At 32.9% G+C, this 122,565-nt stretch overlaps 1 protein-coding gene across 2 annotated transcripts; it reads right to left on the bottom strand.

Annotated features, from left to right (window-relative positions):
• Positions 1-1,995: 1,995 nt before the first annotated feature.
• LOC124532311 (tolloid-like protein 1) lies at positions 1,996-92,762 on the bottom strand. 2 transcript variants are annotated; one of them, XM_047107161.1, is made up of 20 exons: positions 92,673-92,762; positions 78,482-78,730; positions 39,460-39,710; positions 38,783-39,357; positions 33,977-34,292; positions 31,920-32,143; positions 30,321-30,499; positions 17,184-17,414; positions 16,574-16,711; positions 9,929-10,132; positions 8,460-8,572; positions 8,014-8,162; positions 7,683-7,888; positions 7,387-7,562; positions 6,063-6,191; positions 5,431-5,657; positions 4,524-4,638; positions 3,829-4,009; positions 3,223-3,473; positions 1,996-2,626 (listed from the first exon to the last, which is right to left on the bottom strand). In XM_047107161.1, exons 2-20 carry the CDS (start codon positions 78,672-78,674, stop codon positions 2,381-2,383), a joined length of 4,104 nt encoding a protein of 1,367 aa, XP_046963117.1. In that variant the 5' UTR covers positions 78,675-78,730; positions 92,673-92,762; the 3' UTR covers positions 1,996-2,380. The 2 variants fall into 2 exon arrangements, with proteins under 2 accessions (XP_046963117.1, XP_046963116.1); XM_047107160.1 differs by having other exon boundaries at positions 92,643-92,760.
• Between the last annotated feature and the right edge of the window lie 29,803 nt (positions 92,763-122,565).

Here is a 122,565-nt window from a genome sequence, read left to right as displayed (position 1 = left end):
TGATACAAATGGTATAGCCAAAGAGATTTTATTACAAGTTCATACATACTATATGCGAAAAGACTTTTTCCCCAACCTAATATAAACATAATCAAATTCTTATTTCAAATATATACTTTTTTACACCGCTTATTTTAAACGGTACTGTCTAAAATATAACACTAACTAGGATGCAAGCAGGGTTTTGGCGAACTCCGAATAGAACGTTTCCATTATCTAATTCTAAAACCCTAAGTCTTTACGGCCGGTTATTTGCACTCTCTGCGCTTGGCTTAAGACGGCCTAGATTATAAAAATATATTCAATGGGCATCAAGATATACAACTTAGTACTTAGCATCTTGCCCGGTATACTTGGATAGACAGATGACGGTGTTCAGGGGAGGACACGTTTGCTTCTTTCGTTATTTTCTTATGTATCAGAAAGTTAGAAATACATCAAAGTAGGTATTCGGAAGGTAACATGATTCTCCATCGCTGATCATCCAAATTTAGAGGTGCTTGTTAGAACCTGTGCTCGTGACGTTCGGGTTCCAGGCATTCTATCATGTATAAGTAAGACATCTCGGTGGCTCCAAACATAGGCGTAGCTATTTATTGTTGTATTTTTATCATCATTACTTTCAATTAAATTGTCACAAGTGAACATAACGAATGAAAGATGTAAAATGTTATTAATAAATAAAACAATAATGAATTTTCACAATAGTTTTAATAAAAATAATATAGTTTTCCTACATAATATTATAAATATTTCCGCGTTAAGTTACAAAACACTAACTTATTTTACGCTAGTTTATCAATAAGTATCATTTTGGCACACATAATTTAAGTTTACCTTCATCATCGCCATATTATGATAATAATAATAAAAACCGTTATTAGTAGTTATGTATCAAGTGGCAACTCGCAAACGCGGTGTATGCTAGGACGATGGAGTGTATTCGTCTACCAGCGCGGTTTAACAAATACGATTAAGATACTAGCATTAAAAACTCGCTGCTTGAAGGGTAACACTGTTGATAGGATAACTGCAAGGCTCTGATTATCGTTCTTGGAGAGATATTTTTTATTTTACATTCTTATTTTAAAAAAATCCCTGTTTCCTTCTTTATAGACATCGAAACAAGTGAACAGCGGCAGTATGGCGTTCTATCTCGTTGTTGCCACGTGTGTAGCGAGTCTTTAATGATACAATTACAAATTTGAATATAGATCTATTCACTCACGACGGCGTATGTTACATTAATATCGGCGTGTATTAGTATGAGTGCGTGACGTTCGTGCTTACAAGATGTCTTAGTGTGCGTGAGAGTAGAGACGGCAAAATAATACCAATTATAATTGTTTAGTTTATTTCTTTTAACGCCGATACTAAAAAGTCCCCCACTTAGTCATGTGTAAATAGATCTATACCTAAATATTGTATAACATTATTTTTTATCGTTACGAAATTGTATTTATCGTTATTTCTTTGGTTTATAGTGTACTTATTAATTCTTTGTGTATGGCGTTTATAGTTCGATTTTCATACATCAAAACTCTAACATATAGTACGTACTCCAATTTAAATGCTAATATCATTATTTTGATATGACTTGTAACAACATTTCGATCTACAAATATATTAAATATAATCTTAATTCTAAAATGTATTGTCATATAAGTTTCATCCTAAATTGTGCTTTTTTTTTATAATTGAAAATAAAATATTACTAAATGTAGAATGAATCATAAAATCTTGTAAGTACATTATTTTCAGTATTTTGAACTTATTAGTAATAGTAAGATATATTATGTGTATATGGAACTGTAGCATAACATCTTAAAACTCAAATAGTTTGTCTTTGGTTTATTTATGGATTATAAAGTTGTTAAAGCGAATTGTCAAATAAAAATAGGAATCACTAATGAGTATAATTGGTAACTGCTATTAAGTATTACACCTACATAATCCTACAAATAATTTATTTACACACTCAGTCATATCATTTAAACTCATTTTCAAATGCTACTATTAAATTTAAAAAATATTTTGATTACATTAAACAGATTTTCAAATGGTAAATGATTTAATGTAATGGCAACACAGAAATATATGGCAAATATAAAGGTGGGTACACATATGAATATCTGTCTAAGGCAATCAATTTACATAAATGCATGTAAAAAGGAAAAAGAAGCGTTGCTTTTAATTGGTAGTTTCTCTAGCTATAGCTTATCCAGTCAAAAACAAGATAACTGAAATGTTCACAGTTACAAAATAAACTGGCCGTTAATATTCAATTGAAGAGGTTCTAAAAGGGATTGGTTTCCAGTTTGAACCGGTTATGTGCATTGCGATGCAGTCGCCTGTGTCGGGTGTGTCGTAACGGCCACCGTCACGTTGGCCGACGGACGAATCTTGGTAACGGAGCTCGCAGGCCCCTCCTACCTACGACTAATGGAGGCATTTGCTCATCTTCCTCTTCCTCTATGTCTTCACCGCCTTCGGAACTATCTTCACCGCTCCATAATTCTGGTTTCACCGCTTGGTAGGACGCTGAGAAGCCCTTGAACACTATTGAGTCGTCTGTTCGGAATTTCACTAACAAGGCATCTGTCGTGGAAACTATCTCCGGCGGCATCTATTGAGAAAAAATATATTTATTAATATAAATGAACTTGCACATAAAATACTATTTTTTTTATAAAAAGTTTAGCATGTAACACTAAATGAATGAATATTGACTTATTTGCTATGTAATGTGATAATTTATTTTAGAAATACGCTTGTAGTGATTTTTGTTACGCAAGACAGAAAAATATTTGGGACATTCACTCGAATTTCATTCACCTTGTCGTTTTACTTTTGTTTAGTAAAGTAAAGTAAAGTAACAGCCTGGAAATTTCCCACTGCTGGTGTAAGGCCTCCTCTCAAATTAAGGAAAAGGCTTAGAACATATTCCATAACTTTTGTTTAAATGAAAAAATAAGTGGATCAGGGATAAGACTGAAATTCATTAAAATTGCCTATAACAACACAATTGGCGATAAGAAATAATCTCAATGACAAAATTAACAACCAAATAATGGTCTTTATGATCATACAGTTTCTAATTACCTTATTGTTTTAATTAGCATTTACAGCTGCCTAGATAATCTTATGCAGGTAGGTCTTTATCTATGAACACCTTTGTTTTAAGGATATCCTAAATAATATGCGTGATAGATATATGTTTACCTTTGTACCACAGAAACTGCCATAGTTTCCTGCACTGCCTTCCAAGCCACCGAAAACTTGCACGTAATCATAACCACAGTTGTCTTCGGGTTCCAGGTCGAATGTTAAGAATGTCAGCCTTACGAACTGGCCAACTGGTGCAACAATACTCCAATCGCATCTTGAACGAGATTCATATGAATCATGCCCGTAGCGCGCGTGAGAATACAAATGCTTAACAGTTTCTGATGCCGCCAGGTAGCCTCCACATGCTGAAATTTCATAGTGAAATTGTATTTTCATGTAGGCCAATACGATGATTTAATTATATTGATCATTTCGGTTGACAAATTTTAATAAAGATTATTTTTTTAGTAAATAATAACAATCTGTAAATTTGATGTAAATGGGCCTCGATTTGATTTAGCAAAACATGAAGCAGATCTTAATGCAAAAGATGCAGGTTTTTAAACGACGATATGGCTTACAGACCATAAAAGACACTTGAGCTTGTCTAAGTTTACCCACAATCTTAGAAATTAATTAAATTGCTCAGACATTTTTATTCTATTGGTTATTCATTAGCTAACACGTGTAAATCATAATACTTGTAATATGAAATAGTACCTGTTGAATACGTTGCCAAAAACCCTTTCCTCTGCACTGAAGCATCTGATTTGAATACGACGTACATTTGATTGTAGGAAGCCACTACTGGGTGTGGTAGCTTACTTCCACAGAATCGTCCTAATGTCTTCTCATCAGCGGATGCTCCGTCATAGATCGTTACATGATCGTATGTACATTCCTGCAATAATGCCGTAACTGAATTATTATAAACTCCATACAATAACTGTCTTGAGAAGGATGTTGTTAAATTGTTTATCAATATTTTGGGCTAAATTCGAATATTACTTCACAGCAAATTACAATGTACTCTAAAACTTATGGGTTTATTTAAGCAGCTCAATCCGGTGAAAAAGTTCACATAAAATTAGTTTAGGTTAGGTTCGGGATCTTTTTAGCAGAAACAATGTTTGGAGTGAGCCGCACCTCGTAAAAATTTAAATAATGAAAAAGACTATGACGTTTTTCTTTTTATTCTTGAGTAGTTGCAACTCACTCACTGAATTTGTTATGGTATTCATAAGAGTAGTTGAAGATCATTTATTCATTTGAAAACTCACAATCTTTGGATAACAGCGTAGTAAGCACAACTTTTGTCGTCTTAGCCTTGAAAACCAATAGATATGTGATATTGCTAACTGTGATATTGGTAACCAGTGATGCTGCTTATTATGTATCAAGAAAATTTAAATCACCTGATGTGGCTCTAATTCGAAGACGTTAAATATCAACTTGATTCGATGTCCAGGGGTTGTAGAGAACTGCCACACGCAGTCTTTTCTTGAAGGATATGTGTCCGGATAGTTTGGACTAAAAATAATATGTTATGTTCTATTAATAGCTTTGAAAAAAAAAAAAAAACATTGACAGTAATTTTAATCACTATAACTTAAAACACTTTGATAAATATTAGTACAAATTAATTTCTTTTTAAAATACATATCGGTCAACATCAAGAGCTGAGATGGCCCAGTGGTTAGAACACGTGCATCTTAACCGATGATTGCGGGTTCAAACCCAGGCAAGCACCACTATATATATGTGCTTAATTTGTGTTTATAATTCATCTTGTGCTCGGCGGTGAAGGAAAACATCGTGAGGAAACTTGCATGTGTCTAATTTCATCGAAATTCTGCCACATGTGCATTCCACCAACCCGCATTGGAACAGCGTGGTAGAATATTTTCCAAACCCTCTCCTTGATGGAAGAGGAGGCCTTATCTCAGCAGTGGGAAATGTACAGGCTGTTACTTTACTTTACTTTATTGGTCAACATTACTCTGATCAATGTAAGTAGCTAAAGCAGTTATGTTATGAAAAAAATCAGAAGTAACGACGGCACCACAGACACTCAGACTCAAGACAACATAGAAAACTAATGGAGTTTTTGTGTAAAGAATCGGCCGGGAATAGAACCCGAGACTTCGGGAATGGCGTAAGAAAACCGGCGTACACACTACTCGATTATGGAGGTCGGCAAGCATTTGACCCAAACTAGTTTTTTTCCGTTATGATACCCTGTTTTTATATTATATATTAAGAGATTCGAAAAAAAAAATCTCCAATAATTTCATGATCGACGATATTTTGTCGATTACTTACCTAAAGATAGTGCCGTGTGGATGTGTGATATCATGTTTGCAGCCGCCTTCCTTGCAATCATGCTTGTTCGGGTGGAGTGTGAACCCGCTATGACATGCACACTCGTAGCCTCCCAGTGTGTTGTGACACTCGTGTTGACATCCGCCATTATTGTCTGCGCACTCATCGACGTCAATATAATACGTGGCTGCGAATCCTGAATGATGGACTGAGGTGTCTGAAGTAAACTGAAATGGAATGACTTATATTTAAAAGACTAATTCTGGTCTATTCAATAACGGAGATATTATAACCTTACGAATAAGATTGTTTAGATTCGATATTTAAAATATAAATAATTTAAAATATTACTATGTAAGGAATTTGGTTTGAAATCGTCATTCAATCGTTGACATCGCGAATGTGTTATGATATTTTCTTAATTTAATTAATAAAAAGGGAAGACCAGTACGGATTTATTGGTACAACCTACATTTCGAACCAATGATAGCTGAAAATATAATTAAGTTTAAATTGATTTCGTTTATTTAAAAGTACCTTGAGATTTGTAAATGGAATCCTTTTAATCAACCGTCTTGACAAGTTGGGTATATTTATATTTGAGAGTGTATTTTTTACTGCATATATTTTACCTGAACTCTTAGTACGGATCCGTCAGAGGTCACCGGTGGTGGCAGAACTGAGCCACAGAATGCCCCATGTCGTCTCAATACGTCATCGCCGAGTCTCGAATGTACCGTCACACTGTCGTATTCACATTCCTTAAAAAAATTATTAAATTAAGTATACTAGAAAGACAATCTTGTCAAAAAGAAGCCTGATTAATAAAAAAGTTTGCATTTTGTGAATGTGAGTATAGAAAAGCGATAACTCCTTAACATGGTACTAGTAAATAGCCAAATTTCTTTGGAATTATGGAACTAATTCTAACATTAATCCACCGAACCATCCCAAAAGCGGAATTATAAGCCGAACCCTACTTTCATCACTATATTTTGTAAATCGACTCAATACCTCTCTCGACTAGTATTGAGTTCCAAAAATATTTGAATTCCATGTATAATTAGGTAGACTTATGGACTGCTAGGGCGTAACAATAAATTAGCATAATCCGTTTTTAAAATAAAGTACAAAAATATTTCATAAATTATTAATACAATTATTTTTCTGATATTTATGGGACACACAATTAAAAGGTGTGTTATATAGCATGAGAATAAGTTATTAATCATTGGCGTCAACTACATATTAATTATTAAAATGATTAATATGTACTGTACTATACCTACAACGTATAACAAATTCAGTCGTAAAAATGGACTTTAAAACGGACGTTTCAGTTCAAACTTAGAAATATCTACTAACGATTTATTTTTATCTCTTCTTTCAATATTATACTTTTGGTTACATACTCACAATATGTTTAAAATACTTCATTATTGTATACGCATAATCTAGATTTCAATTTAAGAAGATTCTAGGTACAATTTTTTATAATAGCTTCAACTTTTTTCAATAATCTATCAAATTTACTTTAAAAAGTTTTTTTTGCAAATGTCATGAGTATTGAGCATTCGTTCGTATTTCTACTACATACTGAGAGTGCATGACGTGTTCGTTCATGACAACTTCCGTCTATTACACAAATTACAACTAGACCTTGCCCTAGAGATGGTAACTCTAGTTTAATGCAGTCTGAATAAGATTTCATTACGTCTTAAAATTGACGTAGGATTTTATCAAAGGTTTGTCTGGATGAAGCCATCTGAATATATTAACTAATTCATAAATTGTTCTGATAGTATTTTGATGGGATGTACCCAAAAATAGAAAATTACAAATTTATAGCTTAACATTTAAATTAATTTTATGATCACCGAACTTTTACTATCAATAAGAAAGTGTAAACACTTCTATTTTGAATAAAGATTTTTGACGCTGTCTTTGATGTTTTACCTGATGATACATATTGTTGCTGCCTTCCAAGTCGAAGTGTGTGAAGTTAAGAGTGATACGATGTTGCGGCTGGGCAACGATCTCCCAGAGACAGTTCTTGGATGGTGGGTAAAGGTCAGGGAAAGACGGCGAAGTGATTGTACCATTTGGACCGTAAAGAACACCACCACAGGCATCTGTAAACGTACCAGTTTTGAGCAATACTAAGAAGAGATTTTATTTGTTTGGCCGCAAATTCTATTTCGTACTAATATAAATGTTTGGATAAATTAATATTAATAAAGTTTGATACTCACTCTCACATTTCTTTCCGTCAGAATGCAATTCGTATCCGATATCGCAAGCACACTCATACCCGCCGAGAGTGTTAACACAAGAATGGCTGCAGCCATGATCAATAGAAGCGCATTCATCAAACTCTTTCATGAAGGTTGCAGAAAAACCAGCCTTCTGCACTGAGCTGTCTGACTCGAAGATAACGAGAAGTTTATTGGAGTTAGATCTGAAAATTTGAACGAAAAAAATAGAATATCTCATTATAACTGATAGCAAAGTTAATGCAATGGAATATGTGTATTTATTTACTTTAATAATGGAGCTTTAACTTATTTTCTTTATAAATGGTACCTGATATCCGGAGGAATCTTGTGTCCACAAAACATGCCTATTAGTGGACTATCCATGGAATCTCCGTCCCTTATTTTAACTTTGTCGTAATTGCATGTGTCGTGGTTTTCGACTTCGAATGAGTGAAATCTTAAAGCAACTTGATAATCCTGCAAAAAATATGGAGAAGTTGAGTCGATTGTAATAGTCGAATCGAATTGTTTGTGTGATTTATTATTTTTTTCGTTGTGTTGTGGTCTAATCATTCTGTGCAAAAACAGTTGGATTCTCATTTCTCTATTCCTTCCTCTTCTTTACTTATCTCTTTTCTATCTCTTCTCTCTTCATAATAATGGTTTTATAGGCACTTCGTTTATATGGTTAATTTACAGAAATCTTGGTATCGAGTAGTTATGGACTAAGACAGAATAAGACAGCGATGAGTGGTAAGAATAAATATGTCTTACCTGTGGCACAGACAGTTTCCAAATGCAGAGTTTATTGGGTTGATAATCGTCTGGATAGTTAGGTGACTCTAAATGACCGCTGCTATCGACTTCTATGTCTCCACCACACACAGCTGTGTAATTAATGGAAAAAAGTTAGCAAAAATGTACCAAACATACTTTTCCTAGTGTATCTACAATCAGTACAACGATGAAATCAAGTACATCAATCAATCGTGCATGTAAGTGCAGCTTACACATTGCGCCGACCGCAAATAAATAAGAGCAAATGATGACCCCTACTGATAATACTGCAAAGCTTAGTAGTTTACGTACTTTTATATTTAGTCAACTTATTTTTATTACTTGAACTCCCTATAGAAATAGTATTTCAAATGGATATGTCCCAAGACGTTATAGTTTAGTTATATATTTAGTACAGGTATTAAAGTATTTGTGGTTTTTTTTGGATTTGCTCGCAAATATTATAAATATTGACGACCTCCGTGGTCGAGTGGTGTGTACACCGGTATTTATAGGTACGCCACTCCGAGGTCCCAGGGTCGATTCCCGGCCGAGTCAATGTAGATTATCATTCGTTCTCTACTTGGTTTTGGGTCTGGGTGTTTGTGGTACCGTCGTTACTTTTGATTTTCCATAATACAAGTGCTTTAGCTACTTACATTGAGATCAGATTAAGGTATGCGATTTTGTCTAATACTTTTTTATTTAATTTTATATAAATATTTTTGTAGTATATCACATAAAATTGATTATAAGTTAAGCAAATAATACACGAGACACAACTGGATAAATATTTACTATATGAAGAAGTAATATGATTAATATCCTCTAGTAATTACGATGTTTCGGTATTTCAGATATGTTATGTCAATTGTTTATTGAATTACGTGCGTTATTGGATTTCCTAGTGGATACAAGCTAGTCTGTCAGCTTTAATTCGTTGGATAAACTTTTTAAAAATATAAATATGGTATAGGTATTTGGTCAAGGGAATACAAAGCTAATAAAAAAACAATAGCAAATTACTGTTAGTTTTAACAAATTGACAGTTACTGTAGACTTATTAAAATTATCTTTTACACAATGTCTTTTTGTATCATACCATAATATTATGAGACAAACAATCGTTGATATTTCTATGACATATAAATTTTCTTTCAAAATATAGTACTTGGTATCTATTAAATAAATTATCGCAAGAACATCTGCATGGTATTGTGGAAGAATAAGGCTTGTATTTAGATAAACAGTTGGAAGAAGCTAACTAGAACGTTAAAAACGGTCATGTCAGCCTAAAAACGCACGGAAGACGCGGGCAAAAACTATATTACTTGTATAAATGTATAGATTAAATTAAATTATAAGAGATAAATATTGACTCCATTGAATTTAAACAAATATAAAAAAAGAACACAAATTTGGTTATTTCAAACTGATAAACTTTCATTTAAAAAAAATTATCTTACCTTCATAGTGTGCTCGGAAGCCTTTCAAAGGCTTTGGTCTGGGACCTGGCTGATACACTACGGTTAGTCGAGAACCTGTAGATCGGATCATAGGGCCCTTCCCCGAGCCACAGATGCGGCCCAGCACAGTGGCATCAGGCATGTAACCATCAATGACTTCAACCCATTCTGAGCGACAGCCATCGGATTTGTGAATATCGATCTCTGTAAAAAATTGTAATTAGATGTTTAGAATTCTATTTTAATTCTCTTATGGTACTCATTTACGATTTTTTTAAATAAGATCCTAACGTGAATGAACTCATAATAGGAAGTTTCAGTGGTAGTCAGGATAGGAAAACCTTCGTCAGTTTTCAAATTCATTCCTATATCAAGTCTTAAACTCTTAGTACCTTTTGAATCTGAAGCACTTAATTGACAACTGCATATAAAATTAGTATGATAACTTGGTTCGAAATAGTGTAACATCTTTGGACTACTCTTGTTTTATATCAACATGAAACCTTTTTAATTGCGTAGTCAATACAAATTCAAATTAGATATGATATCTTCTACTGAACTTTCAAAATATGTCTGTCAGTATCGATCATCATCTTAAAATGACAAACCTTTTCTTACCCGACTGTACAATGGCTTTGAGCTTTGAAAAATAAGTATCTACGGCGCAGACAACTCGCGTTCATGAAACGCGCGTTTAAAATACGCCATGTGCTAGGGGCCTAAATTGCACTCTTTCAAATCGGTCGGCATAATTAAATAATGGATAAAAAAAAAACCATCGGTCTTAACTGGCCTCATAACAGAGATAAAAACTAGCACAATATGTACAAATAATGTAAGAATAAGGATAAATTACGGGCACTTGTATCAAATGGCCAATTTACTGTGAAACCTTTTCCTACCCCAATTCTTTAGCATTTCGATAATATGAGAGCAATGTTGCGTAAAATACGGGTCCTTGTTATAGTGGTCATTTGCAAGGGAACAGGATACAAATGTTTTATGCCTTGTTTGTGAACCATACAGCGTTTTAACCTAAATTTTGATAGCTTTTGTTATGATATAAAAGAATTATCACGTTCTTCTATTATGGAGTCTAAGATAGGTCTAGTTTCGTTGGGCAAAAACCAGTAATCGTATTTATACATATGGTATATATTGCGTTATTTTATAGTCAAAGAACGCATGCTAACGGATTTATAAAGTAATCTATACATGTAATAAAATTGTCTGTTTGTTATATTAAAATAGCCTTTTTTTACTCAATGCACGTGTATACATGGTATATATATATCAAAATAACATTTTTTTTTACAAAATTTTTATGTTTGTTTGTTTGTTCCGGGTATTCTCTGGAGCGGCTGAATCAAATTTGATGAAAGTTTTGTATGAAGCAAACTTGAACTTTGAACTCGAAGAAAGGACTTAAAAGTCGCCCTTAAAAGCGAAGCCGCGGGTGACTTCTAGTTTATTATGCAATCAAGTACTATATATTTTTTAATTATACTTATCTCTAATGTTTTAACTTTTGAATAGTCATGCTACGTGTTGAATTAAACATACCAAACGTGGTACCAACAGTCTGATAAGTAAAGTCCATCAAGATATGAGTAGTTACTTTTTACAATTATAATAAAAGTAAAGTAACAGCCTGTAGATTTCCCACTGCTGGGCTAATGGACTCCTCTTCCATTAAGGAGAGGGCTTGGAACATATTCCGCTGTTCCAATGCGGTTTGGTGGAATGCACATGTGGCAGAATATCAATGAAATTAGACACATGCAGGTTTGCTCACGATGTTTTCCTTCACCGCCAAGCAGGAGATGAATTGATAAACACAAATTTAGCACAGGTACCCGAAATCAACGGTTAAGATGCACGAGTTCTAACCACTGAGCCATCTCGGCTCGTAACATGCCAGATATTGAAAAGAATTATAATAAAACAGTTTATTCTAAACTAACACTACTTGGTCAAAGGTGAACAACAATCAGCTTACACTATTAATATATAAGATTAAATTTAACATGTAATGCCAACAATATGGATTTGGTCTTTTTATCTTTTATTCGAATTAATTATTTTTTATAAACATTTTGTATCAGTGATAACGCGTTGTATACAAACTTATATGCGAACTTACAAAAGATAAGGTTTCACCGGAGACGAGAAAACATATGACTAGTTTTATTACAACAGCCACCATCACCCATAGACAATGACGCTGTAAGAAATATTAACTATTCCTTACATCGTCAATACGCCACCAACCTTGGGAACTAAGATGCTATGTCCCTTGTGCCTGTAGTTACACTGGCTCACTCACCCTTCAAACCGGAACACAACAGTACTGCGTACTCTTGTTTAGCGGTAGAATATCAGATGAGTAGGTTCTACCTACCCAGGCTTGCACAAAGCCCTACCAAGTAAAAAGTAAAATATCAGGAACAAGGGACATAGCCACTTAGTTCCTAAGGTTTTTGGCGTACGGGTCATTTGAACGCCTTTGTTTACACCTGTGGTGACCACTTACAATCAGCTGTCCTATGTGCCAGTCCGCCTACCTACATCATAATAAAGGCTACTACTACGAATAGTAAATATTTGACCATATCATATTAACCGTGGTTGTTTCCAATTAGTTTTAATTTTAGATTAATTTTAAACGTGACGTGTAACCGCAACACGTTGAATTTCGTATTTGTAATAAATTGATATTATTTATAACAATACTGAGAATAGATATATATTAATTTGTAATTTAAAATCTTCTTTATTCAAATATCCTCATGCAAGCACTTTTGTATAAAGTTTACAGTATTGAATTAGACGTAGATCTACCTACCATCGTTTCTGAAAGTATATTCAACCAAGAAAAACAAGGCAAAGAAATTCAGCAGTTACTCTTTTCCTTTCATTAAATAGTATGTCAGTTTATAGGAAAAAAAGTAAAGTAACACCCCGTAAATTTCCTACTGTTGGAATAAAGCCTCCGCTTCCGTTTAAGGGTTTGAAACATATTCCACCACGCTGTTCCAATGCCGGTTGGTGGAATGCACATGTGACAGAATTTCGATGAAATTAGACACGTGCAGATTTCCTCACGATGTTTTCTTTCACCGCCGAGCACGAGATGAATTATAAACAGAAATTAAGCACATATATAAAGTGGTGCTTGCCTGGGTTTGAACTCGCGATCATCGATTAACATGCACTCGTTCTAACCATGTCAGTATATAACAATTAAATTTATATATCCCGCATAGAGATCAACAAATACTAATTCCAAACTTCTTCTTCTTACTAATCTTTAATTTTTTAAAATTTTAACAGTTGTATCGAGACATGATGCTTTAAATTTTTAATGAGCTAAGTAAAGCAATCATGAATATTTAATTGTTAGCTTTAATAAGATAAGTTAGCCTTTTATTAATCGAGTCTTTAAAATTTATCTCATGCAGGAAAACATCACGTAGAATGAAATGGGTCGGATTAATTTCTGCCACAAAACAGCGTGGTAGTATATCTCCACTCAAAACTCTCCCTCGAGAGGACAAGCAGACATTTATTTCTTACTCGTCGTGTAATGCTTTTTATATAAATGTTTTTTATTACTATTAGTTTTTTTTAAGTGGTAATGCCACCATTTGCAGACATCACCTTTGACCTATATAAACGGTTTTATAGTTTACTATTTTGATTTAATATAACACATGAATGACAGAACCTTAAAATCTTGCTACCTCTTTTAGTTTCACATATTACGAGCAGGAGAGGTAGTACTTAAATAAGTGTTTTTCTTTTTTACTATCATAGCACGTTGATGTAACAAAAAATAAGGTTTTACTGGGAAAAAATATATTCTAGTCTGAGTTTTATGTGTCGGCGTCTAACGCATTAGCTTTTATTCCCAAAAGATATTAGCGTATTCCCTATATTGTGTAGAAAAAATCAGCTCTATCACAAAGTGCTTTAGTATCAATGAATGTTGATAGTCAATGGCGCCGAATTTGACATGTTCAAAAAATACGAATTTCTTATTCCACATAAAAAGTTTAAATCCATTGGGTATATAAGATGTATCATAAGAAATTACTCTTATTTTATGTAAGTATATACCTATTCTATTTTTGTACGGGTAGTTTTTTTTTGGCCAAGGAATTTTTTTGCACGTCGCGCCATATGATCAACCTAGATTATGTCCCTTGTGTCTGTAGGCATACTAAACCACTAATCCTTCCAACCCTAGGGAAATAATGGGTATGGTGAATGGTGGTGGTACACGAAGTTCTACCATCAAGTATTATAGTTAAATTTTTGGAATTAGTTGAGCCCGAAGTCTTTAAAATCGATCCAGCCGTTCTAGAGATTAGCCGGAACAAACATGTCTCTTTTTTATAGGTATTGTTGGAATAAACAAGCAACATCTGCGTCAAGTCACACAACTTCCCTTTAAAAAAAAGGCGGGAGATGCGTGGTTGATATATTGAGATCGCGAATATAATTATTACGGTGTAATGTGATTATTGATGTTTATTTGTGTTGTATACTAAATGTTTTTACTTTGTTGTAGATTGATTGTTATTGTAAATTAAAGATAATTGTTTTAGAGGTTAGCCTACTTCCTACTTCTGGTTCTAAAAGTATAGATAACATTTAAAGTATTATTTTAGTTTCCATGTTATATTATTGTTATTATAATGTATTTCATCCTACAAATCTAAATGACACACAACTAGATAACAATAGTTATTTTAATTAATTAATAGTTTAATGCAATCTAGTCTTTAATACTAAGCGTTAAGGACTAAAATCGTCGTTCAATAGGACACAGAGTATAAAGATTTATCGATACAGACGGTATGCCTAAGGCTGTGTAGGAAAACGATAAATTAATTAATTCGCGTACCGTAAATCCATTACTTGAATTCGATATACATATTCAGTCTGTGCCCTGGGGTGTTCATCGGCATTTAGAATAACATTGTACAGGTTTCAAATTATGTACACGAAATGCAATGCTGTAGTTGTTCAGTAGTCATTGTATTTATCGTCATAAAGGCTGTGTCTAGCCAGTTAAGTTAGGTTTACATAAAAACTCTTTTCCGAGACTTTAAATACGTTAAGTTGATTTATAGAATTTCTGTTATATTTTAGTAAGCAGATTTTTATCTTAAGAATAAGCTTTATTTTCTTAGGTAATTGGATTTATTTTTATATTAACTGAACCTGCGGCTTTACTCCAAATTAAAACTTTAACTATAACTTCACCCCCAATTTAAAACCCTCAAGGGGTAAATTAAAAATAGTAGCATATGTCCTTTTCTGGGACTCTATCTCCATACCAAATTTAATCTAAATCGGTTCATCGGTTAAAGGGCGAAGATGTAACGGAAGGACCTTCGAATTTTTAATATTATTACTATATATTAGTACTAGATTAATACAACACAATATATATTATATAAACGTTTGCTGTTTATGAGTTTATGATCGAATGAAACTAAAAGCTATAATAGTGATATAAATTTTTATTAGCTATAAAAAATAATCTCTATATACTTTATATATAAACTAGAGATCCGCCCCGGCTTCGCACGGGTGCAATACTGATAATAAACATACGTGTTTTTACGTGTTTTTACACATTAGAAACTTCTAAAATTATCAGTGTTTCTTTGCTATACTCTCTATGTATTATATACAAAAACATTCATCTCGAATCACCATATCTTTAAAAATCGTATCAAAATCCGTTGCGTAAGTTGAAAGATCTAAGCATACATAGGGACAGACAGTGGTAAGCGACTTTGTTTTATACAGTGTAAGGATGATTATGATTTACTCTTTTTTTAAATATTACTCCTCGACGGTTCTCTTTCAAAATGTTAATCTATAAGAGAAATTGCTTCTTATAACCAATAAAAAGTAAAAAATACTAGACTCATTTAGAGCTTTTAAAAATATATATGAATTTTTAAATTAAATAACTCAGGTATATATATTAATATAAACACAAATTAGGCAGATTAATTATAATAAGGTTGGTTGGTAACTTAATAAGATAAGACAAGGAGCCTCTTTGATAAGATCTTGTAAAGTGTCGATACTCCTAATTTGGAGGGCTTGATTCTGTGGGTTGTTTGAGAGCGATAATAGTCCCAACCTGATTGTTATCAACACAACTTCTTATCTCTAACTTTACATTAATTATAACTATCATAGATATAATTTACAACGTCTAGTTTTAAATGTAATGAGTTAATTTGTTTCTTAAGTAAATATTGGCCGATATTGTAGATTTCATACGTTGGCAGCGGCATCCCATTTTTTTCCATTCTTGTTGTTGTTGACGGGGACTTATTAGACCCCGTAACGTTATTTCTTCAGTACGGTACGTAGTCAAAGAGACCCCTAATTAAAGTAGTTACACCGTAGTATTCTCTTTTAAATAGGCATCATGTAATAATATTTATCATTTTCCTACAATATATCAAATAGAAGTTAAGTCCTCCATACGTCAAAGAAATCTTTGTTTTTCTTAGCCGCACCACACCGCACCGTACATACGCGGCATATTAGACCTCGCTCCGCATTGTACGGGTTAAGAAAGTATTAGCAGCTATTAATGTTAAGGCAACTTACCAGTAATATTAAGCACGACACGTTCCCCGTGAGTAGCTACGATTCGCCACTCGCAGCGGTCTGGTGTCGCAGGCGTGTCCGTGCCCCAGCCAGGAGAATTAAACCAGCCGGAATTACCCAGGAAAGTTTTGCCGCATTCTGTGTATAAAACATTAATTGAAGTCGGGTAAGAAAAGGGAGGATTTAAAAAAATACAATAGTTCTCATGATAAGTTTCTCGTAAGACACTGAAAAATATCTCGTTTGATTATAGTCGGTATTCGGTAACTTTAAAACCATTATTGATGATGTCCAACCAATAGATTTCATTTTCTAGACACATTAACCAACTCAGGACGCATAATTGCATGTGCCAACCCAAGTCGAGTCACGTGGCCCTGACTTTCATAAATCTAAAATCCTGCAAATGGTGCAAATTCAATATGGTCGGAAGTAAGCCTTGAACTAAATGCCATAGAATTGATGTGCTCAATGTTCATAGGTAAGCACGGTAGCATTTTATTGACTCCCCACAGATTTGAATCCAAGAAATCAGAGATGATAGCCATACAAGCTAAAGACAAACAGTTCTTTTTCTATAAACAATCAGTTAGATAAGTATTAAACTTACTTGCGCATTTGTAAAGTAAATTCGTCTGTGCAATGTCGCTGGCACTTAGTCTAACTCTTTGCCCAATCTCCGGTCTCTTCTTTCCGTGCACTTCAAGCGGTAGAATCGTGTCTAAATACGTTCCTTTACTGAACGTGTTACGAGCGTAGTGCATAATGGAGTCGTAATCGTACGTCTGCCCGAGAGAATTCACTTCTTCCTCGGTTAGCTTGTTGAAATTGTATTCTTGTCCTGTGAAAAAGACGGTACATTGAAAAAAACAGCAATAGATTGTTGTTACGCGCGATCGCCTCGTCAGAGTCGGATTTAAAGGTCTGGAGGCCCCCGGGCCACAAAGCAGTGGGGGCCCTAGACAAACAGTAGCGTGAACAACCTAATAATTATATTATCATGAATTAATTACTTTTTTATTTCAATAAGTAAGCTATGATTTATTTTCTTGTACGAACTTTAAAAATATGAAATAATAACATTATTATAATTTGACTATATCTCGGTATTTGTTAACTTGCTGAAAACTGTGGTCCCCACTAATGTGGAGGCCCCACGGCAGTTGCCCCGGTTGCCCTCCCCTAATTACGGCCCTGGGCCTTGTGTAGTTTATTTTTCCTAAAAATCCTGAAATATGTTTTAGCTTATATCCATATTGAAGCCAAACCAAACTACGCATACGGTAAATTTAACTACGACTAGTTCTGTGGTTTTGTCTTGAAGAAATCACAAAGAGATGAAGAGAGTTCCCCAGTTATAATACTAGTCCAATATAAGATTTAAGCCAGGAATATACAGAAAAATAACCTTAGAATAGTTTAGAATCAATAAAATCAGTTTTCGATTCAACATTTAAATGGCAATTTGAATTTGCTCCGGCTATAAAAATCTCGAATAGAAGAGGAATCTAGAATTTTTATAACACTTCACAGCTTTTCAATCAGTTGCAGGTAAAAAGTAATCAGCTTCGTCAAACTTCTCGACTTCCCAATAGCATTTAGAGTAGATTAAAGGAAATTAATTTTGAAGTTTATAATCCTTGTTAAGAACTTACATCGGCCAATTGATAACAAATTCTGACTTTAAAGTAAGCCTATTAAAGGAGAATTGTATAGCGACGAGACCTATATTGTTTTGTGTAAAAATACGACCTGATATTTCGTATTGACAAATTAAGGAATGTCTTAATCAAATATCCTATAAATACTGTTGATATGAATCCATCCAATCTTTTGAATCGTCATTTTACAATTAAGTGAAGCTACCATCGGTTCGGAATGCAAATTTGCAAAAAAAAACGGTAAGAAATTCAGTAGTTACTCTTTTTCGACATTTAAATATACAGTCATGTTAGTTAGATACAATAACTTTGATATACTTATATGTTTGATATATTTACCGCTAGGTCAATGTGAAAACAAATGTAACGATGTCAAAGGATTTTATTATTGTACTCAATTTTTCGAGACCATTCTAGAATACAAGTAAACTGTGTCAAACGAAAAATAACAAAAATCTATACAGCCAGTAAACATTATTAAAGACCTAATTATTGATAAGTCATTTTGTAAGACCCATTGCCTTATGACATTGTTTATAATATTAGACAGCTCTAATATTTACAAAATTAATGTTTTTATTTATAACACTTTAAATTTTAAGTATATTTTGGTTACGTTTACAATTTCAAGAGTTAATTTCAAAATGAAATGCAAAATACTCGGTAAAATTTCCTAACATTTTAAACATCCATTCTATTATAAAATTGACGCAGATTTAAATTGATAACAATAACCTTACAGTTGCTTATCTCTGACAATTAGGACGTTCAGATCTTTATAAAATTCGACCTTAATTCAAAGTGTTAGAGTTTAATTTTAAATTATACTAGCAAAAAGCGCAGCTTTGTGAGGGCTCGCGAGGTATTTCTACCTAGTAATAATTTATTAACAATAATAAATAATAATATTATTTATTATTAACTAATAATATATATTATTATTAATTAATAATATATACTATTAATAATGAATAATATTATTAAAAGTATATTTTAATATATGAATTATTAATATGGACTTCTATAAATAACTCATACGACAAAAAAAATTCAAATTTTAAATTTTTTATTGTATCAAAGCATTTACATTTCTCATACGGATTTCTTCTTGTTTTCTACACTTCAACATATTTGAGTTTTTAATACTACTTAATCTATCATAAATAAATCTTCTATTTAATGCTAATTAAAATGCCTTCAAATGTTTTTACTCTTGAAAACGCGACATAAGTTAAACCAATAGAAGTTTCTTTTTCTCCAATATCTACAACAGCTTTATCTAATGTTAAACCTTGTGATTTATGAATTGTAATTGCGAAAGCTAATTGTAATGGAAATTGTTTTCTTGAGCAATTGGTATTTCCATTTTTCCAAAATTTAGTTATGGGTAATATTGGAATACAACCACTATTTTCGTAAGTTGAATAAGAATAATTTTCAAATCGGACCATTATCACTCGCGGCATTTGATCAGGGGGACTACAATTTTCTTCATAAATTATATCTTCGACATAATCTAAAGCTCCATTGACCAATCCATTTTCAACGCACAAATTAGAACGTAACATAACTTTAGATCCAATCGATAAAATAATAAATGGTTCAAGTCCACCTAATAATTCTGCACTTACTGATTTTGCCTTGGAACAATTGTGATAAGCTGGAATATAAGCAACTGGTTGACGTAATTCTTTTAACTTTTGATGATTAAATTCTTTTACATCTTTGTTTGTTGCAAATAGTCTAATGGCATCGTTGAAAAAAATCCGTTCATTTAATGATAATGATTGTATACTCCGTGTCATTAATTTTTTGTAATCTTCTACCGTACATTCACCATTACTAATTCGATCAAGTATATCTCTAAAAACTTGTTGAGATTCATTCTGTCGAAATGATGATGATAAAAAGAAATATTTTTGAATACTTGATGTATATAACAATTTTCCTTCTAAAAGAAATTCACTTCCTTCAGTTTTATTACTATAAAGCGGCCTATCATTTACAGGTGGCAACTGATTAATATCTCCAAAAAAATATACAAATAATCCACCAAATGGTTCATCTTGCCTTGAAGGAAAAGCTCTACGTAAACGTAAATCAATTTTCCTCATAAGACTACATCCAATCATACTCATTTCATCAATAATTATAAATTTACAACCATATAATTCTTCTTGAAAATTAGCAAGTGCATGTAAATCGAGATCTTTGAACGTTTTATTTACTCCCAATAAAAGTTTAGAATGAATTGTTGAAGCATTAATATTCACAGCAGCAACACCAGTTGGTGCAAGCAATTTATAAGATGATGATCCCAATATTTGATTCAATCGAAAAGTAAAGTAATTTATCAATGTGCTTTTTCCAGAGCCAGCTTTTCCCTGTATAACCACTCTTTTTACAGATTGTTCTTCCTCGTAACCTTGTAGATAATTAAGTTGTTTTTCAAATATATTAATTACTTCTTGCTGTTCACCAGAAAAAGCAAAATTTGACAAATAATTGTGATTATTTATGTTAGGGTTTCTTTGATTTCTTGCAATTTTTTTCATTTTCAATAAATGTTTCTAATGAATTCAATAGTTGTTTGCTTGAAATAGAATGCCATTGATATCGGATATCAATTTCTCTTCTACCTAAATCATCTTCTTGATTAATATTTTGTGGTCCAGCAGCTACTTCCATCCAATCATGTAGTTGTTCTATTTGAACTGTATTTATTACTTCATAATCTTCTTCATTCTCTAAATTTTGTAACATTTGATCCAATTCATAACTAAGACTATTATCATTACTATTTTTAAAATGACGTTCATATACAATCTTCCAAGTATTATTGTCAGGATTTAGGTCATTTAACTGTCGCCAGGCAACATGTAATATAACTTGTTGTTTATAAAAATTTTCATTATCTATGCAGCCAGGATCATATTTCACTTTTGGTATAACTCTAAGAATAAAAGGTACTTTTCTCATACTATAAGTTGAACCTCTTTTATAAGTTTTTGTAAAAAAATCAGATAAAGACATTTGTTCAAATTCTGCTGGTCGTTGTTGATATCTCTCCAAAAAATTCGAAACAAAAATACTTCCATCTTCACTATTCATATCCAGATATTCCCATGTTTCAGATATTCTAAAATTTATAGTAGTAAATTGTCGAGAAGATCGATACAAAGGCCAACCCATAATAATCCAAAATATTTCCTGAGCAGAGTAGTCACGTTCAGCACACATTTTTATCAAAATTTTTTGGATTATCTGTACAACATTACTATTAGTATTTGACTCTTGTACTGTTTGTCGAATAAAATCTTTCATACCATCCGATCTTGGTTCACCTTTGCTAGCATACTTAGCAATATATCTAAGAACGGCATGAATAGAAACAATGGCTTGCGAATCAACATTTGCTCGCCAAATTTTCAAAATTTGTGGACTGTGACTATTTAAATATGAATTATTTCTTTTTGATATATATTCTATTTCGTTATTTTGAATAAATTGAATTTTACTTTAGTTGACACATTCTTTCGGATACTTGAAACGACAAATAGTCTCAGAAGAATTTTTTTTCTTTCTTTGACAATACGCTTTAGAACATTTATGCATATGTACAGCTCGTATTAAATGATTGTAATCAACATCTTCATCAGATATATCAGAGTAATGTAATTTTGATGGATGTATATCATAAACTTGAGAAGGATCTGGATGCCATGTAGATATGAACTCATCAAAGTAGTTTATAATTTCTTTAATTCTTGTAATATCATTTGGATTGAGATTCTTAAGATCAGGTGCATTTTCAAACCAGAAAAGACCATGCATGTGCGGACTACCTCGGTGTTGAAATTCAATACGGAACCAGAAATCTGTGACTTTAAAGTATTTTTTAACAAAATGATCCATAAAAGTATCTAATCGCTTTTTAAAAAAATAAGAAACAATCATAGGATTTGAATTTAATAATTTAGATTTACGAATAAATTCACTGCTTTGATTGAGATCGCATAATTATAGTCTGGATCCAATATACGATACAGCTCTGGCCAATATAAATCAGCTGCACTCAATGTCATAAATATTGTTGGAGTTCCTAATTCTTCAATCATATCCACTAACTCTCTAGATCTCACGTACCAATATGAGCTAGATGATCTCAAATTAGTATTATATGATAAAATTGATTTATACTTATTGATTGGCACAGGATCCAATATAGGCCAAGGTAAAACACCAGATCTATCATTTTCTTCCTGAATGTTCAGTACACTATTCACTGCTTTACGATTACATTGAAAAGTCACCGTTGGAGCTCCAGATTCATAAACATTATCATATAATATATTTTGATCATTATCCTCATTATCTAAATTATATGAAAGTTGTTGTCTATCTTGACTTAATACAATTTGTTGAAAAATACTTTCATTATTAGGTAAACATTGTAAATTATTTTCGTCGATTGTTATATCACGGTACCAAGGATTATTATTTTTAAGATATATCAAAGCGGCCTCAACATTATCACGATTTACAATAAAATCTTTATATCCTTCACCATAATTTCTTCTAACAAAAATATATTTTGAAATAGTATCAATAGAATGAGGTAAAGAGGTAGTAAAATTTGTAATGTCTTGATGAAAATTGATAACTTGGCCACTATATCCAAATTGACCACCTTTAAGTTTATATACTGTTATAACCGGATGAACTTGAGCAATTAATTGTTCTTCAAGAAATGTTAATTTTTTTAAAACTTCAGGTTGTGGACCAGGGTCCATATTATTTTCTGTAGAAAATATATTCATTTCATTTTTTACTTGAAATTTACGACAAAGAGCACAAAGTCCGTCTTCTTCAATATGTAAATCGAACCAACGACGATGACATAAATTGCAATGTTTTAACTCCAAATTTTTCTGAGCAGTTTTGAAATTAACGGCATACTCTAAAAAGTGAACATTTCCGCGATTAAAATTAGATTCCATATTTCGAGATCTTTTCTGACGTTCTCTTAAATCATTCATTGAAACACGGTTATGTTCGCGTTCTTTACGGCCAGTTAACGTGCGTCTTCGTGGCATTTCGCTGCAACAATAACAATAAAACATTTAAACCAACATGTTTTACGTCAGATACAACTGGATAATGGATAGCATTTTTCTATAAAATTCTATCATAGGTACTTACGATCATACGCACTTACCTAATATTTTTTCTTAATCAATATTACACCTGAGAAATTGAGCAATAAAATAATATTTCACGCAATAATAATTAGTTTTCACACAATAAACCAACAGTGACGTTGTTTTTAAAATCTGTAGTGTTGTTGTTATGGTGCTGACGCTATTTCTACCTGTTTCTACTAATAGTAGAAACAATTTAGTTGACACATACTTTCGACAGATGGCTTTAGTAGTAGTATATTAAACAATTTAGTTGATACATGCCTTCGACAGATGGCGTTAGTAGCATATTAGTAAATTAGTAGTATATTAACATTAGTGTCCATATACAAATTGTATTTTTAAAAAAAATATTTAAAAAAAAAAGATATTTTAATGATAAATAACACATCTAGACATGATTCTAAATTACTATGTTAAATTTCAAATCTAAAGGCGTGATACTTTTTTCATAAAGTGTACCACAAAAATGTACAGATTGTTGAATTAGAGTAGGGCTCGCTTCGCTCGCCCTAATAAATTTATCCAACAAATACCAAGTTTTGAATGTCTAGAATATCGGTGTACTCCTGGCATTTTGGTTATTTATGCTCAAAGCTTGTCTATGAATTTTGCCTGAGTAATTATTTTTCACCAATGTTACTATAACGAGACGAAATTTTTCGTTATTTTCGTAAAGATATTATTACTATGCTTTATAAAGGATTTTGTATTGAGATATCTAGTTTGTGTTGCCTTTTAAATCTTTTGTGTTACTATTATAAAATCATAATTTTAAAATTGTGTCAATTTTAAACAAATTTGAAAATCAAATGTTTCGTTGCAATTAGGTATTAAGTTACCTTTAACACTTAAGTTTAATAACTTACAGTGCTAGAACTGCATCTTAACCGATGATTTCGGCTTCAAACCCAGGCCAGCACCACTATATATACATGTTCTTAATTTGTCTTTATAATTCATCTCCAGCTCGGCGGTGAAGAAAAACGTTTTTCTGTTTTGTGTTTAATTTCTTAAAAATTCTGCCACATTTGCAGCGTGGTGGAATATGTTCCGAATCTTCTCCTCAAAGGTAGAGGATGCCTTAACCCAGCAGTGGGAAATTTATAACCTGATTTTGTAACACTTAATGTCTGTCTGTCTTATATTAAAAAATAAATTGGAAAATAAAAAGTAGATCGGAATTCATTTATTACGTCATTTGACGAATAAATAATAATGTATTCAATTCGAAAGAAATTGCAGTGTTACGTAACAACTATGATAGTCAAATGTTTCAAGTAAAGGCATACGTGTTCATTTGGTACCTACGTTAAATTTATCTGAATTAATAAAGGAACAATGTCTTAGAACGGCCTTGTCCTGTCTTAGAATAATCTCCCTTAAATTTCACTAAGTTCTTGGTCCTAGAAACTTCTGACAATTACCCTTTAAGCCGCTTTCATAAATGACTATTTACATTTACGTTCACACTTTTATTTTCTGACTAGCTGCGCCCGCGACTTTGTACGCCTTTGAATATAACAAAAAAATATAATATTGTTGCCTAAGTTACTCCCTATAATATCAGTTATCTGTCAGTGAAAGTCCCGTCGAAATCGGTCCAGTCGTTACAGAGATTAGCCGGAACAAACAGACAGACGGACAGAACGACAAAAAAATTTGGTATATGTGTCGTCTTTAAATACATGCATTGAGCAAAAAAGGGCTATTCGAATATTACAAACATACACTCCAATTATATGTATAGATAATAGCTATGATATGATATGATATATCTTGATAAGATCACCAGGGACTAAGTGGGCTCTTATGATATGATGTAATACTTATTTAATTCTCGGCATCTGTCGGCGAGCTTGAACCCACTTGCAATTAGCCTGCCCTGTTCATACTGATCATTAAGGTTATCACTAGAACACATATTATCCGTAACGGCTATTCAAAGATTATCAAATTGAATCTTTTGCTCTTATAGCTTATGTTTTGGAAAAACAACAAGTTAATGACCTATTTTAATGTAAATTAGTTATTAAATAAAACAAATACTGTTTCAAAAAGACACGTGTATTAAGATTCGGAACATAACCTTAAAATTTCTAAGTAGCTGAAAATTTTAGGTAAATAGTTTAGACGTGTTGTAAATTGCTTAAACGAAACTCGCAAGGTAAGCTTCAGGTAAATTATGCTCACAGAAAATTATCCATTATTAAGTAACTTATATATTAACTTGCTAAGGTTTAGAATTTATTTTACGTTTACATTACAGGGAACTGGGAAAAAGCGTTATGCAGGCAATATATTATATTTATTATCAAACGTTGTTCATATATTTCATTTTCTGTTATTTAACACATCATAAACTTGCTTGGTGATAGGGCTTTGTGCAAGCCCGCCTGGGTAGGTACCACCCACTCATCAGATATTCTACCGCTTAACATCAGTATTGTTGTGTTCCGGTTTGAAGGGTGAGTGAGCCAGTGTAACTACAGGCACAAGGGACATAGCATCTTACTTCCCAAGGTTGGAGGCGCATTGACGATGTAAGGAATAGTTAATATTTCTAACAGCTGCATTGTCTATCGGTGATGGTGACCACCTATCATCAGGTTGCCCATATGCTCGTCCGCAAACCTATTCCACAATAGAAAGAAAAACAAGAAAATTGTTCCATTCGGATGTCTGTGAAACGACATGACACCACTTTTTTTTTAGATATATTTTCTACTTATAAACTTAAAAAAGATAGGTATCTTACGATCAATAAACTGTTATCACAATGTCATCAATTATACAGATATTTTAACGATATTTAATTCAGCTTCTAAGACGAGATATATGATATATTTCAGAACAAAACCAATGCAAAATAAATATAAATTGTTTATTTCAATACTTAGTTATCACTTCAGTTCAAATGCAGTTCATGATTACATTATTACGAATGTCATTTGAAATGTCGGTCACAATCAAGAGACACGAGGACAATAAATAAGAATATAATTAAACAAACAGGAAGATGATATTTCCTTCCGGATTCCATCACAAAGTTTGACTGACATGGCGTGCCATTCACAATGGCAGACGTGTCTTTCACAATGACGCGTAACATTCGGTAATAGGTCAAAGAAACTGTGTCACCGTGGCGATGCTAATCTCTTAATGTACGTAATTATTGTACTGTTGCCAACTAGGAGTTTCCCGCGAATTAAAGGGGTAATTCGAATGGCATTGTCGGTTCAAGGTTTAATGTATTAACCCATTTTAGTAACTTATAACATTGTAAGTTTATACATACAAATTGGAAAAATACGTACGCACGTCAGAAGTGATAATTTAAACTATTTTAAGTTCAAGTATAAAAGTAATTATTAAATTGTTTAGCTTGAGAATGAAATTACTTAATATTTATGTATGTCAATATGAAAATGTAAGGAAAGGTTATTTATTAATAATATATTTTATTGATTAAAAATTATATTTTTTTTCTTAGTCGCGATTCTTGAATATGTATAACACTTTGTATGTACATAAACCAAATTCTAAGCAAAAAAAGGATTATGTAAAAGAAATGGAAATCATATAGACTGGCGCCGTGACGCGTTAAGTTACGAAGTGGTAGGCGTACCCTCCCATAGAGTTTTCACTTTAAAAATATTTTTTTAAAGACTATACAATAAATGAAATTTAAAAAAAAACACTGACTCCAAGATAAGATGTTATGCAGCGGTGTGAATAACGTGAAGATTTGAAACGCACGTTGGATTCAGGTCAAGTGCCGACTTGAAGAAAAGACGCGGCCACGTTACGCACTTCACACTGAGTCTATCATAGAACATAGAGTTACGTAACTGACAGAGGTTCCGCTTAATATTGAAAATAATATACTTTTATATATAACAATAATTTTACGTTCAAACGACTAATAAAATACTAATAACCTCAAAACTAGGATTGAAGTACATATACTGAAATAGTTCCTATTTTTTTTTGGGACGAGGCTTTTGTCTTGTATTATGTAGGTCTATTTAATGTAACAAAAACGACATAAGCGAGAAACTCGTAAGAAATATATGTACTATGTGTACATTAGTATGTGAAGTAAGAAAGTTCTGTGAAAAATTGTACGTCTAGACCTAGATTCGACAGTTCAACTGGGCCCCAAAACAAATTTGACAGATGTCTAAATTATTACTACGTTATCTGTTGTCAGACATTCTCATATGCAAATGCATCATTGGCTGCGGTTCGGTCAAAGTTCTTTTGCAATATTATCGGGAAAATATAGTAGAATTCGTTCTCAATTACAATTTAACTGATGTTACTTTTGTGAATAATCGAGTATCTATATTATTATCTATATTAATATTATAAATGTTAAATTAATCTGTCGGCTTATCTATTTGTTTACGTTCCGCTCGCTGAACCAAATCTGGTGAAATTTCGTATGAAGCAAACTTGAACTCCAAGAAAGGACATAGGTCAAAGTCATCATAGGACAAAGTCTGCAGTCTGTGAACATGCTCTGGATAAACCTAACCATTTTATCCGATTTGATAAACCACAGATCCTCGCTAAAGAACACAGATTCATTCCTAGAATGATACGCGAGGCTATTGAAATTCAAAAACATCCGAACTTCAATAGAGAAGATGGTTGGAGACTTTCTAACACCTGGGATCCACTTATTAAAAATTTAAAATCCCAAATCCAACAGACTGCAAGACTTAAAGATACAGTTAGTGCCTTCTGCGTGCAACCGGAACGTTACTCAAGATACCAATTGAGAAATCGTTGACGGTAGTTGTTAATAATATTTCCTTTGTTCTTCAAATAGACAAATGTCACCTTATTCTACCCGTGACCACGAACGCTGTAAAGTGCTCGAAACGTCGGGATGTCCAAAATAATTAATATACGCGATTAAAATCCGTAATAACTAGTTTTATTTAAATGTGTAATAATCGCGAAAATTTAAGACAACATTAAGGACATAGGCTACTCTTTTTCCTAACACATGACCCTTAAAGGCGAGCGAAGCCGCGGGCGACTACTAGTATAATGTAATCGGATCATTATCGTTACAGGTTTTTTTATGGTATAGGTTGGCGGACGAGCATATGGACCACCTGATGGTAAGTGGTCACCATCGCCCATAGACAATGACGCTGTAAGAAATATTAACTATTCCTTACATAGTCAATGTGCCACCAACCTTGGGAACTAAGATGTTATGTCCCTTGTGCCTGTAGTTACACTGGCTCACTCACCCATTAGACCGAAATACTGAGTACCGTTATGTGGCGGTAGAATAACTGATGAGTGGGTGGTACCTACGAGACGGGCTTGCACAAAGCCCTACCACCAAGTTATAAGGTTATTAGAATTGCATCCTGTGCTGTGCAACCCTATAGGTTAGTACCTATATTAAAATCATAATCTTGTTGTTATATACTAATAAATATAATCACAATAATATTCATAACACTTCTGATATTTTCACTGTCAACTTCTAGTTATTTTTATTCTAAGGTCTATTCAGATATCATCCTTTTCAGAGGACGCCATTTTGTAATACATTTTATTTCTTTCAGTTCTTAGCTTAAGCAATGTTTGCTTGGGAACAAAGGCCACTCGAAATCATTTTGGGACCTCAATACAATGCTCGGTGGATGATTATTCCGATTTTACATAGTAATTATTCGTAATACTAAGATATTAAATGATTCTATGTAGGGCTGGCAACTAAGTGATTGCAGCTTTAAAATAAAAAGGATTAAAATGAATTAATGCGATAAATCCGCAAATTTGTTGCCAGCCTTATAAAAATAAGTTTTTTTTTAATAACGTCTAGCCGACGAATTAAATTAATTATGGGTGACTATAGATTTGTTTAAAAATAAATTTTAAATATTTTTTTTTGCTGAATTGATAAATTTTAGTTTATAATTAATTCAGCTTAATTATTACGTGAAATAAGTATAGTATTAGCTAAAGTTATTTTTGTTAATTAATTTTTGAAAAATACTCTTGATATTAATTAATAACGTTCTTCTTTACTCAAATTAAGTAAAGAATATATAAAGAGATACAGTAATGAAAATTAAAGTTATCACAATATTTCCGGTTTCAGTGTATTCTGCTGAGCGAGTTTAAATTCCCGCCAATGTTTTCTTTTTTTTTTATAATGTTGCCCTCTTCAAAAACCGTAGCGATAACATCAGTTTTAAAATATTGTAACAAAAAATTGTTTGGAATATATTTCTGATAGTGTTGCTATTATTTTCACTATTCAACTAAATTAGGTCTATTATAATTAAAATTAAATTAGTAATTAATGTGTCAAATAAAGTGACATTGCGTGTCAAATATACATAACAAGCTGATGAAAATTGGCTTTATTCACACGGACGCGGTTACAGGAAACGCCGAATATAGACAAAAAAGATTCTTTAACATTTTAATTTAAGAACATATATTAGCAGGTAAGATTAAAATCATTGCATTGATGACTTTTTTAATGTTTTATTCTTGCTGTTATATTGTCCAAGCCTATGGCTTCCCCATTATTTTATATCTTATTATTTCAAGATTAGTCTTATTCGACTTAGGCTATTAGTTTGACAAAGAGCAAGCATTGAGTGTCTTTCCAAGCAGGATATATTAATTTAAATAATTGTATATAATTAACATGACTTTGTATTTTTTAAATGTTAAAAAAGAGTAACTACTGAGTTTGTTGCCGGTTCTTCTCGGTAGAATCTACTTTACGAACCGGTGGTAGCTTCACTTAATTGTAAAATGACGATTCAAAGGTGCTTGTAAAAGCCAACTTGAATAAATTTTATTTTGATTTTTTTTTTGATTTTGAAATAATTTACTCACCTGTCATAATGTTATCTCTTATGATCTGCACGTGCCGGTCCCGGTCCGGTCGCGTGTGCTCATGCCAGAAGCCGACCACGTGACCAAGTTCGTGGACCACTATACCGAATTTGTCGCAGTTCTTTCCAATGGATATGGCCTGGGCGCCGCCTCCTCGCTTTCCCACGAAGGAACAGCACCTGTGTTAATTCAAATATTTTAAATATTAAATGGAAGTGACGAAATTGATGAACAAGTAACGGACGTACTGGTGGTACGTGGTGGTAGGACTCTGTGTCCGTCTGGGTAGATACCATCCACTCATCAGATATGCTACCGCTAGACAACAGTACTCAGTATTGTTGTGCCCCGGTTGGAAGGGTGAGTGAGCCAGTGTAACTACATGCACAATAAAATTTCTTACAGCGACATTGTCTATGGCGGCGGTATATTAACTATTCATTGATTTACCAATACAATAAGGTGATACCTTAGGAGTTAAATGTTATGTCCCTGATAAATGTTGTGCCTGACAAAATACTGGCTTACTCACCTTGCTAACCGTAACACTACGATACTAAGTATTTTTGTGATGGTACATATGAGTATTGTAGCAAAAATAGCTCCTGAGATTGCACGTCTGTGTTCTGCGGTTTCTAGTTCCAAGTTTTTTCTTTATATAGTTTAACCACTAGTTCATTTGTTAGATTTTGTACCAACTTTGTTTAACATCGCTACAAGATGGGACTGCAACATATCAACTCGTATACTAACCAATCGATCGCTTCGACATTTGTCAAAATAGGCAAATGTCTGCATTTTTGGAACAATATATTACAAATGCAAGTTTTAATGACGTAAGTTAAGCTTTATTGACACAAGAATTTCAGAGAATCGGGTCGAAGAACAGACGGCTGACAGAACTGCATATCCTGCTGGAGTCACAAATTACGAGCCCGGTAATTGGACCATCAAACATGTCATGCAAAGCTATAATTTGCTAATTTGTAAGACAAATTGCTTGAATTGGCCTAAATTTACTTATTTTGGCGACTGCTGACTTATTTCATTGGATTTATGCGTTACACGTTTACAACGTTCTTTTTATCAGTACACAGTGTAAAACAAAGTGGCTTACTGCTGTCTGTGCCTATTTATGCTTAGATCTTTAAAGTTACGCAAAGGATTTTGATGTGGTTTTATTTATAGATAGAGTGATTCGAGAGGAAAGTTTTTGTATGAATACATGGACAATATAGTAAATTAAGTTTAATTAATAACAAATTCTGTGCGATATTTAGTATAAGTTTTGCACCCGTGCGAAGCCGGGACGGGTCGCTAGTTTTATATAATTGCGTTCTATAATGACAATGCTTTCTTGCCTTGTTTCAACCCGATTGTTTCGATTTTAGGGACGAGTAAGCCAGTGTAAAATTTATAACTTGTCAATGTATGGAATCGATAATATAATAGCTGTAAATGTAATTGACAACTTACCACCAATGTCTTACTGAATGTATAGTACAGTTAAAACTAACCTCTTTAATTTGTCACTTTATACTTTCGTAACTAAAGTGAACTGAACTTGAACCAGCCATTGTTAGGAACAGTATGACTCACCCGCAAGGTCTTTCAGTGAAAACAATGTAATCCTTGTGGAGAGCTGAATCTCGTTCCACAAACTTGACACATGTAAAGTTTTCCCAATGCCTCATCGCTTGTTTGAAAAGGGATTTATGTGCACCGCTGAAGTTACCGTCGATTTCGTATGGTATTACGCCGTTCTCCCAGATTCGTTCCTTTCGATTTGTTGCCGCTCTCGTGGTACGATGTCTTGTTTTTATCTAGAAATTAAAATTTTAATAATTTATTGCCATTGTTCTAAATTAATAGCAGATATAACTGATATATTTGTCGCTATATAAATTATTATGATTTTTAAAAAATGTGCTTTATCGTCTGGTAAACGTTTTTTGTTTACTGTTAAATACATTTGTTTTAGTAGGCTTTCCTAAAAAAGCGTATTCCTATTTCGAGGATTGTATATTTAATCTTAACCTAACCTAACCATATTTTCTAAATTTATTTTTGGTTTTGGATTTAGTAACCTTATGAAAATCTAATTTTCTATCATCTAATTAAATGATATGGACCTTAACAGAAGGTCGTGGGGACATTCCAGACGAGCTCTACTCACGTTTTATGAACAGATTTGTATGTGTAGTTTAACAAAGAATGAATTCTTTGTTGTGAAGCAAAATGCTTAGAGAGAGCTCATGGGGGAGAAAAAATGCTACATAATATACGCACTAGCACAGGAGTACGAAGAGACCTCTGAGCACTGGCTCCTTTAACTTTTACGGGACTTTACTTAATATTATATAACTTAATACTTAATGATAATAATATGTTGGTGGCTTTAAAACAATTTAGTATATGCTTTGATAAAAGAAAAGCTGAGATGGCCCAGGGGTAAGAAAGCGTGTGACAGATTAATCGATGATCTTAACCGATGATTTCGGTTTCAAACCCTGGCAACTATATAGGTACGATACGATATATGACGGTAATATTTTTAAATAAACAAAAGTCAGAGTAACAACCTCCAAATATAGTGTCAGAAATACTACCTCATAGTCTTTATCATATTAATTTTTAATGTCTATTTTATCGGATAAGTTCCTTGTGATCTTTTTCTTCTTGTGTAATATGTTTTCTTTTTTCTCAAGGATAAGGGCTTTTTAGTTTTAGTTTTTTGCTCTTGAAAGTTAAGGAAAACATCATGAGGAAACTTTCATGTGTCTAATTTCAACGAAATTCGGCCACATGTGCATTCCACCAACCTGCACAGGAACAGCGTAGTTGAATATGTTCCAAACCCTTAATCGGAGAGGAGGCCTTAGCCCAGCAGTGGGAAATTTACGGGCTGTTACTTGACAAAAGAATTCTCCTAGTATACAAAGTAAGCGCAAGTTGGAGTGTCTACAGGATACATTAAAACTTTACAACCGTTCAGAACGAGGCTTTCGTCGCTGCGGAAAGGACTTCAGAGAAGTTTTTCAATTTGTACTTTTATAGCTTTACGAATAACCATGAATGAATCGCTAGACGGATTATTGATTTTATCGCCATTTCTACTGTTAACATTTCGAGACAATTTCCGTACAAACTTTGTAAGTCATATAGTCTATACATATAAAAAAATTGGAGTATCTGTTTGTAACATTAAAATAGCCCTTTACGCAATGCATATGTACACGGTTAATAATATACCCCACACCATTGAGTGAGCCAGTGTAACTACAGGCACAAGGGACATAACATCTTAGTTCCCGAGGTTGGTGACACATTGACGATGTAAGGAATAGTTCATATTTCTTACAGCTTCATTGTCTATGGGTGATGGTGACCACTTACCATTAGGTGGCCCATATGCTCGTCGCCAACCTATACCATCAAAAAAACAAAATATTTTTTTTTACAATTTTCGTCAGTCTGTCTGTCTGTATGTTCCGGCTTATCTCTGGAACCGCTAAACCGATTTTGACTGGCAGATAAATGATATAATAAGGAGTAACTTAGGCTACAATAGTTTTTTTTTTGTTACATTCAAACGCTTACAAGGTCGCGGGCACAGCTAGTTAAACATAATATTAGATCTGATTATTGAAAAATACCTCGGTATAATTGTATCGGCTTTCACTTGCTTCTAAGTCATCATCGCTGTTCCGAAAAAACCAATCTTGAAAATGTTGATTTTCTTTACTCTGAGTGTTATTGAATGTTTTCTTAGGCGGCGGTTTAACTTCAAATCTTTCCTCAAACTCATGTTCAGGTATTTCAAACTTTTTATACTCTCCATGTGCTTTGGCGCTTAATTTCTTTCGATGCCGAATTAGTTTTTTTTCTTTTGATATTTCATTACTCTTGTCTTCATCGGAATACGTAAAGGCATTGTTATTCGTCCTTTCACTAGATTGAATATTCCTTAACCTAAAAAATACAAAGTCTTAATTTCAAGTAGAAAATAAACATTAATTAATTTTCTTTTTTGTGCAAATTTGCCTGACATTACTCATGATGAATTCTTGAGTGAGCCAGTTTAATGACACAAGGAACGTGAAACAAGGTTTCAAGAAGAAACTAACACCATATCTTCACCATAATACACATAGTTCAACTGTGATTATAATTATTATAGTAAGTTTTATATATTAACTATAGTAGCAAGTCAATATCTTTTATAAATGCTTGTATACCAATAATGGTTATATACCAGTGTAATCTACCCATATGTTTTTGTTAAACATATTTTATATGTAATTAAAGTTATACATTTCGGGATATTTACCATGCTTTTTATTTTTGTTCGGTGGAGGTCTCGTGAACAAGACATTCGTAGATAATGTCGAAATATCGAGCACCACCGATCAAAAATAAAAAACATGGTAAATATCCCGAAATGTATAACTTTAATAATAAAAATAACCATGTTAATTTAAAATCTTATATTTCATATGTTTTGTTAGTGTGTAGTGTTAGTGTGTCTAAATAAATAAATAAACATAAGTTGCCTCAGTGAGCGGCACATTGATCTAACTTTATTTTGTAAATATATGTACGTTATCGTCGAAGTTTGGCGAGACAAAACACTTTAGTTTTAATGGTTGGATGTTTTACTTAATAATTCTTATAAAGTCAACATGTATTGATTGATTTGCTCGAATACTTTCCAAATACAGACAAGCAAGTACAAGCAGTCTTCGACTTTCGTCGTTTCAAGAACAATGTTTTGAAAAGTATTATATATACAAGTAACAAAAATAAAAAAAATAATTAAGTAACCTTATTTAAGTTTGACTTTTTTCTTCTTACTATGAATTCGAATGAAGAGTGAATTCTCCGTTCTATGTCGAAAATCGAGACAATTGACGTATGCTTGACGAGTAGTGTAAAAACAAATAAAATTATACGTCAATTTAAATACACGTATAATTTTATGAATCTGAAGTGCGAATATAAGAGTGTGTTTTATGTAATTCATTATTAACAACAGCTGTTCTTTATGAGGTAGTTAAAAGCGCTCGTCTGAGGTTTTAATAAGTTAATTAATGGACACAAAGAATATGCATATCAGGGCGCACATATTTAATCTTATATGCGCCAGTTAACGCGGTGCAATTACCAATTGTAATGTCAATATTTATGTGGTCAACATCATGTAAACACCGATTTTAAATTGAATTCGATATACACACACAGACACACATACAAACACATACACACACAACAAAAGCAAGATAACCTTTTCAACCGACTTCCAAAAGGAGGAGGTTATCAATTCGTCTGTATTATTTTTTTTTTTTATGTTTGTTACCTCATAACTTTTCACTGGGTGGACCGATTTTGATATTTTTTTTTTGTTTGAAAGGTAGTGCTTCCCGTGGGGTCCCATTTTTTTTATTTTTTTTTCCGATGATGGTATCCATGTGAAAACGACATAAGTCTTAAATTTGCATTATGTATATGCGCGACAAATAGGTGAATAACTGAAAATCACGTTAACCAATTTTGATAATTCTTTTTTTATTATAAAATATATACTTCAAGGGTAACTTGATGAAAGTTTGGTAAGGTTCTGAGCACAGGATCCATGACAAAGTAACGGAACGGAAGGGAACGGAACAATTCTGAGGAGCACGTTAGCGATACTCGGTCGAATCTTTTATTTATAGGTTATTTGGATATTTGAGTCACCTTCCGTAATGTGGTTATGTTTATGTAATTATCATAGTCGAATATTATAATCAACTAGCTCGCCACCCCGGCTTCGCACGGGTGCAATTCTGATACTAAATATACTACAGAATTTGTTTATATACGACATCACATCGCAAACTTCTAAAATGATCAGTGTTTCTTTACTATATTGTTCATGTATTATATACACAAACCTTCCCCTTGAATCACACTATCTTTTAAAAAAAACCGCATCAAAATCCGTTGCGTAGATTTAAAGATATAGGGACAGAGAAAGCGACTTTGTTTTATACTACGTAGTGATGGAACTCCTATACGGCTCGCAGTTAGGGTGCGATATGGGGCAGAATTTCTTACTATCTTTAATCAAATTTTGTGTATGTGATGTTATGTCATATGATGTACGAAATATAGTTGGTCTTTTTCAAAGTTTTTTTGCTGAGTTCGATTACAGCTCTTTCGAGGGATCCTTGTAGTTTACGCTGCGTGACGTATTAAATCCGCATTTTCGAAAGTCTATTTTTGCTTTATTCGCAAGTTTCCTTTGAAATTGTCCTCGAAGTAGTTTCTGACTCACATAAACGGAACGCTTAATCTATCCATATTAAAAAAAATTAGTTAGTCAACATCAGCTTCACTTAAAATCAAAAAATTAAATAAAATTTTAACAAAAAGAAAAACCGACTTCAAACAAAACACTATTTTAAAACAAATGAATATGCACGAAAAAGTAATAAAAATAATTGCGTATTCAACATATTTTTTAGAGTCTTCCTAAGTTAAATGAAATGAAAAATATTAGACTACTTAAAAGTCGATTAACGATTATATCATGTAGTTATAATTATTGTTATATTTGGAGTCGGTGTCAGCCAATAAAACCCAACAGTATATCTATCAAAAAACAATACGAGAATACTTTAACAAATATGTTTTTTACAAATTACAAGTTTTTTATAATTTACTCCAAATATACCAATAACTATAACTACATGATATAATCGTTAATCGACTTTTAAGTAGTCTAATATTTTTCATTTCATTTAACTTAGGAAGACTCTAAAAAATATGTTGAATACGCAATTATTTTTATTACTTTTTCGTGCATATTCATTTGTTTTAAAATAGTGTTTTGTTTGAAGTCGGTTTTTCTTTTTGTTAAAATTTTATTTATTATTTATTTAGTAGGGTATTTTTTGCAATCGAAACATAAGTTATCTTTTCTTGAAATGTTTTAATTCCTTGAGAATAACACTATAAATAAGAATACTATTATTTATAAATATACCTGTAGTTTATTCTGATCTATTTTACTTTAACGTTATTCTGGATTCACATTCGAAACTCACAGCAAAACGCGATCGTGTAGTAATAGAAAATGACATGTGACATGAAGTATGATAATTGTAACATGTAAAGGATACTCGTAACACAAAGCGTGTCAGCGTAAGTCAGCTTTCAACGCTTCACGAGTGTATTATGTACGATCATACCAAAGATTAATATTAATTTAATCACGACAAGTGTGTAGTGTGAGTTGAGATGGCCCAGTGGTTAGAACACGTGCATCTTAACCGATGATTGCGGGTTCAAAACCAGGCAAGCACCGCTGATTCATGTGCTTAATTTATCTTTATAATTCATCTCGTGCTCAGCGGTGAAGGAAAACATCGTGAGGAAACCTGCATGTGACAAATTTCATAGAAATTCTGCCACATGTGTATTCCACCAACCCGCATTGGAACAGCGTGGTGGAATATGTTCCAAACCTTCTTCTCAAAGGGAGGAGGCCTTTAGCCCAGCAGTGGGAATTTACAGGCTGATGTTGTTGTTGTTGTGTAGTGTTTGCATATGAATAATAAATCTATATTAACATTATAAATGTGAAAGTAACTTTATCTGTATGTATGTATTCATGACCAAACAGAAACAAACTTGAACTTCAAGAAAAGACATAGGCTACTTTTTTTGTCTCACACGTGACAACCAACACCCAAAAACGCGAGCCAAACCGCGGGCGACTACTAGTAAATAAGATATCCTACATAGTATATGGTTCACCGGGAATCATTACGCAGCAAATCTTTGGTGTTAAAGATGCTTGTATATCGTTTGCGATGTGCTACTCGGATTACATATACGTGCTCTCAGTGTAAATAATACGGCACATGACCACAGACGCAGAAATAAATCTCGATAATAATAAAAAGCTAAGTGTTTCGCGCGAAACTTCGCGTTTATTCAATAATTCAATATTTTTTGGTTTTTCGAAAACTATGAAGGGTTTTGTTTAAAAGTTTACAAATTAATAAAATCATCATAACATCATCATTAAATTGTATACTTCTTCATCTTTTAAATTAAATTTTTAATTAAAAAGTTATTTTAATTAACTAAGTTTTTTGTTTTGAAAAAAAAAACATCTTAAATATTCATGGCGCGACTCTCTAATTGGCCACTACTGTAGGCAACTATCTTGAAAATAAATTATAAATTCAATACGTTACAAATTCGTTATAAATTCGTTACGTTTGGAGCTCTTCGAAGCGATACCATAACCGATTTTTTTTATGCATCTATCTCCCGATACTTAATGAGACAAAAATACGCTTTCGCATTAATGCATGATATTAAAAAACTTTTAAGAAAAAAACAAAAAGACATTTCTATTTCTGAAATTGATGACGCTCGTTTCTAAATTATTTAATTCTTAAGTATCTTACCGTCTCCCATTTCCGTGTCTTCTTCTCCGCCGTCGTCTATGATTGTATGTGTTTCCAATCAAACTCTGTAAACTTTCAGTTGGCTTGAGAAGGTCATTAGCCTCGTAAATTTTGTCATATAGTTCATGACTTGTTTTATTTATCACAATTTTTTGTAAGTCTTCATTGTCTTCGTTTAATTCATTCGTTGGCAGAACTCCATTCGTCGGAGCTGGAGCGACAGTCATATTTTCGGGAAGATCTTTGAATTTTAAATTATTATTATAATCTCCAGTTATTTCGCGACTATTGCTCTGTATTTTGTTTGTTATTTCGTCCATTTTGTTTGAATAGTTCGACATCTGAATATTGGGATATAGTTCATCGAGGTTTAATATATTATCTGTTGAGATGTTAACGACTAAGACGCCATCTTGTTCTAAGCTTTCAGATTCCGTTAAATTGTCTACGATACTACTTTGGTTGACATTACTAAGTCTACTTTGATTGTTGAGGTTGTGATCATCTATATCTTCACCAGGAGGAATTTTACCGTTTTTCATTAAGAGAGATCTATCAAGGCCTGGGGGAATTACCTAAAAGTAAAAAAAGTATGTATATTTGAATAACAAAACTGATGTATTTCTACTCGATAGTTCAGGATCAATGGAATTATTTTTGTGATTATATTGACTTACCTTAGATATAACAGAAACCTCATTATATTTCTTTGGTTTCTCTTGTGAAAGTGGTAGGGGCTGCTTAGTTCGTTTTCTTAATATATCAGGCAGGCCTTCCTCTTCCACTTGGAGTCCTTCTAGAAGCACCTCCTTTTTAAGTCTTTCGACTTCTTCTTGGAGTGATTTATTTATTTTAGATGTGGTTGGGGCAGTGTTTGGTGGCTTAAAGTAATCGACATCTGGAATTGCAATGTCGCCTTGGAAGTTTTCTGAAACAAATTTATAATGTTTTATTAACTTAATAAAATAAATTATTAATAGGCCTTAATATGTTTATAAAAAAAGTGTTTTGATAATCACATAATATTGAGTTTTACATATGATTGGTTAAAACGATAATGAATTTTTAAAATAAGAATTCGACTAACTTTAAATTGGTTAGTATAGCGATATAATCGTTTTATGAAAGGGAACATTTTCCTCATTAGAAATTTTGTCAGCGAAATCTCCCAGAGGAAATCCTTAAGCCCGTCCATGTTACCATTGTCATACTAAGGGTTAATCTCTCTTTGATGATTATTATATCCCAAACATAATCAGAAAAGAGGATTACTGTCAATTTGCAGGAATTCATTTATTAAGTCCAATAAAAAAAACAAACGTATTTATACTTAATTATTTACAGCCAGTTCGTTAATTAAAAAAAAAACCGAATATTATTTTTTTTTAATTTTCATGAATATTCGACGATGGCACAGAAACATATTTTTAAATCAAGCCCGCATTGCACCATTGGCGTGACTGTAGCTATTAAAATATGAAACACCAAGTAATAGAAACAAGAAAACTTATACACGTAAAATGTGTTCGAATTAATGACTAATTAGTAGTTAATATAAAAATAATACGCCTAACAAATTAATAGATAAACTTTTATTTATATATATATATATATATATTTTTTTATTTAATTTACAACATCCACAGGCTCGCAGATGCCCGTGCCTTTTTACATTTTATATTAAACATTTTGGCCTTTCCTATTTTATATTTTTTACTAAACATCAGCAGATCTTCACTGGATTTCATTCTTGTCGTCTTCTTGGGAGACGTGGCCCACACTGAGATTTTTTTTTAAATAATACATACATAATCTATAATAGATAATATATGATAAAAATATGTAGCTCTGTATGCGTATCCTTTATTTATATTATAAAGCTTTGGAGTCTCTCTTTACAGTCAGTCTTAAAAAAAAACAATTGTGTTAATCATAGTATTGAGGTAACTTCTAAGTCTTCTTAAATGGAAATATAGGCTATCTAACAAAGGCCTGTTGAGGCTGTTCACACATACATGCATTAATTAAAGGTAAAAGTATTTAACAAACTGGCAATCAATTCACGCGTCGTGAACATCGATTCAATTATGTCGAATAATCTAATTCGAAATTCAAATTCGCAATAATTCGCGAACATCGCTGCAAGCGATTAACAATATACATCTGGTGTTGCCATAAAACGTAATGACCCCGTGTTCCTGGCCAGCTGCGGCCCAACGCTGCTTGCCAATTAATTAATTTCCCATACACGCCTACACGACGCGAATTGGACGGCGTGGTGTACAATGGCTGGTCATGCATGAATATTCATAGTAACTGATTGATTTTGGACTGCTGTGCGGTTTTGCAGTAAAATGTTGATTAGAAGATACAAGTAGCTAGTTCATATTCCACGAACAGCCAGTTCAAGCTAGCAATTATAATAATGTTCTTTTAAGTAAACTGCAATAAGAAGAATGTGTTCAGTGTTGTGAAGAATCTTAAGTGTGATATTCTGTTTCATAATAGAATAACGTATAAAATACTTTGTTACTTTTTGGTAGCGTTTTATGCAGGCCCTTTTGGGTAGGTACCACTCACTCAACAAATATTCAACCACGAAACAGCAACACTTTGTATTTTTGTATTTACTCTCAGATTTTGACATTGGCAGAATATAGAGTGCACTTATGTTTGTATTACTTGACGGTAGAGATTGGTAGTTCGTCTGTATGGTACCCTCATGATATTATATTCTATTTCCAAGCAGCAAATAATATTGTTTTGTTCCAATTTGAAGGATGAGTGTCTACATATTATCGTCACCGTTCTCAAGGTTGGTGGATTGGTTGTAAATAATCTATATTAATATTATAAATGTGAAAGTAACACTTTCTGTCTGTTTGTCGCTCTTTCACGACCAAACCACAGAACTGAATTTGTTGAAATTTGGTTTGAAGCAAATTTAACTCCAAGAAAGAACATAGGCTACTTTTTTGCCTGACACATGACAACCAAGATGAAAAAATGCGAGCGGAGCTGCCGGCGACTACAAAATCAAAAGAATCTTTATTCAAGTGGGCTTTTACAAGCACTTTTGAATCGTCAATTAACAAATAATTGAAGCTACCACCGATTCGGAAAGTAGATTCTACCGAGAAGAACCGGCAAGAAACTCAGTAGTTACTCATTTTCAACATTAAAAAAATACAAAGTCATGTTAGTTAATACAAGTATTTAAATTAACATATCCTGCGAGGAAGTCAACAGGTATTAATTCCACGCTTATTTATCATCTACAAAATCTTTTATCGAGTAATACGCCTTTTTTAGGTACCAATGTGTTTTTTATAAACGATTTGAATTTACGAAGAGGCTAAGTTAAAAATTTAGAACTGGATAATATTCTCAAAACGCGGATGTCTGTGGTGGTGATCTGATTTTCCCATTTGCTCGTCTCCTTAGCAATGTAATAAAGAAAACTTTAAATATAATTGATATTATTTATTGTAAATCGGTGTGAGCAGAGATGGCCCAGTGGTTAGAATGCGTGCATCTTAACCGATGATTGCGGGTTCAAACCCAGGCAAGCACCGCTGATTCATGTGCTTAAAATGTCTTTACAATTCATCTCGTGCTCAGCGGTGAAGGAAAACATCGTGAGGAAATCTGCATGTGACAAATTTCATAGAAATTCTGCCACATGTGTATTCTACCAACCCGAATTGGAACAGCGTGGTGGAATATGTTCCAAACCTTCTCCTCAAAGGGAGAGGAGGCCTTTAGCCCAGCAGTGGGAATTTACAGGCTGTTATATCTACTATATTCTTCATTGTTGTGTTTTATTAAAATAATAAAAAAATATATGTATTTTATCAACGAAACTGTGTTTTTATTTATTATACTCGATGTTTATTTATCGGTTTCAATAACCATCCATTTCGATGTTTCACATCTGCCAGGAATGGTGATAGTTTTTTTTTATTATAGAACATTGACCACAGAATACGAGTGTGAAATGTCAGAATATGCGACATTAAGTACAATCATTATAAAAGTAGTGGGTTCCACACTACTCGCGTTTTTGTTTTGATTTTATTTCATTGTAAACTGCAAGTAACTCATCTATATTTGGCGCCAAAATGATAAGACCTCTTTCAAATGCAATTCATAATATCAAATAGATCAGTTAGAATTGGAGTTTTTCGATTCAATTTACTTTAATTTTGTTTAAGTTTCTCAATCATAATAATTAAGTAAATAGCAATCAATAATTCTCTTAAATCTACTTAATATGGAGCTCTTCATAAAAAGAGACCTATCGTCCATATCACAGGGACGAAAATCGTCTAATGCTATTGATATATAAGAATTATACGACACGCATATTAAAGAGGCGTATCACTGTCAGTCGATTCTCAACATTTCACGAGTAAGATATGATATTTTGATTAAAATATTTATAATATATATGCGATATTTACTATGTCTGCCGAAATTCGTCAATCTCAGTCAATTTATATATTTAAAAATAGGTTACATAAGTATTATTTATCTATTCAATCTGCGTAAATACTATTTCCTATATTATCATACTATTAGTATTTATTTATTAAGTATTATATTTTATGTACGTAAGTTTTATTATTATTATTTTTTTTATTATATGTTTAGTATAACTTTCTGCTATATATATAATTTTATTTATATAATTATTTGGTATATATAATACATATGTATTTATTAAACTTATATATATGTATTTTGTTATATATTATTTGTATTATTTAAAAATTAATTTTTAGCTGTTTAAGAATAAAACATGCTTGTTTGCACCATCCCGTTTCCCACAGACAAATTCTTACTCTAAAGGGTTGTCTGTAAGAGATTGCTTTAAGCAATAAGACCGCCTTTGCACGCTTCTCTTTTTGTTATATGTTCTTGTAATGTTATGTACACTGTATCTTTTGCTTTTTGTGTGCAATAAAGTGTTTATAAAAAAATAAATAAATAAATATGTCTGTCACATGTTCACGCTTAAACCGCTGAAAGGATTTAAATGATATTTAGAATGGAAAAAGTTTGAAATGGGGCCTTTCACCGAGGCCTTACGTAGGGTAGTGTTTTATTTTCATCAAGCAGAGTGTAAAATAGAGGGGGGAAGGTTCAATGCTTCGTTTGTGTGCTGAGATTTATAAATTTCGCGTGGATAAAGACATGGATTCTTCTTGTTTATAAAAAAATAAGACGTTTGAAAATAGTGTGTCAAAATGATTAAGATTTTGAATACCGATATGACGTCACGAGCTGTCATAAACAGTGTAATCTTAAAGTACCAATACCTAAAATGGTTTTTCTAACAAAAAGTATAATAAAATATCAATTCTTGTCACGTAACTGATAACAAAAGGGCGTCTATTGATTAGCTATGAAAAGGGCGTAAATAGAATGCGAGTAAATTACCGTCCTCAGGTTTCAAAGGGCATGCGAAACGTGATTTCTTTGTATCCTTTTACGCAAACATAAAAAAACAACATAAAATCAGTTCATTATTACGAACGTACATAAGAGGAATAGGCTAAGGGTATTATTAATACATACATATATGTATGTATATATACATCCAACTCCTATAAATTTTATGATCAATGTTTTATAATATATGTGTCGTAGATTTTTCCATTTAAACACATATTAAGTCATACCTACATCAACAGACAAACTTTAGTTTTTCCTTGGTAGTAGCTCTTTATGCAAACTATTCTGGGTAGATACCTCCTACGCATTGTTTATTCTACCGCTAAATAGCAATACATACTTAGTACCGTTGTGTTACAGTTTCAAAGATGGGTGAGCTACTACAAGCATAAGGCACAAAAATTAGCAACGTATATGAAATTTGCCAGATCGCCCACTTGTGCCAAAAAACCAAACACATGAGTGTAAATACAAAATTAAAAAAATAAAAAAACAAACTTGAATTGATATCACTAAAAAACAATTTAGTTTTAATTCAATAAAAATAAGTATGTATTTATAATTTAAAAAAAACTGTATTATTTAGTATTTATACAAAGATGTATAAGTAAGTGTTTATTAGTTTCTTTACTACGTAAATATACATATATTCACAAATTGTAATCAAATGAGACATCTGCGTATAAAGAAATAAGTGCCTTATGACCTAGTTTTCCATCCTTAAATTGTTATCTTTAAATGTTAAATCTATTTCATAAAAAAGTCGTCACGGGAAATAACTTGCCTTCACAAAGAAATGAAACAATCTTTATTAATATTATAAATGTGAAAGTAGCTCTGTCTGTCTGTTTGTCGCTCTTTCACGATCAAACCACTGAACCGAATTTGATGAAATTTGGTATGAAGCATGCTCGAACCCCAAGAAAGGACATAGGCTACTATTATGCCTGACACATAAAAACCAACAGCCTAAAACGCGAGCAAAGCTGCGGGCCACTACTAGTATTATATTAAATCGTAAGAGAAAGAGAAAAAGGGGATAGGTCACCTAGGAGGGGTATAATGCTTTATCCTCCCATGATGATATCTGTTAGTTAACTCTACTGAAAGCCCCGTAAAGTAACTTCGTTCCAAAACATAAAGCACAAGTTAAAATCTCTCTCGACTACGCTGTGGTAAGCTTAACAGAGTAAATATTATTATCCGCATAAAACAAAATTCAAAATTCTATTCTACAATGCCAAAAACCCAATGGAATTGTGGCCGTTAAAAATTGATAAAACTTTAATGTTGCAAAAAAGAACCGCAAAGTGCGGATTTATGTCGTCATTCTTTTCTGCTGTCATGTGAAATGAACATTCGTGTACGATTAAAATAAAAGCAATCGCCACAATCACGCTATTTGTTCTGAAGTGGAAACTATAAAAGTTCTATTACGAGTTCATAAATCTTGTTTGTTCACCGTTGTTACGCCGTGTTGATGACTGGGGCAAATATATTGTTCCAGGCGCAGTTTCGCTAAATTGTATTAGGGATCAACGATACGATACGTTTAGTACAAGTTACGAGATGTGTGCCATTATAGAAAGCCTTGTTTGACATTGAAATTTATTTAAGAAATATTTAGACCGAAGACTTAAATGATTAAGAACAAATTTAAATTAAGAATAAAAATTTGAATAAAAAACGGTTCCATAATATAGATGTTATGGACAAATTGGCCAAATATCATTATAAATCTAAGGAATCCAGAATTCCAGGAAGACTAATAAGAGTAAGTAATACTACTCAACAAAGACAAATTCCGAGCCAATGGAGAAGCCATCATAGTAGAGTTCAATGCAAATGCAATCTGTCATCAATTTGTAATCCAACATTTTTAATTGTAATGATGTCGATTCCTTACAACGTCGATCCCACAGTGCCTAAAGACGAAAGTCTTCAACCAGTGTGTCCTACCCGCCATGACATACGGGGCCCAAACGTGGACACTCACGACAAGGTTGGTCCACCAGCTTAAAGTCACTCAGCGTGCTGGCCATATTTGTCGTAGGACCGATAACCGTTGGGGAAAAAGTGGTCTAGAGTGGAGACCGCGTCTCGCCAAACGCAGCGTAGCACGTCCTCAGGCACGGTGGAGTGACGATTTACGCAAGGCGGCAGGCAGGAGCTGGTTGCGAGTAGCCGGAGGAAGACCACAGTAGCGTGCATTTGGAGAGGCCTATGTCCAGCAGTGGACAAAAAAGGGCTAGTGATGATGATGATGATGATGATGATGATGATGAATGATGCCTGATCATATCAATAAAATTATTAATAATATACAACAAAGGTAAGGAAATTCGTCTGGAAAGAAACTAACATATGCAGGTTTTCTTACGATGCTTAACTTCACTACCAGGAGATGAATTATAATTACAAACAAAGTGAAGGTACGATTATCTTGCTCAAAACATAAGACCTAGAAATATAAAAGAATAATAAAATTGCCTTTCAAATAATAAAAATCGTGGAATGGAAAGTGGAATTCCGATTTTCTTTGCGAAAAATGACGCACCAGCGTTACTCCGTAATAAGGCTTTGTGCAAGAGCTCGTCCATGTAGGTTAGCCATTCATCAATAATTCTACTGTCAAATAATATAACTCATTACTGTTGTGTTATAGTTAGAAGGGTGACTGGTCCATTGTAACTACAGTAAGTAAATGGACAATACCTTAGCAAGATTGGTGGTGAATTGTTGTTTTGAGAAATGATTAATATTACTTATGGCGCCAAAGTTAATGGTGAACTATTATATGTTTGCACTGTGATAATTAATTTGGGATTTAAGTCTTACATATTATATAATATTTTAAATGAAAAAATATTGAAAAATTTCATAAAAAAGTTATACAACTTGTATGGATTTTACAGTTCATGGTCTATGGATTTATTTTCTAATCTAATGCTCAGGTATTCGGTTAAGTGGTTCGACCGCTAAAACAAGAGCTTCAAGATGAACTGATTACTTCTATCTTCAGATATTAAAATTTTTATTGCAAAAAGTGCAAATCTTGATATTGGCATAGTGCTTTTCCAGTAAAAATCCCGGATTCTGTAATTTAACTAAGAACTTTGTTCACTTTGATATTACGCAATAGTATCGATCCCACTTAAAATAATCTGTATTATTTCATTTTTACAATAGTAAAAATAAAGTAAAAGTAACAGCATGTACATTTCCCACTGCTGATATAAAGCCTTCTTTTCCATTAACATATAGGTTTGGAACATATTCACCAACCTTGGGAACTAAGATGTTACGTCCCTTGTGCCTGTAGTTATACTGGCTCACTCACCCTTCAAACCGGAACACAACAATAGTGAGTACTGTTATTTGGCGGTAGAATGACTGATCAGTGGGTGGTACCTACCCAGACGGGCTTGCACAAAGACCTACCACCGAGTAAATATAAATATCTCATCCCATGTTTCAAAAAAGAGAAATTTCTTCTCATTTTCCAATTTAAGCTATATTATAACGAACTTTACCAATAACATTATAGAAATTTAGATGTGATAAAAATGTTTTACTGTATATTGTGATATAGACATATAGGAATAAATATATGAATATACCGCTTTTGCTTCTCGGTCGCGTTGCATCGTTGGAATCTTAACAGTTAATTTAATCAGAAGGCGCAATGCACAATTGAATCAGTTAAGAGCTTTTTGTATGATCGTATTACTCAAAAGCATCGTCTTACTTAAAAGCAAGAATGTGTCTCATAAATTATTTCTTCAAAAATTTAGCACCTAGTCATCTATCAAATCAAACCAAATCAAAGTACCCTTTATTGTACGCCAATAAATAAATAATTTAACCACGATTGAGATAGATGCACAAGAGGCGGCCTTATCGCTAAAGTAGCGATCTCTTCCAGGTAACCTTAAGGTAGAGGAGAGAAACGTATAGAAAGAGGTAGGGGTGTACAAAACAGATATAATCATAATAAATAAATACAGTGAATTATTAATACATTTAAAAAAAATAATAATGTAGAGTACCTGTTATCGAAAATTCATACAAATATGTACTTATGTTATTAGATATAAAATATTATAATTTATAAAAAAAAAACTAAATTAAAGTATCGCGAAAAAAAAAGTAATTTAGTACTGCTATTGTAAGTGCAAGATAGTATTGACTCAACATAGTTTTATGTATTCTAATCAATATTCCAAATGCGAAAGTAACTCTGTCTGTTTGTCTGATGCTTTTTCTAGGTCAAATCAGTTGATTAATTATTAATTAAGTATTAAAAATTACATTTAAATTAAAAAAAATACAGACGAATTGACAATCTCCTCCTTTATAAGTAAGTAAGTAAATAAATAATTTCTCGTTCAGTTGGTGCCATATTCAAATGTTAGTTATCTTTGTCATTTAATACATATTTTAAAGTCGTTGTATATAAATATAAAAATAATAATAACTATAAAATAATAATAACAATTATACATATAAAAACTTCACTCACTCGTTCCTAAGTAAGATGTAAATAAAATCAACCTTATTTTTCCCTTTTTAAAAAGTTTATTTTTTCGTTAAACATATCTTTACTAATATTTATACTTTGTTTGTCGGTTTTTCTGTCACTCTTTTAAATTCAAACCACTAAACCCAATTCGATGAAATTTGGTGTTAAGCGAACTTGAATTACAAGGACTGATATAGACTATTCGTCTATCATATCAGATACTGACGCTAAATCACTAAAACACGAGCGGAGTTACGGGCGATAACTAGTTAATGTGACAGAAGTACACAACCTGAAATTTCTCTGATTTGATTTATAATAAGGTCCATCTTAAATGCAAACGAAATGAAATGCTAGGAATGAAAAGTGGGTATGTTTATTCTGACTGTATTTCTTAATAAGTGGCCATATTTCGACAATATTTGGCAATATAACCGTTCCGCTGAGCCGTAAGAGGGGTAACCTCAGACGACCACAGATCAATGAAAGTTACAGAAATGGCATTGATTTTGTATGATTAATTCTGTTTGACTTATATCGTATACATTATACTCGGAAAAAAATGTCACATTATACTTGGAAATTTTCAGACTAAATTTAAGAGCCACCTTATTTTAATATTTAATATATTTATAAAGTAATTAATACAAAATTGATGGATAGTAGGTTTTAATTCTGTTCTGTATGTTTCAATCGTTATTTATGTCCTGTATTTTAAATGTAGAATAATAGTAAAGAGTAACTATTTTGCAAAAGTAATGTTGTACTATAAAAGTACAAGTATAATTTACCATACCATTATGTGAAAATAATAGGACAAAGTAAATAAAAGGACTTTTATTTATTACCACTAGTCACTTCTAATACATTATTTAGTCTGTGGCATAAAGTGTTCCTGGCAGCTTGATATAATATACTAAGGTTATGTCCTTATAACAGATTTTACGGATATTTTCTGGACCATACCAACTTGGAACGACTAATTCCTACAACTTCTGTTAAGTTCTCGTTACGATTATAATTTGTTTTCATAGTTTGTACATTATAAAAGTTTTTATGGCATGGTAAAAATGGCGATGCATTAATGTTACGTGTGTGAGTAAACTGTGGATGTGTGAGTGCTAGTTCGAAATTTAAATTTATTAATGAACGAGTTTTCTGTCCCTGCTTTACATGAGTGGGATAAGGATTAACATATATCAGTTATTTTTAGAAAACCTTCATGATGTTACGCCTAAACCTCATGAATAAATTCGTCAATTTATCAAAATCTATGTAAACTCTTTTGGTAGTTTTTGGCTAGACAAACAGACAGACAGACGCGAAAGGTTTGCTTTGGTTGGTTTTATAATATTTAGTCATATTGATCTCTTATGTAATATTTGTTTTGTCTACTTTTATCTAATCATTATTTGTTTGCAATTTATAATGTAAGAGCTTTTACTGTATTAACAAAGTTTAGTGTAAGAGATGTTTGATCCTCAAGAAAGGCCACGATCTTGTACACGAGTGAGAATCCCATTCAAGCCCCACATGAACGAGGAGGTTGAATCGGTTTGAATCAGAATACCCAAGAGGTCAGGAATCAAGACCAATACTCCACTATCCTGGATAAAGAGTTCTTCGGAGAAGATACCTTCAAAATGCGAACGGAACTCCACACGAAATTCAACAACGATTCTGCCCCTTCAATCCGTGCGATATACACCTCAGAGGGGTTCATACAGAAAATAATTCCACATTATCCGGTTCCAACCCCAGCCGGGTACCTGTTAAACGTGTCCCCTACATAATAAAAAAGGGTTAAAGTTATAAAATTGCTTTTTTAAAAATGTAATTAAGGCTTAAAGGCGACTAAATGGTTTGTCCCTTTTGTCTGTAATAACACTAACTTACTCACCATTTAAGCTGGAAAGTATCATATCAAAATATTGATTAAGCTTAGTTTAGCTGTTAACTTGAATGGACCGGCTAATAAGCCTAAATAAAATGACACCTAAATACAATTGAATTTAATAATTAATTTGACGACCTCCGTGGTTGAGTAGTGTGTACACATGAAAACCGTTTCATGGGTTCGCCACTCTGAGGTCCCGGGTTCGATACCCGGCCGAGTCAATTTAGAAAATTCATCAGTTTTCTATGTTATCTTGGGTCTGGGTGTTTGTGATACCATCGTTACTTCTGATTTTCCATAACACAAGTGCTTTAGCTACTTACATTGGTATCAGAGTAATGTGTGTGATGTAGTTCGATAAAATTACAAAAAAAATTCCATTATTAAAGTTAAAGTCAAAATGATTTTTAACCGACTTCAAAAAAAGGAGGAGGTTCTCAATTCGTCGGCGCCTTTTTTTTTATGTATGTTACCGAATTACTCGAAGATGGCTGGGCCGATTTTGACAATTGTTTTTTTGTTTAAAAGGGCATGTTTTACAGGTGTTCCCATTGTCAGGAGATCAGGATCTGATGAACTCCTCAAATTTTATAGGCACACCTATAGTGATTTCGGTTTTATTCAAAGTGCCTTGGTCATATGCTCACGAAAAGTGACATTTGATGAAGTGGAACTGATGATGAAGACCACAACTAGTAATCAGAACCTATTAGTAAGTAACTATTTTACGGGTTTAGTTCTATTTCTTTAAGATAGTCGTCAAGCAATTGATGTTAGTAAACATGCCTATGATGAAGTCTAGCTGATGGTGGACTACCAGGAGAACTCCTCAATGATTAACGGCATTAAAGTGAATGACAAACACTACCAATTGTAATTATAAATAACAAAACAACACTGAAAAGCAGTAAATAATTTTTTATAAATAAAAAAAAAACCGCCTTCAAAAATGAACTAAAAAGAAAAAAATAATCAGTTACATCCATATCCAATTTACGATTTTTTAATCACCTTTTGAAGGCGGTGCCAACAAAGTAAATAAATTCCTATATTGAAATCATTTAATTTGTATCGATAGTAAGGTTTGTCTAATGGTGTCATCTATACAATAAATAGATTTAGTTTTTGTATGTATGTATTATGTACCTATATGCATATACAGCAATGTTGGCACCGACTTTGAGAGGTGATTAAAAAATCGTAAATTGGATATGGATGTAACTAATTATTTTTTTCTTTTTAGTTCATTTTTGAGGGCGGTTTTTTTTTATTTATAAAAATTTATTAATTTAGTAGTATAATATAATATAATATATAATAGCCTATAAAAAAATTAACTCATTTCACGGTGTTTTTATGTCTTCTCTACTTTAAGTTGGTTAATCAACTGCGTTGAATCCTACACATAGAACTAACTTACATGTTTTCAATAAAGACAACTGGAACCTCAGTGTGGGCTGGATTTTGATATTGAAATCTTTATTTAAGATTTGGAATAAGCCCTTAAGTCATCTTGGCTCTGTGAAATTACATTTATTTATTGATTTTTTTAATCCAGTATGTACGTTTTCTGGTAAATGTCACTGAATTTGAGTGTTCACCACCTATAGACAATGTAATAAATTTTGGCACCCATTAATTATAGCGCCAAATTGCCACCAACCTTTGGAACTATAATGTTAAAGGCCTTGTGTCTGGAGCTACAGTGGCTTTCCCTTTAATTCAAAATACAACAATACTGTTGCTATTTGACAGTCAAATATGTAATGACTGGATCATGAATACTCTAATGAAGTTGTGCAAATCCAAGTTGGAATAAAAATAGGGACTATATTTTATTAATAACTATGCAAGAAAATTTGTTCGCGTTTGAATTTAACAACAAAGTTATTGTTGTAACTAAGTCACTCCTCATTACATCAGCTTTCGACCATTGAAAATATCTCCATAAATTAGACGGAACAGACAGACAGATACATACAAAAATGTAAAAAATGTTATTTTGTTATATGTATACACACATATGTATTTGGTAAAAAGCGGTTGCTTCGATATGACAAAAAGACACTCCAATTTTATTATATGTATAGATTTATTTTGACAGTTATCATTTTTTTTTAAATAAAAAATAGCCTTAAATTTACGTTTTATTCCGGTGCAACACGTATTTTTAAAAGAAGTTTTCTTTTCTATATTAAATCGATAATATGAAATATCAACTTGATTAATCATTCCCGCCATATTTCTCACAGATAGAGCCTCCTTCTGTTATACAGAACATAAAATGACTATCATTTAATTCGAAATATGTAACACCATTTACGACAGCTTCTCCAACTGAAATTAGTCGAGTCTTATTGAAAATGTAGAAACTCCACGCTTTAAAATTACTTAACACAGTTATGAAGCATACCGTAATGTTGTTTGGGAACGAGTCTATCCATAAAGTACTGTTACATTTAATTGAATATTCATTCTAAAATGAACTCTAAAGTGTGATATATAGAGTTAATAATTCATTGCAACTTAAGGGGTTGTTTTAGGACATGTCTTGTGGGGTATACGCTGTTAATTGCCAAGAGGAATCTATTTGTATCTCCAATTTTGGGACATAGCCAAGTTGTTAACTGGAAGGATTTATTGCAAATTGATTTGAATTGAATTTGTATAATTGTAAAGTGAAGTATGGTTAATGTACTTTAAAAAAAAAAACTTAGAAATAATATTTTTAATGATGAACTATGATAACGCACTCCAATAAATCACATCCAAAATAAGGATTTTCGATTTACAGATTTTTACAACATGCGTCAATTATTCGGTAACGTTTTCGGAAATTAAATATTACTTCTTTTATGACATAGGTTGACGGACGAGCATATGGGTCACCTGATGGTAAGTGGTCACCATCGCCCATAGACAATGAAGCTGTAAGAAATATTAACTATTCCTTACATCGTCAATGTGCCGCCAACCTGGGGAACTAAGATGTTATGTCTCTTGTGCCTATAATTACACTGGCTCACTCACCCTTCAAACCGGAACACAGTAGAATAACTGATGAGTGGGTGGTACCTACCAAAACGGGCTTGCACAAAGCCCTACCACCAAGTAACTTACCACCAAGAAGAATTTATGATAAAGTATTTTACCTCTATATTACTAGTTACACATCGTTTAGAAAGATTACTCACGATATATAAAATATAATAGGTCCTACTTTTGTGTTCCCATTTTATAATTTCAACTACATATAATAATGGAATCATATAAGAAAAAAATATAATAAAATGAATAAAAGTCTGTCCCAGGAAGTTAAGCTCGTTATTTAGTTGAGCCGCTTTATACTGGTTTAATCTAGCTGAAGCCGGAATTGTGCATTTAAGTATAGGACGTATTTTATTCGTAGCGCCGCCTGAGACTGCCATTTTAGAGCCAACTCCGAAATTATCATCTAACGCCAGCCTTTTAGTCAAAAGGAACAAGTCGAGACTTCCATATCTATCCATACCTTATTTCATATTAAAATATCATTGCTCGTTATAATTTGAGTCATTATTGCTATCAGCTTCTGGATTGACATTTGTTGTAGGATTTGAATTAATGAATTCTTAGTTGCATTTCCGCCTTGTTAGTTGGGGATTTGTTGAGCATATTTTATGAAAAACTCATTTATTACAGAACCCTGACTCTCTTCCATTTTATAATAATAAATTTCATAACAATTTCAAACTACGTTTGTTATTTTAATTTAATTTCTTTTTTTTTTTGTTAGTCTTTTATTTCCAATGTTTATTAAATATAATGTAATCATTCATTCATTCATATGTCACATAGATCTCACACATATATCAAATATTAATAATAATACGTCATACGTTTTGATAACTCTCAGGTTTAATTTTATTTAATTAGTTAAATTTAATTTATATTATAAGTTTTCTGTAATGGACACCTTATACGAAGTAATCATGGAAATTGGCGCTGTAAAAAGTACATCGCCAATGCACCACCAACCTTGGAACCAATATCTAAGATCGTTACTTCCTATAGTTACGCTGGTTCGTCCCTCTTTCAAACTGGAACACTATGACACAAATAATACCGGTAGAATCTTTACATAGTATAAAACAAAGTCGCTTTCTCTGTCCCTATATAGTTTAGTTTAATGTTGTCTTAATTTTTTGCGATTATTACACATTGGAATAAAACTAGTTATAACGGATTTGAGTCGCGTATATTAGATATATAGTTGACTCCACAGTGTACCCGTGACCACGAACGCTGTAAAGTGCTCGAAACGTCGGGATGTCAAAAATAATTAATATACGCGATTCAAATCCATTACAACTAGTTTTATTCCAATAGTTTAGTTTAGTTTATTCTTTATTGTACACCACACAGTAAAATAAAAATATATATGACAAAGATATGGCCAAGATATAACAGGCGTACAATTTTGGCGACCTTATCGCTACATAGCGATCTATATGACTATATCTTTAAAACTGCGCAACTGATTTTGATGCGTTTTTTTTAATATATAGTGTGATTCAAGGGGAAGGTTTTTGTATAAAATACATGAACAATATAGTAAAGAAACACTGACAATTTTAAAAGTTTGCAATGTGATCGTAAATAAGCAAATTCTGTAGTATATTTAGTATCAGTATTGCACTCGTGCGAAACCGAGGCGGGTTGCTAGTACATAATATGAGGCAGGTGGTACATACCCAGACAAAAACGAATCGCAGGTAACTTGGATAATAAGCAGGTAGGTATAACTTTTTATATGGTTTTTTTTTTTAATTCAATTGCAGTTGGAAATATATATGACTGTTTGTTTATTCGACATCAATCAAAATAATATTATGTAAATACTTCATACAATCATATGTAAGTGTTTTACAATTCAATTTTTGCTTTCAATGCGGATACGTGCGATATTTGTATAAAGATACGTTTGTTTAAATAAACATTCCACGCATTGTAAACAACGATAAATTTAATAACTTTAAAAATATATGTTTAACGTTGGATCGATGTGTCAAGTACCGTCTGAGGAGGTGCTACCTTCTCGTCATATATTCAACCGCCAAACAGATACACTTTGCATTATTGTGTTCCACATTAAAGTATGAAAGTATAACAGACACATGAATTGATATTCGATAATCATTTGGCCGAGATGGCCCAGTGGTTAGAACGCGTGCATCTTAACCGATGATTGCGAGTTCAAACCCAGGCAAGCACCACTATTTATGTATGTGTGCTTAATTTGTGTTTATAATTCATCTCGTGCTCGGCGGTGAAGGAAAACATTGTGAGGAAACCTGCATGTGTCTAATTTCATAAAAAATCTGCCACGTGTGCATTCCACCAACCCGCATTAGAACAGCGTGGTGGAATATGTTCCAAACCCTCTCCTTAATGGAAGAGGAGGCCTTATCCCAGCAGTGGGAAATTTAATCATTGGTCGTTGGTGTGATAGTGGTTTTAGATTATGTGCCTTTGTCTAAGATAGAAGGTCGCTAAGTAAAAAAAAACATAATTGGTAATTACATTTCGAATAAATTCGTTTTCATGACATACGAGACGTAATACATACGAGTATACCGACCATAAAACCTCTTTCGGATTATATTGAAATATTACAGAAGTTTAAAAACGTTCTTTTTTTAAATAATGATTCTCAGGCACACAACACAGGTTGGGAGGAATCGGTATAATATTTCACTCGAATTATGAAATAAACACACATAAAATATAATTAAAAATAGAATTCAACTGTCATCTCTTGGAAGCTGTTTATTTCGAATAGAAAAGAAAAACAATTTAGTAGTTATTTTGATTACCTACTGGGATAAAAATGTTTGCAAAGACTTTTTTTGTACAAGTACAAAAGCATGTTTGTTTGACGGTTACTTTTCAATTTGTCATTCGTTCAATGATGCGTAAATGAATAAAACGTTCTGTCACAGCCGCCATTTTTCTTTTAGTCGTAATGCGAAAATTATTGATGGTGCGGTTTGTGACTGTTGACAGATAAAAAATATAAAACTAATATTTTATTTTATTTATATTTTTTGTTACTTTTTTTTGGGGAAGTACAACATCGTGAGGAAATCTGCATGTGTTTAATTTCACAAAATCAACCAATCCACATTGGAGCAGCGTGGTGGAATATGCATCTAACCTTCTCCTCAGAGGCCTAACCCTGGCAATGGGAAATTTACATTCTATATATTACTATATTACTTTTAACACCCAAGGAATAAAAGAACTATCCCTTACAAGATCAATGCATATCTAGATAATCTGGACAGTCATCCTCAAAACAGGAACACTACAATAGAAATACTGTTGGAAAGACCAGTATAAAATGACGTGTGGCTCTACACAGGCAGGCTCAAAGCTCTATCGCTAAGTAAATTACATCACATCACATGAAAGGCTTCAGTTCGGTACATTTTTCAAAAACGATATTGAGCGTCATCATTTAGCCAAAATTACATAACCAGCGTAATTTGGTCTCTACGTTGTTTTGTTTTACATTGTAATAGTGTAGAGTGTGAGATCAATATAGATGGTTATATTATAGATTTTAGTCATAGTGTTGTAACACGTGAGTATTCTATAAGTACTACACAATAGGCTTGTCTGTTCATCCTTATTGAACGTTTCCCATAGATGTATCCATGAATGGAGCACTCCTCTCGATTGATTATAACGGTACAATCATCGACATAACGCTTATATTATTTTATATTTTATCGATATTCGAAATTGTTTTAAAGTAAGATAATCTTGTGCAAAACATTATTGATTAGGTTTGCGTGCTCTTGGTATGTTTTGACGTTCAAGATTAGTTATAACTGCGAGACATATTATAATTTCGGCGTATGGAATGACAGCGTATCCCTCATTTTAGGGTCGTAGCCGGTAACTATGACAACGGACTATTGTTTATATAAAAGTATATACTAATACAGGTGAAAGTAAAGTTATTGACTGATATTAAATTAAAAAGTTATCAAAACCTATATTGTCTGAATATATAAAATCTATTTGAACCAAAGATAGGAAAATGTAAACTAAACTTAGAATTATATATTCTTTGTGAAATGCTAGTAGGTTAGATATCTATATCTATACTAATATTATAAATGTGATAATAATCTCTGTATGTCCCACGATCAAACTATTGAATCAAATTGATGAAATTTGTATATGTATGAAGCAAATGCACTATAAAAAGTAAACGATTAATAAATATTATTACTTATAATACAAAACTATTACATATAGTTACTTACAGCAAATAACATTTTATTTTCAAATTTTCGATAACTTTGCCGAGCTTCGAAACACAATTCTATAAGACTATATAATTAATACCATATTAAGGTTTCGACCAATGTTATAATTCATCACATAATAATACTTAGAGAGGGTCGGTAATACAAAAATAAAAATATATTAAAACCTAAAATATAAACAGGTACACTACGATTTGACGTACCTCCTAGTAATGTTCTCCTATAAATTAATTGCTAAGTTTAATTCAAGAATAAAAACTAACATCACTTTACTAAATTATTCCAACGAAAACCACCAGTAACCCCAAACGGTTAGCAAATTAATGATATTCTATTTACGATTGAATAAATACGTAGACTATTTGTAACATTTCCACATGTGACATTTCCACTCGACTGTACCATATATTTCGATACAGTTCCGATGAATGTTCACACAATGGACGAATGTACAGTCGCGTACGCTCCATGCCTGGACAGCGTTCATATAAAGAGCTGCCTCCTTCCTGTGCACTAGTGAGGTGCAAGTTCCTATCGATAAATATAAGTATTAAAATAAAAATAATGATAATGACTATATTATTATCAGTATGAAGATACTTACTATATTAATATATATATTATCAGCAATTACCCCAACAACGACATAACTACCCTCCATAACTGATTATAGAAAAAGCAAACCGCTGGGTGCTCAGAGAGATCCGAACGTTCGATTGAGTTTGTTTCTTTTTAATAATTAGTACTTCTGGTGTCTAATAATATTATAATACAATCTACAAGAAAATAAAACTATTTATTGTTTTCTTTGAGAGTGTGTTTTGTTTCAGGGTATACTATTTACGTAACGCAATACGGTGACATTCTGTCTGGTATCCTTTTGTCTTATCGCCTGGCCACGGGAAATTCGTGGACGCGATGCGAACGGCAAAGCGTATTGTGAATGAAACAAACGTATAGCAATGTACATGCTTCGCCGTTCGCACCGCGCGAAATTTCGCGTCGGCGAATTGCATACGGCAGCAGTATACAGGCACTAATGATACTAATAATGTATTACACACAAATGTCCATATTCAGGAATTATAACCGAGAATAAATTTATTTTAGAATCAATATAAATTTCGATCAATCCATCAATCAATCATTATCATATTAATATACATTAAATTAAATGAATAGTCTAAGATTGTCTCAAGTTCAATATTAAATAGTTCAACTTATATTATTAAAGTTATTAATTTCGGGATATTTACCATGTTTTTTATTTTTGTTCGGTGGATTTTTGTGACCGTATCACTTACCAACAGGCTCAACGCTTTCGTGAGTCGAGTGCGCTCAAGAAAGAGAAGAAATTCGAAAAACTAGTAAAACGGCAAAAACCAACTAGCCTTAACTCTAAAAACTCGAATGAAACTCGAACGGTGATAAATTTGTCAAAGAAAGAGTTGACGCAAGGCGCTCGGGAGGTACTCGAAAAAGGTTTGAACTTTGCCCCTACGCCAAAATGCATTCCTTATGAAGACGTGATTGGAAGTGTTGAGGAAGTGATTCAGCGTAATAATATACCTACTTTTGAGGCAGACATATTAAGACAAGATGCCGCCCTTATATTACGTAAATCAAAACCCCCTAAGCCTAATGTTACGTCGGATCAATTGTCCGCTTTACGAGAACTACGGAAAGACGAAGACCTTATCGTACTTAGAGCGGATAAAGGGAATGCTACTGTGGTTATGGATGTCACAGACTATGACAGAAAAATACAACACCTACTGAGTGATGAAAATACTTATCGAAAAGTCGCCTATAACCCTACGGCAAGAACAAACCGAGCTACGACCACTCTAATTGAAACCTGTAGGGATGCTATTGGACATGAGACATCAAAATATTTACTCCGGCCGAGAAACATACAACCGCCTAAATTATACGGACTACCGAAAATACATAAGCCAAATGTCCCGCTGAGGCCGATAGTAAGTCAGATTGGCTCGCCCACCTATGAATTGGCAAAACATGTATGTAAAGTACTACAACCGTTAGCAGGCCAGACAAAAACTCATGTCAAGGACTCCAGACAATTTGTTGACATCTTGCGTTCGACTACGGTTGAGCCTGATGACTTGATGGTCAGTTTTGACGTCGAGTCATTGTTCACGAATGTGCCTATCGTTGAGTGTATGGATGTCATAAAGGTGAAATTACAGCAAAATAACATACCGACTGAATATATGAAATTGCTACATCATTGTCTAGAGACGAGTTACTTTATTTACCAAGGCGAGTACTACTTGCAGATAGATGGTGTAGCAATGGGTAGTCCAGTCGCTCCTCTAGTCGCAAACATCTGGATGGAACATTTCGAGGAGATAGCCATGTCAACGGCGAAGGCTGTAACTACAATTAAACTGTGGAAGAGGTATGTAGATGATGTATTTGCTATCATAAAGGGAGACAACGATAGTGTAATGAATTGCTTAAATCATTTAAATAGCATCCACAGCAAAATTAAATTCACCTGTGAAATGGAGAAGAATAGATCAATAGCATTCCTTGATGTTAAAATTGGAGTACGTACGGATGGGTCGTTGAGCCATACTGTCTACAGGAAAGCAACGCATACCGACCGATATCTCCATGCTACTTCACACCACCATCCTCGACACTTAAACGCTGTAGTAACATCATTGACCAATCGCGCATACGACCTTTGTGATAAAGACCATATACAATCTGAGCTAGCACACGTTAAAGAGGTCCTACAGCGGAATGGATATAAAACGAGAAACACAGCTGCACGGAATAATAAGCTACTGCGACAGTACAGGGTTGAAAGACAACCAGCGTTTATGCCATATGTTAAAGGAGTGACAGATAAGATAGCTAGAACCCTGAGTAGATATGCGGTGAAGACTATCTTCACTCCTTTCAAGAAGATAGGGCAAATGTTGCGTTCGCCTAAAGATAGCTTTCCCCTGGAAAAACCCGGAGTTTATAAAATCGACTGTAGTTGTGGTAAATCCTATGTTGGACAGACGAAGCGTACGGTATCTTGTCGCATTAACGAACACATCAAGGCGGTAAAAAACAACGATACCAAGAAATCAGCCATCGCGAAACATCTCCTGGAAGCCGGGTCGAACCATTGGATCGAGTTTCATAATACTCAGATACTCTCGACAGAACGCCACTACATACCCCGACTGGTACGAGAAGCCATTGAAATAACTAAATTTAGTAATTTCAATAGAGAGGATGGGTTTCAACTGTCGAGAGTCTGGAATCCAATAATAAAATTATGCAAACCCCCGCAAAATAAAAATAAAATAAAAAATTCGCGAATTGATACGGTGAGTTTCGTCTGCAAAACACGGGATCGAGTGTCGAGTGTACATAAAATAAATTCGACTAGTGACAATGGTAGGGGTGAAAGTGACAATAGTAGTGGTGACCGGTGTTTACGTAGCAAACGTACAAGAAAGGAGGTAGTTCGATACGGACACCTCTAACATTATCAGCATCTACCCGCACACTTCAGTCTCGTGAACAAGACATTCGTAGACAATGTCGAAATATCGAGCTCCACCGAACAAAAATAAAAAACATGGTAAATATCCCGAAATTAATAACTTTAATAATAAAAATAACCATGTTAGTTTAAAATCCAACTTATATTAGTTTAAGTTATAACTTCTGTCGGATGTACCGAAACGCACCCGTTATGTTTTATTTAAGTAGGCTTACATGATATAAACAAAATATTCTTAATGATTTAGAATCTTATAAACTTTATTTCTAATAACATCTAAACATCCAAGTATATCTATTCATCTTTAAGAAATCATTTATTTAAATTGAAGGCCCTAAAGAATTTTTTTTATAAAATACACCTATATTTTTAAATCGTTACGATTAATGTCAAGTAATTAATTAAAAAAGTTGCTTTTACTTATATTTTTGAAGTAATAGAAAATAAACAACCGCATCTTATTTATCGATACATTGCCCATCCCTATTGATATCATAGTTCGACACCATCATTTACTGTTGAACGTCCTAACGTTACGTATACAATATCAGTAAATGAGGTGAAGCTTTGCGTGTCCATACACACGGTCGACGTTAAATATATTTACACTAATATAGTCCTTGTATCAAGGGAAGAAGATTCGTTATTCTATGAAAGTCGTTTCAAAGCAGGACTCTTGGGACTGTGTCAACAAAGATCCTTGAAATAGGTGCTTCTATTGGCTACGTTGTAATAATGTTAGGTTTTTTGGCAAGTACAATGAGAATTGGACTTTAATCGAAAATTTATGCTTGGAACTAGGTTAACTAGCGACCGCCCCGGCTTCGCACGAGTGCAATGATGCTAAATATACTACAGAATCTTTTACAACTTTCATAGCTTTTTATCATTGGAGACTACAAGTCCAGCCCTATCTATGTCCTTGCGTTTTAAATCTGTATTATCTTCGTAAATATTAAATTAAATTACATGCTGCAAAGGGCCAAAACTCAAAAGGGTATATTGTATATTGATCTATATTAAGTATAGTATATTTATGACATCTTTAGAAACCTCTAAAATAACCAGTGTTTCTCTACTACATTGTGCTTGTATTATAAATATGAGCTTGAATGAATGATGTAGGATTTCCTGTAGATTTTACTATTTAATAAATAATTTATAAGCATAAGATTTAGTGATTCCTCTCAAATATATGCGTTCTCTCGAACTTCACATAATTGTAAAATGACGATTCAAAATTGCTTGTAAAGATAGAATAAAGTTTATTTTGATTTGATTTGATTTCTTCAAATTCCCAAAATAGAATCGGTCGTATCCAAACTTTTTACTACTATTATTTATAATAAAAAAAATATATATATTAATTTTATTACGTTACTCTATTTTCAACCGATTTCCAAAAGGAGGAGGTTATCAATTCGTCTGTATTTTTTCCAGTTGGTTTGGTTATCTTTTAAGTATGGGGTTACACATCTGCTAAGGATCCCCTGGCGTCATTTTTTTGGCTAATCCGTGGTTAGTCATAGAGGTCTCATGATTTGCTAGCCATTAGATAAATAAAACAGTTGTTATAGTATCCTTTTCTGGTAAATCCATAAATTGTAAAAACAAGTCTGTTTATGCAGCTGTTACTGAATAATATTATCTTGGGTCTTAACCTCAGATCATTGGATTTTTTAATCGCTTCGACAGAAAAAAAACATGCCTTGTGTTGTTTACAATATTTTTTTATGAGGAACTATTTTGTTGGTTTAGAGGTTTAAAGATTTTTTTATTTCATACAGTTATTTCCTGATTTGTAACTTTACCGAAGTAAAGATGAATCGTTACAACATATGATGTCTAAAGACTATTTTTTTAAAAATAACAATACTGATACAATACTGATACTAAATATACAACAGTTTTTTTTTTATTTACGACATCGCATTACAATCTTCTAAATTTATCAGTATTTATTTACTATATTGTCTATGTATTATATACAAAAACTTTCCTCTCGAATCACTGTATCTATTAATAAAAACCGCATCAAAATCCATTGTATAGTTTTAAAGATTTAAGCATAAAAAGGGACAGGTGGACAGAGAACACGACTTTGTTTCATACTATGTAGCGAAGACGTTGTTTGAAATAATTCCAAAGACCAGTCGATATAGACCTTTTAATTTAATATACAATAGTGTTTGCGAATACAGACCTACAGCGCGTATCTCTCTCACTCCTCGGTAGGAGATGGCAATCTGACCGGAAACATTTCAGTTGCAGGACCAGACGCTTTATGTGTTTTCTCAAGCAGGAGGAGTTACTTCCTAAGCACGTGATCGTATATCATTGTCGAGTTCCAAGCCTCCAGCCGGTTTCGATCTCGTGATCTCAGATCTCGTGATAGCGTTATCTGTACTCATAATCTTGTCAATATACCAGCATGGAAGTTGACGTTACGTTGCGGTTTTACCAGGGTTAAGGAGGGGGGTGGAGTAGGTCAACTTGTATGGTTAATTTCATGAAACTTGCATCCTCATTAACAATATTTAGTTTTTTCGTTTCATTTAATTAGTTAGCAATCAATTTTAATGGCAATCAACTGGATGTAATATGAAATGCCGCAGCGCCATCTAGCAGTGAGTCACAATAAAGTGGATATTTATTATAATAATTTTCTTCATGAAAAATGTGTCAACTTTGACGACGATCGGTCAAACGGTGTCGAAATATATGTTTGTTTGAAACACCAATTTTGCGTGGTCGAGTAGTGAGTGTTTTTATTATATTCTGTTGTAGTTTTTACAATTTTTAAATATTGATTACTATATATGTATATTCCATATGATATAAACCGTGTATCTGGTAGGATATCTCGTCGGAAAACATATAAATATTGGTGTGTTATTTATAGAAGATTCAACAAAGATTTACATTTTTGCAACTGCGTATGTTGTGTGTGTTTTAAAAACGGTTTTAGAATCTCTTCGACCCAGAACCAATTTCCATATTGATAACTTTAAAAAATAACAATTTTGATATTAGCTTACTTTGAAAAAATACGTTACTAAGAATTACCACAAATATTCATTATTATTTTATATAAATAAGGTATATAAGCATCAGTTTCTAGTTCTATGTAAGTATATAACGTTGATCCACAGATTATATATGTATTTAAATATCTTCAGGGGTTGTCTGCAAGTGACGGCTAATTATGAGTGACACTGCCCTTTGAACAACATAACTATTTATTACTTTTAAGCTATTATCTACCGCAAATAGCGAAGAAATATGTATACATTTAATTTACAGCTAAATAGATTCTTAAGCTCTTTTAGAATTTGATCGAGAGTATTTCAATAATGAACATCTAAGCTGAGATGGTAAGAACGCGTGCATCTTTACCGATGACTTCGGGTTCAAACACCTCTATATATATGTATATATAAATAAATTATTAAAATACGTATATGCGTTATTTGTGTTTATAATTCATCTCACGCTCGGCAGTGAAGGAAAACATCGTGAGAAAACCTGTATGAGTCTAATTTCATCGAAATTCTGCAATTTCGCATAGTAATAGCGTGGTGAAATTTGTACCAAACCCTCTCCTTAGTGGGATAATTACAGGCTGTTACTAAACTAAGCAAAACTACTTAAACATTGTAATATATATTTTTAGGATTGTTTGTATAAATTATTGAATAGCCGAGATTAGTTATAATTTGTCTTTTAAATACGGCCAGGCCTTTTATTCAAATGAGGTTCAATGATAATGGCTGTAGGACTTCGGAGACCCGTCGGCGTTTGTACCGTCCAACGAGTAAGACAACCAGCGAAATTACTCAAGGCTAATGACAGGATCATAGTATCAGCGCGGTAATGTAGATAATCTCTTGTATTTTATAACCGTCCCGATGTATATGGCGGTTGTGTCGTTTTGCCTTTAGCTGGCTTAATTGTATCATATGCCTTTCGATGGTAAAGTTATCAACATCCATAGACAGTAACTCGGTAAGGATAATTCCAAAAGCGCCAATGTATCATCAACTTTAAGATGTTATGCCCATTGTGCATGTAATGACATCGGCTCACTTTGAACCACAAGATTATATACATCCTAAGTATTGAGCCGAGATAGCCCAGTGGTTAGAATGGGTGCATATTAACCGATGATTGCGGGTTCAAACCCAGGCAAACACCACTGAATTTTCATGTGTTTAATTTGTTTTTATAATTCATCTCGTGCTCAGCGGTGAAGGAAAACATCGAAAGAAAACCTCCTAGTGACTAATTTGTGGAATATGCTCCAAGCTCCTCAAAGGGAGAGGAGGTCTTAGCCCAGCATTGGGAAATTTACAGGCAGATAATGAAGTATAAATGTTTAGTGGTAAAATATTTGTTTACACGCGCGACTATAGCACAGTAAATCTCTTTTCCAGCTATAAAACAAGGTATGTTACCAAAAGGTTATCCTTACAACGTTCCATTTTAAAATTCACCGAAAAACAGAACACTCTTTGTCACCGAACTTTTTCCCACATATCTCTGTGTCAAAGGTTTGTTGCCGTTAAATTACACGTTGATGCAAATACCCCTTGATGTGAAGCGTAGTTGGTAAACCTAAGCACACAAATTCGCTTTGAGGTGCGAATGAGAGTATATAAACTTGTATAATCTTCGTAAATCTTATTTTGCGTTTAGTTCTCGTGGTTTAATGGCCAAGAAGGTTGTATGTGTTGTGTTTTTAATTGAACAGTTATAGTAGTGTTGTGTTTTTTGAATGAATATAGATTACTTAAATAAAATTAGTTTATTGAAATATTCTGAACATATTTTTAATAAAAATCAACAAAAAAAGTTACGTGTGTTCTGTAGAGGATTGGTTTTTGCAATAGTAACTATCTAATTATGTATTATTATATTGAATATTTTCGTATTTATTTGTATTTTAGTTAAGATTATTAAGGTATTACTATCGGTTTGGTTTTTTTTTCATGACATAGGTGGCAAACAAGCAGGAGGCTCACCTGATGGAAAGTGAATACCACCGCCCATGGACATCTGCAACACCAGAAGGCTTGGAGGTGCGTTGCCACCCTTTGTACAATCTATACTTCTATACTTAATATTATAAATGTGAAAGTAAACTCAGTCTGTTTGTGTGTCACTTTTTCACTATCAAACCAATGAACCGAATTTGACGAAATTTGGTACAGAGCAGACTTTTTTTCCTAACACGTGACAACCAGCCCCTCAAAACGCGAAGTCACAGGCGACAAATAGTAAATAATACAGGTAGAAATATATCGATGAAATTCTAATACTTTCTTGCCAAGAGCAAGACGTGCAACACACAGTATTGGTGTATTCTATCCAGTACTGTGTGTTTTGGGCCCCGCATCGTGTAGTATTTATCTAGCTAGGGAAATATTTGTCGCTGGAACGAGTATCGGGCTTATATGACATTTAAATTTGTGTAATATAAAATAGGACGAATCCTAAGAATGTAATAATATCGTAGTTCTTAGTACTAAAGCGTGTTTGAAAATTGCACGCATAATTTTCAAAGAGATTAAACTATGATAATATAAATGTATTAAGATATTTAATAAAAAAATATGAATAGACAAGAAAATTGCAAATACGAGGGTATAAGTATACTTTAACGAAAAATTTGAAAATAATATTTTAAATTTCGTTAAAGATATAAATAAAAGATAGTAAATATTGCTTCTCATTGAGGACGTATAAATTATAACTTTTATTTAAGTGACAATAGTACCATTGCTTTTTCGCTAAATTAAAAAACTTACTTTTTTTGTATTTGAAGCAAAGAATATCGAAAATTATTTTTCAAAGACTTATTTTCTCCGATATACAGAACCCCAAAATGTTTTCAGGGTTCATTAAGTGATTGAAACTTTTAACTTTAATACTTTGAATCTCGAGCGACGCCTACGGCCTTATGTTAAAAATAAAGTAAGCAAATTATGTACTAATTTTCTTTAAATTGTTTGCGAAAATTAAATTTACTGATCCCTTTAAAGCCTTTCTTATGCTTAAATTAACTGTTTTTTTAAAGATCTATTAATAAACAAAAATATTATTTGTTTATTAACAGAAGTTGTTTTTATTTTTTAATAGTATAAATATTCTGACATATTAAATGTAACTTATCAATTCAAATCATTGAGTCTTAGTGTAATCTTGCGAATCTCTTTCTTATTAAGAGCGATCCAGCAGCCATTGCCCAACGGCAGTATTTTTATAGCTTCTTTCTTAACTTTTATATAGAGTACTATAAATTCCTATTTAAAAATAATTATGTGTATTCATATTTCCAAGTAAGCTTGTGCGTGCAATGGGTTCTATAAAAGCCTATGTCATATTTTACTCATTATATATTGGCCTTTTAAAAGTTGAGCTAACTTAACATTTCAAATATTATTTATTAGTAAAGATAAATGTATATGAGATTTTTTTATATTGAATTTAATATTGCTTCACTCAAGAAAAGTAAAATTTACTTTCAGGCGACTGGTTGTTGGTGTTGCATGCATGTTTTTTTGATCGATCGTGTTTAATTAAAATGTAATTACTATCATTGTTGTATGTACATTGTAATGATATGTATGAATAGGATCGCCGGTGGAGGCAACAGTGAACAGCAATGGCTTATGAGGATGAGCTCATCCTATGAATGATGATATGTATAAATGTCAATTTTGAAAATATTTCAAAGGCAATACAGCTCTGCTATTATAAATAACCATAATATATCTTATGAAGAATTAATATAATTTATATGTTAAGCGTCATGGCGCATATACGATAAGACGTGATTCTATAAACGATGGTGAACGTCACTTATTTATATTAACAGCGTGTAGCGTCTGATTTTATTATAGAAACGAGAGGATTTTCAAATTATATTCAGCTGCCTCTCGTTTAAAATCGTAAACGAATACAAAATTGATAAATAAAATTTTACGATTTGCGCAAATTAGGATTATAAAATATAACCATTTTTGACTTAGGATTTAATTATTTTTTTTTTTTAATATTGTTAATGTAGTCAATTCCTAACTCCTACTTAAGTTTGTTTCAGCTTTTTTAATAGTAGAAATTTCCTTTGTTTTATTATTTTATGTTACTGCACTGGCTTGGTAACAATTCAAATCGGAATAGAGCTATACAAATATTAATGCATAACGTTGGAATAAATTACGATTGGGTACCAAAAAGACGAGCCTGCAGAAGTTTATTATTTGATATATTTCGTTATAATATCGAGTACAACAACAACAACAGTCTGTATATTTCCCACTGCTAAGCTAGGGCCTCCTTTCCCTTTGAGGAGAAGGTTTGGAACATATTCCATGACGCTGTTCCAATGCGGGTTGGTGGAATACACATGTGTCAAAATTTCAGTAGTCAGCGGTTAAGATGCACGCGTTCTAACCACTGGGCCATTTCCCTTCGTATACTATCGATTGTATGATATGAATGTAAGTTATAAATGTGAACATTGTCCCAAATCATAGCAGTTTCTAAAATTATTCTATATTTGAAACTACATCAGTCGAAAACGTAATAAACTCAGCAACGTAGCGAATGTAATCACATAGGCCATCACACGCTCATTCCACGAATGACACGCGTAGGGCTCTCACACGTCATCCTTTATTAGTAGTGGGCGCGCTACAGCCTTCAGAGCTTTTTCAAATGTCAGCTGTCTACATACTGGCTGGGAGAAATGTCGACGTGTGAAAAATATTATTTTTATTTGCGTTCGTAGTTCGTCAGTTTTGAATAGAGAACGTATATTGCGATTTTTTATTGGTCGGTTTTGAAATATGCGCATACGTGTTGAAAGCCGATTGGTTGAATTTTTTTAAATCTAATTAGTAGGTTGAAGCTAGTAGAATAAAAGTCATTACTTGGTACCAAAGTAGAGTAATGTTCTTTTTATTATATAATGTAAGTTCATTTTTATTTGATAGTTTTTCAGTATAATATCTTTAACATTACACGTTGCTTTATTGTTTTTGGACGTCCGATTTGGATAATACAGAATGTATGGATTTCGTACTTACTGTTCATTGGCAATAACATTGGTTTCGGATAACTTATAATCAATTACTTTATCCCAGATTTGTAGATAATTATGTAACATTATTAGTGTTATTATGATATCGAAAATCGAATAGAATTGCGTATAATTAAATCTAATTATAATTGTTACAGATAATATATCTATCAGCGTTCAATTTCAATTTATTGGATAAATAACTCATAATACTTATATGTAATCTATAATCACGTGCTAAAAACTCGACCCCGACTGGAAGGTTAGAAAGATAGTTTGACTTGCAAACAAAAATATTCTTTATTCTACAAATCTCTTGTAAGATAAAAAAATATACAATAAATAATGTAAGCGACATGATAAAGACAATATTAGATTCCATAAGAACGTAAAACCAATGTTAGGAATTCCTCAGAATCATCTTAAGTCTTGTGTATACTCGTATGTACTATATATGTCTGTAGTATGGGCGGTTGCTACGTAGCCGTACTAAAACTAAGGAATTATTTGTTTATTTAACACATTAACAACTTAGCCTAAGACTCAAAACATACAAGAATTAAATAATTGAACGTTACTTATTAAAAATCATTATCATAACATATTAGAAAACAAAGTCGCTTACCGCTGTCTCTGCCTATGTATACTTACGTCTTTAAAATTACGCAACGGATTTTGATGCGCTTTTTTTTAATAGGTAGAGTGATTCGAGTGAAAGGTTTTTGTATATAATACATAGGCAATATAGTAAAGATACATTGATAATTGTAGATGTTTCTAATATGATGTCGTAAGTAAACAAATTTTGTAGAATATTCAGTATCAGTATTGCACCCGTGCGAAGCTGGGGCAGTTCGCTAGTAATATATAACAATGTTAAACAACTCAAGTTCGATAAAGATTACCGTCCGTACTTGGTGAACTGTATGACGGTAGTATTATAAATTTGATTTGCAAAATAGTTAATATGTGTAAAGCTACGTTCATACAAATTCATCGTGTCGAACTTCTTTACACCAATGCCTTAATTTTTATATACCATCACCTTAATTATCATTAAAAAGTCTATTATTAGTATTCGATCCCGATTACGTCCAGGTAAATTTTATATAAATATACCCCTCCCACTGCCGTCTATAGTTGATAATTCCAATTTCATAAATCTCTTCATTATAGTTTGCGCTTAATTTGTGTTTATAATTCACCTCGTTCTCGGCGATGAAGGAAAACATCGTGAGGAAACCTAAATATGTCTAATTTCATAGAAATTCTGCCCATATATGTTTTCCACTAACCCGCATCGAAACAGCGTTGGAATATGTTCCAAACCGTCGCCTCATGAGAAGAGGAGGCCTTAGCCCAACTGTGGGAAATTTGCAGAGTGTTATTGTTGTTGCTGTTGTTGTATATATTATAGTAACGTTTTTCAGTGTTCTAGATTCGGTTGTTGATTTTATCCGCCCATTTAATCAGCCCGATTTAATCAGAGATTAAATAAGGTTAATATCAATTTTAAGTTATATTCATTTTTTTATAATTTCAGTTGTCCGCGTAGTTTCTGGTTTGAAATGTAAATTACACTGAAAAGAACGTACAGGAAACGCCGCAGATGTCGCCTTTTATTTTCAGTACATATATTAATTAAAATAATTTTACATGCATGGAAAATAAATGTATTCTAAGTTCAGTTTTATTTTACTATCTTTATAATCTTTATATCGTTTTATTTCATTTAAAAAACAATAGGTTTTTCATAAGGATAGTAGAAGTATATATTACAAGCATTTCTGAATAATTCATTTAATTTTTTGTCACCATTCCAAGTGGTCAAGATTTATACAGAAACTATTTTGAATTAATATTTGTGTACCAGTAGTCGCCAGCGGCTTTGTTCGCGTTGGGTGTTCGTCATGTATTAGGAAAAAGGTCCTATGTCCATTCTTGAAGTTCAAGTTTGCTTGATACCAAATTTCATAAAGTTCGGTTACATTCGGTTATTATATATATATTCTTATATATATATACATATATATTCTTACAACCTCTTCTCAAACAGGACCAAGCCTCTATGTATTGAAATATTCTTGTAACTGATTAAAGTTATGTAGTGATGGTAATTGTATTCATTTATAAATAAATAAAGATCTGAAAAGTATAGGTTAGTCATTCGTGTTTTTTTTTTTTAATTTAATTAATCATAGGGTTTGTTAGAATATATGTATTATAAGAAATGAAAAGACAATTATTACTTATATAGGATTTTCAACCAATATTGTGTCCCTTTCTGGACTTCTAATAAAGGATATGTTAATTAATACGACTGTCCTTCAGACGCACTTCCCACCCGTGTGTTGCGCGATACGCATTTCACTAAGCAAAAAAATGCTAAGCAGTCATCTCGACGTGTGCAAAAGTAGGGTCGGGTAACGCCCGCCATTTTTTAAACGCGCAGTAAACCTGTCCGCAATTTATGTGAAGTGCGCGAACACTTGTGGAATTGAAAAACGGTGTTACGTAAACTTATGTGTTGACGGATTGATAGATTGACAGTTGAAATAGTAATTAAAATATATATATATATATATTAATTCATAGAACAACAACAACAACAGCCTATAAATTCCCACTGCTGGTCTAAAGGCCTCTCCCTTTGAGGAGAAGGTTTGGAACAAACTCCACCACGCTGTTCCAATGCGGGTTGGTGGAATACAAATGTGGCAGAATTTCTATGAAAATTTGTCACATGCAGTTTTCCTCACGATGTTTTCCTTCACCGCTGAGCACGATATGAATAATAAAGAAAAATTAAGCACATGAATCAGCGGTGCTCGCCTGGGCTTGAACCATTGGCTGTCTGTCTCGTTTTCACGCCAAAACTACTGGAACGATTTAAATTAAATTTTACACAAATAGTCTAGAGCTTGAGAAAGGACATAGGCTGCTTCATTGAAAACAAAGAGTCTTTGTTCAACGCGAACAGATACACGGGTAACAGCTAGTTATTTATATAATTTTTTTAAGGAACATATTATCTGTAATTTCAATTTTTTAAGTGTGATAAATAGGGTGCTATATTTATATTAATTTCTTTTATATTATTCTATAATATTACTACACGTTTTACGTCAGATTTATATTTATAACATACTATGACATCAGGCTACACACGGGGGCGGTGCATTATTATATAGTGCATATTTTACACGTGTGTTCTAAGATGCTATATCTTGTGTGGCTATAATTCCACGGACTATTCAAAATATATATATATCTTTATATATATATATCTTTATGACAATCTTTATAACAATATTCCTTTGAACTTTTATTTTTTATCCATAACACAATGTTCTTTGAGAAATATCAACTAATGATATCAACTAAAATACTAAAGACGTTTATGTTTATGCAATGCTGATACTAAATATACTGCAGAATGTCTTTCAATGATCACACATTTGCAGTCATCCCCTACTATTTTGTGCTCGTATTATACACATAAAATTTCCTCTCGAATATATCTTTCTAGTAAAAAAATCGCATCAAAATCCGTTGCGTAATTTTAAAGATCTTAGTATACTTACAGACAGCGGTAAGCGACTTTGTTTTATACAGTAATACTTCCGTGATTGGAATAGGCTATGAAATGTATAAATATTAAAATTGTATTGCACGCAGATCTAGTCTGGTGTACCTACACAGAACTCTATGGCTACAACCCAGTTATTCTGCACTCGTTATAATGGTATAAGATAGCGTGTTTAAGACTCATGTTTTATAATTTCACACTTTACCATGTTTCAGAAAAATAGGTTTATTAATTCAGAAAATACTCTGAGAAGGCGGCAGGTGTTAATGACGATGTGTCCTATCTATTATCTATAAAGCGAAGCCGCTCTACTTTCATTTACACTTTGAATGTCGTAAATATGAATTCGTAAAGGCTTTTATGAAAAAGCATTACACTTGTTTATGGTAATAGACTTTTTAATTTACTACATAGCGTCTGATATTTGGTGGCTTTAATATAAATTAAATATTTCAAATAACAGTATGATAATTATTATACTGAAATAAAGCAGCTATGGCCCAGTAGAATGCGTACTTATTAACCGAAGATTCCTTGATCTTTCCCATTCGGACAACTGAAATTCCATGTGGTTAATTATTTATTGATAAAACTGTATCTTTAATCTTTAGGATATCGCCGATAAGCTCCTAAAAGGCAGAATGTGGTTTGGGCACATCAGAAAAAGACCCCCAGAGTACATAGGAAATTTAGTGACCAATCTTAACTTTACTGGGTCTAGACCCAGAGAGTGACCTGAAACCAAATGGACAGATGTGGTCAGAAAAGATCTTAGTTCCAATGTAATGAAAACGATACGTCAAATAGAGTGAAGGGGAAGCAAAAGACTAGGAAGGCAGACCCTATCATCAGATGGGAAAAATAAATGCACTGGAGAGAGAGTTTATCTCATGCTCGGTAGTAAAAAAAATATCGTGATGTAAATCTGTAAGATTCTGGAAATTTGTCCTGTATATGTATTTCACCACCAACTCGCATTGAGACAAAAGCTGTAAGTCTTTTTCCGTGAAGAAAAGAAATGGTTTTTTACTGTACCGTGCTTTATGGTAATGCTAAGTATGCTATAGTAATGCTAAGTATGCTAAGTATGGGCGATAATCTGCTTTACCGATCGAGAATGACATATTGCATCGCAATGATTTGATGTTTAAATTCAAAAGGTACTAAGAGTTTAAGACTTGATACAGAAATTAATTAGAAAACTGACAAAGGTCAGAGTAAGCTCTGACTGTACCATTGACATAATTTTTTTAGGACAGCAGACGTTATTGGTAAAGAATTAGTGATGTTGAATATTCACTGATGTTTCACTCAAAAGGGTTTAAAAATAATTTAAAAGCAAACACATTAAAAGATAAAATAATTAAACGATTAGATAAAGAAGTAATTACGAAATATTATAGACGGCGTGTCTCTTTAAATAATTTTCCTTATGGAGTTTTCTCGAGGTTCCATCTCGAAAGATTTTATTATAAAATGTTTATGGAAATCTCGTCGTGCAAATGACAAACATGGAGGGTACGAGAAATATAAATTATTGTTAGACGCCCTGAGAAATGGGCCACCTGATGATAAGTGTTAACCACTGTAGACATTGTCACTGTTGGAAATGTCATTCATTCCTTAGATCACCAATACGCCAACATTTTGGGAACCAATAAAAATGAAAATATATATTTATCTGCTAGTACCATACTAAATGTGTATTTTACTTTTAAAACATAGTCGTTTTTATTAGTCGTAGTGGACGGATGAATGTGCCCATAACACAGGATTTTCCTAGTGTGGGGTCATTAATCTACTATCTTGTTAAATGTTTTTTATGTTCTGTGTGTGTCATTTATCTTTTGTACTACTGGTATTGGTAAATAATAATAATTATTATTATTATTAATATGTTATGTTCCTTTAGTGACAGTGGTATACTTAAAATTCGAATCCAAAAATACTACGTATAGATGTTCGATGATAGAGTATATGATGAGTATCATGCTCAGCCTATCGTAAACTATCGTCACTACATAGTATAAAACAAATTCGGTTTATCTGTCCCTATATCCCTATGTATGCTTAAATCTTTAAAACTACGCAACGGGTTTTGATGCGTTTTGTTTTAATAGATAGATTGGTTCAAGAGGAAGGTTTTTGTATTCATGGCCATGGGTTTAAAAAGTAGTTCTTCCTTTTGGTTTAAGCTTGCTTCGTATCCATTAAATAAGGTCGGTCCACTGGTTTGGCCGTGTAACAGCGCCAGTCCGATAGACAGTTGGGGTAACTTTCTTTGTATAATATTCGTATGGATAAATTATAGAATAGCTGAGATAACCCAGTGGCTAAACACGTGATCTATAATAGACGATTCAAATATATGTACATGTTCCATAGTTTAATATAAAATTAAGCCATACGCTTACATAAATTGTTATCATAATAATTAAATTGTAACGAGAGTGCTAATGTATTATTATACATAATTTTGTCTATAGTCCTAGACTATAATGGTAAAGTAAACGTTTCAACAAAAAAGTTTGTGTCGGACTTGCGAATTGAAGATTTCTTAGTACCACAAAATACTGAAATATTTACCGGTTTTCGGTTTTTTCCCACCACATATTGTTTCTTGCCAAATAATTTCCATTAATCTTTAGGTTTTGAGAGGGACTATGACATAAAAGGCAATATTTTTTAATTGCAAATTTGTTAATTCCAACTTTATACTTCCACGCGTTCCTGAGAAATGGGGTATATAGGTATTAGTATATAGGCAGACACACAGACGGTTAACGAAGTTATCTTTTAAGGGTTCCTTTTTTTCCTTTAGAGGTACGGAACCCTAAAAATAAGTCAGCTTCTATATATACAAATAATGCTCTAAAAGCCGAGGTCTGTCTGAAGACTAACAAACTTCAAACAGATTTGATATGAATAATCGTTCCCCTTGACTACGCACACTATTCGATGTCGCCTAAATCGAAATCAATATATACTAAGAATTTTTTTGTAATCATTTGATATGTCATTATAAAGACTGTACATTATTTAAATGCGCTAATAAGGCATTGATTGCAAAGGGAATATAATTGCAAAGACGAATTAAATTGTATTTTTTTCATAAATGTACATAACCTGCATGTAACAAATTTCACAGAAATTCTGCCACATGTGTATTCCACCAACCCGCATTGGAACAGCGTGGAATATGTTCCAAACCTCAAAAAGAGAGGAGGCCTTTAGCCCAGCAGTGGGAGTTTACAGGCTGTTGTTGTTTGTTTTTTGTTATTATGAAGCGCACTTGAACTCCGAAGGACACAGGCTACTCTTTACGATAAACACGTGACAACCAACCTCTAAAACGTAAGCGAATCCGACAACAATTAGTTATTAGTATTGATCAAGCAATTAAAAGAAGATTTCATTGAGGTAATAAAAAAAAATTCGCAAACCTTTTCACACTCGTCTCTCTGGTATGAAAGCGCGCATTGTCTAGTTTTACGGGCGGCCTGATGGAGGATAGAGCTATTGACTTTAAAGGCTTATAGAGCGCCGGTTTCAATTTACTGACGAACGTTTGCCGGTGATAAAATTCGAACCTTCATAATGTCAATCATTGTTGACCAGTTCGCACTTTGTTCGTCTAAAATTATAATTGGTACGATATTGTTATCAATTTTAATACTTTCTGTTCATTTTACTTTTTATTATTAGAACATTTTTAACAAATATAATGCTTATTATTAATGGACAAGGGATACATCCGTACACAAGATTATATTGGTTATACAAAATAGGGGATAGGATATGTAATTAAAAAAAAATATTTTGTTCGTTGTTGTTGTTGTATCTCAATGAAATGATATTAAAAAAATAAAACCCAATATATGTTATAAGACTATAGTGAAATACTTTTAATTATAGATCAATCATTTCGGTTTTGGGAGTAGGTTATATATTCCGTTGCAAGATTTTTCCTCAGTCATGTTAAATGGATAATTTAAGCTTTCAAAAATAAACTAAAGTAGCCTAAATGAAACGATTTACTATTAAAATTTAATTTATTATTGAGATTTATCTAACAAAAAAACAAGATCTGTTGATATAAATATTCGACCCTTCATGAAGTTTCGTCAAAAGTTAAATATAGTGTTTCAAGTTTTTTCGGAAATTCCAGAATTCTCCTAAAATCGCATTATATTAAAAGCGTCAAATGTTTTAACCAGGCACCAGTAAAATGATAATTGTATATCACTTACACAGGTTATTGAAAGTTATTCTACTAGTTAGTAGGCTTTTTCCTTGCAAGAAGGTTTTATATTGGTAATCAGGAGCATTGAAGGAAAAAATCGGAGAATGCGTATACTTATGCATCCCGTTCAATACTTTTCTGCAGACTTTTGATGTTAAGAGGGTTTTAATGCCACATGTGTTCATCTTACGAGTGACTTAAGCGAGAAGCTAACTTCTTTTATACCTTTTTAACGTCTTCTAGACCTTTAAGATATGATGAAAACGGTATCGTCTTTATTTTTCACAAAAAGTTTTGAGTAAAATATTTCCGCTTTATGTTATAGGCTCAAATATAAAAAGACATGGCACATTCAGTTTTTTCCAGAATAAATAAAAAATAGTTTTTTTATAAGAAGTGTTGACTTATTTTCAATATAAAAATATGGTGTAAAAAGTTTAGTTACTTTTACTTGAAACACATTCATTTGAGCAAGAGGACATGCAGCAAATCTTATTAGTACTGAGTACGTCACTTGGATACGAGAAAAGAGTACACTTGGCCTTATTCGGCTGACTTACATTTGCTTACATCAGTTTAGTAACATAGTGTACAGCTACATCAGGGCGGATAGTTGAGATTGAGAAATATTATTCATATACAAATGCTGTAACGGAGAAATCACAAGAAGCGATCGTTTTTTATTTCGTGTGGACGAGAAACTCATACCGTCTTTTGTTTTACCGACAGCACAATGCATGTGGATGGTTATTTGTATAATGGATTTAATTTATCCTTATACAATCCAGCAGACTTAGACAATTTACAAAAACACTAAAACTTAAATAAATAAAAAGAGTATTGAACAAATGATGCTACCAAAGATGTCTATCACTCAAATTTAGTAACATTTTGTGTGTGTAATTTTTTAATATCATCGAATACTTCATACCAATATGAATATGGTAAATCAGTTGTATGATAACATAATTTCAAAATGTTAAATTTAATCGATAGCATATTCTTTAAAAGTTTTTAAACAAATTATAATAGATTTCGTAATAAATTAAATACTTACCAGCTTTACAGGGATCCATCCCGAGATCATCAGAGTCTTTGTTTTCGAACTGCGTCGAAAGCAGTTCCTCTATCGTGAATTTATGTGGTTCGTCTCTCCCCTCCGCCGACACACGACACGACGTTGCACACATAAAAATAGTCAGTACTGCGCGAACCGTCACAGAGGACGCACTGCTAAACCACAACGTCATTTTGATAACTTTTCACTTAGCACGACACTATGGCATAGTTTTACAATATCGTATACCTGAAACAAAAATAAATAAATTGAAAACAATTCTATTTTCAAAAATTTTACTCAATTAACAAAAGAGGTTTTAGTTCATGTTTAAATCGACTCAAATTAAGGGCTTAAGGCTATTGTGTATCTTAAACAAATTGTTCCTCGTTGATGAGATGATTAGCGGACGTTGCGTAATGCGGCAACTTGTGAAGTTTGCGTTACGACTTTGGTATTAAGTTCCCCGAAACTTGGTTCCGAATAGTTTGTTCAGTAATTTCCAGCTTCAACAGTGACAACCAATTTCGGGTGAAATTAACATTCATCTATTAAGTTATTGTTTAGAAACGGACCAAGCTCGAGGAACGGGTTTGAAGTTTGATCTTAAAATTAAGTCTATTTTTATAGTAAATGTTTATACGTATCATGTTTACCGATTAGCCCTTGAAATTGGCGTACTATCAAAATATATTTTGATTTGATTTTTGACATTACGTATTTAAGGAAATATAAATAGAAAATGAGATTAAAGTTACATCTGAAGCCGAGATACACTAGTATGTTGAATGTGTTTCCCATGGAAAAATAGAGAATACCCAATTTGGGTTTCATAGCCTGACTCCCTAATAAATCATGAATAATCCTGCAGCCTAATTCATAAGCAGAATTTCTGATGTTCGACAGCAAACAGTCCAATATCCAATAAAATCTCATTTTTAAAAGGAGGGAAGGTTTTCCCTTGGTGGTTACCAAGGTCTTCTTTTTTAGCCAAAGGAGGTTATACGCCTTGCGGTCCTTTAGCGTAGTGGTTTATTTTGTAAAGTAACAGCCTGAAATTTCCCACTGCTGGGCTAATGGCCTCCTCTCCCATTAAGGATAGGGCTTGGAACATATTCCACCACGCTGTTCCAATGCGGTTGGTGGAATGCACATGTGGCAGAATTTCAATGAAATTAGACACATGCAGGTTTCCTCACGATGTTTTCCTTCACCGCCGAGCACGAGATGAATTATAAACACAAATTAAGCACATATATATATAGTGGTGCTTGCCTGGGTTCGAACCCGAAATCATCGGTTAAGATGCACGTGTTCTAACCACTGGACCATCTCGGCTCTTGTTTGTTTGTGGTTTATTTACAAGTAGCTAATAACTCTATCTAAAAATTTTCAAAAGGAAACCAAAAGTTGTTTATCTCTGTTTCAGGACGAATAAACGCTACTACGAAATGAACTTTTTATGATAACTCGTAGGGTCAGGGCTGAGATAACGCCCTTTTTGAGGCGAGAGTATATTTTTTCGTCCGGTGACTGTACGGCGATGATAACGTATAGTTCAGAGATTCTAAACATTTATGAAATCTCCGTTAATCATGTAATGGAATATGTAGTTGTTTATTATTTATATTTAAACGATTTTTAAATTTAATTGAGTAAAGTTGTAGAATACGTTCTAAATCATGACATTTTAAGGTTTTATCAAAACTATCGATTCAGAGGCATGAAAATTATTTTTGTGTCAATAAATAGGAAAAAATATATCGCATATATACTGATATTATCGACTTATTTTATTCCTAGTTATATTTACTGAATACTGGATTGATTTTTGAAACTGTTTAGACAGTATAAAGCGATATATATATATCGGATTACAACCTCCCAGTCAGTTGTAATTTGATATAAGTATGTATGTCGATTTGGTATCGCAGTAGTAGTAGTAGAGAGGCATTTAATCACATACATATATTTTTTACATTTGATGTATATGTACGTCCTCTTAAGACCGAGCTTTACTTATGACTAGTTCTGCTGATGGAAATGACTACCACGACCCATGGACATCTGCAACACCGGAGGGTTTTTAGGTAAGTTGCCGGCTTGTTGAACTTTATATATTTCGTACAAAATCAATATATTTGTATTGTAACAGCCCTTTAATGTATATACTATTGACACGTGATAGAATATCATATGACGCTATAACGAAAACATGGATACATTTTTTTTTATTTTAATTGGAATTTGCAGCCCGACAATTAAGCTGTTCATTGAATGGACCGCGTGAAGCGCGAGATAGCTTCTGTATAAACATTCAGAAATAAAAAAAACACTAATTTTTTAAAACAAACATCGAAACAATCAAATAAATAACAAGCAATCTGATCCTTATCATTTGAATCGATCGGAATGAAGTTCCAGTTTGAAAGGGAGTTTAGCCAGTGTAACTTCAGGTACAGTGGAACTTAGAGCATTGATGAAACAAAGAATGCTTAATATTGTCAATCGGTGGTGGTGATCGCTTACCACCAGGTGGTCCATTTGATCGTCCACGCCTAAAGATATAAATAATTAAAATAATCGTTTATAATTTTCTTTCAACAAACAAATTGTATAATTCAGGAGAATTGCTTGAAGTGCAAAGCTATGAAATATGGGGTTTTTTGAGGCCTTTTGTCGTGGGTATAAATTCAGATGGGAATGTTTATCATAGCGGAATATTTTGAATGTTTTACGAGACACGGAAAGTGTAGGATATTCGTGTTTAAGCATTTACGTTGGCCTACCAGAGCTTTGACAAGCCAATCTTTGTAACACACGTACCATCAAAAGCAATACTTAGTATTGTTGTTTGATGTTGGCTAATTATTCCCCCACGAGCAATTTATACATAGTATCTAAGTTCCCTATATAGGAAATGCGTTGGTGATTTAAGGTTTGGTTATTTTTTATACAGTATATTGATAATTTACTAATTAGTGTCTATTCCGCCCGCTTATGGAAAAAAACTCGGGTATAAAATCTTGAAAACAGAAAACTCCATTTTATCGTACATTAATAATTAAAAGGTAATCTGATTGAATAATTGGTTAGATATTCCCACAAATAATTAAATAGTCAAAAATAAATCTGATGATTAAAAAGAAAATAATTCTGATCACAACCGATATTTAGTATTCCATATTATTTAAAAAATAATTACAGACAGAACAGAATAAAAAAAAACAAATGCAAAATATTTAAGTTGAAAGAAAATCAATCAAACGTCAAAACAACTGTTTCGTTCTAAGTACCCAACCGTTGTTGCAACTAATCAGCTGTGTTCTTTGACCTTTAATTTAAATTCAACCAATAAGTTACATATTCAAAACAATGAAATATCGACCTATTTGTGTTTGTATCAAAGTTTATTTTCAACTAAACAATAATGGCGCTTAGAACGTATCGATTGAAGTCGGTGGAGGCCCGGTCACTATTATCACTAAATGATAAGCGAGATACATTACAGTACGGAGTGACTTTCTTTGTGTTCCATGCACGATCAGGTTTAAATACTCTGCCTGAGGAGGACGGACTTTTACCTTATTATAATTTTTAAGATTTCGTTTCCATACAACAACAACAACAACAGCCTGTAAATTCCAACTGCTGGGCTAAAGGCCTCCTCTCCCTTTTGAGGAGAAGGGTTGGAATATATTCCACCACGCTGTTCCAATGCGGGTTGGTGGAATGCACATGTGGCAGAATTTCTATGAAATTTGTCACATACAGGTTTCCTCACGATGTTTTCCTTCACCGCTGAGATGAATTATAAAGACAAATTAAGCACATGAAACAGCGGTGCTTGCCTGGGTTTGAACCTGCAATCATCGGTTAAGATGCACGCGTTCTAACTACTGGGCCATCTCGACTCTTCGTTTCCATATTACTAGTAAAATATTAGCTAATTTGAAACAGCAGATTACTTAATTTAACAAGTACCTGAGATTGATCCGTTGCACATGACTTATATTATATGAAACTAGCTGTGCTTGCGATTTTGCTCCCGTTTGTATTAAGTTTGAATGGCATATACAAGAGCAGCATGCAACGACAACAACAACAACAACAGTCTGTAATGTTCCCATTGCTGGGCTAAGGCCTCCGCCCGTTTTGCCTCATTTGTCTGCCTTGCTATTTAAATATTTGTATTAGTATGAAATGCTATTTATATTTTGAACAGAAGCGTTTTCTTACGTTGATAGTTTTAAGTCTGCCGCTTTTATCAAGAAAATAGTAAATATATAAAGTGTTATGAAGTAAATACTAAAAGTTTTGAATGGAATCTAAATTGTATGTAGATTCTACTTGCAACGATACTAATTGGTATTCGAGGTCAAAAGAAACTGTTAAATTTACTGAGTATCACACCCTTTATTTACTAATTAAAAATGACAAAAATAAATGATATTAATCTTTCAACCCTTTGATAAATCTTTAGAGAGGGAGCGAAAAGATGGCCGCGGAGCTAGACGACAAAATAAAAAAAGCCTATTACCGAAAAAGCTTGCTTGCAATCTCTATTTTTCCTTACATTTTGTTGATCTGTCTGGTATATTTTTTTTCTTTTTAACCGAAGGGTTTGAACCCTTGTACTTGTCATACTTTTTTGGTGTCGTTGTTTTAACATCAGCAATATTTGTGGATTTATAATTTCATTTATAATTTTGATTGATTGATTTATAATTTAATGAAGAATTCTCTTCAAAATGTTAAAACAATAAATTATTTATGTCAAACATTGCACAATCTTAATTTTTTTAAATTAATTTTTCTATAAAATAATTAGGCACTTTACTTGGTGGTAGGGCTTTGTGCTAGCTCGTCTGGGTAGGTACCACCCACTCATCAGTTATTCTACCGCCAAATAACAGTATTCAGTATTGTTGTGTTCCGATTTGAAGGGTGAGTGAGCCAGTATAACTACAGGCACAAGGGACGTAACATCTTAGTTCCCAAGGTTGGTGGCACATTGACGATGTAAGGAATAGTTGATATTTCTTACAGCATCATTGTCTATGGGTGATGGTGACCACTTACCATCAGGTGGCCCATATGCTCGTCCGCCAATCTATACCATAAAAAAAATCTTAATTTTTTTCTATAAAATAATTAGGCAGTCGAGCATATTATCATCGTCCATATAGCGTTTCAAAACATATTAACCATTCCAGAATATTACAGAACCCACTGGTTGTGGAAGGCGAAAACTTTGGAACTTTGTCACACTTTGGTGGTCAACGTCCAGATGTAGATTGCGATACACTAATTACGATAAGAACTGATATTATAAGAACATGTTTTTATAATATCATTGTAATTCAACACAAAATTGATGTCATAACTAGCTGTGGTTTGACGCGTTTGAGTGTAACAAAAAAGAACATTATTGTAGCCTAAGTTATTCCTTATTATATCAGTTATCTGCCAGTGACGGTTCCGCCAAAATCAGCCCAGCTATTCCAGAGATTACTCAGAACAAACAGATGTACTGACAAAAATTGTTAAAAATGTCATTTTGGTATTTGTACCGTGTATACATACAGATGAATTGAGTAAAAAAAGGGCTATTTTAATATTACAAAGAGACTCTCCAATTTTATTATATGTTATCTATACATCGTTATTATGAAGTTGCATCCCGTCTGGCTTGCAACCTTATCACATTACAGTACACCAACTATCGAATAATGTATAAATAATGAAAGAATACAAACATCTATTTTTAAAACGAGTAGCGATTATGATTTATTCAACCGCACAGCTATTGACACTACACGATGTAATTATATACATGCGTAACTTTATATAAGAACTTATTTATACCTTGTAAAGTAGAGTTACAGCCTGTACATTTCCCACTGCTGAGATAAGGCCCTCTTCCATCAAGGAGAGGGTTTGGAACATATTCCACCGCGTTGTTCCAATGCGGGTTGGTGGAATGCACATGTGGCAGAATTTCGATGAAATTAGACACATGCAGGTTTCCTCAAGATGTTTTCCTTTACCGCCGAGCACGAGATGAATTATAAATACAAATTAAGCACTTATATATAGTGGTGCTTGCCTGGGTTGGAACCCGCAATCATCGGTTAAGATGCACGTGTTCTAACCACGGGGCCATCTCGGCTCATAACTTGTATAAAATTAATTATAAACAAAATATACTTTTATAGTTTCCGTACGCGGCTTCTAGAGCGTGAGGTGGAGGCTTTTGTTACCCACAATTTCATAATAACAGGATGAGTAGTTAAACGTGTTAAATAACAAACTCATTAATAGTAGTAGTATTTACTTGGTGGTAAGGCTTTGTGGGAACTCGTCTGGATAGCTCACTCATGATATTGTACTGCTAAACAGCGTAACATAGTATTCTTCTGTTCCAGTTTGAAGTTGCAGAAAGTATAGCTAAAGACACAATAGATATAACTTCTAAGTTTCCATGATATATTCAACGTTGTAATATTTGTTAGCAGTTTAATAAGGTCTTATAAGCATTATTGAATATAATGACAGAATTCGAATCGGCGTAAACCTTTAGCCATTTTAAATTCTACGTAAAAGATAACTATAAACTTATAAATAGATTATTTACTCTTATATATAGATTGTATAGAAGTAAAATATTTACATTCACGGTTTGTGCAAGATATGAACTCTGTTGGATCATTGAATAATATATGTGTATCTCGATCGACGATTCCAGGTTCAAATAAGAGCAAGTGCGACTGAGTTTTTAAGTTCAAAATATAACGACAACAACAACAACAGCCTGTAAATTTCCCACAGCTGGGCTAAGGCCTCCTTTCCCTTTGAGGAGAATTTTTCGGACATATTACACCAAGCACGTTCCAATGCGAGTTTGTGGAATACACATGTGGCAGTAGTCAAATTTCTATGAAATTAGAAATACAGGTTTCCTCACGATGTTTTCCTTCGCCACGATGTCGCCCTTGTCTCCTGCATTAAGATAGATTTCGCAAGAAAGTCGAATCAGTCGAATTTAATTCCATCAAACCGATGGAATAAGTTTCAAGCTTCCACCAAAATCGAGATGGCCCAGTGGCTAGAACGCGTGCATCTTAACTGATGATTGCGGTTTCAAACCCAGGCAGGCACCGCTGATTTATGTGCTTAATTTGTCTTTATAATTCATCTCGTGCTCAGCGGTGAAGGAAAACATCGTGAGGAAATCTGCATGTGATAAATTTCATAGAAATTCTGCCACATGTGTATTCCACCAACCAGTATTGGAACAGCCTGGTGAAATATGTTCCAAACCTTCTCCTCAAAGTGAGAGGAGGCCTTTAGCCCAGCAGTGGGAATTTACAAGCTGTTGTTGTTGTTGTTGTTGTTGTTTGTTGTTTCACCAAAGAAGAAGGCTTTGTTGTGGAAGATTTGAATCTTCATTTTCTTTTACCGGTCATTTTTTTCCATCCTTTTAATCATTTGTTTTTGTTAATACAATATACACAATAAAGTTAATAAGTATATATCGTAACGCAATCCAAATTCCTTATTGGAAGTTTAATGTGTGTTAAAGATTTTTTTCTAAGCGTTTTAAAATAGTAGGTAATTGAAATCCTACTGCCTAAAAAGTTTGTAGCAACTATGCATCCGAAACTCTTAACCACAGAGGATGAACTCGCCGAAAATTTGTCAAACTGGTCAGAAAAGTTTTAATGACGGTCCGCGAGTATTTATAAATCACATTGTAAATATATTCTCTTGTAAAAGACGAAACGTTAATAAAACTAACCCAAATATAAAAGTGGTTACCACACGCGTGGTCACGACCCTCAGTAATGAGGAAACGACTAGGATGAAGAGCAAATATGAAAAAAGTAAGAAAATGTTAATTTTGTAGTTTTTGGATTTGAGCCCGTTATTGCTTATGATAAATTTTGACGACCTCCGTGGTCAAGTGGTGTGTACACCGGTTTTCATTGGTACGAATGCTGAGGTCCTGTGTTCGATTGACTGAGTCGATGTAGATTATCATTACGTTTCTATGTTGCTTGGGTCTGGGTGTTTGTGGTACCGTCGTTACTTCTGACTTTCCATAACACAAGTACTTTAGCTACTTACATTGGGATCAGAGTAATGTATGCGATGTTGTTTCTTATTTATTTATTTAAAAAAAAAAACAATTTTTTTGAATGATTAACATAACTCAGATAGGGCTTTTTCATTCCCAAAAAAAAAAAGAATATCCACTTTCAATTCGTGTTATTACATTTGAAGCTTGTTGTTACTCATCGGCCTCACTGGTCATTAAATAAACCGGACAAAAAAAGGAATGATCAGCGGAATTCCAAAAATTAATCCATCAGGAGACCATTGACCAGATTGAATAGCTTCGATGATTGGTCAAAGATACCCATGGTCCATACCGATCAGTAGTTGTCACTTAACTGATAGACAAAAAGTTTATACCATATATATATCGAGGCATCAAAAAGTTTAATTAGTATTTATTTATTGTTTTATCATACGTGCTGGCGACGTCAGTATGACGTAGAACATATGACAGCCGAAAAAGTATTGCTTTTCAGGGAATATCGAAAGAAAGAGATATTACGAACGTGAACGGCTAGACTTATATTTTGAATATCATCATGGCTGATAACGATTATATGCCCAAGAACTAGCGCGCACTGGTGATTTTTGTCACGGTGACTGTTTCGTCACTCTTGTCAAGTCCGTGAATATGTACAGATTCAGACACAAATGTCACCCAATTGTCACGTCGTAACGTGCGAGCAACTCCATACATATTCATGGACTCGACAAGAGTTACGAAACAGTCACCGTGACAAAAATCACCAGTGCGCGCTAGTTCTAACTCCTCGTTATATAAATACGGATATTATTATCACGCACTAGCAACCCGTTTCTGATTAATTTCGTATTCCATATTAACAACTATTGGCAAGACAACCCCTTCAGTAAGTTTTCTGACATCTTCAACGTACCCTAAACTTTGATGTGATACCCTAACTTAAACCTCTATCATTAATACTTGGGTCCATTGGTAAAAGTTGTATGAAAATCTATTTGGTTGATTATGATTTCGAAAATAACGTCCTGCCAAAGTTAAACCTCAAATTACTGAGTATAGCATATTTATTAGGCATACAATTTTAAATACAATGAATGCAATTGAATAAATTAGAGCTACAATAATAATAAACAAGAATATTTGTGTTAAATTCTTATTACATGCTAATTAGCGCAGTTAGCAGGTTTTCCTGTTTAAATAATGATGTTATATAACGACTAAATGAGTAAATAATGGCATGGGGTCAACGACCGACAGATGAGTATTTCATAATGTGAATATTTATGCCAGTCATTTTGCATGGACCCTTGATATAGTAAATTTTGTGACTGAAAATATATCTTGACACAAGGTCGAGGTAAATTTTCATCTCGCTTGCTTACATTCATAATAGTACCTACTTGTATCAGTCAGTATTAATGATTTTAGTGGCTTAATTTTCACAATAAATTTATTAGAACGTCGATTATCCGAATCGCGAATTATCCGAATCGTCCTGAGCGTAATATAATATTTTTTATACTTTGTATTTTTGTTAAGACCTGATGGGCAAACTTACTCTGATCGAGATGTTCAAGCGAGCTATTATTATAGAACTGTGTCTGTTAAACTTAACAAAGCGTTTTCATGTGACAGTATTTCTTTATTACCACTCTATTTCCGATTATCCGAATCGACTCCGGTCCCAATTAATTCGGATAATCGGCGTTCTACTGTACCTTGTTTGATTTTGATGTTTCTTGATCTGATGAAAGTAGTTTTCATCTACATTATCTTTACTAATTTTAAAAATGTCACAGTATTTCCTATATCCTTTGTTTCCCTTTCATAGCTTAAATTGACAAATTTTGGTATGAAGCAAGCATGCAAATAAAAAGATGATATAGACTACTTTCTATACCTAAAACCTCAAATCAACCTCCCTAATATGGGAGAAAACGCCGGCGAAAACTAGCGTAACTTTATTTAAGAAGTTTGTTTCAATTTCATTGTATCTGTACTAATTATTAAAAATAGTAATAATCAACACCAACCAAACATACATCGACAAATAGCACACGTGTAAAGTCAACAAACAAAGATCATATCTGCGAAAACAGACCCGAGATTTAATGATAAATCTTTTGAAATACGAATCGTATACCTACATATATTCATGCTATAAATAAGTATATTTTTGGGATTCGAAGTATTTCATTAATAGTTCGAAATGAATCTGCCGACGTGAAAGGGCTGTTTTAATTAATGACATTGTAATAAACAGTTTTCATTGTTGAGCATGGTATGGTAAGGGTGCCAAGGGGTTGATAACATTCCTAAGATTAGTGACGGTCGTTTATGATCATCTTTGAAATGTGCTAAATTCTTCTTTAGTGCTAAATGGCAAATGACAAGAGCTATGATTAGCTGGCAATCATAAATATATAACCATAACAATCTTTTTTTCTATATATAAATCTTGTTTTTGAAAATATATTCTCTCTTGGAGCAGATTGATTCTATGAGATTTTCCTTAGGATTCCACGCGATTATGCCATTTTTATTTGGAGTCGACTTCTTCTTCTTCCATACTTCTCAGTATGACGTCACCTCGCCAGCAACATTCAGTCATATCATCTTTCACACAATCCATCCATCATTTCTCACTCATAAAAATATATTGACTACGTTGATACTAATTAGTAAAGTCGCATATTACATTTTAATATTTAACGCTCGTGTTCTGCTGTCAGTTACGAGGTTTTTTATAAAACACCTTTGCAGATGATTTTTAGTGATATATTGTAATCATGTCTATCTCAAGTCAATGAAAACTTAAATTATAATATGCTAGCTAGCTAGCTAGATGTCACACAATAGTATCTCGGATCACGTTTCAAAACAAATTTAAACTAAAACAGACTTGGTAACTTTCAAATTTATATCAGTATATATTTTATATAATAATCACAAAAATAAATAAAAAAAACCTGGCTATAAGTTCTTTAGGTAACACCCTTTGATTATATCTGTAAAAAAGGTTGTACTTATATAATAATACATACAAAGGATGGATGAAATTGGATCCCATGATTGGACACCTATTGAAAGTGACAGTAAACTATAAATGTGATCTATATCGTGGAGTTGGAGTAGTTATTGAACGGGAGAAACGAAAATCCAGGGCTCAAATACCTACAATCAATAATTATTAAATCAAAATAACAATATCCTGTATTTGAAAAAAACATCCGATGATCAACCCTTATACACGGGAGTAATCGCTGGCGAAAACTAGCATAAAAATATATTTGAAAACAATATACTATCTATAGTAATCGTTTTTAAATTTCTCACTGCTAAGGCCTTTCGAGGTTAGGGGCATTCAGGATTCACATGTGGCAGAATTTCGTTAAAATAAGACACATGCAAATTTTCTTAAGATCCTTCACCGACGAAACATAAATAAAGCAAATGAAAATCCAATTGTGCTTGCCTTGGTTTGAAACCGCAATCATCGGTTAAGACGTACGCGTTCTAACCACTGGGCCATCTCGGCTCTCGATATATAATATTGTATACAATATACATGTATATAGTATAGTACTTTGTTCAAGTACTTCGTTTCAAGTGTTTTGAATCTATATAATTTGATCGTTCCTGTTTTTTTATGGTATAAGTTGGCGGACGAGCATATGGGCCACCTGATGATAAGTGGTCACCATCACCCATAGACAATGACGCTGTAAGAAATATTAGCTATTCCTTAAATTGTCAATGTGCCACCAACCTTGGTAAACTAAGATGTTATGTCCCTTGTACCTGTAATTAACACTGTACACTAATTATTAAAATCATATTAATAATATACATCATATTTATTTTTCAAGTTAATACTTAATTTGCTGGACGAAATTACTATTATAAATATATTATAGTAACAATCAATATAAGCAATGTAAATATGTACGTCGAGTTGGTGTTACATTAAAGGTCTTATCAACACGTCATTATAAAAAGATACTCGTAGGTTTGTTAAAAACGACAACGAACAATGTTTATTTCAAGCGATGAAGGTTATTGAACTTTAATATTATGTACTAGCGATCCGCCCCGTCTTCGCACGGGTGCAATACTGATACTAAATATACTGCAGAATATATTTACGACATCAAATTAGAAACTTCTAAAATTATCAGTTTTGCTTTTCTATATTGTCCATGTCCACGAGTTGAGATGACCCAGTGGTTAGAACGCGTGCATCTTAACCGATGATTGCGGGTTCAAACTCAGGCAAGCACCACTATATATATGTGCTTAATTTGTGTTTATAATTCATCTCGTCTTCGGCGGTGAAGGAGAACATCCTGAGGGAACCTGCATGTGTCTAATTTAATCGAAATTCTGCCACATGTGCATTCTACCAACCCGCATTGCAACAGCGTGGTGGAATATGTTTCAAACCCTCTTAATGGAAGAGGAGGCCTTATATCAGCAGTGGGAAATTTACAGGCTGTTACTTTACTTTTTTTTTTTTACTTTATTGTCCATGTATTATATATAAAAACCTTACATCACTCTATCGATTAAAAAACCGTTTCGAAATCCGTTGCGTTTAAATTTTATTTAAATAAATTTTAAAGATCTCAGCATACATAGATACAGACTGCCGTAAGTTTTATACTACGTAATGATAATGATGATAATTATAGCACCTTCGGATACCCGATATCATTTCATATCTTGTAACTGAATATGTTTGATTATTCGGTGATAAATTAATTGATATGTCTATTTTTGATGTGAAACTACGCGTCTACCCAAAAGGGGTAGGACTGATATATATAAGCCGTGATACCAAACGGCATGACATTCATTTGTACCTCCTTGTGTATTGTGACCTCTTGTGTATAGGTACCTAGGTGGTTATACTATATGTATAGATCGTCGGTACATACTATCACAAAAATAAGTAGTATATACTAACTTTTAAAACTATATAATATATTTATTGATTTTAACAATCAATATCATATACTTTGTTAAAAGACATTTCCAATTCCAGTTCAAGCTTGAACATACTTATACAACGCACTGAAAAAAATTGGAATTCGTGTAAAGGATAACATAATATTTAAAAAATATATATCGGTATAATAAACGAATGGTATTTAGAAATTTCGACCAATACGTCAAACTGTCAGCAACAAGCTACAGTAGCAAGCAATGCATGAAACTATAGTTCCAGCTATTTACTAATTTTCCTATTTTTTCGTTCAGTTAAGCGAAAAACTTCCGCTACGAATGAGGTCTACAATACTAAAAGGTATACCATAATGACATAAAAAATTGTATGACTGTGTAATGAGGCGTCAGATCTTTGCGTGCAAAAAAAAATTGATTTTTAAATTCCGCTAAAAAAATATTCGAGAGCCTAATCTATGTAATCTGTGAAATAGCATAAAACATTTAAGGTACGTAATAATTGAATAAATAAATACGTATTCATACAGTATATTCATACTCAGTTAATTATATTTATTATTGTTTTGACGTTATTTATTCATTTATATCAATCCATTCTTGTTATAATAAGGTTATACCTTTGGCAATATGTTTACAATAACAAGGAAAAATAATTTTAAAATTCAAACACACTTATTATTTAAACCATGTGTTATGTATGGAATTTATTATTTGTTACTAAAATAAATTAAAAATAAATATACGGTAAATATGCGTATATAATGAGTAGGGGTCATTGAACTCGTTGATTTTATTATACCTATTACGATTTCATTGACAATAATAAAGTCTATCGACGGTTAAAAAGTTCAGAAGCAGTTAAGTAGAGTCAGATACAAGACAGAACTATTTTTAGAAAAAATTTACCAGTTATTGCAAAAACTGGAAAGATATTTTACCTACTTTTCATGTTTGTTTCCTTATAATTTTTTTTTTGTTTTTTTATTTTTTTTTTAAACGAATTCGTCATTCAAATTATAATCACTACAAATATGTAAAGTATTCGTCCAGAAGTAACATACCTTATTATTTAAAATATATCTTTATACTTACAGTTTTTTAAGCACAAATAAATTTACTTACAGATTATATGAAACACCAAACACAATCACGGAACTCGCGTTAGTATTACAACTAAAACACAAATGACAAGTATTCGTCACGGCATCCCGTTGACAACTGATAGCCTAGGTCACTCTCGGGAGCATCCCGGTACCGAAGGAAAAAAAATATCGAGCATTTTTTTTTATTTACTCCCATGTTATTTTTTTTCTTTTAACTGTTATTGATAGGATATGCATTTATGTGTGTTTAACAAGCAATTTAATTTATCTTAACCCATTAAAAGTAATAGTAGGTACATTTCTTAAAGCTGGATATCGAACTGAACACATTTAAAATGTAATATTTGTATGCTGTAAACGCTAAAGAGCACAATGTTATAACGTCTATATTAAATAAAATTTATTATGTAAATACATATATTTTCTTAGAGTTACAAACTATAATCATCATTGATCAATAAATTGACAATATTAAACTCATTCAAAATAATTATTTTCTATAAAAAAAATGATATAAAAAATCGAAATGGATATATGACAAATTTTAAATCGTACATTAAATTTTATAAAGAAAAAACAATATGTTATGTTGACTGTACATAACACAAGTGACGACTGACGCCTGTCAAAACTGTGTACAAGTCATTCATTATTATGTTAAAGTTTATCTCGTTTCGTAAATAGACTTAATTACTCAGATATATCGCTTAGAAACATCCAATTATTGGCGTTCTATTGTTCGTACGGTAACCTAAATTGGAGGCGATAATTATGTCAAATATCATTATTGAAACGTTTGACGTTTTGTATTTAATTATTCAATATAAGAAACTAAGTTCAAATGTATTAAATTTTGAATTCATATTATTCAATTATATGACATATGATTAAAATGGCTAGAACCTTGAGAAAGTGTTAGCCGTTGAACTAAACAGATCATTTCGTAAATTAACATATTATATTACTAGCGACCCGACCCGGCTTCACACGTCTGTAATGCTGATACTTAATATACTACAGATTTTTTCTTGTTACTATACTATATTGTCCATTTATTATATGCAAAAATCTTCCTCTCTAATCATCATAACTAATTAAAAAACAGCATCAAATTCTGTTAATAAGTAATGTAAGTAAGTTGTAATTTAAAGATCTAAGCATACATAGATATGTACATTGTTTTATACTATGTGATGATCAATACTGTTACAACTCACTGTACTTTTAACGATGGGTTTTACGACGTTTGAAAAATTTGCACCGGAATTTCTCATGGAATGAAGATGAGCAATAAAAGCCTAATGAAAATTGTACGGAAATTAAAAATTTCTGATGTTAGAAATATGAAAATCCGAACCCAAGCTTATATTAATGAGATGAAAACAGAAAAGACGGAGTTTTTTGAAAATTAATCACGTTCGATTCTGTTATTGGGGATGGAGGATTTTGAACTTCTGATTATAAGGAAAAAAGTAATATTGCAAAGTTTTACGACGAGATACCTCATCGATTAGTATAACAATAATTTCTGAGACGTTACTTTTGAAAGAAATCCGACAACATTAAAAATATCTTGCACGGGATGTACCAAGAATGCTAGCAGCTCTTTCTAATTGAGTCGCGTATACATTTATCTAGAAAATTAATCAGCTTAACAAATAGCAAACTCCGCAAAGATATAATTTGGTTTAAGAGATATTGCACCATTATTTAACTTCAGTATATTTCAATGGAGTTCCAACCCCTAACATTGTTTCGCTGATATGAGATGGGGTCGTTGTGTTAAAGAATGTACCACCATAATATTACGCGTCCAAGTTTCGTAGGTACCACTGTCTGCCCAGGTTTTACGATAATATGAATTTTCAAGGCAAAGATTATATATGGATAATATAAATGACCTGATGGTTAATAGTCATCACTGCCCACAAAAACTGTCGCCGTATGACATTTTAACCATTTCTTACATAACAAAAAACCCGCTGAGTTTCTTTCGCCGGTTCTTCTCAGGTCAGGGTATTTTCTCTTCCGAACCGGTGGTACTGTTTCAATTGACTATCATATAATACTTCTATAGTAAATAAAGCAATTTGAGTTTGAGTTTATTGATTGATGTTTTTTGTACTTGTCCGACTCAATTGCGTAGGGAATGATTTATATTTCTAACAGCACAACTGTCAGGTGACCCATATGCTCATCTGCAAACCTATAGCATAATAGCATAAAAAAGGGAAATCATTGGTCATGTAGAGAATGGTTAATTTTTCTTACGACGTCTTAATCTACGAGCGGTAGTGACAACTTACCATGAAGTCGCCCATATACTCGTCCGTATTAGAGCTGTCTAATATAAACAATGTCATAAGGCATTGGGTCTTACAAAATGAATAATTAGGTCTTTGATAATGTTTGCTGGCTACCCGTGACCACGAACGCTGTAAAGTGCTCAAAACGTCGGGATGTCAAAAATAATTAATATACGAGATTCAAATCCGTTATAACTAGTTTTATTCCAATGTGTAATAATCGCGAAAATTTAAGACAACATTATGTATAGCTTTTTGTTATTTTCCGTTTGACACAGTTTACTTGTATTCTAGAATGGTCTCGAAAAAGTCAGTACGATAATAAAATCCTTTGACATTGTTACATTTGTTTGCTTTTCAAACATTAAACTATCAGTCCGCAACCTACGCCATAAAAATACTTAAACTTAACAGCTCAATAACCTTTAAATTTAAATAGACATTGAAATTGAATTTCAGTTAAGTGAAATGATAGTCGTTTGGTAGTTAGAAATTTTCGCTTAATTCACCTTAATGCTTGATCGCATAGCCGGCGCGATTTATGCTGCAGAACGAGAGACTTACTGCGCCTTTACTGAGGAGACGGCGTCAGTTCGAGGTACTAGGTAATTGTACATTTTTAACGTCACGTTAAATCTGAACGTTGATAGCTAACTGGTTCATTATAATTGTAGGTATAATACTAATGGTTGAAAGGATTTGACTCTAATTTAACAAATTTGTATAATATCAATACTAATATTATAAATGCATAAGTAACTCTGTCTGTCTGATTGTCAAAATCAAAATAAACTTTATTCAAGTTGGCTTTTACAAGCTCTTTTGAATCGTTATTTAACAATTAAGTGAAGCTACCTCCGGTTCGGAAAGTAGATTCTACCGAGAAGAACCGGCAAGAAACTCATTAGTTACTCTTTTTCAACATTTAAAAAAATACAGTCATATTAGTTAATACAATTATTTAAATTAATACATATATTATATAATCTGTCGATTCTTCATTACCCAACCAATGAACTGAATTTGATGAAATTTGGTATGTAGCAAAGTAACTCAAAGGAAGAGCAAAGTTTACTTTTTTGCCGAGCGAAGCCGCGGGCGGTCACTAGTCATATATAAATTAAAGTTTTTACTTAGTGATAGGGAGTTACTTATTTTTGAATTACAATTCAAAAGGTACTCACCTTGCCAATGTAATTACCGGCACAGACTTAACACATGATTCTCAAGATCGATGGCGCATTGATTGGCACGCTGCAAGGGATGGTTATGCCAATACACTATCACGTGACCAATTTGCCAGTATACCCATTTATTTGAAAACAAAATCAAAAGATCTCGTGTCGTTCTCTCCTCCGTTTTCATTGAAGCGTTGATGTATTCATGTCCTCAGTAGTCATATTGTTAAGGATACAATGTCATTGTTAAATCAATTCCAGCTCTTGTATGGATTTATTAACGCCTGAGATTTAAATTCCGTAAATTTATCACGCATTTCATATATCTTTATAAAACTGACGTTGATGTATAAAAAATATTCAATATATTTGACAATTTATTTGGTTGTTTAATTGGTTATTTATTAGCTGCTGTTGTTTAAGGTATTGCGGTAATGTAACAATTGACTATTCGGCGCCTCTAGGCGTAAAAGTAGGAAAGTAAAGTAAAGTAGCAGCCTGTACATTTTCCCACTGCTGAGATAAGGCCTTCTCTTCCATTACGGTGATGGTTTGTTGGAACATATTCCACCACGCTGTTCTAATGCGGGTTGGTGGAATGTGGCAGAATTTCGATTACTGAATTGAAATTAAACACATGGAGGTTTCCTCACGATGTTTTCCTTTACCGCCGAGCACGAGATGTATTATGAAGACAAAATAAGCACATATACATATATAGCTTGCCTAGGTTTGAACCCGAAATCATCGGTTAAAATGCACGTTCTAAACACCGGGCCATCTCTAGGTTGTTACAAATCGCGTATGAAAATAATAATTGTAAAATTTGACTTCGCAAATATAAAATCCTGCTGAGTTTCTTTCGGTTCTTCTCAGATCCGTGTTTATTTCCGAAGTCGTGGTAGATTTTTGACTATCAATAAGTAAGTATAACCAGTGGCGGATTTACCAATAGACTAAGTAGACTGGAGCCTGGGGCGGCGGATTTAGAGGGTCGGCAAATTTAGCACATTTTTTTATATAAGGGGAAATAATAACGGGAAAAATCCGATGTAATGAGGACGATAGAACAGAAATCATAAAGTGTCAATTTCAGAATAAATGTAATTAATATAATTGTGAACTAAACTAACGTATTGCATTTCAAAAGTCAGAATGAACGGCAATAATTGAATAGCCTACTAGCGGCAAATTTGTAAATCCGCCACTGAATCTAACACTTCTATATTGAATAAAGATATTTGAATTTGACTTTGACGTATGTTGTTTTCATACTTTTAGATTATGAGGTTAGATGATTCGAACAGACAAACAAATGCCCCAGATTTTATAATATTCTCAGACAATTTGGTTGAAGTGAATATTAAAAACAATTGTGTTTAATATCAGGCCTGTAATTCTTGGTACTCATTTAATACGGAAGTTATTTTACATTAAATATTTGTAATAGCTAAGAAGTTAAATCAAGACTGTGTCCGTTTATTTCATTTGTAGAAAATGCTCATCAGTTGTCTTGCCATTTAATTATAATGGAAAATATAAACAATTAATCTTATAGTATTCCACAAACGCGCATTGGCAGAGCGTGATGGAATATGTTTCTTCTCCTCAAAGGGATAGGAGACCTTAGCCCAGCAGTGGGAAATTTAGAGGCTGCTTTATTTTAATAATGCGTACTTAAATACTATAAAAATATATAACTTGATGTTTATAATAAAATAGCAACCCGACCTGGCTTCGCACGGGTGCAATTCTGACACTAAATATAATAGGGAATGTCTAAGTTATCAGTGTTTTTTTTTTAAATATATTATCCACGTATTATACAAAAACCTTCCTCTCGAATCACACTATCTTTAAAAAAAATCGCATCAAAAATCGTTGTGTAATTCTAAAGATCAAAGCATACATACGGACAGACAGCGGTAAGCGACTTTGTTTTATACTATGTAAATAATGTGCTTACATATTATAATAAAAATGTGCTTATTGATGATATAATACGATTTACATATACTGAACTATAAATAAATATATATTTTTTTATTTTTATGGAATAGGTTGTTGGACGAGCATATGGGCCATCAGGGCCTCCTGATGGTAAGTGGTCACTATCACCCATAGACAATGATGCTGTAAGAAATATTTACCTTACATCGTCAATACGCTACCAACCTTGGGAACTAAGATGCTTTGTCCCTTGTGCATGTAGTTACACTGGCTCACCCTTCAAACCGAAACACAACAATACTGCGTACTATTGTTTAGCGGTAGAATATCTGATGAGTGGGTGGTACCTGCCCAGGCGTGCTTGTACAAAGCCCAACCATCAAGAATATAATATAATAGAAAAAAAATTTTTTGTCAGTTTCATGAGTCTTGTTATTTATAGTTTTTTTTTTTATTTTAGGAAGAAAGCAAAAGCATAAGCCGATTAATAAATAGCAAAGAAACAAGACTTATTGCAAAATCTGTTTCAACAAAATAAATGATTGAACCGACAATCCTTAACAGAAAAGGCGAGTTCGTTAATCACTTACCACACGGTATTTAATATATTATTTATATTTTACGTGCCCTTTAAATAGACATGTGACAAATAAAAGGTTACAAAGGAAAAGGGATCCTGGGTCGTTACTCTATCTCCTGACGCCAGCCTTTCAATTGGGACTTTGGGAATTTATTATATAGATTATTCTTTTCTTTTGTAAATATACTTTTTTATTTCAGAAAAGTTTTTTTTTGTATATCATTATATATTTTATACATAAAATATAAATCGAGTATCTGTTTGTGATATTTTTCACTTTCTACTTAATGCATACACGATTTTTTTTTCAATAATTGAATGAATTTAACGTCTGGACCAATTTTGAGGGGACTTTCATTGAAATGCTGTTAGAATTCTTGCTGAAATTTCAGGTTATTACTTTGTACGATGGCTAGTTTGTTGTTTATTTTTTTATCGTTTTTTTATTTATTTACACTGAAGACCTTTTTAATAATTCAAATCTAAATAAATACCATTGCTACGCATTCAATTATCTAACCAATAAGTATTTATATGTTATAATATTGTCATAGATTAAACACGTTGAAATACAGTTACCTGCGTTCATATTTCATACATACGTACGAGTACATGCATTTGAAGTTTCCGGGTGCTGCATCTTAAATCCGATTACAGATAATATTTGCGTATCAATGAACCTTCTTAATGCACGATAACGAGAAATAGAACAGCATACGTTGATATTTTGATTATTTTTTTCCAATATCGTGATGTTTGAATAATAAAAATGAATGTGAATGATTTTTTCGCTTTTAAAAAAGGAATTATTTAAAATTTTTAAAACTTCAAGTCTAAAGTAACATTAAAACCAATTTGTTGTAATATATTTTTAATCTGTGCCTCAATGCTTGAGAATAATATTTTCTTCTAAATACATACTACAAAATAACTTGAAATAATATTTAAATACAAACTGGCACAATACAAAAATATTTTACGTAATACCGAACAGGACCACAATCATTAATCGCACTGAATCGAAATTCATAGATGAATTTGTCGAACTGTCCTTTGCACCAAATCGATGTAAATATTCCAAACAGTATCGGCCAAATTCAAAGTTCGCTGACGTCACGAACGTGATTGTGAAAATCGAAAGGACTGTTTTAGTTTTCGATTGAAGAATCGTAATAATGCCACGCTTTAGCGACGAATTGTGAGGGGCCAAACAATGAATGAATTACTTCCAGTTCAAACATTAACTCTGGTTACATTTGACAGGATGAGAAATAGTTCTGTTTCAGCCCTTTCAAGATTTGACGCTCCTGAGGCTTTTCAATATTAATTGAATAAGTTTAAACAACTATTTCTAAAATGAATTGGAAATTATTTCATAGCTATATTTACTCCTCAGATGAAATATCCTTCATTAAAATATGTTTTAGTGTTACAAAATAAAGTATCTTATTGTTTAATTTATTTAATATTTTCGAGATCTATTTGGACTATCGCGTGTTAAAGTTCGTAATTTTGTTTTGCTGTCATTTTGCACACAAAAAATAATTAAATCACATCTCAAATTAATTGAACAATTCACCGAATGGAAAAACAGCCTTAAATTTAATATGTAGCGTAGTGTGTGGCATAAATTGTTTTATATTGTAAAAAAATCCATGTGAAAATATATCAACCGAAGTGAAATCTTTTCCTAAGGGCTGTAATACAGCCGGTACTCGTGGAGGCTTTATTGCACGCACTCGACAGCCTGTTTACCACTTGGTCACGTCGCGCAAATAAGGGTACGGCTGGGTTCCTATTGGAGACTATTTTAAGAAATCAATATACTCCCGCTTTGTACTAATAGCGGTGACTATTGATTTGGCAGAAACTTTCTGTAGTATTGTATTTTAATGTATTTGGTTTGGAATGGAATGGGATGTGTTGAAAAATGTAAACTTTGTTTTTAAATTTATGTCATCGTAAAGATTCGTATGAAAAGTTTGTTAGATTTATCCAGTTCGATTTGGATTATGTCAATTATTTGGAGGCTGAAATATGGCCAAAGATATACCACAAATACAAAAGATCCAAGTATTGAGATATAGAACGCGACCGAGTATATATATTATATAAATTACAATATCTTTTGGACAATAAATACCCAATAAAATAAAACAATTTAAATTGTTATTGAATGTCGTTATTTTGAAGGCGGCAAAATCCAAAAGGTATTTTCATATAATATTATCTGCCTCACTCACTAATGATTCCGGAGACCCTCGTCATATAAAATCAGACACGACAATTCACGGTTATATATTTTGTACCTTTTATCAATTTGAACGCGTACTGACATTATAAATGAGGTGCCTGATATACCTTTGATCTTCCTTCCTCCGATTGATACTTCAGAGATTTTCGTCGTATTTGAATATTGAATATTTATAGTGCATAGTAAACTAAGATTTTGCACAGCGTAAAACTTGCAAAATATTAACTATGAATTTTGTCACATGCCTTTTGGGAAAAGGCTCCAAAATTCCTCTGCGGCAGCAAGATTCGGTCCCAGAAGTGGGACATTAATTGGACACTACCAGACAAGTTTTATGAATGTAACCAGAATTTTGGTTATCCCCAGCTTTGAGCTTAATCATTACTTATAATTAATTATGTAATCGGTTCTCTATTGGAAAATTTTTGAGTTAATTTTTATTCGCATTTTATGAGATCCGGTAGTATAAACACTACTAACTCTAGAATCTTAGGATGCATTGAAAAGCATTGACGTAAATTTGCAATCTCATAATACTAGACCAATAGAATTTGCCTATATTATTAAAATTGACTGTCAGTTTCGATTTAGATAGGACTTAAAATCATAACTTATATCTTTTGCAATCAATATAAAAGTATTCTATTCTATTGATTGCAAAAGTAGTATTCTATTCAATCAATAGTAAAGTATTCTATCCCGAAAACATATGCATTATTTATTAAATTCAGTAGAAAGTCATATTTAAAAGTTCTCTTTGAGATTTCTCATGCGAGGCATTTCCATTCATTAAATTTATCATTATCTTTGAGCACACTAACATTATATATTATGAACTAGTCTCCACAATTACTTTCAACAGCGTGTGAGGGAGAGCGGTATATTATCCCAGGACAAAAAGCATCTCTGTCTCAAATTTCATTCAGATCAATTCAGCCGTTCTAGCGTGATTAAGTAACAAAAATCCATCCATCCAAATTTTCGCATTTATAATAATATTAAGATGATTAAAGAATCTGAAATCTAATATAAGGACCTTATTATGAAAGCAGCGAAGCCTTTGTAATAGGTAAAATAACGATCACTTCGGTTTCCTTTGTGAGCTCTGAAGTTTTAACGCTGAAAACGAAAGATGGTAAAAAGAAATTCTAATTAACCTCTTCCATTTATATTCACGTTAAGTCAGATATTATTCTACTTCTAATGATATACTTTCAATGGATCCTGGTCTAACCTTAAAATATTTATACCTGTATATTACTTAGACACTCAATTAAACAAAAATTGCTTTAAAACTAGTTTAATCTTGATATTAGTGCTGTATACATTGTTTCATTGTCATTAGTATTTATAGTAATAATATGTATAATAAATGTTAATTTAAATTTAATTATTTTATATGTATACATAATGTAGATATTATTAAAATAAAAAGCTTAGGCGCGAACAATACCCGCTAGCTTATATCTATACATCAATTTATATATCTGACAGTTTTTCCGAACCTTACATACCATACTCCTTCCTTAAAAGCGGAGAACGAACCTGCAAGTCTTCCGGTGTTGCAGATGTCCATGGGCGGTGGTAGTCATTTTCCATCAGGTGAGCCTCCAAACAAGCATGTTTGCCCACTATACCATAAAAAATCTGAATGCTTAATATTATCTAATCGATTGGAAGTATCTATTTTTAAACAGCGAAGCAAAATATTTTTTTATGGAATACTACGATTTTGAAAAAACGTATCAATACTCAAAAATGTTCAATTTTTTCCTCATCTAAGTTCATCCTTCACCTGTTGAGTAAAACAATAAATAATTTACGAAATTGTTCGTCCCTCAGTTTGAAAGTTTTTAAGAATTAAAAATTCGGTATGACCGCGGTTTGATACATTTTTATGAAAGTATAAAACCGGGTGATCTAATGAAACATTTTTACGTTCAAGAGAAAACATTGTTAAATGCGAACTCTTGAATGTTATCTCGAAGCGACCGCCTTTTTTATATTCGCTCTAACATTATTATTTGAACTACTTGCCTCCTGCGGCTTTGCTGGTAGAAAATGAAATCTGCTTTGTTTATCGCAAAAGTTTTGTAATGGAAATATAATTTCGTTGTTTTTTAGATTTTTATGAGTGATACTAGCAATTTGGTTACCTAATGATAAGGGATCACCATCTCCTATAGACACTACTAATTGAAGTTCCGATTTGAAGGGTGACTGAGCCAGTAATTACAGGCTTGTGGGATATAACATTAGTAGTTAGTTCATAGTTCAAAAGATTGGTGACTTATTCGCGATAACAGGTTGGTTGATGAAATAGTTACCACCCTAACAGACTCTATATCTATTAACAGTGGTGACTGTTTACAATTTAAATAAAAGAAGCTACATTTACATGGTAGTAGTTAATTTTAATATAATCGCTTATAAATAAAGTGTGCAATATTACTATTATAACTCAATTTGGATGCTTATATTATGCTCAAATGTTCATTTATATTTAAACAAAACAACACTAACAACAGCCTGTAAACTTCCCACTGCTGGCCTCATCTCCTTTTGATGAAAAGATTTGGGGCATATTCAACCACGCTGCTCCAATAAAGGTTGGTTATAGGATTCACAGGGGCAGAGTTTCGTTGAAATAAGACACATGCAGGTTTCCGCACTATGTTTTCTTTCACCGTCGAGCACGTGATGAATTATGTATAAGCACAAATTAAGCACATAAAAATCCAGTGGTGCTTGCCTAGTTATGAACGCGCAATTATCAATTAATATGTTCGCGTTCTAACTGGGCCATCTCGGCTCCCATTTTTACAAAAGCGAGAACAAATTCAGGGTAAAAAGTTAGTAACATTTCTTGTCATTTACGTTTTATTGCATGCGCACTCCAGACACACAGTTGATTACGGCAATTCTGAAAATGTATTTCGTCATCATAAATTTTACGTTTCTACTTTGACATAGTATATAAAAGTTTTCGACTCCTTATTATATTAGATTTTTGTATGAACTCGTGCAAGTTATTTATATTGTTCGTGTGTATGGATGTTTGTTTCACTTTCACGCAAAAACTACTGACTAATATTTAATTAACAAATAGGCTATAATTTATAAATATATTGAGTGAAAAATAACTAACAACTAGTTCCAAGGACGGGGGCAAAAACTAGTAGATTATTGTATTTAGTTTATCACATAATATGGCTGGGTTTAAGTCAAGAAAAGTACAAACGAAATTATATGACTCATTTTGAATTATACTAGTATTATTTAATTTTGCTAATTTTGTTCGGTGGTATGGCTTTGTCCAAGCCCTTCTGGTTAGGTACCACCCACTCATCAGATATTCTACCACCAAACAGTACTTGGTATTGTTGTGTTCCGGTTTGTAGGGTGAGTGAGCCAGTGTAACTACAGGTTCAAGAGACGTAACATCTTAGATCCCAAGGTTGGTGGCACATTGGCGATGAAAGGAATAGTTAATGTTTCTTACACCGCCATTGTCTATGGGCGGTGGTGACCACTCACCATCGGGTGGTCCATATGCTAATAAAAAATCCTTCTTCTATGCGTTATTAAATCATTCATACGATCGTAATGAAATTTTGGTCAGTTATTCTGTGTTTATCAGCGGTTCTCGTTTAAAAAACAAGATTTTTCTTTTTATACTCGTCCAGCAATATAAACATTATTTGTAGACCCCGCGCGATAAATATCACCAGGCCTATAGTCAACAGAATGAAGCGGCATTTCGAGTCCAATTAAAATTGTACATAGTCATGTTATTTTAAAATTACATTCGTGGTGTAGTAATAAAAATACAGGCACATAACAAAGTCGATGAAACCTTTAAAAGTGATTTAAAAAAAAAAAAAACAAAAGCAATCTCCAAGTATTTTGAGAAGATAAAATATATTCTACAGCAATGTTTTCAGTTGTGTATCAACGTTTCACAAACAGATATATCCACTGAAACCGAATAGACTTTGATTTATTCTTTTCACCAGATATTTTAAGCCTTTTTAGGCCCGAAGGCAAATGGACCAAGCAATCTCGTATCTATCCCATTGATGGATTTGCCTCGTCCTTTATGTATTTACGACCAACGGCGCTGGTTTATTTCATTGTATGTCGTTTTATTTTGTGTCTGACATTATTGCTATTTGTCACGGATCTGATCTGAAGACTCCTGTCACGTTCCACAGTGTAATACTTATTTATATTAAAGATACTAGCAGTACTCGCGTCTTCGTGCGCGTTTTGGTTTAACGGAAAAGTTATTGATGTATCCTCAGTTACTCCTTATTATATCAGCTGTCTGCCATTGAATGTCCCGTCATAATTGGTTCAGCTGTTCCAGAGATTCGGAACAAAGAGATAGACAAAAATTGGAAAAAATGATATTTTGTTATATCCATCGTATATACCCACATACATATGCATATAGTAAAAACTGGTTATTTTAATATTACAAACTTGTTACTGTAAATATTTTTTATTTCATATTTGTATATATTTAAGCAATTAATTTTATTAATTCTTATATAAATATTACAAACAGACAGACAGTTAAATTGAAATAGTACAACAAAACATCACAGTAGGAAAGTCTGTGAAAAAGTAATAAAGTTTGTTAAAATGCCATTTTTATAGAGTTCCTTTCCTAGTGAGGAAAAGTGTATTCCATATCTACTTCATCAACGGTTGTGGAATTTCATGGAATGAGTAGGTATTTCCTCTAATGTCACTTAGCTTAGGAATAAATTAGCGGTTCCTGGATGGACTTTTCAGTAAGCCATCTTAATTTATTTTATTTGCTTTATGCAATGCAATTAATATGGAACAACGACATTATAATAAACTACATCTGAACAAAAAGAGCTGCATTAATATGCATTATTATAGTTACATACGACCTTTGTTTTGTTGTTTGTTTGTCGTCCTTGTTTTCTATTATTGAAATATCTATTAACTTTCATTTTTATAGCAATAGTTGTCTCAAGCAAACCAATAAGAAACTAGCCTTAGCCTTACCAGTAGTTCTAGTATCATTCTTTGTTATTTACCTGACTTATTTTACTGAAAGTATTTCATAATTTCTTATCTATACATATAATAAAATTGGAGTGTCTGTTTTTAATATTAAAGTAGCCCTTTTTTACTCAATAAATGCATATGTATATACGGTATATCATTTTTTACAATTTTTGTCGGTCTGTCTGTCTGTTCGTTCCGGCTAATCTCTGGAATCGCTGGATCGATTTTGACGGGACTTTCACTGACAGATAACTGATATAATGGAGAGTATAAATAACTTATTTTTTGTTATATTCAAAGGCGTACAAGGTCGGGGGCACAGTTAGCCAATTATAAAATTTTAAATCGAGCTTAAGCTGAGAAAATTTCTTTTACACTAGGTAGATAAATAGCATTATTAAAACCATTATTGGATCAACGGCTTGTACTAGAAACCATGTCAACTTATAATGAAATGGTTATCTTATGTTTGCTTTCTTACACTATCGACAGGATAATCCTTTCCTGAACACATGTAATACCACGAGAGCGATGGAAATGAAACGTTAAATGGAATGCTATTTATGTAATGGAATATTAATTTAGATAAGTATAGTGGTAGTCGCGTTACTGGTAGTGGTTATTTTAATACAAGTGGTCGTCAGCAGCTTCTATCGCGTTTTATGGATTGTTTGTCATGTGTTTGGCAAAAAAAGCCTTTGAAGTTCAAGTTTCCTTTGTATCAAATTCGTTTCAGTGGTTTGGTAGTGAAAGAGCGATAGGCAGATAGAGTTACTTTCGCATTTATAATATTAGTATAGAAGTATAAAGAATATAAGCTGAGATGGCCCAGTGGGAGCTTAGATAGCCCAGAGGTTAGAACGCGTGCATCTTAACCGATGATTGCGGGTTCAAACTCAAGCAAGCACCACTATATATATATATGTGTTTATTTGTGTTTATTCATCTCGTGCTCGGTGGTAAAGGAAAACATCGTGAGGATGCATGTGTCTAATTTCATCGAAATGCTGCCACATGTGTATTCCACCAACCCGCATTGGAACAGCATGGTGGAATATGTTCCAAAGTGAGTGGGTTTGCTAATGGAAGAGGTGGCCTTATCCCACCAGTGGGACTTTACTTGTTTTTAAGTATAAATAAGTATTAGATTGCAGTATCAAATGAATTTTACATTTTTAAATGAGATCAATGCTCTGAAAGAAGTTCTTTTGCTTTCTTTCAGAGCAACTTACAGTCATTTATTAAGGCTAAAGTTTTGTGATAACATTGTTGTCAGAGTAAGTTAGTTTCATAAAATTTATACTAGATATTTAATCAACACGACGTTACGGAAGAAGAGACTGTTTATTTAAAATACTTTGCCAATTATACTGGCATTTTTGTTCTTTAATTAAAATATATTACACCGACCGAATACATCTGGTATTCTATGAATCCTACGAAGTGTGAGAATCGAAATTTGAAAATCGTAAATATGAAAAGTTTGAATGTAAAAAACAGGGTTTTAAAAATAGATAGATTATACCGTGACGAAAGACAAAGACAACGTTACATCCATCTGGCTCAGATGTAGACGAAATCTTGGAAGGAAACTGGTATCAAATTAAATAAAATTCTTAAAAGTAAATATGTTTTTTAGTTTAATATAAACGATTTGGAAACTTTAAATAAACGTAGAGTATCAGCCTGTAAATTTCCCTTTGCTGAGATAAGGCCTCCTCTTCCATTAAGGTGAGGGTTTGGAACATATTCCACGACGCCGTTCCAATGCGGGTTGGTGGAATGCACATGTGGCAGAATTTCGATGAAATTAGACACATGCAGGTTTCCTCACGATGTTTTCCTTCACGGCCGAGCACGAGATGAATTATAAACACAAATTAAGCACATATATATAGTGGTGCTTGCCTGGGTTTGAACCCACAATCGTCGGTTAAAATTCACGCGTTTTAACCACTGGGCCATCTCAGCTCTATAAGAAATGTATGTATAGTGTAATTGTTTTGAATAAATGCTTATTTATTTCACTTAAATCGCTTGTTAAGCAAGCAATTAAACAACTAGCTCGGAGAAAATGCAAATATCGTAGCACTTTGCGGTATTGCCATTGTCTCAGGTCATGGCTTAACTAACCTGCCCACGATCGTAACATTACTAATGATTTATCTTCACAATACTTGCAGTTTTATGTATACATATATGTATAACGAGTTAGGCATATCGTTAAAAGACACGATGCTATTCGAAATATAAGGCTAGTTATTCACGTTCGTAAAATCTTTCTTTCGATATTCCCTAAAATATGACTGCAGCTGCCATGTCTTCTACGTCATACTGACGTCGCCAGCCTATTCGATAAAAAATAAATAAATCCTGATTAAACATTTTGATACTTCGATATATATGTATACCTATGTAACTAGACGCTTCTAAACTAAATAGATGATAAGAAAACTCAAAAATGTACGGAATCTTAGAATGTAATATTAGAGTCTATTTTACAGTCCGTTGTGCACACAGACCTATGCGCGCATCATTTTACATTTTTTGTTTTAGGGCCTTTTGTAGCTTACTATAAAGATTATTTTTTACAGTGCCAAGGAGTTTGAATATCGATAGTTGACCTCGAATAGTATCGATAGTACAAACTCAAACTCAAATTACTTTATTCAATATAGAAGTATTACACTTTCTTATTGATGGTCAATTCAAACAGTACCACCGGTTCGGAAAAAAAATACCCTGACCTGAGAAGAACCGGCGAAAGAAACTCAGCGGGTTTTTTTGTTTCATGTACCTATTATATAAACAATTTAAATGAAATGAAATAGCCAGGAGGTGATCGTTTCGTTCCCAAGGTGTGTTATCAATCATAAATTCATTAATTGTATAATATTACAGTTGTAGTACATTTATGAATACTATTGTTCACACAAAATGGTCTCTCTGAATGGGTATTTCCCACAGTGAGATGTATCTAATAATTTTACAGATCTTTTTGCGTCTGAAATATAGTAGCCACAGTAAATAATTTTTTTTATTATAGTATGCTATGATGAGCTGTCGATACGGAGCTATGGGGAAAATGGCCCAATCGATTTTGAAATCTGTGAAAATTGCACACGATGTCGGCTATTGGCTATTATTGGCTATTGATGTTCGACACCGACATCGAATAGGATTACGTGAAAACACTCTTATGATATGTTAATACATAATTAATTTATTGCAATATATAGAAGGTAAAACGATAACAAAAATGAAGTTAATAAATAAGCCCTATAAACTCATAGTTTTTTTTTAATAATTAGTATTATTTTTAAGTGCGTTGACGGACATATTCTGAACTGACGGTAGTTTAATTAATAGCCTACTTTAATCACCTTTGATATAATCTAATTGTAAACGCAAACGACTACTTTTCGAAACGCTCCTGTTTGTGAGAGCCACAAATGAATTTATTGTACAACTTCGAAATGGACGGTGATAATAAAAATACCAGCGTATTTAACTTTCTAAACGAATTTCAACCCTTAAATTAAAAATCCTATACAATTAATCCATCAATGTCACCTGCACACTCGCGAAACGCCTGCTTTTAATAAAACGCTAAATCGGTTATTACGGGCCTACGCACGCTTTTGGCGCCATTAATTTGTTTCAATCAGGTGTTTTTGATAGAAAGTGGTTAACCAAACAATAAAACTTTGTATAAATAACAATAATAATAAATTGTTCGTATTTTTTGTTACTTATACGAAATTAAATAAAACATTTAACATACGATCATTTAAAAAATAAATAACAATAACGGCAACACCGTGATCTGTCAAATTTATCAACTAATGCTACAGTCAAAATCTTAGCTGTCAGAATATTACCACCCTATACTTTGGTTTCCTTTCAAAACGTATAAATCTTTCGCCTTTTTTACCACCCTATAGTTAATTCTACAAAAAATGGGGGCTCGTTGAATTGAATTTAAATAGTTATTTAAATTCTAATTTCGAGATACTTTTACAGGATATTAAAACATAATCGTATTCATTAAAGTTCTAATTATTACCAATTTCGGTCAAGGACCATTCAGCTTAGGACAGATTAAAACACACAAGTATATGTACAATAAGTACCAAATATTAAGTACCAGGTTTTCCGGAACAATGTAACCACCGAACTATTCAGCTACTAATTACAAAATAGAATATAATTAAACCTGATCAATTATACGTCGATATCAGCTATTCCTTTGTTAATTAATGTATAATCTAGATAATTCATCTCATGCATAGTTTTGTTAAAGCTAGCACTCCATCGCATACCGATCGCTTTAAAAACTATAGGAAATGTTTTATTTCAGTAGCGTATCTGACATTTTGTTTTTCTAAGTATAATATAAATTAATAATACACCTTAGATCTGAGATAGGCTCATAATTGTCGCTATAATAATATAATATATAAATGTCGCTGAATTAGTGTATTAAATATGTTTTATACAAGACTAGCGACCGCCCTGGCTTCGCAAGGATGCATGACATCATAGTAGAAACTTCTAAAATTATCAGTGTTTATTTACTAAATTGTCCATCTATTATATTTAAAAACCGTCTTCTCGAGTCACTCTATTAAAAAAACCGCATCAAAAACCGTTGTGTAGTTTTAAAGATTTAAGCATACATAGGGATATAGGGACAGAAAAAGCGACTTCGTTTTATACTATGTAGTGATAACGTGATAAGGATGAAATTCTGCCAGACGTATATTTACCGATTCGTATTGGAGCAGCGTGGTGGAAGCTCAAAACTTTTTTCTTAAGGCAAGTGAATTCTTAACTACCTTTTTCCTTCTTACTATAAATGCCACATAGTATTCAGTGGATGCTCAGTGTATTGATACATTGATATATATGCTCAATTTGGGTAATTGTCCCGTATTATCTGAGCAATCATTCCGGTAGCCGGACATCGACATTTCCCTAATACGCTACCGTTCACGTAAGTGAATACTCGTGTCCGATGCAGACATTATGGGCAGACAATTCTTGTGATTATTGAGGCAATAACGATCTATCTTATCTACGTTATTAAACTATTATGTACACTATAACCACTACTATTATTATTTATTGTTTCTGTTCGAATCGAAATCATTAAATTTAACATATGAGGCGAGATTGCCCAGTGGTTGGGCCGTGTGTATCTTAACCGATGAATTGGGTTCAAACCCAGGAATGTACCACAATATAAATGTGCTTAATTTGTGTTTATAAAATATCTCGTGCTTGGCTACGAAGGAAAACATCGTGAGGAAACCTGCATGTGTCTAATTCCATAGAAATTCTGCCACCTGTGTATTCCATCAACCCATATTGGAACAGCGTGGTTTAATATGTTCCAAACCTTCTCCTTGAAGGGAGAGAAGGCTTTAGCCCAGCAGTGAGAAATTTGCAGGCTGTCGTTGTTGTTGTATATGTATGTTGATTAATTCTTCGTTACAATTAAATTAAGCTAAAGGTGTCGTTTATTTGTCGCAATTATTTCAAAATGGAATTGTTGCTCTTATATATACAAAAAGGTTTTCACAAATGAGACTGATATTTTAGTGGATATTTTATAGATGTAAACGTTATACAGTTTTTGTATCCATTATAGTTTTGGTAGCGTTTTCGTCCAAAGCGTCTGAACCGACATTCTTCTCTATATTCTTCTCTATATTCTTTGTTGGTATACAGCAATATCTCAAAAATATGCAAGATACCCATTATACAGCTTATGTCCGTTCCGGAACTATGTACTGAACTATTTATTTTAATCAAAGAATAAGCTGAACAGTAACGTTAGGGGAGCAATTGTACTTTACTTTACGTTTACACTCACTTGGAGGTAGGGCTTTGTGCAAGCCCGTCTGGGTAGGTACCATCCATTCATCAGTTATTCTACCGCCAAATAACAGTACTCAGTATTGTTGTGTTCCGGTCTGAAGGGTGAGTGAGCCAGTGTAACTACAGGCACAAGGGACATAACATCTTAGTTCCCAAGGTTGGTGGCACATTGACGATGTAAGGAATAGTTAATATTTCTTACAGCGTCATTGTCTATGGGTGATGGTGACCACTTACCATCAGGTGGCCCATATGCTCGTCCGCCAACCTATACCATAAAAAAAGCTCTCCCAAGACTTATAGTAAACTATAATACGAAAAATACAAATTATTAACATCGACGCTACAATATCAAAACATGATGGCTAAAACAGTCAAAACAACTGCTAAGTTTAGTCTCCATTGGACTTAATTTGATTTCCATGACTTTCTTGCCGGTTGTTAGTGGTAGAATCTACCTTCAGAACCGGTGGTAGCTTCACTTAATATAGTTGGTAAATGACGATTCAAAAGTGCTGGTAAAAGCCTACTTGACTAAACATATTTTGATTTGATTTGATTCCAAATTTAAAACCAGAAATAGGACTATTTTGATAACCATTTAAGTTTCACTTCTAACGATAACACAACAAACCCGCCTTACTCTCAACAATATCTACTTTATTATAGACAATATTTCACATGTAAAATAATACACAGCTACAAATACATAATATTTACGAGCGTCACCAAGCTATGTCCCAAATTTCATCAGACAGTATCTAATTGTAATCAAACTAACATTGTGTATAATTAATATTACAAAAACTATACCTTACTATACTGATATACCTTCTTACCTAATCTATTTCTTTCCCTACTAAAGTTACATTTGTTATTATTAAAGGTACATTTCTATATAAATTGAATTATATAAACACAAAACTAATAAACGTGAAAGAATATTTACAATAGGTTCCTTTCAAACCGTAATTTACTACATTAATATAACTACTACTACTAAATAACTTTGCAGAGAACCAGTTGATCGGATGAAATTCTGCCAAATATGAATCCAGCATTGTGAAGAAATTTTTACCAGCAGTTAGAAATTTACAACTATACAAGGTTCTTACTTTATTCTAACATATATTTCTTCATCACTTGTTTGATGTAATTGGTGATTTGATGGGAGATACATTTATGCCTCATACATATCTTTGCCCTACTCATAACCTGATAGGACGACTAAAATTGAAAATTGAAATAGACTAGGTTTTAGGAACTGTGGTTATACGTTCGTACAGGAGCGTATCACCGCCATCTTTATAAATTTGCAGCTATAATCATTGTATTAATAATATTCATGTGACTTACTTTAATTTAATTGTAATTAAAACAAAATAATTGTATAACGTTGACCTCTCGATGCACACACATGCAAACTTTAATCGACGTGGAAATTTTTAATTAATAGCTACACAATTAACCAACGAGTGGTAAACGTGTGTCTGCAAAACCAACATTTCAGAACGCTAAGTTAAAAAATACTTTCAAACGATTTACGTCGCAATTGAGATTGCTTGTTTTACATTTCACTTATAATATGTAACTTTTGAATAACTTTCGTTGCTGTGTTAACGTTGCGTTAGATTTAACCTTATATATTTAAAATCGCTGTTACCATGCCTTTGTTTGAATTTAACAAAAAAAAAATATTGTGGTAGCCTATGTTACATCAGCTTTCTGCCAGTTAAAGTCCCGTCAAAATCGGTCCATCCGTTCCAGAGACGGAACAATCAGATACGCACACAAAATTTGATTGTAAAATAATAACATTTTGGTATATGCACCGTGTAGATATATATACATACATATGCATTTAGTAAAAAGCGATTATTTTAACATTACAAACAAACATTCCAATTTTATTATATGTATAGATATAGAGTAACAAAATTCATAGTAAGTTGTCTTGATAAGGCAAAGTTGTGCTTAGTCAGAATACTTTCACACTTGAATAACAATAAGCAAGTTTAACAGTTCTAAATTGAATAAATAATTTGAATATGATTTTAAAACGTAGCACAAAAATAAAATGCCGTTAGACAGAGACAATTTAAGTGGTTACTTTGCGCTGACCCATCTAAGTAGGTACCTCTCTCTCGTCAGATATTCTACCGCCAAAAAACAGTACTCAGTATTGTTGCGTCCCGATTTGAAGGGGACATAACATCAGAGCTCCCAAGGTTGGTGGCGCATTGGCGATGAAAGAAATGCTTAATATTTTTTACTGCGAAATTGTCTATGGTCGATGATGACCACTTGCGAAGTATAAAAGTATTCTGTATAAAAAAGCAAGCCATTATTTTATTGAAGCTGGACAACTAAATTTTTTTATCACCTCGGCTTTCAATACCTGGCTTTTAATGCTTAACAAAAAACGGCTATAAATATGTAACACATTTTTTCTTTTCAAATGAAGTCGGAACATAAAATCTGTAAAATATCGCATAGTGATAACTTTTATGGCACTATGTATCAAGCTGGAAAAATATATGCTTTACGTAAAGTCCATGAATATTCACATGTTTTTAAATAGTATTTAATTTTGCTTTGCGTATATTTAAAAATAAGTTATTTTGTGATCCTTAAATTGAAGTTATAATACTAATCCGAGTCTTAGTTACAATAAAAAAACTACTAATGAGATGCCATCCTGGTTGTTATGGTCATAGGGGCGAATCTCTAAAAAGACCAGACAAGTATACAGGACATAACACAATGCAAAAGTGTTTGCACAAACGCAGCTGAACTCCGGACCCTAAAGTGTTCAGGGGCAGAATCAATAGCTTTAGGTACTTTCCATGGTATGTGGCACAATTGGACATCAGGGAGTAACTGAGATTTTTTCTACAGAAAAAAAGCACACTTTTATAGGTCCAACTTGGGGTTCGTATTCAGCTCCTTGCAATCTGTCGCCTTTTGTCAAGCTGTTAGACACGTCAGTCTATATTTATTTATTTTTATTTATAAACACTTTATTGCACACAAAAGACAAAAGATACAGTGTACATAACATTACAAGAAACATATAACAAAAAGAGAAGCGTGCAAAGGCGGTCTTATTGCTTAAAGCAATCTCTTACAGACAACCCTTTAGAGTGAGAATTTGTTTGTGGGAAACGGTATGGTGCAAACAAGCATGTTTTATTCTTAAACAGCTAAAAAAATAATTTTTAGATAATACAAATAATATATAACAAAATACATATATATATAAGTTTAATAAATACATATGTATTATATATACCAAATAATTATATAAATAAAATTATATATATAGCAGAAAGTTATACTAAACATATAATATAAAAATAAAACTTACGTACATAAAATATAATACTTAATAAATAAATACTACTAGTATGATAATATAGGAAATAGTATTTACGCAGATTGAATAGATAAATAATACTTATGTAACTTATTTTTAAATATATAAATTGACTCAGATTGACGAATTTCGGCAGGGAGCGTATTCCATAGCTTTGCAGCTGTCATCGTAAAGGATTCGCTATAGAAGTGGGTATGAGCGACCGGTAATGACAGTTTATTGTCAGAGCGTGACCGCAGTTCATGTGGATAGCTGACGTCAGTACCCACAAAACAGAACCGTTCCTTCAAATACGCGGGAAGAAGAGGATTATAGAGGATAGAGTAAAGAAGGGATAACATGTGCAAGTTGCGACGATGTCGAAGAGTAAGCCACTTAAGTTGCGCCCGATATTCGGAGACGTGATCAAATTTCCGTAGACCAAAGATGAATTTGATGCAAACGTTCTGTAACCTTTCTAGCTTATTGAGTTGGTCCTCAGTAATGTTTGTGTAACAACAATCTGCGTAGTCCAAAATAGGAAGTAGAAGAGTTTGGCATAACGTGATTTTAGTCTTAATGGGCAGAAAGTGTTTCCAACGTTTTAACGAATGAAATGTGGCGAAAACTTTTCTACTGACTTCAGCAACTTGCACAGTCCAGGATAATGTATTATCGATAAGAAGACCAAGGTTTTTAACGGAACTGCTAAGTGACAAAGGCGTATTGTTAAAGATGATCGCAGGTAGGTTGGCGTAATCAACTTTAGTAAGTAGTTTGGAGCTGCCAATAATAATGACCTGCGATTTATCTGGATTTACAAGAAGCCCGCACGTCTTGCTCCAAGTACAAATTTTATGCAATTCCTGGTTCAGCCTCTCAATAGCCCCTCCGATACCTGTTAAGGGGGCAGAAACGTAGACCTGCAAGTCGTCAGCATAAAGATGAAAGGAAGACGAGAGGAGATGGGATAAAGTATTAATAAAAATGGAAAATAAAAGTGGAGAGAGGACACTGCCTTGAGGAACACCAGATGAGAGAGATTGGAGGCTGGATAATTTATTATTAATCCGTACACATTGCTGACGACCAAACAGGTAGCTACGAAACCACTCACATGCATCGGAAGATATATTAATCGACCGAAGCACTGCCAGCAGGAGATCTAAATCAACCGTATTGAACGCATTACTGAAGTCCAATAATGCCAGGATACTAACATGTTTGTTGTCCATGTTAAAACGTATATCGTCGCATAATTTAAGTAGGGCAGTAGTAGTACTATGACCTCTCCGAAATCCTGATTGGAAATCAGAGAGTACATTGTACTCTGCTAGATACTTTGTTAATTGAAGATGGACAATACGTTCTAACACTTTAGACAGAAATGGAAGGATAGATATTGGACGAAAGTGAGAGAAAGATGTGGGATTTTTATTGATAGCATTGAGATCAACAGTATGAGGGATCCTGGTTGCTTGTCGTCCGATACCTAGAGATTGTAGGAATTTCCAGGTCTGAGAAGAATTGCTGTTCTCAATCTTATCTTGTATATATTTACGTTGAGCATCTCTACATACTTTACGGCACCGATTACGTAGACTCTTATATTTCACGAGGTTGTCAATAGTTGGGTTTAATTTAAATTTTGATTTAGCTCTGTCACGCTTCTTCATTAACTTCCGAATGTCCTGAGATAACCAAGGTGCAGGTAGGTGTTTGAGCTTGATGGGACGGAAAGGAGCATGTTTATCGAAGAGATCATTTAAAAAGGAGTTAAAAAGTTCAAGTTTCTCATCGATAGAAGAAGCGTTAAAAATTGAGTCCCAATTGATACCACTAAGATCCTGCATACATTTTTCGTTGTCAAAATGTTTGAAGCTTCGACGCATGACCACAGTGGGTTTAATTTTCGGCGGACGAACTTTGTACGACAGATATATTAGGTCATGGTACGAAAAGGCTTCAGCAGGTAGTTGTCCGTGAATTTCAACATGCTCCAAGGAAGAAACAAAGGATAGGTCAAGTTGGCTTGGGATGCAGTTGGGAAAGTAATGAGTGGCATTGGATGGGAGAAAATTTAGATTGGAGCTATTAATTATGTTCAATAAGCGCTTGGCACGAGCGTCATTTTTGATAAGGCAGGTATTGAAGTCGCCCATAATAATAGCATGGTTAACATTAGGCAAGGAATTTTCCAATAGACTTTCGAACGTTTCGAAGTAGTCTATGTGGAGCGAAGGACTGTAAAAAACACCGAGTAGTACCTTAATGTGTCCAAATATAACCTCAATGAGTATGTGCTCGGCGGATTCAGAGTATTGGGAATCGGATTTATTCAGGAAAGTGAAAGGAATGTGGTTACGTAAATAAATAGCAACTCCTCCGCCTCCTTTTCCAGTTCGATCATTGCGGATAAGGTGAAAGTTAGGTAATGAGAAGGAGGAAGAAGGAAGAGATGGCTTGAGGAATGTTTCGGAGATAAGGATAGCGTGAATATTAGAGTTGGCAAAGGAAGATAAGAGATCAGGATAGTGAGCTGGAATACTCTGCGCATTCAAATGAACAACATTAAAATTTTTTGGGAAAAGAGAGAAGGTTGAATCAAGAGAAGAGGAAAGCGGGATGTAAGTACTATGAAAACTGTCAGCCGAAGAGGAAAGTGATACAAAAGTTTTATCATCGTCTGAGTCAATATTCAAATCAATATTATTAATACTCATACTAAATAAATATAAATATAAATATAAATATATATATATATATATATATATATATATATATATATATATATATATATATAATAAATATATTTAAAAATAATATATATGTATATTTAAACAAATGTATATAACCCGTAAAAGCTAATTTTATCAGACAAAAACTTACACTTACCAGCACTAACACAGGTTGGTCATAGTTAAATGCATGAGATAGAACAAAAACAGTGCAAACAGCAACACCAAAGCATAGCAAAAACAACACCAAAAAAAAAGTAATAGAAGCAAAACATAAAACATTTAGGCACAAAAATTAATCAATGGATAGATAATAATTAAATCTCCTCGCTTAGTAGTTAGGTATATTCAGCAAATATTTAAACTTATATGGAAACAAATGACAAGTGCTTGAAATGAAAACGAATAGGTATTGATAAAAAAAAAAAAAAGAAAAAAACAAATAATTAAATTACATTAACTTACAAAATATATGTCTATGTTTTACCATGAAATAACAGTAGATATATGGTATCCATATTTCTGCTTAAAACGGAACTCTTTTGTTTATGGCTCAATATTTGTTTACTCTGTAAACTCATTTGTCAGTTTGACCTTTGAGTTTGACAGTCCTTATAAAGAATGTCGGTATCGGTAAATAAATAAAAGAATTGTGTTCGATAAATTATAACGCGAGTTGAAGTACTGAGATTTAATTGACAAGTAACTAAGATAAATAAATAAAGAGATAAGCGGATATATTATTACTAGTATCGTGTTTTAACCCCCAAAAGGGGATAGATTTCTAAAGATCATTATTTTTTCTATTTATGTATATTCATGGACACCTACGAGATCTTGTGATCAATCCGTGTAAAGTAAAGTAGCAGCCTGTGAATTTCCCAACGCTGGACTTATTCCAGCGTTCCTCCTCTTCCATTAAGGAGAGGGTTTGGAACATATTCCACCACGCTGATCCAATGCGGGTTAATGGAATGCACATGTGGCAGAATTTCGATGAAATTAGACATATGCAGTTTTCCTCACGATGTTTTCCTTCACCGCCTTGCTGAATTAATTATAAACACAAATTAAGAACATATATATAGTGGTGCTTGCCTGAGTTTGAACCCGCAATCATCGGTTAAGATGCACGCGTTCTAACCACTGGGCCATCTCAGCTGCATTTAATTAATCAGTGATTAGGTATTAAATAGATTAGATATTATTACAACAAGCATAAGATGAATAATATTTATTATTCATCTGATGCTTGATGTAAAACAACGTGAAACATCTCGCATATGTCCGAAGTAAATCTGCAACATTCGTAGAAAAGCTTTATCCTTAAAGATCACAGACTAACAGCATTATTATAACGATTTATCATATCATTTATAATAAAACTTTCTGCAATTCCTATAAAATAAATCTAATTGAAATCACTGGTTCAATAAATTGCAATTTTGTGTCGTAGACTTAATCCCAAGGATCGGAGGAGTTGTTTCCAAACAAAACGAAGAATAACAAAGTTCCCTTTAAAGTTTTAGTTTCTGGAACGTTCCGCTCGTTAAAAATAGTCTTTACTATGGATACTGTTGAAGATACTTAAGCTGAAAATAATAAAGGTCCAAATTTCTTCCGTTATTTTTAATGGATTTGATAACTTTACGTCTTTTTTTATGGTATAAGTTGGCGGACTAGTATATAGGCCACCTGATGATAAGTTGCCACCATCACCCATAGACAATGACGCTGTAAAAAATATTAACTAATCCTTACATCATCAACGCGCTACCAACCTTGAGAACTAACTTGTTATGTCCCTTGTGCCTGTAGTTACACTGGCTCACTCACCCTTCTAACCGGAACACAACAATACTGAGCACTGTTGTTTGGCCGTAGCATAACTGATGAGTGGGTTGTACCTACCCAGACGGGCTTGCACTAAGCCCTCCCAAAAATGTTTACTCCTAGAGACGAGATGGCACTGTGGTTAAAGCAAGTAAACACTACTAAATTATTTATTATGCTTAATTTGTGCTTATAACTCATATGGAACCTGGATGTGTTAAAATGTCTACGAAATTCCGTCACATGTTCATCCAGCAATCCACATTGGAGCAGTGTGTTGGAATAAGTTCCAAAGAAAACAAATGGAGAGCCATTAAGTTTAATGTGAACTGAAAAAATTACATATCTTAGGTAATAGGTATAAAAGTGACTGTGAAGAAAACACATTTAAAATATATTTATAAAACTAAAACGATACATTATTATTTATTCAAGTTGACTCATACTTGAATCGTCTGTTTCGAAATAGAATTAGATATTAAACTATTGCGATGTTTTAAGTAAAGTAAAGATATTTATTGAAAGCATTGCATTGTTCATAGTATCTTTTTAATTTAGTTTAAATTTACAATCAATGGTACAAATATTTCTTTTATTGTAATCAAGTTTTTAACATTCTTTGCTTATCTTTATATATTGAGCTGAGATGGCCCAGTGGTTAGAAAGCGTGTATCTTAACCGATGATTGCGGGTTCAAGCCCATTCAAGCAACCACTATATAGTGGTTGCTTATATCCGAAGATTATTATATTCGGATATTAAGCATATATATATGCTTAATTGTGTTTATAATTCTGCCACATGTGCATTCCATCAACCCGCATTGGAACAGCGTGGTAGAATATGTTCCAAACCCTCTCCTTAATGGAAGAGGAGGCCTTATCTCAGCAATGGGAAATTTTCAGGCTGTTACTTTACTTACTTTGCTTATCTATATGTTTGACATTAAGACATCTTCTAAAAAGTATTCAATGTTTTAGTAGTAAAAGTGTAACTACAGAAAAAAATATATGTTTTTAGTATGGTCATAGTGCTCTTAAATTCTATTCTATAAAAATCTAATAAAAAAATATACAGAGATATGTAAAAACCGACTTATGATTATAGGCTATTTCGATGCTTGTAACTTTAAAACGTCAAAATCTGGTCATAATTATTATAGTCAATATCGCATACCCCATTCTGAAATTACGACTATCAGTGGTGAGTTTCGAGATCGTTCTCGCCTAACCCCTGAACTTTAATCCCGTGATACGAAAGGCGAGAAAATCACACCAAAATGCTCGCGAGTTCATTATCCTGATACTAAGTCGGCGACGGGTCGTTCTAATCTGCTAACAATATTAATTCAATAACGACGCTTTAAGTAAATTCTAAGTAGACGGATAAATAAGATTAAATACTTTGAAATAGTCGGCTTAGCAGTTATATTCTTATTCAAATGACGAGTCTGAAACAATACAGAGCTTAAAGCTATTTGGAGAACGGTTACTCGTACAATATGTATATTTAGTTTGATCCAAGTCCACAGGAGATTTTATTCATACTTTTTTTCATTCAATTTTTTTTATGTAATAGGAAAGACGAATGAGGTTCGTCTAAAGGAGTTTGGCTTTAGCATCAATTGTTGTAAGAATATAAAAAATAAATGATTACAAATTGTCTAAGGAGCAAAATAGTTTCTATAATATACCACGAAGATTTTATTTTGATTGGGTTAACTATAATTATTAAATAGTGTTACGTTTATGACAGTATAGTGAAAAAGTCTGTGGATGTTTCATCGATGTTCCCGAATAAACAATCGAACAGCTGAAGTCTCTTTCCTGTTGGATATTCACAGCCTGGTACTTATTTGAAGAGCTAGACCCAGAGATAAAAATGCGTGATTTTTTGATTAGCCAAGGACTGAAAAAATTTTTATGCTAGGTGAATTTGTGTTTCTTTTGGTCTTGTACTTCATTTTTCTTGTCCTGTCTTGAAGGAAATCATCGTGAGGAAATCTAGATGCTCCAACGATCCGCATTAGAGCAGAGTTGTGGAATAACTTCCAAAACTTTCTTCACAAAGGGAGAGCACGGTTTAGACCAGCAGTGGGACATTACAGGCTGTTAATTTACTTTTTGGTAACTTTTATAGATCTTAATAAAACACTACAGCGAATGATATCAATGACATTAATTAGGGATGTCAAACTGTGCCCTTAAATCGCGTTAGCCGAAAGGAAAGTGCGGACGTTTTTCTAGTAAAAAATAGTTTTATAAAGAATAAATTAAATAAATGTGTAACATTATATTTAAGGAGAAGGTATTGGAACATATTCCACCACGCTGTTCCAATGTGGGTTGGTGGAATACACATGTGGCAGAATTTCTATGATATTTGTCACATGCAGGTTTCCTCACGATGTTTTCCTACACCGCCGAGCACGAGATGAATTATAAAGTCAAATTAAGCACATGCATCAGCGGTGCTTGACTGGGTTTGAACCCGCAATCATCGGTTAAGATGCAAGCGTTCTAACCACTGGGCCATCTCTGCTCTATTATTGCTCTTAATTAATTTGATTACAAGTCCGTGTTCTTATCCCATTTCAAAATACTAATTAAGATTTGAATTAAGATAATTTGTCAAACAATTCAGCTCGCTTGACTATTATCATTTGTATCCAAAATAGCTCATCCCTTAAAGGAATTTGACAATTCCGATATTCAAACGAACAATGTGATATTCAATTGTTTTTAAAGTGCGACTAAATGGCCACATTATCTATTAAAATGTTTTATAAA

Source organism: Vanessa cardui, chromosome 9 (assembly GCF_905220365.1).
Source record: "Vanessa cardui chromosome 9, ilVanCard2.1, whole genome shotgun sequence".
NCBI lineage: Eukaryota > Metazoa > Arthropoda > Insecta > Lepidoptera > Nymphalidae > Vanessa > Vanessa cardui.
Note: the sequence above shows the minus strand (reverse complement) of the source record. Positions and strands in the feature narration are given on the sequence as shown.

Coding starts and splice junctions, on each gene's coding strand:
- LOC124532311 (XM_047107161.1), bottom strand. CDS start 78,674: ATGACGTTGTGGTTTAGCAGTGCGTCCTCTGTGACGGTTCGCGCAGTA. Junction 32,144..33,976: donor GCCGATACAATTATACCGAG/GTATTTTTCAAT, acceptor TTTAATTTCTAG/ATAAAAACAAGACATCGTAC. Junction 4,639..5,430: donor CCACACGGCACTATCTTTAG/GTAAGTAATCGA, acceptor TATTATTTTTAG/TCCAAACTATCCGGACACAT.